Here is a 144,179-nt window from a genome sequence, read left to right on the forward strand (position 1 = left end):
GCTCCCTTTAAGTCGGAGAAGTCTCCTCCGCTGAGTATCTCCTCCTAAGTAGGCTTTGGGGTAGCCTGCTTCTGGTGTTGCTCCGTCACCATCTTGCAATCTCTTGCGCGGGCTAAAACTGGAGAGAAAGGAGGAGCTGGAAGGGAGGAGCTTTCACTTCCTCTATGCATACAGTAGCATCGCTCACGGTGGGCAGGGCTAGAGTTCCCCCGCTTTAGCTGGGGGCGTTCCTGGATTTTCCCGCTCCGTTTGGTCATGAAGAAGCTGCGCCATTACATGTAAAAATGGCGGATTAACTCTTCGGCGCCGGCGCGCAACGTTTTGAGCAGGATACTCCACAGTAAACGTGTCAAAGTCATTTTTAAAGATATACTTGTAAATAAGCTGTACAGTGTAGGCACACAGATTGGCCGGTCCGAATCCTGTTTGTGACACCAAAATTGATGCAGTCGACTACTGGTGGCATGGGCTCCTTACCAGGCTCATTTACATATCTCTAAAATCATTTTTTAAACACAATAAAAGGACACCTCGCTATAGGACAGGTGATCTAGCCGTGCATGTCCGCATCTCTATAGGCTAAAACGAGGTGACAGAATCCCTTTAATGTGACTCCGAATACACAAGATGTAAATAAAAAGCTCAGTGGATACCCATGTGGAGGTAAATTGCACGCCATGCAAGTAGAACCTCATGTGTATAACCACAAGTTGCGGTATCCTCTGGGGATAATCAATGCCATATAGTCACCCCTTACATACCTTAAAGGGATTCTGTCATGAGATTTGAGGCCTATAACCTAAACATATGGCCAGGTCCCTACTAATACCCTAAATCCGAAACAGACCTTATTAAATGTGCCCGTGGCTCTATTAGCATATCCGAAATAGTCCGCTCTCCTCAGCCAGATCCCACGCGTGCGCACTAGGCATAACCTGAGGGACCGGACGTTTGCGAAGGCGGGGCTGAGGTGAGGAAGGCGGCGAGTTCAACTGGGAAGGCGGCGCTGGGCACCAGACGGAGATGGCTGCAGCCGGGCACACTGTATGAAGCGACGTCCCCTTGGACACCTTAGGTAGGTGAATGACAGGTTATAAAAAACTGTTTTATGTGCTAATAGAGCCACAGGCACAATGACAGAATCCCTTTAATAAGAATTCATTAGAAATTAGCATGTGCTTACTTCATGACACAGTATTGGGACCTGCATGAAACAAACCATGATGGCCACGGCAAGTGACGCAAGACACTTTAGACATGAATTTAAATAATAAGTGACTGAAATACAAATAAATGAATAATAAAAAAAAATCTGAAAATTGTCAAAACTAGAGAAGACCAAACTTTTTGAGATTCGCAATTGTGACTAATTTGGCAGATTTTTCAAAAAACTGTCTTTGTTTCCCATAGCAACCAATCACAATGCAGCTTTCATTTTTCAGGAACACTATGAGGAATGAAAGCTGTGCTGTGATTGGGAAACAAAGACATTTTCTTTTGAACAGTTTTCCTCTGTGTCCATAGAGACAAGCTATGACATCACAAGTATAACGTGTAATGTCACTGGTTCTGGTTCCAAATGCTCCGGTTTAGCAGAAAGCTGTTAGTTCTCTGCTTACTGCTGACATTTACTGTCCGTGTGACTGTGGAGATTGGATTTTTTTCTTAGGTAAGATCATTTCCTATAACAATATAATTATAGTAATGTATACAGTGTGTATATAGTAGTGGACTGTATAGACAGACGTTGTGTTTCTGACCCCAGGACCTGCTAAGATGCCGCTACTAAAGACCATCAGGAGCGCCGAACTCCCATGGAGGGTCTGGGATAGAAAAGCCCAGAAATCAGGCCTGAGAAGCACCGTGTACAGGGTCAATGGAGACGAGTACACCGGAGAATGGATGAATAACCTGAGGCATGGTAAGACTGGAAATACACATCACTGTATAGCGGACAGACGGATACAGGCCAATGTCATCTCTTAAAGGAGAACTCCTCATTGGGTTGTACTAGGAAATGTACCTGGTGCTGACCAAGTATGAAGTGTTGGTCTATCTGTCTATTTTATTTTTAACTTCCTAAATACCTAACGGCTAAACTGGTGGGAGATGGAGACATAAGACGGAGCCTGGTGATAAACAACATGGGCGGTTTTATTGCCAGGTGCATAGACATGAAGATTTCTACCGGATCCAACTCTGAAGCAGACAACATACAACTGTCCATGCGGGACACATGCAGAATCCAGATTTATGCCGCCACCTGCAATGATTGGCCTTGGGCCCTAATTATCGTCATTGCAAATGACAGCTTCACTGGAAACTGTAATGTCAAAAGATCCCACTCAAGTCAGGAAGATCAACTGGCCGATGCCTCCTCTCTTCAAGAATTAGGACTGAAAACTTTAATATGACCCCAAAAAAGTATAAGATGTAATGGGGATGATTTATCTAAACTGGTGTAAAAGAGAAATGAGGCAGTTGCCCATAGCAACCAATCAGATTAGGACTTTTATTTTTGAAAAGGAAAGTAGTAATCTGATTGGTTGCTATGGGCCACCTCTGCCCTGTACCTTCCCATCTAGCATTATCTAGTAATGTGCAAAAAAATATAAAAAAATAAAAACTGTCAAATTAGAAGCATTAGATAATGGAGATTAGGGCGGTCTCCATTATCTAAAGCTTCGATTATTACTAAAGTTTAGGTCATTCAACCCGCGGTCAGTCCATATTAAACACATGTGAAACAGGTATAATAGAGCAATAGAAATGGTCCGCGCTACAGTCAGGAAGATCTGCGGGCAGGTGCCTTCCCTCTTCAAGATTTATGGCTGGAAACTTTACAGGGATTCTGTGCCCAGGATTATCCCTATAGATCCAATTACATGTTATTGGAGGTCTCCTAAAGCATGTCAGAAATATGGAATTATGTAAATTATGACTGCTGTAGCTTTGCAGAACAAATAGGTCCACATCCATTCCCAAAAAATGCAGATCATATGTGGACAGAAACTACAGCCGTGTGCATGAGCCCTAACCAGGATATCAGTTACTCGCCCTGTGTCTGGCTGTTCATGGAACTCATGGGTCCCAAGACTGATGATGGCTACTGTGTCAGGGGCTGCTTCCAGACTGCAGCTGTTTTGGACACCAGGATCCCTCAGGTCCCAGCTGCTGCGGTGTATTCCTCACTCCCACATTCCTCATGGGTTGTCCCCCTGCCTCCAGGCCACGCCCCTTACTCTCTACATCACTGACTGCTCTCCCCCATCATGTCTCCCCAATGCTGTAGCATCATGCACTGAGAGGGACTGACTCAGGATCACTGGGGCGGCTTTGATTTGTTCTGATGTTCATTTATCTGTTGCTACACTGGAACGGTGAAATAAAAAAACCTAGCCTTAACATCATATCATACAAGGGTGTAACTGGTGTCTCTGGGTCTGCTGGACATAAGAATTTTTTCTGCACTATGATTTCTTGGTATATATCCTCTGCTTTATTTTATTCTTAGAACTGTGTGGTTAGGTTCACACTGAGGTTTTGGAGCAGGTTTTGAGGTACATTTTCCTGCTGGTTTTTCAGCCAAAGGCAGAAGTGGATTTGCAAGGAGTTGTGAATATAAAGGAAGGATTTAGACTTCTCCTCCCTAATGGATCCACTTCTGGCTTTGGCTGAAAAACCTGCAGGAAAATCTGCCTCAAAACCTTCATCCAAGAACTCAGTGTGAACATATCCTAACACACTGTATTTCAGGCAAAGGCTCTTATCTGTACAAGAAGGCCAACGCCATCTACCAGGGAGACTGGATAAATGGAAAGAGAAACGGATACGGGACGTATGCCGTGAGATCGCCCAGCACTGGAACGTACATTCGAGTTTATGCCGGCAACTGGGTGAATGACAAAAAACATGTAAGTTGTTTCCTTTTGTCCAGAAGAAATGAGAAGACAATAGAGTCTTGTAATTCATTGTCTCTGTAGCTGTAGTATGATGTCCTCCTGACCAGGCCCGTCCAGAGCCCAGTCCAGTAGGACCTTAGGCTATAGTTCACATTAAGCTATAAAGTATTAAAGAGACCAGGGTACAAGACGTGAATAGGACAAGGATGCTTCTAAATCTATAAAATGTAAACCTCAGCTAAATGTGAATTGTGGTTTGTGTCTCTTTGCAGGGATATGGGACTTACTACTATTCAGATGTTGAATACTATGAAGGCGGCTGGGAGTGCGGAAAAAGGAGCGCATGGGGCAAGATGATATACGCCAATGGTGACATCTATGATGGAGACTGGCACAATGACAAGTACTGTGGACAAGGGATACTTTTCTTAGGTACTTCATGGTATCATTGCAAGTTCCTTCCTTCTTGTCCAGAGAAAAATCCAGTAATGACCTGAGAACATATGATCAGGAGTTCAGAATATTGAATCATAGATCTATCACACAAGGGGAACATGGAAATAGACAGAACTATATGGTACTTACCTGTTATAGTCAGTGAAAGTCTTCAAGGCTGAATTTAGTGATGATCAGTAGAGTCCTGTTTCGCATCATCCATCTGATCCTAGGTGTATATGTAGATGTGATATGGTCCCGCATTGTCCCCGTAATATCTTTATGCTGTGGTCTCTATGTCTATGTGGATCCCTTTGTGCCTATTAACAGCAAACAAGAATCGTTATGAAGGATCCTGGAAAGATGGAAGAAAGCATGGAGCTGGGAAATTCTACTACCTGGACAAGGGCAGAATCTATGATGGATATTGGGTGAAAGATATCCCCAAGTGTGGGACTCTGGAGGACATTGGCTGCACAGAAGCTCCTAACACCAAGAAGCTTCTTATTCCTGAGGTAACACATCTACCATACAGTAGATAGTGCCTTGAGAATGTATTCATACCCCATGAACCTTTCCACATGTTTTCATGTTACACCCACAATGCATTTTATTGGGATTTTATGTGATAGACCAACACAAAGTAGCAAGTATGTGTGAAGTGAAAAGAAAATGACACATGGTTTTGTGGTCTGGGGTGCATTTGTATTCAGCCCCCTAATACTTTTGTAGAACCACTTTTTGCTGCAATTACCACTGCAAGTCTTTGGGGTACATCTAGAGGCTGAAATGTGTTGCCCATTCCTCTTTGCAAAATAATAAAATATGTCAAGCTCAATCAGATTGGATGGAGAGCATCTGTAAACAGCAAATTTCAAGTCTTGCCACAGATTCTCAATGTAACCTAAGTTGGAAACCGAGTACAACTACCACAACTATTACTTGGGGGTCCCAGAGCAATATAGACTGCTTTAAAGGGGTTTTCCGACACTGATGACCTATCCTACACCGGAGACCCCCGCCGATCAGCTGTTTGAGAAGGCACTGGTGCTCCTGTGAGTGACATGACCTTCTCACAACTTACCTTAGGTCAGTGAAGTCACGTTATCGGTCACATGACCTAGGTGGAGCTTAGTCCCATTCAAGTGATTGGGACTGAACTGCGATACCCAGGGGCGTAGCTATAGGCTCATGGGCCCCGTGTGCAAGAGTTCAGTTTGGGCCCCCCCTACCCTCAATACCGTTTTATAACACCACCAGACCCATGTACGCCTAATGGCAGAACTAAAATCTCACAGAGAAAATACATTTTGATCCAATAAATGCATAATAATAAGGATGCTGGACTGACCCATCAACCGGCTATATACGGACGGACTGGTAATATCGTTTATAGCCGATGTATGGGTCAGTCCAGCATTATTGCACACAAGGCTCACAGTCACTGCCTACCCCAGGGCCAGTGCCAGGCGCACACACTGCCTGCGGCCTGCACCCTGGCACAGACACACACACTGTCATTAATTTAAGTGCCCAGCGCCAGTCAGCAACAGACCACGCTGGGGGCCTGGGCCGCTGCCTGCAGCCTACCCCTGGCAGGCTGGCACAGTGGCATGCACCCACACTTGCTTGCAGTGCACTGCTTCTCCTGGCTCACAGTAACAGCAGTCACTGCCTGGCCTGCCTAGGCCAGGGGCCAGTGCCCCTGCCTGGTGCAGGCCCACACACACTGCCTGCGGCCTGCCCCTTAGGCCTGGCACACACACACAGTAAGTAGTGTGCCCAGTAACCACTTCAGCCACAGTCAGAGACAGATTCCCACAGAATTCAGAGTGAGAGTCCCAGACTCCCACTGTCCCACTGCCTGGCCACTCCATGATCCCATCCCATTCCATATTACCATTGCCGCCCAAATCCCATTCCCATCCCCTCATCAAGCTGATTCCCATCCCATCATCAAGCTGATCTGATCCCTGGGCTGGGCTGGGCTCTGCACTGCCGCCGCCTGCCACTCAGAGATCCCAATTCCCAGGCCATCCCAGGGCCATCATCAAGCTGGGCTCTGCTCACTGCGCTGCCGCCGCCTGTCACTAGTCTCAGAGAGAATAGAGCCGAGGGCCGAGGCTAGTCAAAACTCACCTCGCGCCGCACGTCCGCACAGTCACTCACTGCCGCTGCCGTCTGCTGCTTCTTCTGACAGTATCTGACTGGGACTCTGGGAGCCGGAGATGCGCGGAAACCACGCCTCCGGCTCCCAGTCACTCAGACCTCACATGTCGGCTTCCGCGGCCGCCCCCTCTGACACACGTGAGCTGCCTAGTGCCTGCCTACTACAGCCTGCGCTGCGCCGTGCGCACTGCCCCCGGCCCTATTAGATAACATTTTGAATAGGAGGCGGTGGGGGGGCCGTGGGCCCCCCTGGCTCAGGGGCCCGGTCGCAATTGCGACCCCTGTAGCTACGCCACTACCAATCACAGGCGCTATACAATGTACAGCACTGTGCTTGGTAAGCACCGGTGCCTTCTCAAACAGCTGTTGGACCTGAGCATTCTGAGGATAGGTCATCAGTTAGAAAGACCTACTATGTTTGTATTATTTTCTTTCTTTTTTTTTTTTTAAGGTGAAAGTGGCTGATCCCAAAAGAGTCTGTGAAGAAGCTAGAAGAGCGCTTCTTCAAAAGAGAAAATGAACAATACTTTGGCTCAAAACCATGGCATGCTGTTGGCTCACTGTTAACACTTAAGCGAAGCCACAGACATGCTACTAACATCGTCTTACCTGAACCCATGATCAATCTGTAGAGTCAATATCTATGGCTCATCTGTATATAGTTCATTTAAAAGAAAACAAAAGAAAAAAAAAGAAAAATTTAAAATATTTCTTAAAAAAAAAAAAAAAAAAGGACACGCTTTGGCTTAAATCACTGGCATGCTATTGGACCGCTTTTACAACCTAAAGTGAGGCCATAGACAAGCTATTAAGTTAACATCATCTTACCTGAAGCCATGATTGTCCTGTAGAGTCCATATCAACAGCTCATCTGTATATAGTTTGTTTTATAAAATGGAAAAAAAAGAAAAATGAAAAAAAAAATCTTTGGAAAAAAATTTAAAAAGACACCGCTTTGGCTTAAATCACTGGCATGCTATTGGACCACTTTTAACACCTATAGTGAGGCCATAGAATTGCTATTAATTTAACATCATCTTACGTGAAGCCATGATTATTTTGTAGAGTCCATAGCAATGGCTCATCTGTATATAGTTTTTTGGAAAACATGAAAAAAAAAAAAAAAGAAAAAAAAGAAAGAAAAATGGAAAAATGAAAAATGGCTTAAAACACTGGCATACTATTAGACCGCTGTGAACACCTTTGGTGAAGCCATTGATATGCTATTAGTTTAACATCATCTTACCAGAAGCCATGATTGTAGAGTCAATATCAACGGCTCATTTGAATATAGTTTATTTAAAAGAAAGAGGAAAAAAGTGAAAGATATTTATTTGAAAAAAAACTAAAACAAAACACTTTGGCTTAAAAAAAAACTGACATGCTATTGAACCACTGTTACCACCTGAAGTGAAACTATAGACACCATCTCACCTGAGGCCATTAGTGTTCTTTAGAGTCAATATAAACAGCTCATCTTTATAAAGTTTATTGGAAAATTGAAACATTTCTTTAATAAAAGAAAACATTGTGGCTCAAATCCCAGACTTGCTATTGGACCACTGAAACCATCCTAAGTGAAGTCAGAGACAAGCTTATTATTAACCACATTTAAACAGAAGTCATGATTTCCCAGTGGATATTATCTCCGGCTCTTCTACATAAAGTTTATAAACTCACTATAAGAAGAAATACCAACACAACATCAATGACCCTAAGCCATGGACATGCTACAAGCTCCTGTGATCACCGTGCTGGGGCTAGGAACATCTGATGCCATGGATCTGCTACTGCACTAACATCTACAAGTTTCAGAAGTCATTTGCTTGAAATACTTTTAACAACAGAAATAAAGAAGTAAAAACTTCCATGTCCTTGTGTACGGAGTTTTCTGTACTGACTGTTACTTTATGGGCCATGACATACCAACTTGGTTTTTAACACTTGGATTGCAGGCTGTGGGTCTGCTGAATGACTTGTACTTTCTGGATGACAAGATCCTACACCGCATGGTGACTTCCCTCCTCCACACCTGCAGAGAGCGCTATTTTGGGGTCAGAAGGGACAGGTTGCCAGATATCAGATTTCTCCTATCATCTCTTCATACCCAGGGCTGTATCTATAACAAGGGGACATCCTCTATATCTAGAGGAAAGGAGGTTTCTACAACATAGAAGAGGATTCTTTACTGTAACAGCAGTGAGACTATGGAGCTCTCTGCCAGAGGAGGTTGTGATGGCGAACTCACAAAAAGAGCTTCCAAGATGCAGCACCGTGTGCTGTTCGCATCCATGGTTCCGTTCTGCGGCTCAGCGGAAAGGTAGAGCATGTCCTATTCTTGTCCGCAATCACGGACAAGAATAGGCGTTTTCTATTATACAAACGGCCGGTATCCATTTTTTGCGGATCCGCAATTTGCAGATCCGCAAAACACTACGGTTGTGTGAATGCGTCCTAATATTTATTTAACCCATTAAGGCTATTTAACCCTTAGAGGACCTTGCAATTTAGCGTTTTTTTGCTTTTTCGTCTTTCACTTCCCGCACCATAGCTTTTTTATTTTTCTGTTCACATAGCCTTATGAGGGTGTGTTTTTTTGTGGGATAAGTTGTACTTTCTAATGGCACCATTTAATATTTCATGTGATGTAGTGGGGAGCTGGAAAAAAAATATTCCAACAATTCTGCCACAGTTTTATTTTTAAGTTTTTTTTTTAAATGGTGTTCCTTCATTCTCCAGATCAGTACCATGCGGATGTGTTGATGCCTATGTTTTTTTTATTGTTTATTTATTTTGAGGAAAGGGGGGGTGATTTGAACTTTTATATTTTTAAAATCTTTTTATTACTTTTATTTAAGTAACCCTAGCTGACTATCACTGGCAATCATTAGATTGCCAATTGTGTTCTGTAATGGGTATATATCCATCACTGAACACACCATTCACTATATTCCAATACAGTACTGCCACCTGCTGGCCTGTATTAGAATATTCCAGTGATGGGTATCAGACTGCTGGAGGCTCCAAGCCATCACTGGTATACTACAGCTTCTCTAATCTCAGCTGCACCTGCATCGCTCAGATGTCATGGTCACAATAGACTGCGGCATCTAAGGGGTTAAAACAGCAGAAACCCGTTGGGTAAGGTGCCCACTACACGGGCGAGCATCTTTAACGTGAAGACTTCCGACGTACATGTACAGCAGAGGTTGCGAAGGAGTTAAATGTTTCTAAACACACACACACATGTAGCCTGGAAGAAATACATTCAATTACAACGAATAGGAGTTTACAGGGTTAACTACATCTACAACTAGTTTAGGCTCCATGCACACAACCATATTTCTGGATGTGCGGAAGGTGAAAATGCAAGTATCCATGTTTTACGGGCAGCAAAAAGGAGACGGTCGTGTGCATGATGCCTTACGGGCAGAGAGATCAAGTACAAACTACACGGCCGTGTGCACTTTTTTTTTTATGTCACTATTTGAAGGATTCTTTTCACAAATCCTTAGAATTATTCCTCCCTTAGATTGTCCAGGATTTTAATAATGATGAGCTGTCCCCAGTATAGGCCGATGATATCAGATCAGCAGGGGGCCAGCATCCCACACTGCCCCAATGAGCTGTTCAGGATTAGCACAGCCATGGGAAATAGGCGCCCAAACCACACAGCTCTGTCCATGGTGTAGTGACTGGAACTGGTTAATGCAGTGCTCTTCTTATCTACTTCAATGGCAGCAGCGCTGCAGTGACCAGTCTACTACACGATGGATATAGAGCTGTGTATTTCTGGTGCTGGAGGCGCTGCAGAACAGCTGATCAGAGAGATTGCTGAGGATAGTCATCAATAGAAAAATCCAGGAAAACCCCTTGCTACATCCCCATATCTTTGTGCCACTGTGTAGGACGTCCAGCAAACACTTAGATTACCAGTAATCTGTTTTCCATTAGTCCATGACGGCACCTGTGAGAGATCATCCTCCATCTGGACAAGAAACAGGGACTTCCAAGATGTATACACAATGAAACCCCAACAGATAAACTTTTGAGAAATCTGGGATAGGCTAGAGCTGGTGAACCTATGGCATGGGTGTCAGAGGCGGCACTCGGAGCCCTCTCTGTGGGCACCCGCACCGTGGAAAAAGTCTATGGTGTACCAATATGCTTTAGACCAGGGATGCTCAACCTGCGGCCCTCCAGCTGTTGCAAACCTACAACTCCCATCATGCTCTGCTTTAGGCTGATAGCTGTAGGCTTTCCGGGCATGCTGGGAGTTGTAGTTTTGCAACAGCTGGAGGGCCGCAGGTTGAGCATCCCCGATTTAGACTTTTCCTGCCATTCATCAGCGCAGGGCGCACTATGAACAGCACAGGCAGCGCACTGAATGTAGGCAGGATATTACAGCTCAATGATAAAGTACATGGAAGATATACTGTACTGGACTGTAGTATTCAGGTTAGATTGCCGTGTTGGCACTTTGTGATAAATAAATGGGTTGCAGTTTGGGCACTCGGTCTGTAAAAGGTTCGCCATCATTGGGCTGGAGTGTACAGTGTTTAAATCACATGGAGAAGCTGTAACTCTGACAGAGGGGTTTAACATTGAAGAACCCAACATTGTAACCCTCAAGTGTTCACAAAGAATACAATCAAAGAGGGCGCTTAAGGCAGAAACTTGAACTTTTAGAGTACTGGGCCTAAGATTATTGTTAATTAAGCCCTTCGTGCAAAAAAAAAAAATCATGGATGAGAGGAATGTTTGGAGGGAGAGAAATATCTACTTCTGTGTTTGCAAATCTGAGAAAAGCCTGCTAGCCTAAAGGGTGCCAACAACCTGGGCAGAATGACCTCTAGGATCTTAAGAATCTCCTCTCAATATCCAAGCCATCAGATGCAGCTTTTCTACCTTTGGACGGATAAGAGGACCCCTATATAATAAATCTTTAATCTCTAGCAGAACCCAGGGGACAGCATCCTCAACCAGAACCTTCTTGGCCAATATGGGGCAATGAGAATCCGCCCGCCTTTTCCTTTCTCAGTTTCTGGATAACTCTAGGCAGGAGGCATATTGGAGGGAAGGCATAACACAGACCCTCTCCCAAGATTGAGATCTATTCCCATCTGGGTTTCATGGAGAAGAACTTTTTGCACTTTCTGTTCTCTGAGGTAGCAAAGAGATCTAGTGGGGGAGTCTCCCACAGACCCTTTATCTAATTGATCATGATTTAAGCACAAGTCCCCCTGCTGATTGTGCGACGGCTTAGGAAGTCTGCACAAATATTCTCTGACCCACTTTAGATGGACCTCTGACAGGCAGAGGCAGACCCCCTCTACCACATTTAGGATTCCTAGGGTAATTGTCATGAGAGCCACAGATCTTGTTCCCCCCCCCCCCCCCCCCGCCCGGCCCCGTCTATTAACAAAAGCTACTGCTGTTGCATTGTATAAAATCTTTACACGTCTTTCTGAAATCTGAGATATAGACTGACTCAGTGCACACAATATTGCTCTTAGTTCCCTTGCATTACCAGGCTGCAGCAGAAGGGTAGAATGAGGAGACTTCCCAGACATCATCCGTGGGCAAGAGAGGAACTCCGGACTAAACAGCAGCTCCTAGTGAGGACAGGTAACCTCCACATCAGCCAACCCAAGACAGGAGTTCCTACAGTCCCATTAAACTCCTGGCGAGTTCCAAACTCTGTCCTATGGACAGGAAACTTGGGAGGGAGATCCTTTTCAACGATCTTGGAAGTTCCTGCTTCCTCTCCGGTTGGGGGATGGTTTCTCACAGGTGCTGTCATGGGGTATAATGGAAAAGTAGAATTTACTTACACAATTCCTCTTTCCGGTTGTCCACACAGCAGCACATAATTAGCCTCTCAATAATGGTTTTTGTTTCTATTTAGCTGGTGTGGTCTACGGAAGAGTGGAGCTAAGGTCCTTTTATAGGACTGGTTTGTCTATGTAGCCCATCAAGTCACCCACCGAAAGCATGTGGCAACTTGTCCCACAAAAATATGGAAAACTAAAGAAAGTTATGGCTCTTGGAATATGGGGAGGAAAAAAACGGAAATGCAAAAACAAAAATGAGCTGTCTTGAGGGGGATATTGTAGAGAAGGTAATCTTCCCTTACCCATTCCCTTCCGGGCCTCAGTTGTATCATGTGACGGACACAGCGTCTTACGTGTGGAAGGAAGTCAGCTTCCCTATTTATTCCTATAAGAGCCTCAACGTCAGCCTCATAGGAATGAATAGAAAAACGAACTTCCGGTCCACACATTAGGCGTGATTTAGCCTATGTCCAATTCCTCAACAAGGCACACATGTCCTCTAGAACAGAGGTTTGGTCCCCCATTCTAGTGACTGGCAGGGGTCCTAGCCGTCAGACCCCTAATCATCTTGTGAATAGATGAGCAATGCTTTTTGTGGGTCAACCCCTTTAAGAGCAATATAAGGCTTCTTCATACACCATAGGCAGATCAAGTACATAGAATGAGTAATTACTGTTATTCCATCTCTATTTGCCTCATTGCTAATAATCACCACAATATGGAGGGTGGCTTGTGTACGTCACCTCTGGAATAGCCCTGTGTGCAGTGCAAATCTCCATTCACCCTTTTATCAAGGGATCTACCGATTATCGGTTTTACCGATATTATCGGCCGATATTCAGGATTTTGAACGTTATCGGTATTGGCATTATTTTGCCGATATACCGATAACGTATTGGGAACACAGAGCGCGCTGCTCTCAGCGCTCTCCGTGTTCCCTCAGCAGCACAGGGGAGAAGGAAGCAGTGTCTCCTCCCCCTGTGCTACCGCCAATGAGAGGAGAGAAGACAAGAGGAGGGGAGGGGCTGTGGCCACTGCGCCACCAATGAAGATAAGTCTTTCATTAATTCATATACAGGAGGCGGGAGCTGGCTGCAGAATCACATAGCCGGCTCCCGACCTCTATGAGCGGTAGCTGCGGTCCGCGGTAGTTAACCCCTCAGGTGCCGCGGATCGCAGCTACCGCTCATAGAGGTCGGGAGCCGGCTATGTGATTCTGCAGCCAGCTCCCGCCTCCTGTATATGAATGAATGAGAGACTTATCTTCATTGGTGGCCCCCCCCCCCCCAAGCCCCCCAGTATTAATCATTGGTGGCGCAGTGTGCCCCCCACCCCATCCCAATAGTAAAAACATTGGTGGCACAATGCGCCCCCCCCCACCCAGTATTAATCATTGGTGGCAGTGGCCACAGGATCCCCTCCTCCTCCGATCGGAGCCCCAGCAGTGTAATCCTGGGGCTCCGATCGGTTACCATGGCAGCCAGGACGCTATTGAAGCCCTGGCTGCCATGTTCAGCTCCATGTGAGCTCCTATAAATGAAAAAGATTTACAAAAAATAAATAAATACACTTTAACAATAAACATATTAATTTTCAGCGGATTTGTGTAGGAAATTTATTTTTTCTCAAAAATGAAAATTCCCAGAATATCGGTATAAATTATCGGCTATCGGCCTGAAAGTTCACAAATTATCGGTATCGGCCCTAAAAAATCAATATCGGTCGATCCCTAGTTTTATCATCCACAATAAGAGGCTGACACATATATATATAGAAGAAAAAAAATAATTTATTCTTTAGGGACGACCAAGATTATCAATTGCGTCCTTCGTAAACACATCACTGTTAAAACTGGTGGACTGAGGAGTTTGACGTCTTCGTCTTGTAGAATGAACGCCATCTTTTATATCGGTGTGTTCATTATGCCAGTCTGACAACTGCATGTTTTTCAATCCATAATTCCTGTGGTCAGGAGCCAACCACCCAAATCCTGCACCAATGAAATCTATGTTACATGATTAATATTCTTTTTCTGCTTAACACTCAGGAGGTGCCGTGGCCGCCTTCTCATACCACACAACTGGTGCCTCTTCTGTATATAGGAGATATACAGTATGGTAGGTTCTTCAACATGGGAAAAATGTTTCATTATGGTGGTTGAGGAGACTAGTCTGCAGGAGCTACCATTAGGGGCTCTACGGAGTTATAATGCTCTCCCAGTCCATAAGCATGGCGCATATATCTGGAGGGGGAAAAAAATCACAATAAATGTGTCTATTATTTTGCCCATACTCACATTACAACCATTAACCAAAAAGTCCGCCTTAAAGGCTATGTACGCCTTCGGAAACGATTTTCTTTTATAATTGCATGTTATTCATTTGTGGCTAAAAATCTTTTTTTCAATAGGCCTTTAATTAAAAATATTCAGCTGTTCTGTCACAAAGGATTAACTGTTTTTCTAACTGTGTGACTGGTACTGTCACTTTGTGTCGTCTAATAACCCTTATCTCTAAACTACTTATTTAAGCCACATTCTTAGCAGCAGCTATACTGAGCTATAACCAGTGTTTATAAGGTCAGAGATAAGGAGTCCGTCAGCTCCCCTACTGATGGTAAAGAAAGAAAATCCAAAAGGGTGCTACTAGAGCATCTCAGCTCTGTACAGAAAAAAGGAAGCCATATTTTTAATAAAAATAATTTTTAGCTCAAAATCAGTACAGTGCAATAATAATAATAAATAAAAAAATTGCCCCCAAAAGTGTACATGGCCTTTAAAAGGGAAACGCTAGGATAGCTAAATGCGTGTGGGTTTAATAAAATAACGTGGCCAACAAGCAACTAGCAGTGTAGTCGAGTTGCTGGACAAGGGAGCACGTAACCAACTGAAGTGGTAATAATGGGGGCCAGCTATATTACGTGCTCCCTGCTTATGCGGACATACAGAAGTGCCAATGACATAACAGCTTCTGTTTCCATACCCCCTCCTTCAACAACATGTGTGGCACACTGAGCTGGAGAAGCAGAACTTGATTACACATGGTATTAAAGGGACTGTGCCATCTGGACATTTACCTCAAGAACGAGGTCCTGCTGGGAATGGAGAGGACGACTATTTCTAGAAATTCAGAAAAAGAGCATAAAAGCAGAATATGTGCAGCGTCCTCCCCATTCATGGCGCGGCCCTATCCTTGAGACAGGAGCGATCTGTATCTATCGGACAGTTATGGCATACCCTATTGTCCAGACGGAACAACCCCCGAAAAAGGTTTCAGAACTTATGGAGTTGGACAGAAGCCAGCCCCTATAAAAACAATACTAGCTGGAATATAGTCATGTAAGAAAAGCTAAAAGATGAACACAATGACTTAAAATACTCACACAATAGTTACCGGCTTGTTTGTATATTCTTCACCGATGATAATCGGCGAGGCGTCTGCCTGGATGACCTCTATAGGAGTCTGCAGTATGTGCGACAGGGCCCGAAGCTTTAAAATGAGATGACAAAAGCTGAAATAAATCTCTATCAGTCATTTATAGTATTCTTTAGCAGACAAAAGATATAGGAACGGCTAACTGTATTTCCTGTTGTTAAGTGTCCATTCAGACATCCGCATGATGGGTCCGGATCCGTTCCGCAATTATGCAGAACGGGTGCGGACCCATTCGTTTTCAATGGGGACGGAAAAGATGCGGGCATTTCCGGTCCGCGGCACCGAACTTCCAGTCCGTGGCTGCGGACAAGAATAGGAATCCTCTATATAGTGCCGGCGATGTGCAAAACCCTACGGACTTCTGAATGGACCCTTAGGCATACTTACAGTAAACTAATAACTGTCTGCTAGTCGTACACAAGCTAATGTACTTGAATGTGTATATACTAATAAAATTCTAAATTACCTTCCCACAGGATTCAAGGAGAGAAAAAAAGAAAATAAATACTAAAAACTGAACAAAATAAATACTAAAAAAGTATGTAAAAAAATTAATGTATAACATTAATTTTTACCATAAACTTTATTAAGTATGCCCCAAAACATTAAAGTGCAACTGTACTATAAGAAAACTTTTGATATGTCATAGCGACATATAAAATTTTTAATCGGTGGGGGTCTCAGTGCCGAGACCCCTCACCGATCACAAAAGAAAAAAAGCACTCCTCGCCAAGGCCGGGCTCAATAGAAAGTCTATGCGCCTGTCAGTCCATCTTCTGCAGTGAGGAGAGACAGCGTTCTGGGTACGTGCTTGTTTATCTTCATTCTAGCAATCGGTGGCGGTCTCAGCACTCTGACCCCATTAATGAAAACCTTCAACTATGACATATCAGAAGTACTGCTAAAGTAAAGGTACACTTTAAATAATATACACATAGTGGGACATTTACTAAGACCGGCGACTCAGACGTCGGTCTTGGTCCATGTCTGCTGCCACTTAATGCGCCCAAGTTATAACTTAGGCGCTTTACTTGAGGCCGCGTGACTTGCTCCCTTGCTGGCGTACAAAAAGGCATAGAAAATGATGACTCAGACGGGCCTCCTGGCTCGCACCCGCCATGCCCCCTATTCTTGGAAATGGCAGAAAAAAAAAAAAGGAGTAAGTGGAGTACACAGGGGAAAAAGGTTCAGATTTTAACATCTTTGAGACAAAATCTGCGCCTTAAATACGCCAAAAAGTGGCGTATATTTTTTAATAAAGATCATATAGTTGCAACCATAACCTATACAATAGATTTATAGAATCAGTTGTGATTACTGGTGTACACCAGAAAAAAAATTACGGGTTAATCTATAGGGCTCCTCACATGGGTATGTAAAATACAGACATATAAAAAACGTAGCATGCACTTCTTTTGTCTGCCTGGCTGACAGACAATGTAGACAGAAAGTTCAAAATACAGAGGTTTCAATATGTCATCAGCGCATCCGCACTACAGAGGGATGGCGCCAGGTCTGTTCCGTTCCTCCACTGATGAAAGCCCATCAGTAATATGGATGCCATACTGATTACTCCTGATGCGGAACTACAAAGACGTTTATGTTAGGGTCCATTCATACATCTGCAAGTGTTTTTTGCATTTTGCGGAACGCAGATGGCCGGCACTAGGATAGAAATGCCACGGACAAGAATAGTACCAAAAATATGTAGAAATCCGCAGAACTCTTCCGTTTGTGAAAAAAGTCCAGCCTTTTATTTAAATCAGCAGCATAGTGAGAGCGACGCTTCGACCATCTCCATCAAGCTTGATAACGACCAGAGATGGTCGAAATGTCGCTGTCACTATGCTGCTGATTTAAATAAAAGACTGGACTTTTTTCACAAACGGAAGAGTGCTGCGGATTTCTACATATTTTTGGTACATGTCGGGACCCCCAGCCAGGATCTCTACCCGCGAGCACCACCTTTCCTATTAATGGTAGATATTGTTGGAATCTGTAGTGCTGCTTATCCTGTATTATTCACGGACAAGAATAGGACACGCTCCATCTTTTTTATAAGGGCGCGGAATGGAACTATGAATGGGTCCGCACCTGTTCCGCAATTCATTCACGGACGTGTGAATGGACCCGTAAAAGGTATCAGTTCAATCATGATAAAGGCGGTCTAGAGTCCACATTACTTACCTCTAACTGACCTCCCCAAGCTGGTGTGTTTGCCACTTCAGTGCAATACTTCTGAAATTCATCTGTGTAGCACATGAAACTATTGTAGTAATATACAGTCATTGCATCCCATCAAATAGAGGCCAGTGTCACACAAGCGTATTATTGGGTCCAAGTGCTCCAGCCCAACCACAGTCCTACTGACCCAAACTCGCAGCCTTATAGGATCTATGAAGTTTTCCATAAACAGGCCGGGGCACCCACCAAAAAACATCTGTGTGAAACTAGCCCATTACACACTTTTTACCATATGCCATTCACACCTTATCATCAGCTCAGCTCACAAGCAGCTGGCACATTGCTTCTAGTAGAGGAAAAAGTACTAATTCTGATGGGGAACTGGTACAGTTGGGGGGGAAATCGCCAAAGTGTCAATTTCTGCTAGTTATGGTGGTTTCACACTAAAGATTTATCATTTCCGTGTTGGTTTGTGTAAAATAAAAAAGTCGCAATTCTCATGCGTGCGACTTTTTAAACACTGCTTGAGACAAATGTATTGTTACATTGCCCTTGCCACTTTCAGAAAAGTGGTGTGTGGTAAGAGCGGTAAGCGGGGTCAGTGGGTTCGCCATATTTGTGCCGGTTTTGAGGTGCCGAGGAAGGTAGAAATCTACGCCTGCTCTGGCGAAAAGATAGCCTGAGTTTATGAAGCCTGTGCCTTGTCACATATTAGTCCCATCCTCCAGCAGTGCAGGAGACTTCAAAATGCCAGTCTTTGATAAATCTCGACTCCCCCATGTCTTTTTTTTAAAAACCCGCTCTCAGCGCGCAAAGGGTGGGGCTGCTCCGTTCGGTGCACCTGACTCCCCCTTCGTCATTACTACCGGCTCTGAAATATCAGGTACCGTCCATAAGACAAGAGGGGGAACTTCCGGACGGCATTACCGGGGGGGGAAGATGTTGGTGCATGAAACAGAGCGGCACTGCCCACAGTGCAGTGAAAGTAAAAGGACTGGATTTTCACAAGAATGGTACGGTCATATTTTAGGGGACCTACCCCACATAGTGGTATGCTTACTCTGACACTGACTTTGGAGGCGACACTGCAATGAAAGCCAATAATCAGCACAATGAAGAGGCCAATGAAGCTGCTGCGGTAACAGGCACAGACATATAACCATACATACAGCCTGCACTCTGGCCCCTTTGTTCTGCTCATCACAGGGGTCCTGGAAATTGAGCCCCCACTGATCACAAACGGACACTGTATCCCAGAGCTGGACCATCAATATGCATCCCTGGAATAATAGTAAGAAAATCCATACAGACAGGTTTCAGCGCTCCCCTTATTAATACAGCAGATTCAGAACTATGAACCCGCTGTATTCTTTCATCTCTCCAATTAGCTAAATGGTACAATATATTTTGTGCAATATGGGTTAAATTGACAAGCAATTATGCTGTCCTTACATAGGAGCGTGGACCTGTCCATATAATAAGCAGCTTTTTCACATGACAGTGGTTCTCTCTCTGTAATATGCTCATGTAGAGGTGACAGATACACTTTAAATATACCAGTCATCTCTCCAGGCTCGTCTTTTTTAGTAAATCCTTGTATTCCCCACGAAAAAAATACTGGTACCTGTTTTCTCTTAAAGGGGTTCTGCACTTTCATTTAACTGATGATCTATCCTCTGGATAGATCATCAGCTTCTGATTGGTGGGACCCCTGCCGATCAGCTGTTTGAGAAGGCAGTGGCGCTCCAGTGGTGCCGCGGCCTTCTTACTGTTTACCACCGGCCCAGTGACGTCACGACTAGTATCAACTAGCGTGGGCGGGGCTAAGCTCTGTTCACTTGAATGGAGCTTAGCCCCGCCCACGCTAGTTGATACTAGTCGTGACGTCAGTGGGCCGGCGGCCCAGCGGTAAACAGTGAGAAGGCCGCGGCGCTACTGGAGCGCAGCTGCCTTCTCAAACAGCTGATCGGCGGGGGTCCTGGGTGTCGGACCCCCGCCGATCAGAAGCTGATGATCTATCCAGAGGATAGATCATCAGTTAAATGAAAGTGCAGAACCCCTTTAACTCTGTGTTGCTCCTCTATTAATCCTTCTAGAAATGTATGAATACATTGACAAATGAGCGCTACCTACACGGTCTTCCACTACTCAATCAGTGCAGACAGCGGAAATATACAAAACATACGGTAATACACAGTTGTCAATATATTCATAAATAGTCAAAAGGAACAGCTCAGTCTAATACAAGACACTCCAGAATTGTTATTTCATAGGACATACAAGTATTTACTGAAAACAGACCTGTCAAGAGAGGCTCTCTTAAAGGGGTTGTCTGCTTTATTATATTGATGACCTTTCCTCAGGATAGCTGAGCATCAGAAGGGAGGGGATAACTCACAAATACAGTCTCTGCTAAGAAACTTACTTTCACCACAGTTTATATCATCTACCTTTCTAACAGGTCAGAGAATTTTTTTTTTTTTTGTGGGAGTGCTTCTTTGAATTTCCAATGACCTAGTACTGCCGAAATGAAAAAGAATCAATGGAAATAATCATTAAAATAAATGAGAATTTGCTTAAGTTTGTGTTCAATTTTAAATAACAGAATACTCTGAGCAGTATCCAAATGAGCTGGAGGGGTGCATTGAGCCCTTCACTAATGGAAATCAGTGTCAAGATCACGGCGTTCACCAAAGTGATCTTCTTACATGTATCTATTAACATCAGAAGGCTATTTAGCCTATTTCCTCATTAATGGGGTTCTACAGCAGGTACAAATGGATGACCTACCTTTATGATAGGTCATCAATAACTGATTGCCGCCTCCTCCTCAAATAGCTGATCGGTGGGGGTCCTGGAAGTCTGATTAGTTACGGATGACCTATCTTGAGGCTAGGTCATCATGAGGCTACCCGCTGCCCAACCGCTTTAAATGTTGCGTTATAATGGCAGCTTCTCCCCAAACCTCTACATTTACCTAAATCTCACCTGGAGTGTACATTTCCCCTGTGGCTGAATTTGTTAAAAATGGGAGGAAGTCGTCGGTGTGACTCTGCATGTAGTCTGCAGTTTGGCGTCTGAGACTTGTCAGGGTGACGTTATCGTTGTGTTCCTTCAGCTGGTGTTCAATGGCTCTGTACATGCAGTGGCCGTCTGATGGGATCTGTTTGATCTGCAGCTGTCTCTGAGACAAAATCTGGGCGAGTTTCTGACTTTCCAGGTGCCGGGCTCCACTCAGGTTCTCTATTTCAGCCTCCGCAATGCGCTCATCCCTCTCCTTTTCTAGGGTGGCCTTTTTCTCCTGTAATCATTGAGAATAAATGTACAGGGTGAGTCAAAAGTCTCAGGGCACCCTTTTATTTCAGAAACGAAAGGGAAAATGAAAAAATATGAATACCCCAGCAAGTAATGGGTGACGGGCCTATATTTTAGGAACATGACCATCATCTTGGTTAAAGGGCAAAGTTTTCCAATGGGAAGGGGGTCATGTAGCATATCAAAGAAAAAAAAAATCAGAAATCGATTGCAATCAGATTTGCAATATCTCTTGTGGTTCAAAAGTTATCAACACAGAAAGTTCAAAACTTCAAAGTTCTGTGTTCAGCACCAGGGACAACATATTGAACACGTCAAATAGCTATGCATCACAGGGAACGTTCCCGGTTGTTGTTGCAACTTTCTGTGTTGATAACCTTTGAACGACAAGAGATATTGCATTTTTAAGAAAATTCTGGTCTTCTTTCATATGCTACATGAACCCCCTTCCCATTGGAAAAGTCCTGGAACATCTGTTCTGAAGACTCTATATTGTGCCATTCCCTTTATTATTCCTGCTGTTACAAATTAATTGCCAGAAGTCTGCAATAAAGGTCCAACTGGGTGGTAATCAGTGGCAGACTGTGCAGAGACACACCTCCAACGGAGAACACACATCTGGACCTTCACTGCAAACTACTGGAAATTCAAAACTTCTAGTAGGAATAATAAAAGGAATGGTGTCCTAAGAACAGATGTTCCAGAATTGTTATTACATGGAGAATGCAAGCAGTTATTTAAACACACGTCAAGAACGGTGACAGGTCCTCTTTAACGGGAGTCTGTCACCTAATCTGAGCGTTTTAGACAGCTCAGATCAGGTTATAGACTCTTTGACCCTCATTACAATGGTAGCTTTCTTTTCTGTGTCCCTCGTCGAGATCATGAAAAAGACATTTTTTAAACGTATGCAAATAAGCTTCTGCAAGTGCCCAGGGGCGTCGTTACTGCCGCAAGTGCCCAGGCCCCTTGGCGATATGCCCAGAAAAAACACACCTCTTTCAGCCCTCTGGCCCACCCTTCTTTCCTATTATTACCTCCTCCTCATGCCTCCAGCCAGCGGAAGTCACGAGCGGCACCAGAGGAAAGCGGGTCGGCAAATTTCAGCGCAGCTGTCTTTAGTTGGCCGGCGCATGCGCAATATGAAAAGCTGTTCCTCTGCCCATAATGGGCAGAGCAGTGCGCAGGTGCAGGCCAACTCGGTGGGCACAACGCCGAGGGGTCGGGGCACTTGCGGCAGTAATTCCGCCCCTGGGCACTTGCAGAAGTCTTGACGAGGGACACAGAAGAGAAAGGTACCATTGTAATGAGGGTCAAAGGGTCTATAACCTGATCTGAGCGGTCTAAAATCGCTCAGATTAGGTGACAGACTCGGTTCAGAGCTGAACCCGGACATACCCTTATTTTCACCCAGGCAGCCCCCCTGATGTTGGCATCGGAGCATCTTGTGCTACGATGAGCTCCCTTGCCCTACAATAGATCGCGCAGGGCAAGGGCTCTTTTGTTTACAATAACACACTGCCGGGCGGAAGCTTCCGCCCGGCAGTGTGTTCGGTGACGTCACTGGCTCTGATGGGCGAGCTTTAGCGCTGCCCTAGACGTTTTACTGGCTAGGGCAGCGCTAAAGCCCGCCCATCCGTGCCGGTGACGTCCCCGGGTTTCCTGGCAGCCCCATGGAGAGCCCGGTACGTCAGCAGAACTCTTGAAAATGCCTTTGCCCTGCACGATTTAGTGCAGGGCAAAGGAGAGCATCGGAGCATGAACTGCTCCAATGCTCAAGTCAGGGGGGCTGCCTGGGTGAAAATGGAGGTATGTCCGGGTTCAGCTCTGAACCCGGACAACCCCTTTAAATCTAGGACCAAATCTGATAACTGAACCAAACACATCACCCCTCACATACAGTGGACAAGCTGATATTTACCTCCAGCATCACACACAAGCCATAGGAAAGAAACTACAGACAAGACTATATACAGACATCATCTCACCCTCCTCTTCTGTGCTTTAGTCATGCGTGTCTGCTGAATGGGGACTTCGTTTCCAATATCTAAACTGGTGACTCCATTATCAATGCTGCTCACCTGAGATGACAAGAACAAAGATCATATGTCTGCTTGTTCACCTGATACACATATATTCACACCACATCTCTATCCAAAACAATGAACGCTCTTACTCCCAGAGATGTAACAATATTCATATATAATTCTTCATCTCTAATGGCATATTATTAAAGGGGTTATCCAAGATCTGTAACGCCTCCCAATATGCCCGGGCCCCTCACAGAGGTTGTACTTACCTCGCTCCCTGTGTCGCTTCTCATGCCGGCATGGCCGCTGCTACATCTCACCGCCCCCCAGGTAAAAACAACCAGCGTCGGGGGGGGATTGAGGATTGCACTTACCGGTAATCATTTTTCCATGAGCCCATGACAGCACCCTTGAGAAAATTCTAGAATAGTAACCAACTTGGGGGGGGGGGGGGGGGGGGGGGGAAGGGAGAGACGTACTACTGCCTGCAGGATCTTTCTGCCGAAAGATAAACAGTACTTGGAGTCTAAATCTAGCCTGCAGTGACGAAAATAAGTACACAGAGGCTTCCAGGTAGCAGCCCTAAAAATTTGTTCTAGAGATGCATCAGCCCTCTCTGCCCAAGAAGTAGAAATGGATCTGGTTGATGGAGCACCAAATCCCAAGGGGGAGTTACCCCCGCTGAGGAATAGACTAAAGCGATAGCCCCCATTATCCATCTGGATAGAGTTCTAGAAGAAACTTTATTACCTTTGTTTCTTCCACCAAACTGTACAAAAAAGTCTAGAGGATTTCCTCCATTGACCAGTGACTTTCAGATATTCAGCCAGGCATCTTTTAACGTCTAGACAATGGAGACTCCTCTCTTTCTCGTTCTTTGGGGATTGAGACCAGAAAAAACTTTGTCTTTCAAAACTGCTTAATAGATAAATCCTGCAGAGGTTCGAAAGGAGACTCCATCAGTCTAGACAAAACTAGATTAAGATCCCACGGGGGGGATACGGAACATCTGATCACAGGCTTAATCCTACTAACCACTTTAAAGAACCTCCTAATCCACGGATGGTTGGCAATAGGGAAATCAAAGAAAGCACTAAGGGCAGAAACTTGAACTTTAAGGGTGCTAAGTCTTAGGTTCTTATTAATACCCTTTAGTAAAAAAAAAAAAAAAAAAAAAATTTTGGACATAGGAGAAGAACTCAAGGGATCTACCGGGACTTTAGAAAAATAAAGTCTTCCATACTCTGAGGTAAATAGTAGAGATTACTTCTTTCCTACGTGATAAAAGGGTAGATATAACTTCCTTAGAAAGACCCCTACGCTCTAGGATTTTCCCTTCACATACCAGGCTGTTAGATGAAGATTTCTCACTTCCGGATGGAAGACAGGACCCTGAAACAACAGATCCTGCCTGTCCGGAAGAATCCAGGGATCTGCAAGAGATAGCTTCCTCAACCAAGTGAACCACATTCTCCTTGGTCAGAAAGGGGTGATTAAAATGAGTCTCGTCTGTTCCTGCCTCAGCTTTTGTAATACCCTCATAAGAAGTCTTAGAGGAGGAAAAGAGTATTACACTCACCGGTAATCCGGTTTCCTGGAAGTCTCCATGACACCAAGTCCTGAGATTGACTTCCTTCTGATTGGACAGGAAAAACACAGAGAGGTTAAAACCCCCACCCCCTCCTCACATCACCAGTGTATTTTAACGAAGAACCCCAGGATGAAAGGATAATAGCTAATAGCAGAAAAAAAGGGTGGGATATATGTGGTGTCATGGAGACTTCCAGGAAACCGGATTACCGGTGAGTGTAATACTCTTTTCCCCAGTCGTCTCCATGACACCAAGTCCTGAGACAATATCAAAGATACAATTAGGGGGGGACAACTGCCGACAGGACCTTACGTCCAAATCTTAGGTCGTCATTAGCAGCTACATCTAGTCTGTAGTGCTTAGTGAAAGTATGAACTCTTTTCCATGTTGCTGCCCTGCAAATCTGTTGTAAGGAGGCTGAGGCTTTTTCCGCCCAGGAGGCAGCCATGCCTCTCGTAGAATGTGCTTTTAGGGAAGCAGGGACGTCTTTTCCCTGAGCTTTATATGCTTCGGAGATTGCCATCTTAATCCATCTGGAGATGGAACTTTTTGCCGCTTTCTTCCCTTTGTTAGGACCTGAAAATTGGACAAACAGATTTTTGTCTTTTCTCCAAAGGCTGGTAGCTTCCAGGTACTTTAAGACCGCTCTCCGGACATCTAATGTGTGGTAAGTGATTTCTTGATCGTTTTTCGGATCGTCACAGAACGAGGGGAGAACAATGTCCTGAGACCTATGGAAGGTCGAGACTACCTTGGGGAGGAAAGTCGGATCTAATTTGAAAATTAATTTGTCCTCAAATATTGCAAGGAATGGTTCTTGGATGGACAAGGCCTGCAGCTCACAGACCCTTCTGGCTGAGGTTATTGCCACCAGAAAAATCGTTTTAATGGTAAGCCATCTGATGTGGATAGAGTCCAGAGGTTCGAATGGATCGGAGGTTAGACCCCCTAGTACTGTATTAAGGTTCCATGGTGGCACCATGTTTCTAATTGTAGGTCTGATCCTATCTGCCGCCTTAAGGAATCTGGATATCCAGGGATGTTCCGTTAGCTTGGTATTATATAGTGCTCCTAAAGCCGATACCTGGACCCTAAGGGTATTGGGGGATAGACCTAAATCTAGCCCTTCTTGAAGAAAATCCAGGATTAGTGAGATGTTGGCTCTAAACTGGTTGAAGGAGGTCCCAGACCAATCAGCAAATTTCTTCCATATTTTTTGGTACTTGTCGTTGGTACTCTGTTTCCTGCTAAGGAGTAAGGTGTTCACTACTTTTTTTGATAGACCAAAGTTTAATAAGTTGGATTCTTCAGAATCCAGGCTGTTAACTTTAGTATTTTCAGGTCTGGGTGAGAAATAGGTCCCTGACTTAGAAGGTCCGGCCTTTGAGGTAGAAGGAGAGGAGCTTCCACGCTGAGGGCTTTCAAGAGGGAGAACCAACTTCTCTTGGGCCAGAAGGGGGTTATCAGGATTAGTGTACACTTTTCTTTTAGGAACTTCTGTAACACTCTGGGGATAAGCGGAAATGGGGGGAAGGCGTAGACTAAGTTTGTTGTCCAACTCTGGTTGAGGGCGTCTACTGCCCGAGGATGATCCCTGGGGTTGAGGGAGAAGAACTGGTTTAGCTGATGATTTCTCCTGGATGCAAACAGGTCTATCGTCGGCCTGCCCCATTTCTTTGTGATTAAATGGAAGGCTTCTGGAGCTAACATCCATTCCCCTGGGTCTAGTCTGTGCCGGCTTAGGTAATCGGCCTGAATGTTTAAAACTCCCTTCAAATGAACCGCTGAAAGAGATTGAATGTTGCCTTCTGCCCAGGAAAAGATTTTGTTTGCCAGGTTCTGTAGCGGGCGATGCCTTGTGCCTCCCTGGTGTTGGATAAAGGCCACGGCTGTAGCGTTGTCCGAGTAGACTAGGACGTGACGACCCTTTGCCAGCTGACTTGTGTGTTTCAGTGCTTCCCACACTGCCCTCAGCTCCTTGAAATTTGAGGATTGCTGGCTCACGTAATTCCCCCATGTTCCCTGGTAGGAGTTCCCCTGGACGACCGCTCCCCACCCGTGGAGGCTGGCATCTGTTGTGATGACTAGAGGGAGATCTTGTGCCCAGAAAATCCCGTTTTCTAGGTTCGAATTGCTGAGCCACCAAGTTAGTGATTTTTTGGTCTCTGCATCTAAGAATATTTTCCTCTCTAGGGTTAATTGCGATCTGTTCCATTTGTCTAAGATGAATTTCTGGAGTGGTCTTAGATGGAACTGTGCCCAGGCAACTGCTGGAATGCAAGCGGACAGACTCCCTAGTACCTTCATGGCCTGTCTTATTGAACAGAATTTCTCCTTCTTGAACTTCCTCAAAGCTGTCTGAAGTTTTACTATCTTTTGAGGTGGTAGAAAGGATCTTTGGGAGACTGTGTCTAGAGTAATGCCCAGAAAAACTTTCCGTTTGGATGGGATTAAATCCGATTTTTTCCAATTGATGAGCCAACCTAGGCTCTGTAGATGATCCAGGACTAACCCGAGATGGATTCCCATGGTCTCTATGTTGTCCGCCACTACCAGTAGGTCGTCCAGATAGGGGATCACACAAATTGCCTTTTCTCTCAAGGTTGTCAAGGCTTCCGCCATTATTTTGGTAAAAACCCTTGGGGCAGAAGAGATCCCGAAGGGGAGACACCTGAACTGGAAATGCTGAATGTTTCCCTCCAATTCTATTGCGAACCTTAGGAATTCCCTTGATGACCTGTGAATTGGGACGTGATAATAGGCGTCGCTTAAATCTATTGTGGCCATCACTGCATCCTTTTTTAAGAGTTTCACTGCTGACTTCAGGGTCTCCATTTTGAATTTTTGATATCTTACGTATTTGTTTAGATGTTTCAGATTTATAATTACCCTGGATTTCCCGTTTGGTTTCTTTATAATGAAGAGGCGGGAATAGAATCCCAGTCCTGTCTGATTTTTCGGGACGGGCTCTATGGCGTCCAAGGTTAATAGGTTTTTTATGTCGTTTTTTAAGGTCGCAGTTTGAGATGGGGGAAGGGTAGTGATCACATATTTCTGTGGAGGGGAAGAGAGAAGATCTATCAGATAACCCTCTTGTATAATACTTAAGATCCACCGGCTGTTTGTTACATGCTCCCAAGATCTTAGAAAGGAGCCGAGTCTTCCCCCCACTGGTATGGCGTCATTGTTTGTTGTTGGATGAGGAGGCTTCGGCCCGATTTGGGTTGAAGAGGAAGCTTCTCCCCCTGCCTCCCTTCGCATAGCTCCACCTCCCAGTCTTCCCTTTATCTTTTTTATTTTCGGGTTGAAAAAATCGGTCACGAAAGGGCTGCCTTTTTTGTTTATATCTTTCCTCTGGAAACCCTCTTTTTTTATTTGTCGCGTTGTCTAGGATTTTATCTAGATCTTCTCCGAAAACGTACTGACCGTGGAAGGGGAGTGCGATTAATTTATTTTTAGATGTGATATCTCCTGACCACGCTTTAAGCCATAGTGCCCTTCTCGCTGTATTTGAGAGAACAGCTGTACGGGCGGACAGTTTAACTGATTCAGCAGCTGCGTCTGCTAGAAAGGAGGTTGCCATCTTTAATAGAGGCAAGCTCTCTAGAATTTGATCCCGTGGTGTCTTATTGACCAGATGTATCTCTAGCTGGTCTAGCCAAAGGTTCAGTGTTCTGGCCACACATGTGGAGGCAACGCCCGGTTTGAGAAGGGCCGCCGTAGTCTCCCAGGTCTTTCGCAAGAGACTCTCCGCTTTCCTGTCTAGAGGATCTTTCAATTGTGCTGAGTCTTCAAACGGTAGGGCCGTATGTTTTGCTACCTTGGCCACTGGCGCGTCTACTTTGGGAATGGTCTCCCAATCCGTACAGTCCTCTTGGCTAAAGGGGTAGCGCCTCTTAATTCCTCTTGGGATAAAGGATCCTTTATCCGGTTTTTCCCATTCAGACCTAATTAATTTTTGGACACTATCAGGGACTGGAAAAACGGCCTTCTTCCTTTCACCTAGACCCCCAAAAATTTCTTGCTGGGTAGACCTAGGGGTTTTAGGCATCTCCATCTGAATGGTGGCCCTGATGGCCCTGATAAGTTCATCAATATCTTCAGGATTGAACAGGAAGCGCTTATATTCGCCCTCTTCATCTGAAGATGCCGGGTGTTTTTGGACAGATTCGGAGTCTGAGACCGCCAGCCCCTCAGAGTCGGAATCCAGGATAAGTGATTTAACACTACGGGCGTCCTGAGTGGGGGGAACTTTGGGAGGAGTAGGTTCTCTGGTAGTTAAGGCTAGCTGAACCTCTTCTTTTACCACTTTTCTAATGTCTTCAATTAGACTAGAAGACTCAGACTTGATGACACTGGCAGTACATTCTTTACACAGGGGCTTGGATCCAGTGTTAGACAATCTTTTGCAGCAAATACCACATTTTCTAGTTTTTTTGGCTGCAGAAGCCGAATCCTTTTCTCCCTGAAATGGTAAGGGAGGAAAGGATGAGCAGACTGAACCCACCATACAAGGCATGTACCTGAGAACAGGTTACTCACTGTCCCAGGGTTTGATGCAGGCTCGGTTCCAGAGCCCGGCGTGAGGGGGGTGCTCATCTTGACTCCCGACCGCTTCAGAGATGCTTCACCAAAATATGTGAGCCGCGCTATGCAGGGCGCCGTTACACAGGTCCTGAGCGTTTTTATAGTGTCTCCATGTGCTTCTCATGCTGCAGGACCTGTGGCGCATGTTGATGACGTCAGCGCGCTTAGCTCCGCCCCCGGCGTCTGACGTCATCCGCCTGCCGGCCGGAAGGGACACATCACAGTGCCGATCCGCCGTGTTCCTCCTTCCCTCTGCATCAAGCCCTCCGGGACCGCCGCAGAGGGAATCTTCGCAGGGGCACTACCTATGTGCCCGAGCCCAGGCCTAACCAAACGGAGGAGGGAGAGCTGCACTGCAGATCCGACCTCGGCCCAGATGAAAAAAAAAAACTCCAGGTGAGCCCAAACGAGCTCCGTGCACCTCTCCTGCTTCCTATCCTGATGGGACAGGAAAAACACTGGTGATGTGAGGAGGGGGTGGGGGTTTTAACCTCTCTGTGTTTTTCCTGTCCAATCAGAAGGAAGTCAATCTCAGGACTTGGTGTCATGGAGACGACTGGGGAAAGGCATACGGAAGATGATCCGGCCATGGAAGGGAGAAGGCGTCTATCCCTGACGGAAAATCTTTTGGATTTAGAGAAAAGAATAGGATGCATTTTTTGTTCTGTCTGGTTGCAAAAAGGTCTACTTGAGGTTTGTCCCACAGCTGAAGTATCTGACTGAAGACTTCTTGGTTTAAACACCATTCTCCCTGATCCAAATGGTTTCTGTTTAGATAATCCGCCACCTTGTTTCCTGTTCCCTTTACGTGTACTGCCTTGATGAAAGGAACATAAGGAATGATTAGAGAAAAAATGTCTGTAGCTAAGGACATAAGATTTTCTGACCTTGTCCCTGCTTGCCTGTTTAGGTAGGATACCCCCGTGGCGCTGTCGGAGAAGATTTATACTCCCTTTCCTCGTATTTTGGGTAGGAATTCTCTTAAGGCCAACAGAACCGCTCTCAACTCCTTCATATTCTGGGAATCCTGACTCTCTGTTGAACTCTACACCCCCTGCCGAAGCCCCCACTGACAATAGGCCACCCACCCGGTCAGACTGGCATCCGTTGTGATTATGGTTATTTGCTCCTGTATGTCCCAAGGGAGGCCCTGAGTCAGATTTTGTATCACCTGAGAGGTGAGAGGAAGTGGGGCTTCCAACGGGGACAATGATCCCTGCCACTCTTTTAGAATCTTCCATTGAAGGGTCCTGGAGAGAAACAGGGCCCAACTGACAGCAGGAATTGTGGAGGTCATTCTGCCTAATACTGCCATCCCTTGCCTGATAGTTTGATTTTTTGGGGCTACCAGGGACGGCAAGTTTTCTCTTATTTGGGATATCTTGCGCTGAGGGAGGATGCAACGTACTGTAGCTTCACAGAATCCAGAATCAGTCCTAGAAACACATTTTTGGGAAGGGGTCAGGTTTGACTTTTCCCAGTTTATCTGCCACCCTAGCTTTGCTAGAATTTCTATTACTTCTAGAAGACGAGAGGCTAGAAGGTTTTCAGATTCTGCCACCACTAGAAGATCGTCCAAATAAGGAATAACCAGAATGTCTCTTTCCCTTATGTGGGCCATAACCTCTGCCATCAGTTCCGTAAAGAGCCTGGGGGCCTGAGATATTCCAAACGGAAGTGCTCTGTTTTGTAGATGATGGACTTGGCCTTCCATAGACACAGCACTCAGATATTTTTGAAAATCTGCATGAATTGGGATGTGATAATAGGTATCTTTTATGTCTATGGTAGCCATGACACAGTATTTTTTGTATTTGAGGTACTGATTTAAGTCGCTCAGGTTTATAATCATTCTGAATGATCTGTCTGGCTTGGGTACAGGAAAAAGGGACAAATAAAAACCCCTCCCCTTCTCCAAGTCTTAAAAGGGAAAACAAATTATTGTCTTAGTGCTAAATCTCCTACAGAATTTGGAACCAGATTTGTCATTTTTAATCTTTCCGGTGGGGGAGAGATAAACTCTAAACTTTTATAATACCAATAATCCAAGGGCTTGTCGTGATTTTTTTCCCAAGTCCAAGAAAAAAAAAAAGAGAGAGTCTTCCCCCCACGGGACAGTAACCATCATTGGTGACCAGCCTTGGGCCCTGAAGTGGACTGGGTATTAAAGAGGAATCCCTTATCCTTTCTACCTCTGTTTTCTTTCCAATTATTCTGTTTCTGCGAAAAAACTGTTGTCTTTTAAAGGATCTGGAAACAGGAAAGCCTTTTTTGTTGTCAGAGGCCTTTTCTAAAAGGTCGTCCAAAACCGACCCAAACAGGAAATCTCCCTGGCACGGATTGGAGCAAAGTTTATTTTTTTAATCTGTGTCACCAGACCACCCCTTAAGCCAGATGGCCCTCCTAGCAGAATTAGATAGAGCTGCTGACCTGGCATTTAATCTTAATGCATCCACAGAAGCATCCGAAATTAAGTCCCCCGCTTTAAAGATGGTAGGAAACACCACTAGCAACTGGTCTCTGGAGGTTTTATTCTGGATATGGGATTCTAAGGCTGCGTTCACACGGGCGAGATTTCCGCGCGGGTGCAATGCGGTAGGTGAACGTATTGCACCCGCACTGAATCCCGACCCTTTCATTTCTATGGGGCTGTGCACATGAGCGGTGATTTTCACGCATCACTTGTGCGTTGCGTGAAAATCGCAGCATGCTCTATATTCTGCGTTTTTCACGCAACCCATAGAAGTGAATGGGGTTTGCGTGAAAATCGCAAGCATCCGCAAGCAAGTGCGGATGCGGTGCGATTTTCACGCACGGTTGCTAGGAGACGATCGGGATGGGGACCCGATCATTATTATTTTCCCTTATAACATGGTTATAAGGGAAAATAATAACATTCTGAATACAGAATGCATAGTAAAATAGCGCTGGAGGGGTTAAAAAAAAAAAATCTAAAAAATTTTAACTCACCTTAATCCACTTGCATCTCGTCTGTCTCCTTCTTTGCTGAACAGGACCTGTGGTGAGCATTCATTCCAGGACCTGTGGTGACGTCACTCCGGTCATCACATGATCTTTTACCATGATGGGTCATGTGATGGGTCATGTGATGGGTCATGTGATGGGTCATGTGATGGGTCATGTGATGGGTCATGTGATGGGTCATGTGATGGGTCATGTGATGGGTCATGTGATGGGTCATGTGATGGGTCATGTGATGGGTCATGTGATGGGTCATGTGATGGGTCATGTGATGGGTCATGTGATGGGTCATGTGATGGGTCATGTGATGACCGGAGTGACGTCACCACAGGTCCTGGAATGAATGCTCACCACAGGTCCTGTTCAGCAAAGAAGGAGACAGACGAGATGCCGGCAGCGCCAGCAAGTGGATTAAGGTGAGTTAAATTATTTATTTATTTTAACCCCTCCAGCGCTATTGTACTATGCAGTCTGTATTCAGAATGCTATTATTTTCTCTTATAACCATGTTATAAGGGAAAATAATACAATCTACAGAACACCGATCCCAAGCCCGAACTTCTGTGAAGAAGTTTGGGTACCAAACATGCGCGATTTTTCTCACGCAAGTGCAAAACGCATTACAATGTTTTGCACTCGCGCGGAAAAATCGCGGGTGTTCCCGTAACGCACCCGCACATTTTCCCGCAACGCCCGTGTGAAAGAGGCCTAACTCTTGTAGCCATAACTTTAAAGACCTGGCAGTAGAGGTAGTGGCAATATTTGGTTTAAATGTCTGCGTAGAGGCCTCCAATACTTTTTTAAGGTATACTTCTGCCCGTCTATCCATCGGATCTTTCAAGACACCGAGGTCCTCAAAAGGGAAAGCAGACCTTTTAGAAACCTTGGCAATTGGGGTGTCCAATTTAGGAGGCCTATCCCACCAGGAGGACTCGCCCATATCAAAAGGATATTTTCTTTTAACATTTCTAGGGATAAAAAAAACTTCTTGTCAGGTTTTTTACACTCTTTCTGAATTTATATATTCGTTCATCGGAAAGACTCTTAATCTTTTGTGCCCCAGGTCACCCAACATTATATCTTGAATAGATTTTTGCTCCGTAGATTTATTCACCTTCATAGTGGCTCTAATAGCCTTGAGCAGAGAATCCGTATCCTCAGGGGAAAATAAAGGTCTACCCGTGGTTTCTTCATCTGAGGAAGCGTTTGAATCTTCTAGGATTTCTCCTTGCTTATTCTCGTCTAAAGACTCGGAATAAGATACTATATTAGAGTGACCCTGCTTGCCCGAGGCTGAGGAAGGGAGGCACTTTTTAAACATTTTCATTGAATCAGAAACTTCAGAGTTGACAATATCTTTGATACTCTGAAGCAGTGATGGGGATTCCTACTCTACCACCCTGTTCACACAATGCCGACATAGCAACTTAGACCAGAAAGAAGCGAGTTTTTTCTTGCAACAGCACACTCTCTTCCTTGAGATTTAGTGGTAGCTTTCCTAGGGCCCTCTTTGATATTCTAAAATAAAATAAGAGAATAAGCCCATATTAGACTCTGAAGGAAGAAAAAAGGTGGGGATTGACCCCCTTACCCCACCAGGAATAACAGTCTGGTGTCATGACCCTCCTGGACATCAGCGCGCTGACTACCCTCTTCCTCCATGGTACCAGACAGGGATAGAGAGTTTTCCAAAGGGGATCCACAGATGCTTGCAGGCTGGCTGGGTTTCTTCTGAACACGCGCTGAAGGGTTTAAATACCCTAGGTCGGGCCCCTGCCGGCGTTCCCATGCGGCCCTTGCAGCAGGGGATGTCCCTCCCCTTACTTCTGAAACGCTCCTTCACTGTAGTCACATGCATTCCAAATACCAGAATTTGCGCCCCGCAACTTCCGGTTCGCGCGCAGAGCACACTGAGAATACTCTAAGCCCGCTCCCTGCCTCTGTAAATTTTCTCCAGGCCGGGAGGAAGGCAGAGAGAAGGCCCGGACCTCCTGAATACCGCCAGGAGGATCCAGCATGCCAGCATCACCTCCTGGTTATGCTGGGACTGCCCAGGAACACCGGCCTGACAGAACACATCCAGGACTCAGAAGGATTGGATGGAGTCTCGTAGTGGAGTCTTATGCCGCACCAGGTAACCCCTATAAATGTTGCACCTCAAGTGCTCCTGCAGCCTGATCCTAGCTCTCCACATAGACATCCTATCCATAGTACAGGAAACAGGAACTGGTGGTACAGGGGCAGAGCCCCTCCTTAAGAGGTCTCCACGAAAGTTCCTGTTTCTTGTCCTGGATGAAGGAAGTCTCTCAAGGGTGCTGTCATGGGCGTAAGGGAAATAGCCGAGGGCATTAGGAAATCCCATAGAAGGGAACGGAGAGCACGCTCTCTTTACAGCAAGTTCAAATGTGGGTGGGGGGGAATTTGCAGTGCTGCAGATCCACAGCAATTTATAGCATGATGCATGTGGACGGGGTTAAAGGAATCTTTCACCAGTTTTACCCTATCTGAGGGCAGCATAAACTGGTGTCAAACATCCTTAACAAAACACTGGTCCATTTACTTGAACTGACCCCGCAGTTTGGCTAAGACCTGTACAGAACAGCGCCAGCGCTTGGGGAGCACCGGAGTCCTCATATTCATAAGGTCCCAGGTCTCTTCTCGCTAGGAGTCCATAAATATGAGGACTCCCTGGGGAGTGCTCGGCTTGAGCTGGAACTGCTCGGTACTAGCAAAACAACTGGGTCATTTCAAAAACCTGACCCGGCATGGTTAACAAGGCGTCTGATGGACAGGGCAGCAGAACACTGGCGAGCCTCGCAGCAATGCAGGGTGCAAACCTCTGCTTCTGGCAGTGGTGTTTTCTACGGAAATGTCACAAAGTGATATTCAGTAACGCGCTTGACACAGTGTTTCGGGTTTGCTCATTGCTAAGCCTCAGCCCCCGGATGTCTCACCTCGGCGCACTGCTTCTGCGACACCTCTGCGAGCTCCTGCTTGTGCCGCTCCTCCAGTTCCGATTCCATCTTGGCGACGTCTTCCGTCAGCTGCTTTCTTTTCTTTTTGTCATTCTTGGGCACAGAGTTCTTCATGCTCTGAATCTTGGCTACAAGGTATAAACAGAGAGCGAGATAAGCGACTGTACAGACACCTAGGATTCTGGTGGGGGGGATACGTGAATGATACCCTGAGCACCTGGGTTTAACCCTTACTAGTCCTTACTTCATGTTCCTACTCTTATTAGCTTTCTATGACATCAGCATTCATGGCTGTGAGGTCACTAAATTAGATTGGGAGTAGTGTTGAGCGAACTTGTGTTTTAAGTTCGGCATCTAAAGTTCGGGTTATTGAAGAATCTCGTTATGGATTCCGCTACCACGGACCATAACGGAATTTAGAATCCATAACGCGATTCTACGATAACCCGAACTTTAGACGCCGAACTTAAAACACAAGTTCGCTCAACACTAATTGGGAGCAAAAATGAGGGCAGCAAGGTGAGGGAACGCCTTCGATATCATCGACCGCCCCAGGACTGCTGCACAACTGCTGCTGGGGCGGCCAACCCCGGAAGGGATGTAATGGCTGCCGAACCGTCGGCCACCCAGAAACGGTCATAGCTATGACCAGAAGTGACTAAAGCGGCCCATACACATTCCTCCCCATCCTTCTAAAGAACACACATCGGCTCTCATGATGCCCCTGGAAATAACTCTGGAGCAGCTTTTTTTATGATCTCTTCGCTGGGCTGTTCCTTCCAGCCAATGTACGAACAAAGGGACAGCTTGGTGGCAACATGCACCTTGTCAATAGAACGTATTCCTACAGATTCTGACACTGTCAAATACGGAAAGAGTAGCCTATTGGCTAGGGCTGCAACGAATATTCGATAACGGGATTCAATGTCGACGAATCCAGTTATCGAATAATCGCCGATTCGTTGCTATGCGGGCGGGCGGTTTACTTTAAATCAGCGCATCTTTATTTTACCTTACAATGAAGCTCCAGTAACAGGCAGAGCGGACGGCGGCGTAACGTCACTTACTCACGTGACGCGCCTGCTCCGCCTCCTTCATTCATAAAGTGGGCGGAGCAGGTGCGTCACGTGAGTGAGTGACGTTACGCCGCCGCCCGCTCTGCCTGTTACCTGAGCTTCATTGTAAGGTAATAAAGATGCGCTGAATAAAAATTACTGCCAGAATAGTCTGCTGTGAGCAGCGGGGCCGGGGCTATTATGGGGAGGGGGATCTGTGCATGACACATATAGCATAAGATGCTATATAGTGCCATCCACAGATCCCCCCTCCCCATAACAGTGCCATCCACAGATCCCCCTCCCCATAACAGTGCCATCCACAGATCCCCCTCCCCATAACAGTGCCATCCACAGATCCCCCTCCCCATAACAGTGCCATCCACAGATCCCCCTCCCCATAACAGCGCCATCCACAGATCCCCTCCATAACAGTGCCATCCACAGATCCCCTCCATAACAGTGCCATCCACAGATCCCCTCCATAACAGTGCCATCCACAATTTGTTTTAATATGGTCTTTGAACATAATTTTTCAAGTAAAATCATATAAACCTCTTTGTTTTGTATTTTGGTGTTTTTCCCGATTAATCGATTAAATTATCGACAACTAATCGATTATTCAAATAATCGTTAGCTGCAGCCCTACTATTGGCAAGGGGAATGGAAACACCCAGTAGTCAATTCCAGGAGGAATAACAGAGGGACAGAACAATGAGTCCTAAGTAAAGATGCTCTAGAATGGTTATATTATGGGGAATAGTAACGTAAGGAAGAATGCACGTCTGAGGATTACAGAGGGTCTCAACAGTCTATGGAAGGGAAACCCCGATATTTTACTGTATATCATTTTTTCATTCTGTAAATTCCATTTTTATTATTATTGTTCTTGGTTTCCTACACACGTCTGGATTGTCTTCCGCATTGAACTTTGGGAGTAAAGAGCCGTCAGACATATCTGTGGGTCTGTATGAAGCCCCCACAGACACCATGGCGCACGGCTCCATTACATTCTGGAATAACCCCTCACCCTGCAGCTCCTTCTTCTCCTTGCGGTGCTGTTTCATCAGCACTGACTCCTCCGAGCCGCCGTCCTCCTCCTCCATGCTGCCCGGCACTCCGTCACCTTGCGCGCATCACCACACTGACGCTTCTCACAGGCATGACGTCACCGCACTCTCAGTAAGGCAGCAGCCAATCAGCGTCCGGCGCAAGATTGTTTCTATTGGTTGAAGGTCAGGGCAGCGTTCTCGTCATTGGCTAATGGTTGACATATGACCTGTGATCGCTATTGGTGAGAGCGCTGGGGACGCAATAAGCTGTCGCCCAGTGTAAGGAAGCACGGGCGGCCATTTTGGGTGAGGGCAACAGGGTTACTGATCATACTGGGAGGAAAATAATTGTATGGGACAGGACTCATCACAAACTGATGTAAGATGTTTCTTCTTTAGGTTCAGACCTCGGTATTGCTATAGCCCATCCCCCACTCTATTGAAGACACATGTAAATGTAACATGGAACAGATTAATGTGATGTATGTAGAATGCCTTTTTCAGTTGCCTTGATGTCCCAGTAAGGATATGTATGTACACGTGATGGAAATTTCACATGGATTTAGGCACGTATTCCATACTTAAATTCATGCAAAGTTTCCATGAATTCCACACCCCGTTGTTTCCAATGGGAAAACACATTGCCATTCATATGGCTTTTTCTGCAGGATTTGAAATCCTAATATTAACAAAGACAGGTGCACTCTGCGGTCTTCCTAAACCCTCAAACTGATGTTAAAATTGAGAGATTAGACAACATATCCTACTGTGGAGGACATGTCTGAGCCCGAGCACCGCGCCAAGGTTTCTCAAGTAGCTCGGGTCCTAACACTCACCTGAAATCCACGTTAATTTGCAACATGTCATTGAATGGGGCTAATCTGCGTGCAGACCCCCGGCAATAAGGCTATGGTCACGTGGGTAGAAAGCACCACGTATTCCGCCATGTAAAATAGGTGTGTAATACACATTCAAAACTCAATCAACAACTTCCCAATGATTTCAATTGGAAAAATTCGACTTGGGCATGTTTTTTACGCAACTGGTTTCAGAAATCTCCAGAAGTGGCACGTTACATCTTTCCAGCATTCGTCAGGCTGCTTTCAACACTGAAGTCAATGGGAACGGGGTAAAATAAGTTGACAAGTAGGAGCTGTATTCGGAGTGTACTTACTGGAGTTTATGCATACAAAAACTGTGTGAACATACACCTTCCGAGGCATTTCTTTTAATGATTGCACAAAGGGTTAACTGTTTTTCTAACTGAGTGACTGGTACTTTGACTTTGTGGCGATCATCTAATAACCCTTATCTCTAAACTACTGAGAGGTGATAAACACTTATTTAAGCCACGTTCTTATCAATAAGATAAGAACTGAGCTATAATGAGTGTTTATAAGGTCAGAGAGCAGAGATAAGGAGTCCTTCAGCTCCCCAACTGAGCGAAAAGAGAGAAAATCCACAGGCAGCTACTACAGCATCTCAGTTTTGTCAGAAAAAAGGGCTCTATATTTTTAATAAAGACTAATTGAAAAATATATATTTAAAGGGACTCTGTCACCACTTTCTAACCCCCCCTTTTAAAAGTATTGTTATCTCCATGGCGCCCCTGTGATTACAAAGGTGTTGTTAGAAGATAAATTCGCCGTCTCCTTTTGATAAAAAGAGCTTTTATCTAACCTGTCAATCTTCTTGATAAGGTGCCCAGGGCGTTTCTGTTGGTCTCAAGCTGCCGCCCGCCGCCGCCGCTGTTGGTGCCCAGCTCCTCCCCTTATGCTTTCAGCGCCGCCTGAATATAATGAAATACGCCTCCGGCTCTCGCTCAGTGCCCCCTCCTTTTAAAAGATCCCGCGCGTGCGCACAGGCCTGTGCCTGATGCGCCCGTGCGGACATTTACAATCAGCCTCATTGAGCGAAGTGCGCATGCGCGCACTTCGCTCAACCTCCTCATCAGACGAGCACTGCAGCCGGCCGGCTGCAGTGCTCGTCTGATGAGGAGGTTGAGCGAAGTGCGCGCATGCGCACTTCGCTCAATGAGGCTGATTGTAAATGTCCGCACGGGCGCATCAGGCACAGGCCTGTGCGCACGCGCGGGATCTTTTAAAAGGAGGGGGCACTGAGCGAGAGCCGGAGGCGTATTTCATTATATTCAGGCGGCGCTGAAAGCATAAGGGGAGGAGCTGGGCACCAACAGCGGCGGCGGCGGGCGGCAGCTTGAGACCAACAGAAACGCCCTGGGCACCTTATCAAGAAGATTGACAGGTTAGATAAAAGCTCTTTTTATCAAAAGGAGACGGCGAATTTATCTTCTAACAACACCTTTGTAATCACAGGGGCGCCATGGAGATAACAATACTTTTAAAAGGGGGGGTTAGAAAGTGGTGACAGAGTCCCTTTAAGCTCAAAATGAGTACAATGCAATAATTAAAAAAAAAATGCCCCTAAAGGTGTTTTCAGGACTTAGTTAATGGTGGCCTTTCTTCAGCAGAGGTCATCAGTAACAGATTGGTGGAGGTCCGACACCCTGCTGTTTTGGGGAGCTGCCGGTAACAGAAACTATACAGTGGGAAGGATCTCTTGTATGGGAGGTGAGCTGCAGTACCCCGACACAGACACTACGCAGTGGATGGACCCTTGGACTTCCAGCTCTATCCACTGTATAGTATCCCACTCATCTAATATGTATGATCTATCCCAAGGATAAGCTACCAATTTCTAAATCAGAAATCTGAGGGAGAATAATAGCAGATTGCCAGGATAACACCCCTAGGAGTAGCCCAAACCAAATCTGTTCAGTAGTGATGAGCAGTAGGGGTCATATTCGAACTCGTGATATTTCGCAAATATTTTGTAGAATATTAGTCAAATATTCGCGAATTCAAATATTCGTTATAGTCTACATTCAACATTTGGCAAGGTAATGATTGCGTAATATGCGAATATTATGCAATCAATACAGGGGTAGGTCAAAAACGAATATATAGCACTATATTGAATATAGTGCTTGTAACAGATCTCCTAGCACCCCGACCGGGTACCTCAGTTGATAGACGCTCCTAGTGCTTTCCGAGGACTCCAAGGACTCCACTTGACACCGTACGCACTGCAGACCCCACGAACCGCCGAAGCTTGGTTGAGGTCTCGCCGTCTCCTACCCACCCTGGACCTACGACAAGGCTCCAGGCTCCAGTGGGTGAACCTCTCCTAAAACCAGAGAGCAGGAACAGCTCTTACAAGAGCTAGTAGTTATAGCCAGGGGAGTATAGCAAATCTCCCAGCGTATAGCAATCCCCCAGTGTTGATCAGTTACCCAAACACCAGCCTCAAAATGATGAACGATAAAACAGACACACTTTATTGAGGGCTACCCGCTCGTTTTTATGCAGGTCCCCATCTGGTGCACACGCCCCTAGGGGACCAGAAGGAAGACTGTGACACAGGACAGATACGTAGCAACTTGAGATACACAGACACAACACATCCCCACAATGCATCATGGTTTCCTCCTCTCTGCCCTGGAGACACCCGAGGAGCAATTCAATTATCTCTCAGGACAAAGGGAAATCGCCAATACACATGTGGAGACAACAGGACAGAAATCACCACCCAAACACACGATGTCACACCCCCACAGCAAACACAGACATTTAACATATTCCCAGATAGCTCAAGTCTGAGTGCATATTATTAGGTGAATGGCACTCAGACTACACGAATACAATAAAATTAGCTATCTGAGTACCCTCACATAACAAAATACAATTCCAAAGACAGATTTAAGCTGTGCGGCCGGTCTGTCTTCTTCTTTAAAGTTAGTATGGGCCATAATCCTGAGGCAAGAGGCTGGTAGCCAGGCCCCTCCGAAACCCAGTGGCGAGGTTGGTTTCGCCACAGTGCTATACGGTATATTAGTTTTTAGAATATTCGTCATTTTTTCCATCTGAACACATGATTCCTCCCTGCTTTTTGCTTGTGGGCCAATGAGTCATTGGCCCACAAGCAACTTAAGCAGGGAGGAATCATGACTTCAGATGGAAAAAAATGACGAATATTCTAAAAACGAATATACCGTATAGCACTATATTCAATATAGTGCTATATATTCGTTTTTGACCTACGCCTGTATTGATTGCATAATATTCGCATATTACGCGATCATTACTTTGCTGATTTTCAGAGCCGGTGACGTCACCAAACACACTGCCGGACGGAAGTTTCCGCCCGGCTGTGTGTTATTGAAATCAAAAGAGCCTGTGCCCTGCACAATTTAGCGCAGGGGAGCACATGGGAGCATGAGATGGTCCGATGCTAGCCTCGGGTGGGCTGCCTGGGTGAAAATAACAGTATGTCCGGGTTCAGCTCTGAACCTGGACAACCCCTATAAGTTGCTTGTGGGCCAATGATTCATTGGCCCACAAGCAAGAAGCAGGGAGGAATCATGTGTTCAGATGGAAAAAATGACGAATATTCGATATAACGAATATATAGCACTATATTCTAAATATTCGCAAATTTTCGAAGTGGCGATATTCGAGATAAAAATTAGCTTTTCGAATATTCGTGCTCAACACTACTGTTCAGTTGGTTATTCCACACCCATTGTGTAACAAACACTATGCCTATGACAGATGCCACATAACAATGTGTCAGCCACATATGACTTTATAATAGAGCGCCACAGATGACCCCATCAGTGCAAAAAAAACAGGCCCCGGTCATTGCTTTCCACAGATGCTTGCCAGAACGTAGCCACAAATGTCCCTAACAATGCCTTCCTCAAATGTCCCCACCATTGCCTGCAACTGATGCCTCCAATTGACGTTTCAAGTGTTCTCATCAGTGGCTGCCACATATGTCCTCCAGAAGTCCTGCCTCACATGTCTCCAGTAATGCCTGCTACATATGTCCTCCAGAAGTCCTGCCTCACATGTCTCCAGTAATGCCTGCCACATATGTCCTCCAGAAGTCCTGCTTCACATGTCTCCAGTAATGCCTGCCACATATGTCCTCAAGAAGTCCTGCTTCACATGTCTCCAGTAATGCCTGCCACATATGTCCTCAAGAAGTCCTGCTTCACATGTCTCCAGTAATGCTTGCTACATATGTCCTCAAGAAGTCCTGCCTCACATGTCTCCAGTAATGCCTGCCTCACATGTCTCCAGTAATGCCTGCCACAGATTATTCAGTCAGTGACTGCTATGTCCACATTTTCCCATTAACAGCTGTTTACCACTGCATTCAAATGGAGAACATGGGCCCTCGTTCCCACATTCGGGGCCCCTGTGGTCCGACTCTCACCAGTCAGACACATAGGGGTCATTTACTAAGCGATCCATTCCACTTTTTAGCAATAAAAAGTCTCAAGACCCTGTTATGCTACTTTTTTACCACCTGTGCAACATTATTTTGTCGCATGGGAGTTTTACGCCATGCTTGCCACTTGGGAGTGGCCGGGGCTGGGCCTGAGTAAAACGCAGCTCTTTATAAATGAGCCCCTTGTTCTCTATCCTGTGGACGTGGATAAATTGACTTAGGCCTCATGCACACGACCATATGTATTTTGCAGTCAGCAAAAAATATAGATGACGTCCATGTCCATTCCGTATTTTGCGGAACGAAACAGCTGGCCCCTAATAGACCAGTCCTATCCTTGTCCCTTCGGTGGACAATAATAGGACATGTTCTATTTTTTGGCGGAACGGACATGCGGACATACGGAAACGGAATGCACATGGAGTAACTTCCGTTTGTTTTCCGGACCCATTGAAATGAATGGTTTTTCATACAGTCCGCAAAAAAAAACCAGAACAGACGCGGGAAAGAAAATACGTTCGTGTGCATGCTGTTCTTCCGAACTGTCAGAAGAACAGAAGAAAAAGAAACTGAATCCGTTATTTTGAGCATCAGTTATAATCAGTTTGCAACAGTTTCCCCTAAAATTAACTGATCAGTCTTTTTTGAGCATCAGTTATGATCAGTACCGTATTTTTGAAGAGAGAAAAAGTGCTAGGGTGCCTTCATTTGAGGCAGATTTTGCGGCAGAAGATTCCACGACTGAAAATCAATTCCCTTCACCTTGAAGGGGTTGTCCGGGTTCAGAGCTGAACTCGGACATACCTCCATTTTCACCCCGGCAGCCCACCTGACAAGAGCATCAGAGCAGTTCATGCTCCGATGCTCTCCATTGCCCTGCGCTAAATCGCGCAGAGCAAAGGCATTTTCAGGACTTCCGGTGACGTATCGGGCTCTCCATGGGGCTGCCAGGCAGAGACTTCCGCCCAGCAGTGAGACCGGTGACGTCACCGGCACTGATGGGCGGGCTTTAGCACTGCCCTAGCCTGTAAAACGGCTAGAGCAGCGCTATAGCACGCCCATCAGAGCCGGTGACTTCACCGAACACACTGCCGGGCGGAAGCCTCCGCCCGGCAGTGTGTTACTGTAAACAAAAGAGCCCTTGCCCTGCGCGATCTAGCGCAAGGCAAGGGAGCGCATCGGAGCATGAGATGCTCCGATGCTAACATCAGGGGGGCTGCCTGGGTGAAAATAAGGATATGTCCGGGTTCAGCTCTGAACCCGGACAACCCCTTTAATGGGGCTTGCAGAAATCCATGTGTTGGCTGCAGGATTTCTTCTCCCTGATCTCTGACACAAAATGATGTAAACTGATAATAATTACTGATGCTCTAAATCACTGGAGCATCATTCGTTTTTTTCTGTTCTTCTGACGCCTCAGAAGAAAGGAAAACGGTCATGTGAACTCGCCTTTAGGGCTCATGCACACGACCGTAGCCTGGTTTGCGGTCCGCAAATTGTGGATTCGCAAAACACAGATACTGGCTGCTTAAACTGCGCAAAAATTTGCGACTTTTATTGGCTCTGCGCTATGCTCGCCAGCTTTCTGAAAGTGGGCGTGTTTTCTTATGTAAATGAACCTCTAGAGAGATTTACTATTGCGACAATTTAAAAAGTCACAAAAAAATGCGCAAAATCACTCCAGTGAGGACCATGTTTATCTTATGCGACTTTTTAAAGGAACATGTGACTTTTTCGTAAAGACGTGTGACTTTTGTAAAGCTGCTTACTGACGGATAAACTGCCACCGTCAAACCACATTTATTACAGTCTTAAAGGGGAGATCATAAATCTGACTTTAGCCATATGTAAAAGTGGAGTGAGCTGTCAGAGTAATGATAAATCTGGCCCAATGTACTTACCTGGCACCCGCATCGCTTCTGAAGCCCGCACGGCCGCCACTGCATGGGTGACGCTAGGAAAGCTCGTCCCCGTCAATGCCCCCCCCCCCCCTTTCCCCGACACCAGATGTTTTAATCGGCGCGATGGGGAGATGCAGCGGCAGCTGTGCAGGCTTCAGAAGCGACGGGGGTGCCAGGAAGCCAGGTAAGTATATTGTGTGTGAGGGGCCCGGGCATATGAGGGGGCATTCTAGGGGTCTGATAACCCCTTTAATGACAAAAATGTCACTGTAAGGCGTCATACACACGACTGTTTTCGTGGTCTCCGTTGCACCATTCCGTGGCCCCGCAAAAATAATATAGCATATCCTATTCTTGGCCGTTTTGCGGACAAGAATAGGAATTTCTACAATGGGCCACCCGTTCCGTTCCGCAAATTGCAGAAGGCACACGGGCAGCTTCCGTTTTTTTTGCGGATCCGCGGTTTGCGGACCGCAAAAAAGTCACGGTCGTGTGCATGAGGCCAGATCCACACACAACATTTTGCTGGGGGTTTTTATAGTGGTTTTTCGACTGCATTTATTTAGGTCAAAATGTTGCCGACAGACGTTACTTTAACCACCTCAGCCCCTATAGCTTAAACACTCTTAATGACCAGGCCACTTTTTACACTTCTGACCTACACTACTTTCACCGTTTATTGCTCGGTCATGCAACTTACCACCCAAATGAATTTTACCTCCTTTTCTTCTCACTAATAGAGCTTTCATTTGGTGGTATTTCATTGCTGCTGACAGTTTTACTTTTTTTGTTATTAATCAAAATTTAACGATTTTTTTGCAAAAAAATGACATTTTTCACTTTCAGTTGTAAAATTTTTCAAAAAAAACGACATCCATATATAAATTTTTCTCTAAATTTATTGTTCTACATGTCTTTGATAAAAAGAAAATGTTTGGGTAAAAAAAAAATGGTTTGGGTAAAAGTTATAGCGTTTACAAACTATGGTACAAAAATGTGAATTTCCGCTTTTTGAAGCAGCTCTGACTTTCTGAGCACCTGTCATGTTTCCTGAGGTTCTACAATGGCCAGACAGTAGAAACACCCCACAAATGACCCCATTTCGGAAAGTAGACACCCTAAGGTATTCGCTGATGGGCATAGTGAGTTCATAGAACTTTTTATTTTTTGTCACAAGTCAGCGGAAAATGATGATTTTTTTTGGGATTTTTTTTTTCTTACAAAGTCTCATATTCCACTAACTTGTGACAAAAAATAAAAACTTCTCTGAACTCACTATGCCCATCAGCGAATACCTTGGGGTCTCTTCTTTCCAAAATGGGGTCACTTGTGGGGTAGTTATACTGCCCTGGCATTCTAGGGGCCCAAATGTGTGGTAAGTAGTTTGAAATCAAAATCTGTAAAAAATGGCCGGTGAAATCCGAAAGGTGCTCTTTGGAATGTGGGCCCCTTTGCCCACCTAGGCTGCAAAAAAGTGTCACACATCTGGTATCCCCGTACTCAGGAGAAGTTGGGCAATGTGTTTTGGGGTGTCATTTTACATATACCCATGCTGGGTGAGATAAATATCTTGGTCAAATGCCAACTTTGTATAAAATAATGGGAAAAGTTGTCTTTTGCCAAGATATTTCTCTCACCCAGCATGGGTATATGTAAAATGACACCCCAAAAACACATTGCCCAACTTCTCCTGAGTACAGCGATACCACATGTGTGACACTTTTTTGTAGCCTAGGTGGGCAAAGGGGCCCACATTCCAAAGAGCACCTTTCGGATTTCACCGGCCATTTTTTACAGATTTTGATTTCAAACCACTTCTCACGCATTCGGCCCCTAAAATGCCAGGGCAGTATAACTACCCCACAAGTGACCCCATTTTGGAAAGAAGACACCCCAAGGTATTTCGTGATGGGCATAGTGAGTTCATGGAAGTTTTTATTTTTTGTCACAAGTTAGTGGAATATGAGACTTTGTAAGGAAAAAAAAATAATAATAAAAATCATCATTTTCCGCTAGCTTATGATAAAAAATATAAAATTCTAGGAACTCGCCATGCGTCTCACGGAATACCTTGGGGTGTCTTCTTTCCAAAATGGGGTCACTTGTGGGGTAGTTATACTGCCCTGGCATTTTCCAGGGGCCCTAATGTGTGGTAAGTAGGTAAATGACCTGTGAAATCCTAAATGTGCTCTTTGGAATGTGGGCCCCTTTGCCCACCTAGGCTGCAAAAAAGTGTCACACATGTGGTATCGCCGTATTCAGGAGAAGTTGGGCAATGTGTTTTGGGGTGTCTTTTTACATATACTCATGCTGGGTGAGAGAAATATCTCGGCAAAAGACAACTTTTCCCATTTTTTATACAAAGTTGGCATTTGACCAAGATATTTATCTCACCCAGCATGGGTATATGTAAAATGACACCCCAAAACACATTGCCCAACTTCTCCTGAGTACGGCGATACCACATGTGTGACACTTTTTTGCAGCCTAGATGCGCAAAGGGGCCCACATTCCTTTTATGAGGGCATTTTTAGACATTTGGATCCCAGACTTCTTCTCACGCTTTAGGGCCCCTAGAATGCCAGGGCAGTATAAATACCCCACATGTGACCCCATTTTGGAAAGAAGACACCCCAAGGTTTTCAATGAGGGGCATGGCGAGTTCATAGAAATGTTATTTTTTTGGCACAAGTTAGCGGAAATTGATATATTTTTTTTTCCTCACAAAGTCTCCCTTTCCGCTAACTTGGGACAAAAATTTAAATCTTTCATGGACTCAATATGCCCCTCACGGAATACCTTGGGGTGTCTTCTTTCCGAAATGGGGTCACATGTGGGGTATTTATACTGCCCTGGCATTCTAGGGGCCCTAAAGCGTGAGAAGAAGTCTGGAATATAAATGTCTAAAAAATTTTACGCATTTGGATTCCGTGAGGGGTATGGTGAGTTCATGTGAGATTTTATTTTTTGACACAAGTTAGTGGAATATGAGACTTTGTAAGAAAAAAAATAATTATTTCCGCTAACTTGGGCCAAAAAAATGTCTGAATGGAGCCTTACAGGGGGGTGATCACTGACAGGGGGTGATCAATGACAGGGGGGTGATCAGGGAGTCTATATGGGGTGATCACCCCCCTGTCATTGATCACCCCCCTATAAGGCTCCATTCAGATGTCCGTATGTGTTTTGCGGATCCGATTCATGTATCAGTGGATCCGTAAAAATCATACGGACATCTGAATGCAGCCTTACAGGGGGGTGATCAATGACAGGGGGGTGATCAATGACAGGGGGGTGATCAGGGAGTCTATAAGGGGTGATCACCCCCGTCATTGATCACCCCCCTGTAAGGCTCCATTTAGACGTCCGTATGCATTTTGCGGATCCGATCCATCTATCAGTGGATCCGTAAAAATCATACGGACATCTGAATAGAGCCTTACAGGGGGGTGATCAATGACAGGGGGGTGATCAATGACAGGGGGGTGATCAGGGAGTCTATATGGGGTGATCAGGGGTTCATAAGGGGTTAATAAGTGACAGGGGGGGTGTAGTGTAGTGTAGTGGTGTTTGGTGCTACTTTACTGAGCTACCTGTGTCCTCTGGTGGTCGATCCAAACAAAGGGGACCACCAGAGGACCAGGTAACAGGTATATTAGACGCTGTTATCAAAACAGCGTCTAATATATCTGTTAGGGGTTAAAAAAATCACATCTCCAGCCTGCCAGGGAACGATCGCCGCTGGCAGGCTGGAGATCCACTCCCTTACCTTCCGATCCTGTGAACGCGCGCGCCTGTGTGCGCGCGTTCACAGGAAATCTCGCGTCTCGCGAGATGACGCATATATGCGTGACTCTGCGCAGCGCTGCCACCTCCGGAACGCGAATCTGCGTTAGGCGGTCCGGAGGTGGTTAAAGAAGGGGTCAGCAACTAAATTACAATTTCCGGCATTCTCTATTCACTTCTGCGGAGAACAGCCATGCTGGGAGTTGTAGTTTCACAACAGCTGTGGTGCTAAAAATAGAGAACACCACATAGCGTTTGTGTATTTCGGTCGCATTTTGGGGCTCATTTGTTTTTTCCCATAGGCTTCTCTATAGAACGTAAAAAACATGAAAAAAATGCATGTAAAAAAAATAAAACACCAAAAAGTTGAAAAAATTTTTTTTTAATTTTCTTTTTTCTGCAAAAGATAGTCTGTGAGTAGGAGCCCTTTGGCTTTATTCACATGCGGCAGAACGTGTTTTTTTTTTTTTTAACTTTCCCGCTCCTCTAAATGGGGTTTGCAGAAATCCGTGCACATGCTGCAGAAACAGATGGATGGAAGTGATTGTCCTTTGCAGACATTGTTGCCGTCCCCTGTGGACAGGGATGTGTTCTGGTGTGAGTGAATTTGGGAGGACGTCTTGGCCTCTGTCTCCTCCCCTTCTCCTCCTTGTGATTGCCAGCCCTGTGACATGCACATCATCATGAGAAGCAGCCTCCTTCCCTCCCCTCTGCTGGAGCTGCTGCAGTCATGGCTGCTGATGGTATTGATGAACGCTCTCCCCTGATCTCTCCACATTCTGGCAATGTCACCCCTACAGCACCTCCCTACAGCCAGGAGAGCAACCTGCGGGGTAAGCCTAGGCTTCATCCGTGCTATGCAGTCTTTATGTGTCTCCCAGGAGGGGAGGTGGCGGTATACTGCGCTCAGCCCTATAGCTCTGGATTCACACTGCAGAGGTTATTGCAGCTCTGGTGCTTTGTTTGCCAGGGATATAAGTATACACAATGACACGCCGGATCCCACGCACCGCCGTCCTGTCCTGCTGGGGGACGCAAGCTGTGCGTTTCATGGAGATGCCCTTTAAGCCCTGGATACGGTGTATTTGCTTCTCGCTACACGTGTGTTACCAGTTGCCTACTCTTATGGCTCAGTGGTAACTAAATCCACCCCGGGGTTAATCCCTCTAACGAGATTTACCCAGCCGTGCACAACCGGGGGGAATAAGCCAACAATTAGTGCTATTAGGTCTGCTAGTCTTGGCTGTTTTCCGCTGTCGTTTTGCAGGTTTTTTTTTAGAAGTTGATAGAAATATAAAATCTTAACACCAAACTTGTAAGATAAGGCTTAGTTCACACGTTCGGGCTTTTTGGATGCAGTTCTTGAAGCCAAAGCCAAGAGTTTAATAAAAAAAGGCGAAAACTTGCTCATTCCTTTCTATGTGTCTTGATTTTTGGCTTCAAAAACTGCACCAGAAAAGCTGACGGTGTGAACCCAGCCTGAGATGGATGGACCGCGTTGGGTTGTTTGTGGACTGTTCCACAGTGGTATCTAGATATGGACGAAACAAAGGAGCAGAAGGGTTGTGGTAACTTTTGTCATGTAGCCCTTGGCGTTGTGAGGTTTACGTACGAGGTCCTCATTTCTTTTGTCTCATCGTTTGTTTAGGGCAGCGGGGGGTAGAGCTTGTTGGCACACACGGATCCATCCACTTAGGATGCCGCAACATAAAGACATCGCCTATGTTAGCATATGGCGGTGGAAAGAGTCAAGTAACAGAACAGATTTATCAAAACTGGTGTAAAGGAAAACTGGCTCAGATGCCCCTAACAACCAATCAGATTCCACCTTTTATTTTTCAGCGCTCCTTTAGAAAATGAAAGGTGGAATCTGATTGGTTGCTATGGGCAACTAAGCCAATTTTCCTTTACACCAGTTTGATAAATCTCCCCCAGCGTTTGTCATGGCGCAACATATACCCAAAACATTTTGCAACTCTCTGAAGGACGCGACAGTATGCGAAAATGTGAGATTTAGGCCAGGGCTACACGTGTCGAGTGACTTCTTGTCCCCGAAAAGTAATGCAACATTTTTTTTTATAATGATAGTCTATGCGACATGCTGTGGATGCGACGCAACAGTCGCAAAAAATCCATCCAAATATAATTTTTGTGTGACACCATTGACTCTCGTTACAAAAAATGTCGCGCAACACGTGTGGCAGTGTAGTTGTTCCCTTTTTGTCGCTGTGTAGCATTGGCCTAACTGTTCTCATGGTCTCATATGACACTCCTCATGCTGTTCATATGTCTCATGACTGGGGTTAAAGGGGTTGACCAGGGTTAGAAAAAGGAAAAATGGCTGCTCTTTTCCAAAAAATTAAACAGCGCCACCCCCATCCCTTGGTTGTGTCTGGTGTTACAGCTGGGCTCCACTGGAGTCAAAGGGGTGATTTATGCAAACTGGCTTAGTTGCCCATAGTAACCAATCAGATTCAAGCTTTCATTTTTCAAAGGAGCTCTGAAAGGTGGAATCTGACTGGTTGCTATGGGCAACTGAACCAATTTTCCTTTACACCAGTTTTGATAAATCTCCCCCAATAATACAGAGGTACAATACATTACACAACCTGTGGCCCCAGGGGTAGTGCTTTTTTGGAAGAAAGCAGCCGTGTTTGTCTAATTCTGGACAAGCCCTTCTCGCCATCACTACCAACATATCAGGCAAATGTATGCCAAAGCGGTGTCTTTTTGGCATATGGCAGGATCCGGCAAACACAACTGTACCGAATAGCGCAGTGGTCTGCTTTCTGTCAATCAGATAGATGACATTCACAGCTTTTTTTTTGTACCTTGTGTAGAGACTGACGCTGCATTAACCCCTTAAAGACAGGCCCATTTACATTTTTGCATTTTTTACTCCCCACATTCCAATAGCCGTAACTTTTTACCTTTTCCGTTCGAGGGCTTATTTTCTGTGGGACAAGATGCATTTTCTAATGGCACAATTAAATTTACCATGTCTTGTATTGGAAAACAGGAAAATAATTTTGTGAGGTATTCGGCGCAGGCGCAGTGAGTGAATGATGCGCTCCTGTTGCCGGATTCCTCTCTGCGCCTGCGCCGACTACTTGACAGTGAGGAAGCCGGCACCAGGAGAGCGGCCTTCACTCACTGCGCCTGCGCCGAATACAGAAGTGAACGGCGCAGGCGCGGGATTTTGTCAGCGATGCTGCGAACCGTGACATCAATCAAGAGGAGCGGGGCAGGCAGAACGGAGGACCTGGGCGGGATAAAGGGTGAGTAGACGGAGCCTCTAGGTGCTGATTCTACGCCCACATAGCACCTAGAGGCTCATTAGCATATTATAAAAGTGCTTATTTTATCAAAACGGCTGCAGGGAGAAATGTAAAAAACATACTGTTATGTAGTGCTGACATTAGCGCATCGCTCATGCCAGTCCGCTGCATAACAGTATTTCTGGTGGTAGAAACCCTTTTAAGTTCAGCGTCCAAAGTTCGGGTTATCGAAGAATCCCGTTATGGATTCCCAATTCCGTTATGGTCCATGGTAGCGGAATCCTTCGATAACCCGAACTTTGGATGCTGAACATAAAACACAAGTTCGCGCAACACTATTAGTGACCAGTCGGAGCCCTTCTATTTCCCTGTGGGGGTCCCTCTGCCTTGGGCCTCCTGCACACGAACGTGTGCTGCCCGTTGCCGTATTGTGGACCGCAATACACGGGCACCGTTCCGTGTGCATTCCGCATCACGGATGGGTCCGCAAATACAGGGATGCGGAATGGAAGCATGTGGAGTTTCGTCCCGTACTTCCGTTCCGCAAAAAGATAGGACATGTTCTATCTTTTTGCAGAACGGCCGGATCGCGGACCCAATAAAGTGAATGGGTCTGCGATCCTCTGCGGCTGTCCCACGGTCAGTGTTCGTGCATTGCGGCATTTTGCGGGCCGCAGCACGGCCACGGGGCGCACACGTTCGTGTGCTGGAGGCCTTACCTCATAGATGCCTCAATCACTATTAAACACAGCATCTAGAGGGTTAAATGGTTTCTGTGTCATCGCCGAACCCTGTCAATGCGGCTGGGTGCCTGCTGTATTATACAGCTGGCACCCGTTGCATATAGAGTGGGCTCAGCGCAGCAGGCCCGCTCCTATACATGCCTTTGCGCATAATGCTGTATATGTACAGCATTATGCGTTAAGGGGTTAAAATCCAGTCCCTCAGTTCTAGGCTCTGATGCATGTCTGTGAAGGTACGTTCACAGTTGCGGTTCAAATCTGGCAGGCTCTTCTGGTAGCCCGTTTTGGTATAAATACCGGCTGTTAGGCCTATTGCACACGGACGTTTTTTTTTTTCCCGTTTACTGGCCGTTTTTTGCGTTCCGTATACGGTCCGTATACGGAACCATTCATTTCAATGGTTCCGCAAAAAAAACGGAATGTACTCCGTATGCATTCCGTTTCTGTATTTCCGTTTTTTCCGTTCCGTTTTAACATAGAACATGTCCTATTATTGCCCGCAAATCACAGTCCGTGGCTCCATTCAAGTCAATGGGTCCGCAAAAAAAACGGAACACATACGGAAATGCATCCGTATGTCTTCCGTTTCCGTTCCGTTTTTTGCTGAACCATCTATTGAAAATGTTATGCCCAGCCCAATTTTATCTATGTAATTACTGTATTACTGTATATGCCATACGGAAAAAACGGAACGGAAAAACGGAACGGAAACGGAAACACAACGGAAACAAAAAACGGAACAACGGATCCGTGAAAACGGATCGCAAAACACTGAAAAAGCCATACGGTCGTGTGCAATAGGCCTTAGCCAGACAAAAACTGTTGCATTCAGCGGTATTTGTCTGTCAAAAACCCCAGATAGTGTCAGAATCGCCGCCAGACCCCATTATAGTCATTCTGGTTCTGGCGGTGAACTACCAGTGTTGCAGACATAGCAGCTCCTGTGGAGCACACATTCTTAGGGGCCCATCTCCAGTCAGACATATGTGCAGTTAGTGATCTATATGGACAATGGGAGAGTGCATTAATTCTGTGCTTCACCATGCCTATGATCCTACTATTGTGATATCGCTGTGAACCTTATTGCTGTACTGTGACATCACTGTGCACATTATCCCACTGCTGTGACATCACTGTGTGCATAAGGCTACTTTCACATTTGCGCAGAGTGCTCCGGCAAGCAGTTCCATCGCCAGAACTGCCTGCCGGATCCGGCAAAAAGTATGCCAACTGATGGCATTTGTAAGACTGATCAGGATCCTGATCAGTCTTAAAAATGCCTGATCAGTCAGAAAAATGCATTGAAATGCCGGGTTCGTCTTTCCAGTGTCATCCGGCAAAACAGATCCGGCATTTAATTATTTTTTTTCACCTTTTTTCCGGTCTGCGCGTGCGCAGATCAGAAGGATGGATCCGGCATTCCGGTATTTTGAATGTCGGATCTGGCACTAATACATTCCTATAGAAAAAAATTCCGGATCCGGCATTCGGGCAAGTCTTCAGTTTTTTGGGGCCGGAGATAAAACCGTAGCATGCTGCGGTTTTATCTTTTGCCTGATCAGTCAAAATGACTGAACTGAAGACATCCTGATGCATCCTGAACAAATTGCTCTCCATTCAGAATGCATGGGGATATAACTGATCAGTTATTTTACGACATTGAGCCCTTTTGACGGAACTCAGTGCCGGAAAAGAAAAACGCTAGTGTGTACAGTATGCTGATATAAGGTATACATAGATGTCTATGTACATACAGTAATATGGGATGTATGGACATATCAATAACACGTGTGACATATACTTTTTATCTTTATTACATTACATGCGCCATACATTTTAGGTAATGACTAAACACTTTCAGGTCTGGAGTTTGTACCTTTTCTCTGAAGACAGACGTCTGTAATTAGGATGTGATGTGTCGGGATAATCTCCACTGTCTTCCTGAAACGAAAGGTTACGTGAAAGTGCTGGAAATGGCTGAACTCAACGTTCTGTGGTTTTATATCTAAAATGATAATTGCACAGTGACTGTTCAGACTGCCCGAGCTTGTCAGTCCTCTCTGAATTCACATTGATTTGTTCCGCCTCTCTAGAAACTCCTATTAAGGCTCCATTCACACATCCGCAACGTGTTTTGCGTATACACGGAGCCGCGGATCAAGAATAGGACATGTTCTATTTTTTTGCGGAACGGAAGTGCGGATCCGCAATTCCGTGTCCGGGCAGCACATCGTGCTGCCTCATAGGAATGAATGGGTCCGCAATTCCGTTCCGCAAAATGCAGAACGAAATTGCGGACGTGTGAATGGAGCCTAAGAAGCTAAGGCAGATTTTGTTGCAGAAATTTCTGCAACTCAGAATCAGTTTCATGTGAATGTGGCTTGCAGAAATCCATGTGTTTGGCGCTAAAACATCCCCATTCAGATGAGTAAAACTGATATTTAGTTACTAGGAGCGGCTGTGTAAATTGGAACTGCATACATTTCTATGCACTGAGCTCCCTCTAGTGGTGGCCGCAGGCACTCGGCTTTGTAATAGAAGAGAAGCAGATTTATCCTTGTACTTCTGCCAGTTATCTGGTGTGAATACATTGAGCAATATGGTGTTCAGAAATGTGCACATGACAAACCTCAACAGCTAATGTCGCACTAGAGAAGAGTGTAAAAAAAAACTACCAGCGCTCGCCAACATTATTAATGTAATACACCATTACCACAATGTAATAAAAATAAAACAAAGCTAAATTAAATTAATATCAAGTAACAGCATGAGTTAAAAACAATTAAAATAACATACATCGTGCATCAAACCACCGATGGAGACATAAGCCCCCGAACCCCTGGATCGCTCCCTTATGTCCCTCCAGAATCATTTCCATACATATGTACAAATGATATTCGCGGCTGTTGCGCAGCCTGCACTACTATAAGCTTTACAAACAGCACTGCTCAGTACATATCATGTCGGCTTTCGCGGTCTAACACCTTGATGCACATCACATGTGCGTAGGGAGTTTAAATTAAAAAAAACTCAAATAAAAATCTGAAAAAAATAACATCACTTGTTTATTCCACACATTGAATGGTGTTAAAGGGTCACTCACTATTCACAAAGCTTTTGATATGTCAGAAGTTTAGAGAGGTGGGGGTCGGAGTGCTCCGAACCCCAGAACGAGGGGAGAGAAGTACCGCTATAGGGGTCTCACCTTGCTGCACGAGACGGGCTTCATAGTCTATGGGCCCATCTCCATTGTGTCCTCAGCAGCGAGGAGAGAGAGCGCGATACACTCGCTTCTCTTCCCTCGTTCTTGAGATCGTGCGGGTCTCACCGCTCAGACCCCACCGATCTTAACTTTTAATATATCTCTTTGACCTATCTAATTTTTGTGAAAAGCTAGTGGCTCTAAAAAAAATCTGCAAAAAGTCGTATGCACCTCAAAGTAGTGCCGGTGAAAACCTAAGCTCGCCCTGGAGCCATTACAAAAAACAACTCGTTGACGGAACAATTGAAAAAACTGTATGGCTTTTTGAAGGTGGAGAGGGAAAAAACGAAATCATCGCCGCCAAAAACTGGCTTGGCCTTAAAGGGGCTAAGTGTGGAAGAAAATCAGTAACTAGAAATGGCGATTGTGGCTATGTGAGATAATTGAGGCGAGCATGGAAACGGACATATCAGAAGTAGCATTGGTCTTATTCATGGATGGGGAGTATAAGGCTTCCTCCTCCATATCCCAGCGTGCAGACGCCCCCCGCAGTCACTACATAAAGAGTAACACTCACAGCTGGCGCTCTTTGTCTACTGCACTATAGGAGATGCCAGGGAGGGCTCTGTGGAGGCTGATACAGAGGGTGCAGCTGACGGCGATCCGGCCAGTGGTATTATATTTTATCTTTCAGAATTTGTTGAGCGGGGTACCAGGAGTACCATGAGGAATGAAGGGGGGGGGGGGGCTGCAGCAAGAAAAAAAAAGATCCAGAACTGGAACTATTATGCAGACATGAATGTAATTGACATCTGTTTGTCATTTATAGTCGTCATGTCAGTTACAGAGGAGCTCTCACCTCTCCTGACATGTTTGTTTTAGTTAGGCTACTTTCACACTAGCGGCAAGGACCTCCGGCAGGCTGTTCCATTGGGTGAACAGCCTGTCGGATCCGTCCTGCCGCTAGTGACCGTGTGCCTCCGCACTGCCGCTCCGTCTCCATTGACTATAATGGGGGCGGGGCGGAGTTCCGGCGATGCACGGTTAAAGGCTGCCGGAATAAATGTTGGACATGTCGTAGTTTTATTCCGGCAGCCTCTCGCCGTGCGCTGCCGTGCCTCCGCCGGAACTCCGCCCCGCCCTTATTATAGTCAATAGGGACGGAGCGGCAATGCGGAGGCACACGGTCACTAGCGTCAGGACTGATCCGACAGGCTGTTCACCCGACGGAACAGCCTGCCGTAGGTTCGTGCCGCTAGTGTGAAAGTAGCCTAACTGCTTGCATCCCCCATGTAATAATAATTCTAGTATCTATTCTTATGACTCTATAAAGTACCATTCCTTTATTATTCCTGCTGGAAGTTATGAGTGAATTGCTAGCAGGTCCAGCCGGGCGTTACCAGCCATGGATGTCACCCTGCACAGTCTGACACTGGCAGCACTGATTGGATAGTGTCAGACTGTGCAGGGACACACCCCCAACTGGTAACACCCATGTGGATCTTCACTGCAAACTGCTAGTAAGGGTCCATTCACACGTCCGTTGTGTATGGCGGATCCGCTATACACTGGGCCGGCACCCCTATAGAAATGCCTATTCTTGTCCACCATTGCGGACGAGAATAGGACATGTTCTATTTTTTTCGGGAGCCGCGGACCGGAAGATCGGGCCGTGCACCAGAAATGCGGATACGGACAGCACACTGTGTGCTGTCCGCATCTCGTCCGGATCCGCTCCGCAACGTTGTTAAACGGACCGGACCCATTATACGGGACGTGTGAATGGACCCTAATTCATTCATAACTTCTATCAGTAATATTAAAGGAATGGTACATTATAGTCATAAGAATAGACGCTCCAGAATTATTATTACATGGGGGATGCAAGTAGTTAGAAAAACAGAGAAGTCCAGAGAGGCCACGGGTCCTCTTCAGAGTTCATGCACATGGCCATAGCCATTTTTGCGGTCCGCAAATTGCGGATCCACAAAACATGGATACCGACCATATGCGTTCGGGGGAACAGAACGTCTGGGCTATAACAGAACAGTCCTATCCTTGTCCATAATGTGGACAAGAATATTTTTGCTGATGCCACAGAACGGACTTAAGGATAGGGACAGCACACGGTATACTGTCCGCATCTTTTGTGGCCCCATTGAAGTGAATGGGTCCGCATCAAACCCGCAAAAAAATGTAGATCGGATGCGGACTAAAAATACGCTTCTGTGCCTGAACCCTTACGGCCCTTGCACACAACTGTATGCCTTCCGAGACATGCGGTCCGTGAGCGGGTCATACAGTCAGATCCATAAATATTGGGACATCGACACAATTCTAAAATTTTTGGCTCTATACACCACCACAATGGATTTGAAATGAAACAAACAAGATGTGCTTTACCTGCAGACTGTCAGCTGTAATTTGAGGGTATTTACATCCAAATCAGGTGAACGGTGCAGGAATTACAACAGGTTGCATATGTGCCTCCCACTTGTTAAGGGACCAAAAGTAATGGAACAGAATAATAATCATAAATCTAACTTTTACATTTTAATACTTGGTTGCAAATCCTTTGCAGTCAATTACAGCCTGAAGTCTGGAACGCATAGACATCACCAGACGCTGGGTTTCATCCCTGGTGATGCTATGCCAGGCCTCTACTGCAACTGTCTTCAGTTCCTGCTTGGGGCATTTTCCCTTCAGTTTTGTCTTCAGCAAGTGAAATGCATGCTCAATCGGATTCAGGTCAGGTGATTGACTTGGCCATTGCATAACATTCCACTTCTTTCCCTTAAAAAACTCATCTGCACTGTGAAGCGCCGTCCAATGAGTTCTGAAGCATTTGGCTGAATATGAGCAGATAATATTGCCCGAAACCCTTCAGAATTCATCCTTCTGCTTTTGTCAGCAGTCACATCATCAATAAATACAAGAGAACCAGTTCCATTGGCAGCCATACATGCCCACGCCATGACACTACCACCACCATGCTTCGCTGATGAGGTGGTATCCTTAGGATCATGAGCAGTTCCTTTCCTTCTCCATACTCTTCTCTTCCCATCACTCTGGTACAAGTTGATCTTGGTCTCATCTGTCCATAGGATGTTGTTCCAGAACTGTGAAGGCTTTTTTAGATGTCGTTTGGCAAACTCTAATCTGGCCTTCCTGTTTTTGAGGCTCACCAATGGTTTACATCTTGTGGTGAACCCTCTGTATTCACTCTGGTGAAGTCTTCTCTTGATTGTTGACTTTGACACACATACACCTACCTCCTGGAGAGTGTTCTTGATCTGGCCAACTGTTGTGAAGGGTGTTTTCTTCACCAGGGAAAGATTCTTCGGTCATCCACCACAGTTGTTTTCCGTGGTCTTCTGGGTCTTTTGGTGTTGCTGAGCTCACCGGTGCGTTCCTTCTTTTGAAGAATGTTCCAAACAGTTGTTTTGGCCACGCCTGATGTTTTTGCCATCTCTCTGATGGGTTTGTTTTGTTTTTTCAGCCTAATGATGGCTTGCTTCACTGATAGTGACAGCTCTTTGGATCTCATCTTGAGAGTTGACAGCAACAGATTCCAAATGCAAATAGCACACTTGAAATGAACTCTGGACCTTTTATCTGCTCATTGTAATTGGGATAATGAGGGAATAACACACACCTGGCCATGGAACAGCTGAGAAGCCAATTGTCCCATTACTTTTGGTCCCTTAACAAGTGGGAGGCTCATATGCAAACTGTTGTAATTCCTGCACCGTTAACCTGATTTGGATGTAAATACCCTCAAATTAAAGCTGACAGTCTGCAGGTAAAGCACATCTTGTTCCTTTCATTTTAAATCCATTGTGGTGGTGTATAGAGACAAAAATGTTAGAATTGTGTCCATGTCCCAATATTTATGGACCTGACTGTATGTCCCAGAGCGGCATTGATCGTGCGCACGGGAGCACACAGCATTATAGATTACAATGATGCTGTGCACGTCAGGCCGCCCGCTGGGCTAAGATCATAGGAGTACGGGACAATAGCCCCGCGGGCGGTCCAACGTGCACAGCATCATTTTAATCTATGATGCTATGTGCTCCCGTGCGCACGATCAATGCCGCTCTGGGACATATGGCCCGCTCACGGACCGTATGTCTCGGAGGGCATACAGTCGTGTGCAAGGGCCCTTAAAAGAAGTGGGGGGGGGGGGAAAGCAACCCTTAAAAAGCAGTTTCACAGGGTCATCCTATGAACGAATGAATGAATTGATTGACTTTGTAAGCTGTCACAAAACATAATGGGGCGATTTATCAAGCTTTTGGGTTTTCCATGTGCTTACGGAACCTTAAAAAGGGGGCGGGGCCTACTCTGCCCAATACTGGCTTAAATTGGACCTGAGATCTACGCTTAACCACTCTGGCGCATCTTACTCCAACAGACTTTTGACTCTTGAGTTATGAAACTCCATTTTTGGTAAATCTTCCTAATAAGTTTTTAAAGGGGGTTTTCTGACTTTTTTTTTTTTTTTACTAATGACCTATCCTCTGGATAAGTCATCAGTATCTGATCGTGGGGGTCCGAAACCAGGGATCTCCGTGATCAGCTGTTTAAGAAGGCAGCGACTCTCACAGTAGCGCCATGGTCTTCTCCAGCTTTGACTAGGCCTAGGCCATGTGCCGCAATACAGGAAAGCCTCTGTACTGCAAGCCTCTATCCTGTACTGCGCCTGTGCCAGATATTAAAGTGTACGGCACAGCGCAAGACTTTAGAAGAAGTCAGGGCCAGGCTTGATCATGTATTCACTGCCTGGCCCTGTCAATCAAAGTACAGAGCGTGCAGCAGTTGCAGAGAGAGCAGAGCCTCTAGGTGTAGTGGCAACGCCCACATTGCTCCTAGAAGCTCATTTGCATATAGTAAAACATGTAACAGCTCAGCCAGTGTCCTAGGTGCAAATCTGCTGACAGATGCCCTTTGAATGGGTAATCCCCATGTAAAGTATTACTCTGTGATGAATAGAGCATTTTATATGAAGTATTATTGCAGTATGCTTGCAATGAAAATATTGTGAGGTTTTATATCTACATTTTTCTTTCTGCTGTTTCGCCCTTCGGCTGAATTCTGATTGACCTTGTCCTACAGTGGTGGACTGACATGCCCAATAGGGGAGACGACATTGCATAGTGCTCTTATTAGGGGAGCGGTCTGCAGTTGCCTGATGGTCACATGGGACGAGCTGCTGCCCACCCGCAGAGAGAGATCAAATAATAGATGCAAATGTGTAAAATGCCAAAAAGGAGCAAATGACACTGGAGAGATGCTTTTTTTTTTCTTTTGCATTGATATAGGTAAAATAATGGTATGTATTACTCCAGATTTTTTTATTGACTGATTATATGACTTCTTTGTATAAACTATGTATACTTTGAGGTGTTATTTTTGTCCAAACAAGTTGCTCAGTTAAAGGGATTGTCCCAAGATAAAATATTACATTGACTTTTTTTTAGAAAACAAACATTTTTCAATTGGAATAATAAAAAATTAAAAATACATTTCTGTATCTAGATATTGCTGTTATGCTTGTTATGGCAACAGTTTTATTTATTTATTTTTTTATTAATTTTCTTTGAAATGTCCACCTATTGTGTCCAGTGCTGGTGGTCACACATGCCCAGTCAGCCAGTTCACGTTTGGTTTCTCCTGTATACGACTGGTTATTCCTGGAGTAAGCAGGTCCGCCATTATTTTTATTCCTTTTAGTATGGGAAGTTAAAGGGTCATTCTGGACAGAGGATAGCTATTAGAACAGTGGAGGTTCTACTGATGGGACCCCCACCAGTTACAAGAACAGGGGCCCTGTGCCTTAAAGGGCACCCTGAACTGAGTGGCAGGTCGGGCCTGCGCACTGGCTCTTCTTTCATCTCTGTGGGACCAGCCATAAATAGCTGAGCCCTCATACACTGATAAGTGGAGTGGCAGTGTACATGCTCAACTTACCACCACTATGGGGTACTTGTGATGGGTCTGGGTTCCAGCGATCTACTAGTTAACCCCTATCTTGTGCATAGGGGGTAACTTGAAATTACCAAAATACTCTTTAAACTGACAATTGGGAGCCTTTGCTTGTCACCTACTTTATGTAAAGGGGACCCTCCTGATGAAACGCTGTAATCTCATAACATCAGTAAGACTGCAGGATAAGAAGGGGGCTGTACTCCAGTTACTGCGGTCACTAAATTTGCAAAGTGGATCTGTATCTGGCCAATTTAACCGCTATAACAATAGTCTCTTTCTGGCTGCATGCCTCCTTGATCGCTGTGAAAATTGCAAAGCTACGACTGTTAGTAATTGTATTTCAATTTCTGGCTTTTTTTCTGTCACCGATTTCTCATCACCGCTGACTTGATATTATGGCAGACGTGGCTGACTATGCAAGATTTTCTAGTTCAGCTATTGCTGCTCAATTTTACTGTAAGGGAACAGATTAGATCCCGGCACAGTGATCACACAAAATTATTTAATGAGCCCTGTGGCTAAAAAACATGTTTATTTTCTACCTTTTGGAGGCATCACTTGGGGGACAAGCTTTCTCCTGTGGCGATCCGGTGGCGAGTAAGAACATAACAGATGTATTCAGCCTGAGTATCCTATTTTATGTCCGACTGGAGACACGAGCAGAAAGCCTTGTGCACTTTCATTCGAATGGCAGGAGCACGGGGTGATAATTCTTACTAAGGGCACTTGTCAACCTTGTTGCATTGGCACCAGCGGTTTAAAGCACTCGCACTGCTCCAGCTAGACGAGGTCCTTTTTAACAGGCCAAGCACCCTTTATGCAGTGACCCGGACCACAAGGAGAGACGTGATGGAAGTGGTGGTCTCAGCAATGAAAATGATGGTAAATACAGTGCCTTGTCCTTCTCAAGCTCTCTCTGGGCCGAGTGTACAGTGATTGGAGGGTTGCACCCTTTCTTCCCCTTGTATTGAGGCCCCTGCCTGGTGGTGATTGGGGTGCTCTTGGTGTTGTGGGATTCAGAGGTGAAAGGCAGGACTCTGTGGTGGTGCAGGCAATTCAATGGTGGCAGCAGTGCGCACACACAATCTTTCCAAGGCTGTATATGAGAAAACAAGTTATATAGTAGCTACAGTAACTCAGTCTATCTATTAAATCTAGACTACTCTCCAAATTGTCCAAAGGCGTCCATGGCTCTCACAATATCACACTACAGTTCCCAGGCTGTAGGATGCAAAACTTAAACAGCTAGCCAGTCCGACTCTGAAGTGTGGTGAGCACCGAAGCAACATACCCAGTCTACATGCAGTAAGGTCTTTTGCCATAAATGAGCGATTACCTTACTGACTGTCCATGCATGCTTCTTCTGGTCCTAAACAGTCTATAGAAGCTCAATGCTTTCTCTCAGAGCTTTGGGTCCCTGTGGTAGGCCTCACACTGCACAGACCCATGCAGCTCCTCACACTTCCACTGCCGACTCTCTACTATACAGCTCCTAACCCAAAGGGGCAGGGCCCGCCTTCCTCCTGCCAGAAAATTAAGTTGTTACCGATATTCAGCTCTTGAAAAAACAGACAAGCCGTAGAAAAATATTTTTACCCTTAATGGTAAATATTAACCCTTTTAGCAATAAATTAGCTTTTTAGCAGTGATCCACTGGGTGACTGTATTTCCACTGCTCCATCACTGTGTGATTGGAGATCAGACGCAGCCTGTGAGCCACACTCAGCTAGAGGATTATTTTTTCTGAAGGTCATTGAGGATTCCCCGGCATCTGGGAGATTTCCCAACTCTTCAAGGAGATTTTCTCTTTGTTCAGTAGCCTCCTGGACTTTCTGGGAGAGTTGGTAAGTATGACTAAGGCCTCATGCACACGACCGTTGCTGTGTTTTGCGGTCCGCAAATTTGCAGATCCTCAAAACATGGATGGCGTCGCGTGCGTTCCTCCATTTGCGGAACGGCACGGACAGCCATTGATATAACTGCCTATTTTTGTCCGCAAAACGGACAAGAATAGGACAGGTTATATTTTTTTTGCGGACCACAGAAAAGAGCAATGGATGCGGACAGCTAGATGTGCTCAGCAAAAAACGCTTCCGTTACTGATAATGCAACGGTCTGCATCCGTTATGAACAGATCCGTTTGTGTTATCTTTAACATTGCCAAGACGGATCCGTCATGAACTCCATTGAAAGTCAATGGGGAACGGATCCGTTTTCTATTAGGTCAGAGAAAACGGATCTGTCCCCATTGACTTGCCTTGTGGGTCATGCCGGATCCGTTTTGCTCGGCATCCCATGACGGAAAGAAAACCGCAGCATGCTGCTGTTTGCTCTCCGGTATGGGAATGCAACCAAACAGAACAGAATGCATTTTGGAACACCTGTTCAGTTCCCTTTTTTCCCAATTGACAACAAATGGGGTCAAAACTGAAACGTTTTTTTTCCGGTATTGAGACCCTATGACGCTAGTGTGAAAGTAGCCTAAGGGTCTATTCACACGTCCGTTTAGAATGGGTCCGGATCCGTTCCGCAACGCTGCGGAATGAATCCGGACCCGTTCATTCTCTATGGGCCCGGTAGAGATGCGGATAGCACACAGTGTGCTGTCCACATCGGCATTTCCGGAGCGCAGCCCCGATCTTCCGGTCTGCATTTACCGAAAAAAATAGAACATGTTCTATTCTTGTCCGCAATTGCGGACAAAAATAGGCAGTTCTATGGCGGTGCCGGGCCGGGTGTATTGTGATCCGTAATACACTACGGACGTGTGAATCGACCTAAGGGAAAGAGCGTTTCAAAAATCTCATGTACTGAAATTTTACATGCAGAAATTGTCCTGCAGCGTGGCTTTAGAAATCATGCAGCATGTCCATTGTTTGTGTTGATCATTTCTGATTTTTATCAAATTTTTTTCCTAAAAGTATTTAGGAAAGCGACGTCTGTGTTGGCCTGTGCTCCCCAAAGGATGTTACAGGATGTGCAGTCGCCTCACATGTGGAGTTAATATAGTTAAAGCATCTGTGACAGCGACTCGCGCCCAGCACGGACTACTTTTCTGCCTCGCTGCCTGCATCAGACTGGGAATGATATAGGGATGGGCAGACAGATTAATGTGTTCTAGATTCTAGAAACCTCTCAGGCTTATCACGTTACAGTAATTTTATTATGGCTTGTACAGATTTTTAAAAATACAATAAATGGATCCATTTCTGGTAATGATTGAAACGTCATTGTGTGAACAAGGCAGCAAAGGCTCTCTCTTCATTCACTTCTGTTACAGTTTTAGAAATGGCTGAGCACCCTTCCATAACCCCCATAGAAGTAGATGGAAAAAAGTCATGCACATGCAGCCACTAAAGGAAAGCTGGTTGGGGGACCCCCCTTCTCCACATAGGACATTTATGACATATTCTGTACATGTGTAGTACCCCCAGACTTGGGGGTATTACAAAATGGTAAACGGTTATGTATTTTGTTGTATTTTATACGTTTCTGGCCGTTAGTTATAGAAAGATAAGGATGGACAAAAGGTTGTCTAGGAACAAGGCTACCACCCTGTTCCTCCCCTCTGGTCCTGCTTTCTGCCAGGAGGGGGAGTTCCTGTCCAGAGACACACGTCTGAGCTCCTGCTCCTGATACAGATTCTCTATTGAGATCAGATTATTTTTCCTCATGCGAATCCATGAGAAGACAAACAGCAGTTAACAGCTGCAACTAACATTAAAGACAATGCTGTAAGGTGAGGGACTATGGCTTAGACACCCATCACCCAGAATACTACTAGGCCAGTACAATTCCAGTGCTAAACTGCAGCCAACCAACCTGCCTTCATAATCCTTAATGGTGCCAGAAGATTGCAGTTCTCACGGACAGCACACGTACCCATTCATTTTAATGTGTGTATTCACAAATCAGTTTTTTACCACGGTCCGTGGGTCCATGTTTTTAGCACGAAGGCATGCTCTTTTTTTTGTCTTTGTTCACAGATCCATCACGCCCATTATAGTCTGAGTTTGTGAAAACACGGATGCAACACAAATGCCATCTGTGTTTCATCCGTGTTTCACGGTTCATTCGGAAGAGATGCTTTGAAAATAATTTTTTCAGCTGCACAGTGTCGTGAAACAGGGATGACACACGGACAGCAAAAAACGAACACCCGGACCCCACACGGATCCTTCATGGGCATCTTTACGGAGGCATCACCTGACCACCTTTTCACAGATTTAAACACGGACATTTGATTGAGGCTTTACAGTGACCTATTTAAATTAGCCTCTTTAAAGGGATTTTCCGGTTTGCAGTAATATCATTTAATCCTTTATGAAGGTAGTTGTGATTTTGTAATGTAATTCTTACCTTTTGGGATATGGTCACATGACCATGTCCATGCAGTCCTTTACTTCCTGTAATGTTATGTCCATGGACGGGACAGTGACTATGTAACTAGCTGGGGGGAGGAGCTATAAACTAGGTGGGTGTTAGGGGCGGTGCTACATAGAGGATGTAACAAGCCAGGACTGTCCCGGATTTTATTGCGGAAACAATTGGCATGCGGTGGATTTCTAACTCTGTCCAGCAATTTTAATTTCCGAACAGCTGTCGGTTAGATTTGTATAATCTCATTTACTTTGCTGGCACTGTATTAGGCCGAATGCACACGGCCGTGTTCCGCGGCCGAGAGCGGTCCGTGGTATGCCGGGCTGGATTCCTGTTCAGAGCAGGAGCCCACGGCGTCATTGGTTGCTATGACGCCGTGCGCTTCATGCCGCCGCTGCACTACAGTAATACACTCGTATGATCTATACGAGTGTATTACTGTAGTGCAGCGGCGGCATGAAGCGCACGGCGTCTTAGAAACCAATGACGCCGTGCGCTCCTGCCTCTGAACAGGGAATCCAGCCCGGCATACCACGGACCGCTCTCGGCCCGCGGAAAACGGCCGCGTGCATTCGGCCTTAATCTGTGGTTATTCAGTATAAAAATCTGCGCTAGGGATGAGCGAATTTCATATTTTGAAGTTTGTGTGCGGGTTCGTGTTGTGGTATTTACTCAATTGCGTTATGGATTCCGTTACCACGGACCATACCGCAATTCCATGACGGAATGCATAACGGAATGCCTTTAGAGGCATACCGTCATAATAGAAGTCTATGGGCTACATAACATCCGTTACGCAAGAGAGGACTCCCCCCCCCCCCCCCCCCCCCCCCCCCCCCCCCCCCCCCCCCCCCCCCCCCCCCCCCCCCCCCCCCCCCCCCCCCCCCCCCCCCCCCCCCCCCCCCCCCCCCCCCCCCAAAATAACAAAAACCGGATGGATCCGTTATGCAGGCAATAGACTTCTATTATGATGGATTAAATAACAGAATCCATAACGCAATTGAGTAAATACCACAACACGAACCCGCACGCTAACTTCAAAATATGAAATTCGCTCATCCCTAATCTGCACAGAATATCCGTGCGTAATCTGCAATGCATGCAGGTGGGCTTAAGGGCTGCACAGCTAATTATGGCCCTCAGGATGCAGCATATATTTTCATTTTTGTCTCTCCATGTAACTTTTTCATTTTTTGTTGACCTAACTGTGTGAAGAACGTTTATGGATTAACGGGAATCTGTTGGGTCCCGGCTCCTTCAGTCCTCCACCACCGGGTCATGTGACAGCTGCAGTAGTGATGTGTCCTCAGTGTGTCAAGTGATCCAATGACATTACACATAGCGGACATGTCACCCCTGCGGCCACAGAGCCCGCATAAAACCGGAGACTGACATGCAGAGACGAGAGTAAGACAGCGGCAGCCGGGGACTGAAGGGGCTGGAACCCAGCGGTGGGGAGCAGGGAAGTACACTTCCTTCTGCGGAAGGGGGGGGGGGTGTCTGTCAGAAAGGCCCCTGAAGGCGAACAACCCCTTTAAATGAATGTTTCCTGCATTTTACTAATAGCATAGGAAACTGCTTGAAAAACTGGAGTCTTGACAGTTTACGTTTTTTCACATAATGTGACAAACCCCTCTAAACTGTGTAAAAGGCATGTGACAAAGAAATAGCAAGAGCCTGCCTCAGATGACCTGAACCAATAGACATGATGTGAGGCTGGAAGCACACGTGTTTCTATGTCAGCTGAAGACAGAAGGAAAACTGTATAGGAAAGACTTTTAGATCCATTCAAGTTATTGCCTTGAAAATCTGCATGTATGATTCCAGCCTTAAAGGGGTTAATTCCATAATGTAAACCATGAAAATCAGACATCATAAACTACCGTGCATGACAATCTCTTTCTAACAAAGCTAGAAGCAGCCCTGTACCTCACATAATTCCAGAGATCTCCCCATTCATTGTTCTGCTAGATTTATATCAAGCTGGCAGCTCAAGGGGAGTGTCCTTTCTCAGGGGGCGTGTCTTTCTTCTGGAACTCTCTTCCTATCACAGCTTAGGAGGCAGTTGAAGGATCAAACTGAGCATGTGCGGCCATCTCAGTGAAGCTGGACAAAGAAATAAAATAAAAAAACAGCAGGTGGCGCTATGCACCCCAAAATAGTACCAATCAAACTGTCATCTCATACCGAAAAAAATTAGCCCCTACATAACAGTCGCTCAAAAAACAAAAAATAATATGGCTTTCAGAATATGGAGACACAAAAAAAAAATATCTTTTTTTTTCTAAAATGCTGTTATGTAAAACTGAAATAAACAATATTTGGTATTGTCGTGTCCGTAACAACCTGCTCTATAAGAATGCCACATGATCTAACCTGTTAGATGAACACTGTAAATAACAAAAAATAAAAACGGTGCCAAAACAGCTATTTTTGGTTCCCTTACCTCACAAAAAGTGTAACATAGAGCAACCAAAAATCATATGTACCCTAAAATAGTACCAGCAAAACTGCCACCTTATCCTGTAGTTTCCAAAATGGGGTAATTTTTTTTTTGAGTTTCTACTCTAGGGTTGCATCAGGGGGTCTTCAAATGACAGGGCAGCTTAAAATTATTCCAGTGAAATCTGCCTTCCAAAAACCATATGGCATTCCTTCCCTTCTGCGCCCTGCCGTGTGCCCGTACAGAAGTTTATGACCACATATGGGGTGTTTCTGTAAACTACAGAATAAGGGTAATAAATATTGAGTTTTGTTTGGCTGTTAACCCTTGCTTTGTTACTGGAAAAAATGGATTAAAATGGAAAATCTGCCAAAAAAGTGAAATTCTGAAATTTCATCTCCATTTTCCATTAATTCTTGTGAAACGCCTAAAGGGTTAACAAAGTTAGTAAAATCACTTTTGAATACCTTGAGGGGTGTAGTTTCTAAAATGGGGTCATTTTTGGGTGGTTTCTATTATGTAAGCCTCACAAAGCGATTTCAGACTTGAACTGGTCCTTAAAAAGTGGTCTTTGGAAATTTTCAGAAAAATTTCAAGATTTGCTTCTAAAAAATAAAATGGCATTCACAAAATAAAGTAGACATATGGGGAATGTAAAGTAATAACTATTTTTGGAGTTATTATTATCTATTATAAAAGTAGAGAAATTTAAAATTTGTAAATTTGCAACTTTTTCCAAATTTTTTGTAAATTTGGGTATTTTTTTGTAAATAAAAATGACTTTTTTGACTCAGTTTTACCACTAACATGAAGTACAATATGTGATGAGAAAACATTCTCAGAATGGCCTGGATAAGTAAACGCGTTTTAAAGTTATTACCACTTAAAGTGACACATGTCAGATTTGCAAAAAATAAAGATAAAAAATGGCAAGGTCCTTAAGGGGTTAAAGGGTTATTCCATCTTGTAAAGTGATGGCATATTGTAAGTATATTGCATACTTTTTATGGTTCGTGGGGTCCATCCTCTGGGACCCTCATCAATGATGAGACTGCCCCGTTAAGTTGTTCACTGGCAGTTTTGCTTGTAGCTTTACACAACTAAGACTCCCTCTAGCCAAGGGGTGGGACTAGCCCATCACCCTGGAAATTAGGCTAAAGCTGCCAGTATCTACCATTCACTGCCCATACATAACTGTTATGGATGCACAGTTCATAGAGAAAGAAGTACATTAAAATAAATCATAATATTGAATTCTTCGAAAACAAAGTTATTTTCTCATCTTGGACATTGGGGGCATATTGCTATGATATGTCCCCAATGTCTGATAGGTAATAGGTCCCACCTATACTTACAACGCAGCCCGCAAAGTGCCGGAGGGAAACGAGTGGCACATTGGGCACACTTGCGCAGGGCTGCCCTCAGTTCATTTCTATGGGAGGGCCGAAAATAGCCAAGCGGCACGCTCAGCTATTTTCGGGAGACCCATTGAAATGAATGGGAAGCGCACTGCGCAAGCGTGGCCACCGCTCCATTCACTTTCATGGGGCTTTACGGAAATAGCTGAGCCAGTACTCTGTTGTGGCGGCCATGCATGCTCGGTGTGCGTCCTCTGGTACTTTGTGGGCTCTATTCTAAGTATCTGGGACCCGCACTTATCAGACATTGGGGGCATATCCCTGCGATATATTCCCAATGTCCATGGGATGGGAATACTTCTTTAAGGCCTCCTGCACACGAACGTATTTTTTTAAAACGGGTCCCGTTTTCCCGTGATCCGTGACCGTTTTTTCGTCCGTGGGTCTTCCTTGATTTTTGGAGGATCCACGGACATGAAAAAAAAGTCTTTTTGGTGTCCGCCTGGCCGTGCGGAGCCAAACGGATCCGTCCTGAATTACAATGCAAGTCAATGTGGACGGATCCGTTTGACGTTGACACAATATGGTGCCATTTCAAACGGATCCGTCCCCATTGACTTTCAATGTAAAGTCTGGAGTCCCTTTTATACCATCAGATCGGAGTTTTCTCCAATCCGATGGTATATTTTAACTTGAAGCGTCCCCATCACCAATGATATTCAAACTGGGGAGGGGGGGAGGGTCTGCCCCCTGCTGCCTGGCAGCCCTGATCTCTTACAGTGCCGCACCTGAAGGGGTTAATTGTGCTGATCACGGCCCCCTGTAAGAGATCGGGTGCTGCCAGGCAGCAGGGGGCAGTCTTGTACACAGTTTGTAGTGTATTCTAACTAGAAGCGTCCCCATCACCATGGGAACGCTTCTGTGTTAGAATATACTGTCGGTTCTGAGTTTTCACGAAAAAGCTTTTATGCAGACGGATCTTCGGATCCGTCTGTATAAAAACTAACCTACGGCCACGGATCACGGACACGGATGCCAATCTTGTGTGCATCCGTGTTCTTTCACGGACCCATTGACTTGAATGGGTCCGTGAACCGTTGGCCGTGAAAAAAATAGGACAGGTCATATTTTTTTCACGGCCAGGAAACACGGATCTCGGATGCGGCTGCAAAACGGTGCATTTTCCGTTTTTTACACGGACCCATTGAAAGTCAATGGGTCCGTGAAAAAAAATGGAAAACGGCACAACGGCCACGGGTGCACACAACGGTCGTGTGCAGGAGGCCTAAGGCCTAGTTCACACGAACGTTTTTTTTTGCGAGTGTACGGGCCGTTTTTTTGTGTTCCGTATACGGTCCGTATACGGATCCATTCATTTCAATGGTTCCGCAAAAAAAACGGAATGTGTTCCGTATGCATTCCGTTTCCGTATTTCCGTTTTTCCGTTCCGTTGAAAGATAGAGCTTGTCCTATATTTGGCCGTAAATCACGGGTCGTGGCTCCATTCAAGTCAATGGGTCCGCAAAAAAAAACGGAAATGCATCCGTATGTCTTCCGTTTCCGTTCTGTTTCCGTTCCGTTTTTTCTGAACCATCTATTGAAAATGTTATGGCCAGCCCAATTTTTTCTATGTAATTACTGTATACTGTACATGGCATACGGAAAAACGGAACGGAAAAACGGAAAGGAAACGGAAACACAACGGAACTCAAAAACGGAACAACGGATCCGTGAAAAACAATAAAAGCCATACGGTCGTGTGAACTAGGCCTAACTCTTAGCTGTTCACCTCCCAGCCCTCTACATTATTCCTCGGAACCCGTTCACTTTTCAAACACTATCCCCAGACTGCTAGCACTAAAATACATTTTATATCTGTACATTGACCGATACCGCAGCTTTATGTGTATTACCCTATTTGTACAAAACAAGCACTTTTACCCTCTGTGTCACGTCTGTTTCCTGACAGATTGTAAGCTCTTGTGAGCAGGTCCCTTATTCCTAGTCTTTGAATTGTGGATTAGTTTGCTGTATAGCACAGAAGGCAAAACCTTCCTTCCTGCTGTCCAATTAAGGCCTCCTGCACACGACCGTTTTTTTTCCCCCCGTTTACTGGACGTTTTTTGCGTTCCGTATACGGAACCATTCATTTCAATGGTTCCGCAAAAAAAACTAAAACGGAATGTACTCCGTATGCATTCCGTTTCCGTTTTTCCGTTCCGTTTAAACATAGAACATGTCCTATCATTGCCCGCAAATCACGTTCCGTGGCTCCATTCAAGTCATATGGAAATGCATCCGTATGTCTTCCGTTTCCGTTCCGTTTTTTGCGGAACCATCTATTGAAAATGTTATGCCCAGCCCAATTTTATCTATGTAATTACTGTATACTGTATATGCCATATGGAAAAACGGAACAGAAAAATGGAAACTCAACGGAAACAAAAAACGGAACAACGGATCCGTGAAAAACGGACCGCAAAACACTGAAAAAGCCATACGGTCGTGTACAGGAGGCCTAAAGGGGTTGATGACCTCGGGACACTTCAGGATAGGTCATCAATATCAGAACGATGCGGACCCGATTCCCAGCACCATCACAAAGAGGCCGTGATGCTCCGGTGAGTGCTGCAGCCTCCTCACAGCATCCAAAGCACAGCGCCATACATTGCACAGTGGCTGTGCTTGGAATTGATGCCTAGGCCCTTTCATTAGAATTGGATTGATCTGCATGTGTCTGACTGGATGTCACCGTCCTAGAAGCACCGGATCGTGGGGGTGCCAAGGGAAAAATAAGGTGGCGCTATACAGATTCAGGTCCAGGTGCTGATTTGAAAAATATAGAATAGGTTTCATGACATAACCCCTTTTAGCAGTTTCTGGCAGGACTTAGCAACTTTTATATACAATTTTAGTATATAGTATTTTCTCCCAAATATACATTTATGTCTATGACCTACCATAAATAAATGATAAAGGGGGTGCAATTGCTGAATTCCCCAGGTTGCAGCGCTCAGCTTGTCTCTGTATAGCCCAAGAAAATTCAAGTGTCTGAAAGGACCAAAAAGGGGGTTCACTGCCATACAAGAGCCATATTTTCAGAGAATAAAATCCTTCAAAATGTATAAAAACGGTTTTTATCCAGTCCTCATTGTCATGCTGTTTAGGGCACATTCACACAATCGTAAGAATAGGTCGGTATCTGTTCCGCAATTTTGCAGAAGGGGTGCAGACCCATTCATTTCAATGGGGACACAAAAGATGTGGACAGCACACCGTGGGCTGTGTCTGCATCTGTTGCTCCGGGGCCCTGCAAAAAATATAGAGCATGTCCCAGACAAGAATAGGCATTTCTATAATGGGCCACCCGTTCCATTTCGCAAACTGCGGGACACACACTTGCAGCATCCGTGTTTTGTGGATCCGCAATTTGCAGACCGCAAAACACGGCGCGGTCGTGTGAATGTACCTTTAGAGTCATTACACAGGTCTTTTCTAGAACCTTCTCCATCATCTGAAGAGCAGGGAAACTTCTTGAGGGGCAGCTCGGGGCTGTTTCAGCGCAGGTACATATTGGCCGACTCTTAGGCTGCATTCACACGTCCGTAGTGTGTTGCAGACCCGCAAATTGCGGGTCCGCAACACACCAGCCCGTCACCCCCATAGAAATGCCTATTCTTGTCCGCAAGCTGCGGACAAGAATAGGACATGCTCTATCTTTTTACGGAGCTGCGGACCCAAAGATCAGGGCCGCGCACCGCAAATGCGGATGCGGACAGCACACTGTGTGCTGTCCGCATCCATTTCGTCCCCATAGAGAATGAATGGGTCCGCACCCGTTCCGCAAAATTGCGGAACGGATGCGGACCCATTTTGCAGACGTGTGAATGGAGCCTTAGGCCTAGTTCACACGAACGTATGGCTTTTATAGTTTTTTGCGGTCCGTTTTTCACGGATCCGTTGTTCCTTTTTGAGTTCCGTTGTGTTTCCGTTTCTGTTCCGTTTTTCTGTTCCGTTTTTCCGTATGGCATATACAGTATACAGTAATTACATAGAAAAAATTGGGCTGGGCATAACATTTTAGATAGATGGTTCAGCAAAAACTGAACAGATACGGAAGACCTACGGATGCATTTCCGTACGTGTTCAGTTTGTTTTGCAGACCCATTGACTTTAATGGAGCCACGGAACGTGATTTGCGGCCAAATATAGGACATGTTCTATCTTTCAACGGAATGGAAAAACGGAAATGCGGAAACGGAATGCATACGGAACACATTCGTTTTTTTTTTTTTAAATGAATGGTTCCGTATACGGACCGTATACGGAACACAAAAAAACGGCCCGTACACTCGCAAAAAAACGTTCGTGTGAACTAGGCCTTATCGTGCTTCAGTTAATTAGCGCTTAGTGGTTATTAGAAATTAAGAGGCTTCACCAAGGATTTAAGCAAATGAAGACTCATTAGCTACCGAAATTAGATTAAAATGTATTTTCTGCTGAAGAGGCCATGCCGCCCCGGTGAGCGGAGAGAAACTGATTTATTTTTTAAGTTTGCTTTAATATAGAGCAATGTGGGTCATTCTCATCTGCTCCCCCTCATATATTATATGAAGGACCTTCCCCTTTAGTTCCCAGGTTGTTGAGCAGCTCTTGCTCTGCAGACCTGTATGTGACCTCTTATTTCACTTCAGTGGGCACTGTGCAATGCAGCAGGGGAAATGGTTTAATACTGGTACCGAATTTAAAAGGGGGTGGCATTTATCATGTAGAGAAACTTACTACAAGGCACTAATGTATTGCGATTGTCCAGATTGCTTCCTTTGCTGGCTAGAGTCCTTTTTCCATCACATTATACACTGTTCGTATCCAGGAGTTACAACCACCCTGCAATCCAGCAGCAGTGGTCGTGCTTCACATTATAGGCAAAAGTGCTGGCCTCTCTGGGAGCGCGAATAGGCGAATCATGCGCAGCAGCTCCCGTCCCAGCCACCTTGTATCTGTGCTGCAGTGGTGGTCGTAATCCCTGGGAACGAGCAGAGTAGAATGTGATGGTAAAATGACTCCAAATGAAGAGCCGGTACATAAGAACAGGTCGTCAATTTGTTCACACATTTGAAGGAGGAGTAACAGAGAAATGGTTCTTGGGCTACTTTCACACTTGCGGCAGAGGATTTCGGACACAAACTGATAGCACTTGTCAGACGGATCCGGATGCGGATCCGTCTGACAAATGCATTGAAATAACGGATCCGTCTCTCAGGTGTCGTACAGAAAAACGGATCCGGTATTAATATTTTTTTTGCATTTTTAAAGGTCTGCGCATGCGCAGACTGGAAAGCTGGATCCGTTTTGCCGGAACACTTACTGCCGGATCCGGCACTAATACACTTCAATGTAAATTAATGCCGGATCCGGCATTCCGGCAAGTGACCAGTAATTTTGGCCGGAGATAAAACTGCAGCATGCGGCAGTATTTTCTCCATCCAAAAAACGTAAGCGGGACTGAAATGATGCATCCTGAACGGAATGCTCTCCATTCAGAATGTATTAGGATAAAACTGGTCAGTTTTTTTTCCGGTATTGAGCCCCGAGGACGGAACTCAATACCGGAAAAGAATAACGCTAGTGTGAAAGCACCCTTACAGAAGATGCTCCAGTCTTGCCGTTTTACAAACAAGACAAGTATTTATCGGTAGTGATAATTCAGAGCAACTGGGTTTGTTATGTTCTCTTGAAGAACCTAACTGGCTTTCTCTATAAGAATTATTTGTACAAGGAATCACTGGCATTAAATACTGGTGACTCACGCTTCAGTCAGTCTGTTTATCATTTCTCAGCATGCTGTCAAGGACCTCATGGAGGTAAGATATTAATTGCATTTGCACGACTGAAACTGTGTTGCTTATGATAAACAGATTACGCTGAGTCACCAGTATTTAATGCCAGAGATTCCTTGTACAATTCATTCCAATTGAGAAAGCCAGTCAGATGTCTAGACAAAATCCAAGAAGAAGTTGTTCTGAACTTATTATTACTGATATACCAGGACCTGGATGAATGAGAACCTTCATAGACATAACACAAGCCTTTGCTGAAAGAGTCTGAAGATTTTCTTAAAGGGCTTCTGTCACCCCCCAAAACTCATTTTTCATTTTTGGGCATATTAAAATCCTTATTGGACGACTATTCCCTATATAGGGCTCTTACCTTGTTCTGTGGCCTAGTTTCCTTAAAAATCGAGCTTTTAAAATATGCAAATGACTTCACTACCAGCAAGTAGGGCATCTACTTGCTGGTAGCCGCCGCATCCTCCTTTTAAAAAAACGCCCCCTCCTCCTGTTGATTGACAGGGCCAGCGAGCGCTCTCCTTCTCCGGCTGGCCCTGTCAGCATTTCAAATCCCGCGCCTGCGCCTTACGTGTCTTCATTCGGCGCAGGCGCTCTGAAAGAAGGACGCTCGCTTCCTCAGCACTCCCTCAGTGCGCCTGCACCGATGACATCACCTCTAAACCCAAAAGAGAAGACGTCATCGGCGCAGGCGCACTGAGGGAGTGCTGAGGAAGCGAGCGTCCTTCTTTCAGAGCGCCTGCGCCGAATGAAGACGCGTAAGGCGCAGGCGCGGGATTTAAAAGCTGACAGGGCCAGCCGGAGGAGGAGAGCGCTCGCTGGCCCTGTCAATCAACAGGAGGAGGGGGCGTTTTTTTAAAAGGAGGATGCGGCGGCTACCAGCAAGTAAAGTCATTTGCATATTTTAAAAGCTCTTTTTTTTTTTTTTTTTTTTTTAAGGAAACAAAGCCACAGAACAAGGTAAGAGCCCTATATAGGGAATAGTCGTCCAATAAGGATTTTAATATGCCCAAAAATGAAAAATGAGTTTTGGGGGGTGACAGAAGTCCTTTAAGAAACAAATCCATGTGAAGGCCTTTTAATACTGTATTTTATCACATGTATTCTTCATATTTATTATACTTATTACTGACCATATAGTTTTAAGATGGAGAATTGCGCTCCCCTCTGAGAGCTGCCGAGTTCACAGCCTTCCTCTCTTGTCACAAAATTCTGAAATGATTTTTGCAGACTATTGCCGGAGTCCCCATTGTCTGCCCTCCGCCCCCGCTGACGATAATGTCATGTGAATTGCTGTCAGTTTAATAGACAGTCAGCCATGTGATTTATCTTCACAAAGAGACAATGGACACCATGAGGCTGTGGATTATATTTTTCAAGACCATGAACATGTATTTAAAGGGGATGTCAACTTGTCACCTACCCACGGGATAGTTAAGTGTCTGATAACTCAGACCCCCTCTGAACACAAGGATGGGAGGGTCCCATGCCCCCAGTTTGAGTGGGGCAGCAGTCTGGTATGCACACTGCCCTTCCATTCAGACCGTACAGGACAGCAGAAGACAGAGTTTGATGGAGTCATTTCCTCTGTTGTGCCCAAGGACCCCAGTCCGGCACTGGCAAAAGATAATAAGTGCTGTATTTGGCAGCCCCATAGACTTGACGTAGAGCAATGATGTGCATGGGGACATGGGACCCCCGAACTTGTGATCAGTGGGGGTGGTGGTATATTCATGTCATTCTGTGAAAACTCCTTTAAAGGGCATCTGTCAGCAGATTTGTAGCAGTGCGGGCACATATGAACATGGGACCAACACAGATGTATTCAGCTGCCAAGCGCACATGTAACAGGTCAGCCAGTGTCATAGGTACAAAACTGCTGACAGATGCCCTTTAAAGGATGCCTTCACATGCGCCAGATTTTGTTGCAGAGATTTCAGTGACTGAAAATCAGTGTCATTCATGTGAATGGGGCTTGCAGGAATCCATGCACTTGCTGACAAAAATCTTCTAGTTCTGATGAGCAGAACAAATGTTCAGTTGCAGAAATGTTTGGCAGGAAAATCTGCCGTGTGTGAAGGCATTCTAATGCATTATGTAGAAAAAGTGGCGCAAATGCGTTGAAGAGGACTTGTCACCTCTCCTGACATGTCTGTTTTAGTAATTACTTGCATTCTCAATGTAATAGCAATTCTGGAACATCTATTCTTACATTCCTTTATTATTCCTACTAGAAGTTTGTGAATACATTGCCTGTAATAAAGGTCCAACTGGGTGTTACCAGTTGGAGTATGTCCCTGCACAGCCTGACACTGGCATGAACTAATTGGATAGTGGCAAGTGGTGCAGGGTCACCCCCCCAGCTGGTAACACCCAGTCAGATTGTTATTGAAGACTGCTGGCAATCCATTCATAAGCTTCTAGTATGAATAACAGAGGAACATCACAACATAACAATTCTGGTGCATCTTTTCACATATTTTTATTACATGGGGAATGCAACTAGTTGATAAAACAGGAGAGATGACGGGTCCTTTCTTAAAGGAGTTTTACAGTTTTTGAATGTGAATAAAGCCTTGTAAAGTGCCACATTTGTAATTGTAGGGCACAAGACAAATTAAAGGCTATGTACACCTTTGCAGGCAAATTTTTGACTAAAAATCATTTTTTCAATTGGTCTTAATTAAAAATATTGAGCCGTTCTGTCACAAAGGGTTAACTGTTTATCTAGCTGTGTGAATGGTACTTTTTTCTTTTACTTTGTGCTGTCATATAATAACTCTAAGGGTACTTTCACACTTGCAGCAGAGAGATCCGGCAAGCAGTTCCGTCGCCGGAACTGCCTGCCGGATCAGGCAAAACGTATGCCAACTGATGGCATTAGTAAGACTGATCAGGATCCTGATCAGTCGAAAAAATGCCGGATCAGTCGAAAAAATGCATTGAAATGCCGGATCCGTCTTTCCGGTGTCATCCGGCAAAACTGATCCGGCAATTATTTTTTTCACCTTTTTTTCAGTCTGCACATGCGCAGACCGGAAGGACGGATCCGGCATTTCGGTATTCTGAATGCCGGATCTAGCACTAATACATTCCTATGGGAAAAAATGCCGGATCCGGCATTCAGGCAAGTCTTCAGTTTTTTTCGCCGGAGATAAAACCGTAGCATGCTACGGTTTTCTCTTTTGACTGATCAGTCAAAATGACTGAACTGAAGACATCCTGATGCATCCTGGACGGATTACTCTCCATTCAGAATGCATGGGGATAAAACTGATCAGTTCTTTTCCGGTATAGAGCCCCTGTGACGGAACTCTATGCCGGAAAAGAAAAACGCAAGTGTGAAAGTACCCTTATCTATAAATTACTAAGAGGTCATAAACACTTCTGTAAGCCACACTCTTCTCAGTAAGATAAGAACTGAGCTATAATGAGTGTTTGTAACATCAGAAAGCAGAGGTAAGGAGCCCATCAGATTAGGTGGCTAACGGAAAAGAGAGAAAATTCAGATCCCTCTATTAGAGCATCTCAGCTCTGTACAGAAAAAAGGGTTCCATGTTTGTAATACAGACCAATTTGAAACATGATTTTTAGCTCAAAATTAATACAATGCAGTAATAAAATGGCTATGAACACCTTTAGGGGCATTTTATTTTATTATGGCATTATACTCATTTTTAGCTAAAAATCTTTTTTTTTCAATTGGTCTTTATTAAAAATTTTGAGCCCTTACAGAGTGTACAGCCTTGAGATTCTCTAGTAGCAGGATCTGTATTTTTACTATGTTAAAGGACATGTCCTATCTTTTGCCGTATCTTGCTGATCATGGACCCATTCAAGTCAATGGGTTGGCACTGCGATACGGAATTCACACGGCTGGTGCTCATGTTTTATGGACACACAGTTTGGGATTCGCAACACGGGCTGGGGGGGGCCTTATGGTTGTGTAAATGGGGCCTAATTACAGGCCTGCTCACTACCACAAATAGGTTTACAATCAGCAACTGAGAGATAGCTGCGTCTAGTCTAAAATAATGCACCTCCTATAGACCTGGACGCAGTCAAAGCAGACAGTAAATCTCGACCAAGTTGGGACTCATTCACACATGCAGAATTTGCTCCGTATTTTGTTTTAAGTATTTGTTAGTATTTCTTTTCATCTCCATATTCTGACCCCTATAACTTATTTGTAATTATGCATAAGGAGCTGTGTGAGGGCTATTTTTTTGTGGGGAGATACCATTTTGAAGTGTGTGTGATTTTTTTATTTTTTATTTTGATCACTTTTATTTATTTTGGCCATTTTTGAATTTTATTTCTGTTACGCCATTTGCCGTAAAGGATACTGTAAATATTGTAGTATTGTAATAGTACGGGCATTTTCAGACACTGACGCTATTTAATTTTTTAATTTTATTTTAGGCAAAGGGGGGTGATTTGAACTTTTTTTTTTTTATTATATTTTTATAAACTTTTTTTTTTTTTTTTAAGTCGCCCTAGGTGACTATAACTGTCAATCACTAGATTGCCAATTGTGTTCTGTGACATTCTGGGTATATAACCATCACAGATTATGTCATTCACTGCATTCCTATACAGTGCTGCCACCTGCAGGTCTTTATCGGAACATTCCAGTAATGGATAACTATCACTGCTCAATCTCAGCCGGGGAACGCTGTTACGTGCGCTGCCATGTCTGCACCACTCGGATGCCGAGGTCACATTCGACCACGGTATCTCAGGGGTTATATGTATGCAATCAGCATTACGGCTGATCGCATTCTTCTGCCACGGGCCTCTGCTGAAACAGCAGAAACCTGGCAGCTTTGGCGCCTATTGCATGCGCAAGCAGATGCCATCTTTAAAGTGCCGACCTCCGTTCTGTCACAAGGGGTTAACAGTTTTTCTAGCTGTGTGATTTATAGTTTTTTACTTTCACTTTGTGCTGGTCATCTAATAAACCTTATCTCTACACTTACTTAAAGGGGTTATCCGAGTTAACTTAACCTTATCTTTATGGCTTTATTTCTCCTATACCTTAGTTTTCCTAAATCACTTGCTGTACCTATCTTGTGCCGTTTCTCTGCTACACTAAACAGTCATGTGACCGCCCACGTCATCAGCTGTGACGTTCCGTTGACATGGAGCTCTTTGCTTGTCGGAGTGACTAAGCCATGTCAACGGAACGTCATCAGCCTTGGCCACGCCCCCACCTCTCTGCATTACAGTCCGTGCGGCTGTGAGTTGATCGCGCATGCGCGATCCTCACTTGTGCCGCGGCTCCCTCCAAGTTCCTCCCTGCGGCTAATAGCTGATCGCGCATGCGCGATCCTCACTTGTGCCGCGGCTCCCTCCAAGTTCCTCCCTGTGGCTAATAGCTGATCGCATATGCGCGATCCTCACCACTGCCGCAGCTCTTCATTCGGCACTTGTATGGCTGGCTGCTCCGTTCCAGTGAAGACCGCCCACTTGAAGAAAAAAGTAAATAATGTATAATAAGGTTATATCAGCTACAACAGAAATAGGTGTTTATTCAAAAGTTTATTAGCTACCGTAATTTATAAATCCTATATCTCTATCAAGATATAGGTATATGAATCTAATATAGCTTATGGCATTGTTTCCCAACCGTTGTGCCTACAGCTTTTGCAAAACTACAACTCCTAGCATGCCTGTGCATGCTGGGAGTTGTCGTTTTGCAACAGCTGGAGGAACACTGGTTGTGAAACACTGGCTTATGATACTTTTATATTATCGGCAGGCTGTTACAGCAGTTGAATAGCCTGTCACCTTGCCGGACTGGCCCTGCCGCTAGTGCTGCCACTCCATCCCCATTTATTATATTGGGGGGGGGGGGGGAGGGTTTTCTTTTGAAATCAACCCCTCCCACAAATATTCATGAGGGAGAGATGAGTTATTGTTGTTACTGCTGCATGTAAACACAGCAATAACAGAACCTAGAAAAGGTGTAAGGATCGTTCTTTTTTCAAAAAATCAAGCTTGACTAATGTATATGTATATCCTGATTAATTTAGTTAGGTTTTATTTTTTTTCCCATAACTCGGATAACCCCTTTAAGCCACATTGTTGTCAGTAGGATAAGAATGGAGCTACAGTATAATGAGTGTTTATAAGGTCAAAGATAAGGAGCCTCTGCTGAGCTGCCAGATGGTACAGAGTGAAGATTCTGATCCTGCTACTAGATGACTCCATACTGCACAAAAACTGTGGTTAAAGTTTTTTTTTATTAAAGACTAACTAAAAAAAATATTTTTAACTCAAAATGAGTATAATGCAATAATAAAACAAATTAGCCCCCAAAGGTGTACATAGTCTTTAAAAGTATATGGCAATTATCTTCTTTTTTATTTTTTTTTATATTTTAAATGTCGTAGGTAACTACTTTCATTCCCCATGTAATACGAATTCTGGAGCATATGTTCTTATGCCTCTAAGTTGTGCCATTCCTGTATTATTCCTGCTAGAAGTTTACAAATAAGTTGACAGAAGTCTGCAGTAAAGGTACTGCTGGGTGTTACCAGTAGTGGGTGTGTCTGACTCTGTCCAATCAGTGCTGCTGGTGTCAGATGGTGCAGGGACACCCGCCCCCCCCCCGCCCCCCACACACACACACACTGGTAACACCCATCTGTCCCTTTGCTGCTAGCAATTAATTCATAAACTTCTAGCAGGAATAATACACAGAATTGTTAGTACATGGGGAATGTAAGGAGTTACCAAAATAGAAATAGCAGGAGAGGGGGCAGGTCCTCTTTAAAACCAATAAAATCTTGAAATGGCTATTCACAGTAGGTGATGGTCACAGCTCACCCCTTCCCACACTGTGGTAGGTCACAGAACATGCCTAAAACACTTCCCATAGAAGTCAATGTGGAAAATGTATCAATGATTTCACACAATAGTGGCATAAAAAAAGTAGCAAATTATGCCGTATGCAATATTTTCAGCGTCATTTTTAACTTATGCTGCTTATCTTCAAAAGTCGGTATGGCTAAGGTACTTTCACACTAGCGTTTTTCTTTTCCGGCGCCGAGTTCCGTCCTAGGGGCTCAAATCCGGAAAAGAACTGATCAGTTTTATCCCCATGCATTCTGAATGGAGAGTCCGTCCAGGATGCATCAGGATGTCTTCAGTTCAGTCTTTTTGACTGACCAGGCTTTTCAGAAAACCGTAGCATGTTGTATTTTTACCTCCGGCCAAAAATCCTGAACACTTTGACTGAACGCCGGATCCGGCTTTTGCATGTTAAACCTGAAAAATGTGAAAAAAAAGTTAAAGTCTTTAAATGGCGGATCCGTTTTTTCCAATGCATTTTTTCATTGTGATCAAAATCCTGATCAGGATTCAAATCCGTTTTCACACGTTTTTCCGGATCCGGTGGGCAGTTCCGGTGCCGGAATTGAACGCCGGATTCAAACAGCGCTAGTGTGAAAGTAGCGGAGCGGACTCCAGAGGCTCCTTAGGTTTCATAAAATTTATAGGTTATACAGCATATAGATTGCGCAAATTAGAATGTGTAGCGCACGGACTGACAGAATGTGTTACTCTGCCCTCCTGGATCATCTCTAGAATACAGATTCCTAGGATACATGGTGGCTGCTGCAAACATCTCTCTGAATGCTGTTCTCAGCAGCTCGATGGCCGTCTCTTAATCATATACAGAAATACCACGAAGAAAGCAACCATCAGAAAATAAAGTGATTAGAAAAAAGAACTTAGAAACAGTTTCAATTAGTAAAAATAAAATTTGTAATACATTCCTTTTCCTTTTAAAGAATTATAAGGCTACTTTCACATCTGCGTTTTTGAGGGATCCGTCATGAATCGGCAAAAACGCTCCCGTCCCTATAATACAAACGTCTGCATCCGTCATGAACAGATCCGGTTGTATTATCTCTAAAATAGCCATGACGGATCCGTCTCTAAAACCATTGTCAGTTTTCTTTTGTGTCCGAGAAAACGGATCCGACACCATTGACTTACATTGTGTTTCATGCCGGATCCGTCTTGTTTCACATCCCATGACTCACTTGCATTTTTCTGTCCAGCAAAGGAACCCAACGGAACGGAATGCTTTCTGGTGCTCGCCGTTCCATTCAGTTCAGTTTTGTTCCCATTGACGATAAATGGGGACAAACAGAAGCGTTTTTTTCCAGTATTGAAATCCTATGACTGATCTCAATACCAGAAAGGAAAAATGCAGATGTGAAAGTAGCCTAAGGCTTCGTGCCCACTTGCATATTTTGCCTCTTTAGCGTCTAAAGCACTGAAGAGTGAATCTTTCCACCGCACTTTTTCTCTCTTTACTTTCCGCTCTCTGTTTCGGCTTACAAATACTTCAACAAAATACGGAGCAAATTCTGGCTGTGTAAATGAGTCCTAACTTGGCTGCTGTGGTTTACTGTGTCCAGCTCTATAGGAGGTGCATTATTTCAGACCAGACACAGCCATCTCTTAGTTGCTGATTGTAAGCCTATTTGTGGACCGTAAGGCCCCCCCCCCCGCCTGTGTTGTGGTCCGCAAAACACAGGCACCAGCCGTGTAAACTCTGCATCGCAGTGTGGACCTGTTGACTTGAATGGGTCCACGATCTGCAAGATACGGCAAAATATAAGACATCTTCTATCTTTTTGTGAAGGCACGGACCCGGAAGCCTGCGGAAACTCGCTGAAGTCCTTCTATGGGCTCCCGAGTCCGTGCCTCCACTCCGCAAAAGATAGAACATGTCCTATCTTTTGCTGCATCTTGCGGATCGTGGACCCTCTCAAGTCAGTGGGTTCTCACCGCAATGCGGAAGCCACATGGCCAGTGCTTGTGTTTTGCTGACCCACGCTTTGCGGTCCGCAACACGGGCACGGTGGCCCTACGGTCATGTGAATGGGGCCTTAGGGTGTAGATGCAATAATTGGGATTTCTAGCTGTTATTACATATTATGACTAGTTGTTGTAGGCCGCTTATGTTTTTACCAAATGTTGACAGTCGGTTCTCTCCAAATGTTTCTCTGCAGCTGAATTGCCACCTCCGTATACAGCAATCGTCAGCCCGGATGCCAGTGGCGTTCCTGTAATAAACTGCCGTGTGTGCCAGTCCCTCATTAATTTGGACGGGAAGCTTCATCAGCATGTGGTGAAGTGCACAGTCTGCAATGAGGCTACGGTAAGAGCAATGCTATGGGATATGCGGGGGAGGGGCTTTCTGTTGTCGTGATCATGAGGCTGTGTTCACACATGGAATGTTGCTGTGACTTTTCTGTGTTTTCGTTGCACTGTGGGGGGGAAAAATAACCCCATCAGCTATATAGTACGATGTAGTGGATGAGGTTATGTCCAATCGTACTCATTTTCAAAAACTGCTTCTTTAATAAAAACTCAGCCACAACAAAAACTTCAAAGCATTTCATAACACCCTATACTTTATAAAATCATAGCAAAATATAAGTTACCGGGAACCTGTCGCCATGAAAATACAGTAATCGGCAGGCAGCAGATTATCGCGCAGGAGGAGCTGAGCAGATTGATATGTATTTTTAATTTAGGCTACTTTCACACTAGCGGCACGGACCTCCTGCAGGCTGTTCCGTGTGCCCCCGGACTGCCACTCAGTCCCCATTCACTATAATGGGGGCGGAGTTCCGGCAGAGGCACGGCAGCGCACGTCGAGAGGCTTCCAGAATAAAACTACGACATGTCCGACATTTATTCCAGCAGCCTCTTGCCGTGCCTCCGCCGGAACTCCGCACCGCCCCCATTATAGTCGATGAAGACGAAGCGGCAGTCCGGGGGCACACGGTCACTAGCGGCAGGACGGATCCGACAGGCTGTTCACCCGACGGAACAGCCTGCCGGAGGTCTGTGCCGCTAGTGTGAAAGTAGCCTTATAAACCTTTGCTCTTAGGAGTCATGTGGGTAGTGCCAGTCTCTGATTGACAGCTAACTCAGCACAACTGAGCGTACAGGATAGGACCGCCCACATGACTCCTAAGCATAAAAAGAGCACAGGTTTACATGTATCAATTACAAGTTTTACTGAATCTTTTCCCACAAAACTACAGCCACAGCCATAGCCAAAATGTTTGAGACTGACTTTGGTTTGTTTTCACAAAGTTTGCTGTTTTTTGGTTTGTTTTTTTTGTGGAAATTTGATTAACTCTAGATTATTATGAAGAGGGATTAGATGAATTGCAATTAATTGCAGAGTTACCGTATTACTTGCCATGAAAATGAAGTTAATCACAAAAACCTCATTTCCCCAGCATTTTAGCCCTGCCACAAAATGACCTGCCAACATCATTTTAGTGGTCTTCTCATTCGCTCAAAAGAAAGTGTTAAAGGGGTTTTCCGAGATTTTTATACTTATGACCTATCCTGTGGACCCCCGCCGATCAGCTGTTTAAGAAGGCAGCAGAGCTACTGTGAGCGTCACTGCCTTCTATCTGCTTTTCCTAGGCCAAGTGACGACACGTTCATGTGTCACGTGGCCTAGGAGCAACTCTGCCACATTCAAGTGAATGAGTCTGAGCGCGATACCAAGCACAGCCGCTATACAATGTACGGCACTGTGCTTGATAAGCGCAAAAGAAGTTAGTGCTATCACACGGCGTCCATGTCGTCTCATTACAGTTGATCGGCTGTAGTTCCGTGTGCCGGAACCACTTATCCTATACAGTTTACCTATCCAGAGGATAGAGGTCATCCGTGAAAAAATCTTGGAAAACCCTTTTAACAGACAAGGCACCTGATATCACTCGGTCATGCTGAATTAGAAAAGCAGACTGGCACCTTTAAAAGGAAGGTGCTTGAAATTATTGTCTTCTTCTGTTAACCATAATTACCTGCAAGGAAACATGTGCAGTCATCACTGCTTTGCATCAAAAGGGCTTCACAGGCAAGGACATTGCTGCTTGTAAGATTGCGCCTAAGAGGTTCAGTTGCTGTGAAAAAGGCTTCAGGAAAGCAGGTCCGGCAAATGCCAGAACTGTGTCCTAAAGTGGATTGAGCTACAGGATCGGGTGGCCACTAATGCAGAACTAGCACAGGAATTGCAGCAGGTAGGCGGGAGTACATCTGGCAAAGGCTTCTGAAGGATTGCCTGGTGTCAACAAGAACAGCAAAGAAGCCAATTCTCTACTTCTCTCCAAGAAAATCATCTGCAGGAAGTACAGGGATTGGACTGCAGAGGACTGGGGTAAAGTTATTTTCTTTGGTGAAACCCCCTTCAGACTGTTTTGGGACATCTAGAAAAAAAGTGAGTACTACCATGAGCCCTGTGTCATGCCAGCAGTTAAGCATCCTGAGATTATTCATGTGTGGAGTTGCTTGCCACCCAAGGGAGAGGGCTTACTCCTAACACTGCCATGAGTAATGAATAGTATCAAAACGTCTTCCAGGAACCACCGTTCCCAAGCATCCAGCAGCAATTTGGTGATGAACAATCCATTTTCCAGCATGATGGAGCACCACGTCACACGGCAAAAATAATAATTGAATGGCTCCATGACCAAAACATTGAAATTTTTGGTCCATGGCCAGAAAACTACCCAGATCTCAATTCCATTGAGAACCTCTGGTCAGTCCCCAAAAAACAGGTGAACAAACAAAAACACATAAATTGTAATAAACTCCAAGCACTGATTAGGCAAGAATGGGTTGGGCAAGAATCAGGCAGGATTTGGCAAAGAAGCTGATATCCAGCATGCAAGGGTGAATTGCAGAACCCTATAGGGGTATCTGAGGAGTTGCTATACGTAGCTGTGCCAAACTTATGAAAATGACACACCGTAATAATAAATCTGGCACAAGTGCAATGTGCCTGGTGGATGCTTGGCATGGAGTTGTGGCTTTTTTTTTATTTTTAGACTTTTTAAAAACTCTTGCTTCATAAATGTGACACAAACGTGATCTATTCTGAAATTCTGTCCAAATTTTCACTTTAAATCTGTAAGGCCCCTTTCACACGGGCGAGATTTCCGCGCGGGTGCAATGCGTGAGGTGAACGCATTGCACCCGCACTGAATCCGGATCCATTCATTTCTATGGGGCTGTGCAGATGAGCGGTGATTTTCACGCATCACTTGTGCGTTGAGTGAAAATCGCAGCATGCTCCTCTTTGTGCGTTTTCCACGCAACGCAGGCCCTATAGAAGTGAATGGGGCTGCGTGAAAATCGCAAGCATCCGCAAGCAAGTGCTGATGCGGTGCGATTTTCACGCACGGTTGCTAGGAGACGATCTGGATGGAGACCCGATCATTATTATTTTCTCTTATAACATGGTTATAAGGGAAAATAATAGTATTCTTAATACAGAATGCATAGGGGTGAAAAAATATTTAAAAAAATTTAACTCCACTTAATCCACTTGTTCGCGCAGCCCAGGTTCTCTTCTGTCTTTTATCTTTGCTGTGCACAGGAAAAGGACCTGTGGTGACGTCACTACGCTCATCACATGGTCCGTCACATGATCCATCACCATAGTAAAAGATCATTTGATGGACCATGTGATGAGCGCAGTGACGTCATCAAAGGTCCTATTCCTCACAGATTAAGACAGAAGAGAAGCTGGGCTGCGCAAACAAGTGGATTAAGGTGAGTAAAATTTATTTTTTATTTTATTTTTTAACCCCTCCAGCCCTATTGTACTATGCATTCTGTATTAAGAATGCTATTATTTTCCCTTATAACCATGTTATAAGGGAAAATAATACAATCTACACAACACCTAACCCAAACCCGAACTTCTGTGAAGAAGTTTGGGTACCAAACATGCCGATTTTTCTCACGCGCTTGCAAAACGCATTACAATGTTTTGCACTCGCGCTGAAAAATCACGCATTTTCCCGCGGCGCACCCGCATCTTATCCGGGCCAAAAAGATGACGCCCGTGGGAAAGAGGTCTAAGTGGCGCTAGAAGGCGTAGTGCTCAAAAAGTCAAAAAATTGACCCCATAAAGTCGCAAAAAACCCTATTGAATTCTGGCGTGCAGGGCTTGATAAATTCCCCCGAGTCCTTGCATAAACCTGATGTATTTATCAATAAAAGTAAAAAAAATATATGAAATGCTTATAGTTGTTCTTCAGTATACCAGAGAAATATCTGACAAAAAGATGAAAAGAAAAACACGGAAGCAGCAAACTTTGTGAAAAACAAACTTTGTGTTAGTCTCAAAACTTTTGGCCACGACTGTATATATTAAAGGGGTTCTCGGATAGGTGATCAATATGAGATCGGCAGGAGTCCAACTCCCAGCACCTCTGCCAATCTGCTGTTTGAGGAAGACGTAAGTGCCACAACCTCCTCTCAACGCACCAAGCAGAGTACCAGGCTGCAGTTTACTAACTTGTACTATATCTGCTGTTTGTGCTCGAGTGCATAGTGGTTTCTATTTTATGTTATTATTAATAATGATTAAATTTTTACTTTTAGTGCTAGTTTTCATTTTCTATTTGTATTGCTTCTTTCATTGTCATTTTCTCATCACCGTATTGGGATGTGGTGTATATGTATCAGGAAGTTGCACTCCATCCGATTCCCTTACTTTTTCATTCTTAGAACTATCCTTCTGTATCATTTGGGGTCACTTATTGCATTAGACATAAAGACTGTGTTATGTTCTCTTGTGTTTTTATTTAAGCCAATCAAAACCCCTCCCTCAGGGAAGAAATATGTCCGGTGTCCTTGTAATTGTCTCCTCATCTGCAAGGACACCTCACGGAGAATAGGATGCCCGCGACCGAACTGGTACGTAGGACTTCAGTCATCCACAACCTGTTGTCAGTCTCCAATGAACATAAGATATGTCCGGGTGCACAGAACCAGTGATGACGAGAGATGACATGAGCAGAACGGCTTTCACCCTTCACTGGGAGTAATGCGGATTTCTCTCTATAGCAGACGTATCATCAATCTGGGCCCAGTGATGCTGATCCCTGAGGAGCAGCCTGCCCAGCCCGCTCTACCAGTTCAGCCAGAGGGGACCAGAGTGGTTTGTGGTCACTGTGGAAATACCTTTCTGGTAAGTTACTAAGTGACCTCTACAATACGCAAGCTTGATACGGAGTACTTAGTAAGTTTGGTAATTTAAAAAGGTTTTCAGAGACTTTATTACTAATGGCCTATCGTCTGGATGGGTCATCAGTATCTGATCGGTCGGGGTGAGACACCCGGGACCCCCTGCTGATCCGCTGTTCAGGAAGGCAGGAGCACTCGCAGTAGCGGCCTTTTCTCTGCTTTCACTAGGCCGGTGAAGACCCGTTCATCGGTCACATGGCCTAGGCGCAGCTAAGCCGCATTGAAGTGAAGAATGGGGCTAAGCTGCAATACCTAGCACAGCCGCTATACAATGTACGGCGCTGTGTTTGTTGAGCACAGAGAAGGCCGATGTGCTCACAGGAGTCTCGGAAAACCCATTTAAGTTTAGAGGATTTCCACAGTACAGTGCATTCAGATAGTCTTCAGATGCTTTTACTTATTTCACATTCTGTAATGTTGCTGCCTTGTGCTAAAATAAAAAAAAATTCTACTTTCCCCCCCATCATTTTTCACAAAATACCTCATAATGAGAAAGTGAAAACCTGAATTTTTGAATTTTTTTTTTTTTTCTAATTCAATCACAATTAATTACCGTATATACATATAAAAACCCACGTTTAAAATGGCAGTAGTGGAACTTTGGGAGTGGCACAGACGCCGTTGACATTCCTGGCAATGTCTGGGCTCATTGTAAACGCATCAAGCCTCTTTGATTATTCCCTCAGTTGATAGGCCTAATTGGTCACCTGATTGTTACGTTTTACGCCATGACATGATCTTTTTAGTAGTATTTCATTTGTCGTTTTATGCTTTAAATCTCGGCACTTGGCGCCTTGCCCCGTCCACCTCCTGAAAATGCGGAAACGTGCGTTCAGGTGTGGTGCTCTGGCATATATGCGAGGGATCAGTTTTGTTTTTTTTGTGGGGGGGGAGACTTAAAGTGGCCCTGGAAAAAAACGAACAGTGGCCCTCATGTTGTAGGCAGGTCCAAATTAATAGAAGGTGGGGCAGCACAAGTAAGCAGTGTCAATAAAAGTAGACGGGGCTGACACAAGTAGGCGGGGTGAGCAATACCAAAGTGCAGCACATAATACCGTCCCAGCAGAACTAAATACCACAGTGCAGCACTAGATACTGCCCCAAAAGCTGTCCCTCTGTGGTGGCCATCAATGGCTGAATGTTCTGTCCTCTAGTTTTCTCTAATTTGCTGTATTCAACTCTATCACTATCCTAAGGACAGCCATACAATTGAATTCAGGAGGGCATCTGCAGCTGCCGGGCAGGTACATGAATACCTGATGCTCCTAGAGTTAATTACAGCTGAGAGCATCAGATGATGATGTACTTGGCCAGCGGCAGTAAGAAGGGACTTGGACGGCCTCTTGGCATTGGCCCAATGGGAAATTTCCATGTGAGATCTATGGCCAGTTTGCCCCTGGCAGTTTTACATTTTTCTTCCTACTTTTTTATTGATATGTTCCTCCTCTTCTTGTCCATACTATGGGACCTCTCTATGAGTGTATTCTAGATGTAAGGACCTTAGATTAGTTTATGATATATTGATTGACATGTCAGTCCCCTCTGAAGTGCTGTTCTGCTATTGCTATTTTAAAGGGAACCTGTCACTTCAAAAAACCATCCCAAGCCGCCAGCAGTGTGTTTTTTGACGATGATTTTCTTCCTGAAGGCAGATGCAGCAAAAGCTCTGAAAATGTACTTTTATCCCCTGCCCGCACGATTTTCTAGACATGCTTGAAGTCAAGGGGGCAGCGGCCTGCTTGCTTCAAGTCAAGGTAACTGTGCCCCCTTACCTGACCCTTCACCTGTGACTGACAGCCGACAGTTCGGCAAAGGCAGCCGAACTCTCGTGCATAGGCGCTGTCAGTCACAGAGAAGGGGCAGGGAAGGGGGCACGGTTACCTTGACTTGAAGCAAGCAGGCCACTGCCCCCTTGACTTCAAGCATGTCTAGAAAATCGCGCGGGCAGGGGATAAAAAAACGTTTTCAGAGCTTTTGCTGCATCTGCCTTCAGGAAGAAAATCATCGTCAGAAACACACTGCTGGCGGCTTGGGATGGTTTTTGGATGTGGCAGGTTCCCTTTTAAATGTGTTTTTATATGAATGTAATTGAAACAGTAAAGTGATTTGTTTGAATTATATGTGCGTATATGGTTGATCTGTGGTGATTAGGAAAAAGAAAACCAAAAATTTCGCATGGACATAAGTATTCAGACCCTTTGCTATGATGCTTGCAATTTGGGGGCCTCCCATTTCTCTTGATCATCTTTGGGATGTTTATATGCCTTCATTGCAGTCCACCTGTGGTAAATTGATTGGAAAGCAAAAACCAAGACATGAGTAAGAAAGAACTGACTGTAGAGCTCAGAGACAGGATTGTGTGGAGGCACAGATCTGGAGAAGGCTACAAAAATTCCTGCTGCACTGAAAGTTACCAAGAGCACATATTTTTAAATGGAAGAAGTTTGAACAAGCAGGGCTCTTCCTAGAGCTGGCTGCCCCACAACACTAAGTAATCGGGCGAGAACAGCCTTGGTAAAATGGGTAATCAAGAACCGAATAGTCATTCTGGCTGATCTCCAAAGATCCTGTGTGCAGATGAGAGAAACTTCCGGAAGGTCAACCATAAATGCAGCTTACCACTACTCTCTCCCTTATGGCATAGTGACCAGAAAGAAGCCTTTCCTCAGTAAAAGACACACAAAAGCCCACCTGGGTTTTACAAAAAAAAGCACCTTTCAGACTGAGAAACAAGATTCTTAGGTCTGATAAAATCAGGACTGAACTTTTTGACCTCACTTCTAAATGATATGTCTGGAGGAAACCAACCACTGCTCATCACCTGCCCAATACCACCCCTACAGTGAAGTATGGTGGTAGCATCATGCTGTGGGGTAGCCAGGGTTGAGGGAAAGCTGGAGCAAAGTACAGAGATATTCTTAATGAAAACCTTATCCAGAGTGCTCTGCTCTGGACATCACACTGGGCTGAAGGTTTCACCTTCCAACAACATAATGACCCTAAGCACACAGCCAAGACAACACAGGAGCACGTTATGGACAACTCTGTGAATGTCATTGAGTGGCCCAGCCAGAGCCCTGACTTGAACCCAATCGAACATCTCTGGAGAGACCTGAAAATGACTGTCCACTGACAGTCCCCATCCAAACTGACAGAGCATGAGAGGATATTCAGAGAAGAAAGTCAGAACATCCTCAAATCCAGGTGTATAAAACCTGTGGCCTCATACCCAAGTGACTGGAGGCTGTAATCACTGCCAAAGGTGCCTCTACTAAGTCCTGGGTAAAGGATGTGAATACTTATGTCAATGTAAGTGTTACGTTTTTCCTTTTCAGATTATCAGATTTCGAACATTCTGTTTTTACTTTCTCATTATGGGGTACTGAGTGCAGAATGATGTGGAAAACCTTGAATTTGTCTTTATCTTAGCACAAGACCGCAACATAAAATGTGAAAGGGTCTGAAGAATTTCAGAATACAAATGTAAAATTGGACATAAATTAGTGGATCAGAAGGTAGAGTGATAGACAAAGTTTTTGTAGTGCTTAAAAATATGGCACTTTTTGTTGGTAGTCTTGTAGTTTAGCCATTTTAGTAAAAGTGACAACAGGAAGTGCAATCATTGGTCATCCCCTTACCATTAGTTTCCAAAAAGCTAAATCAAATGAGACAACAAGTATGGCTGCACTTCCTGATAAAAAATAAAAACATGGGTACCACAACAAAATGGAGAAAATGCCAGTTACCGTGCAAGTAAATATTAAAAACAATTCCCATTAGCTGCTGCTTTTACTTCTGATTAGTATGACACATTGTTATGTACTGTATTGATTTACACTGCATCGTAGACTGAAGCGGGTTTGGGGTTCAGGATATTGATTGTCTATTCTCAGGATAGGCCATCAACATCAGATCAATGTGGGTTAAAATTTTGATTCCCCCCCCTCCCCTCCTTCCCCGATTAGGTGTTTGCAGGGACCACAACTCTTATGCCAGTGCTCCCTAGCTGGTGTCGATTTCCATTTTGATGAATGGACCTGCACAGATAAACCACACAATTATTAATAGGCGTGTGCCTCTTAAAGGGAACCTGTCAGCGACAAAACCCATCCCAAACCGCCAGCAGTACCTTCAAGTAGCCGGCAGTGAGCTTCGAATTACTGCATTCTGATGAGGCAGAAGTATGAAAAACGTTCTTTTATCCTCCGTCCGCGCTATTTTCCAGTCAGGCTTGAGGTCAAGGGGGCAGCGGCCTCTTTGCTTCAAGTCAAGGTAACCGCGCCCCCTTCCCTGCCCCTTCTCCTGTGACTGACAGCAGGCTGTCGGGCATAAGCGCGGTCAGTTACTGGAGAAGGGGCAGGGAAGGGGGCGCGGTTACCTTGACTTGAAGCAAAGAGGCCGCTGCCCCCTTGACCTCAAGCCTGACTGGAAAATAGTGCGGACGGAGGATAAAAGAACGTTTTTCATACTTCTGCCTCATCAGAATGCAGTAAGAAAATCATCATTCGAAACTCACTGCCGGCTACTTGAAGGTACTGCTGGCTGTTTGGGATGGGTTTTGCCGCTGACAGGTTCCCTTTAATAATTGTGATGCATATGACACGAGCACGTAATACGCCAATCTTAATAAATGTCCCCTTAAAGGGGTTGTATGGCGAAACATTTTTCAAACCAGCACCTGTACCTGAATACTTTTGTAATTGCATGTAATTAAAAATTTAGTATAGCCTGTGAGCTATTCAATAAAATGCATCTATATAGCGCCACCTGCTGTTTGTTCTTTTCCTTATTTCTTGTCCACCTCACTGAGCTGGTCGGGCGTGCTCGGTTTATATGTTCTATTAGAAGCTGTGGCAGTTACAGGAAGAAAGCTAAAACAGAAAGGACACAACCCCTGAGCTGCCAGGCTGGAGATAATTTAGCAGAGCAAATGGAGCAATGAATGGGAAGATCTCGGGGTCCATGTGAGGTACAGGGCTGGTTCTAGCTTAGAAAGGTATTGTCATGTACTATATGATATCTGATTTAAATTTTTTTCATCCATAATGGCAGAACCCCTTTAAGGATGATTAGACATTTCTCTAGTGTCACAAGGTCATATTCTCTTCCCAAGGTATTTTAAGCTGAAAATTCATCCAGGCAGTGTTGTAGTGGAGGAGGGGTGTACAGTATTATACTGGACTGTCTTATATAGAGGAAGTTGGCACTTACAAATCCTGTCCCGTCTGTGTTTTGTCAACCAGTCATTGACCCATTTTCTCCAAAGCTTGAGAAAATCCCTCTCTGACGTTCCCTGTATGAAGGGCACTAGAAGACCCGTGACTGTTTTTTTTTTTTACCGTTCATTCATCCATGAGACGTAAAAAATAATTTTTCAGCAATTTTCCCTCTGACATTGAGATGAAAATAAATACATTTTTGGACTTTTCTCTATTCCAGTGGATGGAGCTGAGGTTCAATACCCTGGCAAAGTGCCCACATTGCAAGAAAATGTAAGTATATTAAGGAGCTGTTCTGTCTACTGTGAAGAATTCAAGACACATGAGTCTTCTGTAGTCCTAGCAAACGTCGGTAGTAACGTGGTCATGGTGCAGCCATGTGAGCAGTTTCAGCAATAGATTTAGCAAGTAGTCACATGTCTTTTTTTTTTTCTGTTAATCTTCTTATAAATGTGGGTCAAAATTCCAGAAATTCTTGTAATCTACACTGATGAATAAAATACTAGAATTAATTAATGAAGCTAGACTGCTAGACTTGTGTGTGATCAGCCTGGCAGCGTCAGCATTTCCATGGGTTTATACTTTCAGGTGCTCTGGCTAACCTCTTGTATAACTGAGCTAAGACTAAAGGAACAGTTGCATCAGATTTTATTTTTTTAATTTAATTTATTAAAGGGGTTTTCCGTGATTTTGATACTAATGACCTGTCCTCAGAAAACGTAATCAGTATATGATCAGTCGGGGTTAGACACCCGGGACCCCTGCTGATCAGCTGTTTGAGAAGGCACCGGTGCAGTGCTCCCAAATGAAGTGAATGGGGCAGAGCGCTGTACATTGCCTTCTCAAACGGTTAATTGGTGGGGTCCCAGGTTTCGGACGCCCACCAATCAGATACTGATGACCTATCCTATTTTGCAAATCCTTTTGACATGATATATGCGAATATTCCATCAAAATTTTTGATTTAAAAAAAAAAAAATGGGTAGATGGTTTTCTGGATATCATTTTTTTTTCAAGTCACTCCATGTAAAACTATCCAGTTTTATCTTTTTCAGGAGTTTTATCACAGCAGAGAGTCTCACTTAACACTTTCTCTGTCAGACCATCAGTCAGACCAGGGAGGAGAGAAAGAGCAAACTTCTGTTTTCAAGTTTGGCGTACAAGGTTCGGGTGATCTAAGAATTCCCTTATGGATTCCGCTACCACGGACAATAACGTAATTCTTAGATAACCCAAACCTTGTACGCCGAACTTGAAAACAGAAGTTCGCTCAACACTAGTGGTGACTGAATTAGAGCAGCACAACCCCTCTGTGCTATCCCAATAGTGTTGCTGGTCAGGGCTACTCGCATCATCAATGCACTGCTCCTCTGCCTACGAAATGTTTTTATCTAGGCTTATCAAGAGGACAGCCCAGCTGGCAGTCATTCCAGTTCTCCACCTAGTATTATTTCAAAAAAAAGTTTATTATCATTTTGAATGTATAGCAACAACATAGGCGATACAGGTTACAAATATAGAGGTACGGATGTAGCAGGGTTATTACACATGCTATCTAAACTAACATGAACATCCCTTTGTAGCCGCTCTCTTGCATTCTCACACACTTGGAGGCCCGCTTCGGAGCGAGGAAGATAGTTAATAGTTCTTCTTTTGAAAGCTATTTCTTAAGATCCGCTTCCCAAGCTTTAATGAAAGAGTGCTCTGTGTCTGTGGGAGGAGACCGGAGTAGCTTGCATAGGGTCGAGACTGCTTTCTTAGGAGTTTTGAGCTGAGTGAGAATGGATTCAAAAGGTGTGGCTGGCCTGCTTAAATCTTTGGATGAAAGTAGTCGTTTGAAGGAGAGGGTAAACTTGTTGTGTAGTAGTTGGGATAGGGAAGGACAGTTTAGTAGATCGGAAAGCGCTCTGAGGGGAGGAATTGCCGACTGAGATTAAGGAGTCAATAGTGGTCTTATTGTTTTTATATAGCCCCGTTATGGGCACGATCGGGGCTATATAATATAACTCTAATTTGTAATAGTGGGGAAGGGAAAGGAGAGCAAACTGAGTGGATTTCGCCTGTGTTCCAGGGTTCGTTTATAAGAGGATTATGCGTTTTGGTGGATATAAGGCTATTTTGATCAGAAAGTACTAAGTATCTAAGCGGGTAACCTGCTATTTCCTCTTCTATGCCAATCCAAAGCTTATGAGGTGGACTTCTGATCCAGTCGACAATTCTGTTCAGGTGGACTGCTCTGACAAATGCATGTGGAGCGGGTAGGTCTATACCGCCAAATCTCTGTGGGAGTTGAAGCGTAGAATATTTAATTCTCGGTTTCTTATAGTTCCATATGTATCTTGAGAATATCCTATTTACCATAGTGTAGAAGGTGTTGGGGATATGGATAGGGAGTGCTTGTAATAGGTACGTAATTTTTGGCCAAATGAGGCACTTAGCAATATTTTTACGCCAGGACCAGGAGATATATGGGAGGATAGGATTTTAGATATCTCATACAGTAAGGGTGGGAAATTATTTTTATATAGCTGGTTGGGCTCTGAGGAGATTTTAACCCATAAGAATGTAATTGTAGGTTGTGACCAGTTGAAAGGAGATTTTTTTGGGGAGTGATATGTTGAGGGCCTGCGACTTTGTTCCTATTCACTTTAAAGTTGGATATCTGTCTGAATTCTTTAAAAATGTGTTCTATTATGGGGAGCGAGTCAGAAAGATTGGCTAGCATTAATAATGGGTCACCCGCGTATGCTGCGGCCTTGTGTTCCCTTCCACCGCAATTAACTCCCTGTATCCGGTCATCTAACCTTATTTTCTGTAGTAGTGTTTCCAGTGTTAATACAAAAAGAAGAGGGGATAAAGGACATCCCTGTCGGGTACCGTTGGAGATGGGGAATACAGGCGACAGAGCGTCATTGATCCATACTCTGGCGGTGGGGCCCGTGTACATAGTGAAAATAGCTTCAATGAACGTGGATGTGACACCGAAAGCCGCTAGTGAGGCCCTGAGGAAGGACCAGTCCATTCTGTCGAATGCCTTTTCCACATCTGTGCTTAAAAGTATTAAAGGTTTAGTCGAGGATTTTGCATAGGCAATGAGTTGTTTGACTCTGTATATATTATCCGTCCCCTCTCTACCCGTTACAAATCCCACCTGATCAGGAGAGATCAAAGAGGGACGGGTGTTTTGTAATCTTTGGGCCAGGATCTTTGCAAAAAGCTTTAGATCTATGTTAAGTAGAGAAATGGGTTGGTAGTTGCTACAGTACATTGGGTCCTTCCCTTCTTTATGAATGACTGAGATTTGCGCTAGAAGTGTCTGCTTGTGAAAGGGAACACCGGATAGTGCTGAGTTGTATAGTTTGCCGATGTATGGGAGCAGAATTTCCAGACAGGTAGAATAGTAAAAAAGAGGTCAGGCCGTCTGGACCGGGGAATTAGTTTTTTGGCAAATTGGATACTGCAACTTTTATTTCTTGATCGGTGATGGGAGAGCAGAGTTTTTGGGATTGAGCAGTAGTAATTTGGGGAAGATAGAGAGAGATGAAAGGAAGTCAGTTATTAGGTTAGCCTTAATCTGAGGTTCAGCATCTATCTGTGCTGGTGGTAAGGCTACTTTCACACTCGCGTTTTGGGCGGATCCGTCATGGATCTGCAAAAACAGATCCGTTATAATAATACAACCGCATGCATCTGTCATAAACTGATCCGTTTGTATTATCTGTAACATAGCCAAGACGGATCCGTCATGAACTCCATTGTAAGTTAATGGGAGACGGATCCGTTTTCTATTGTGCCAGATTGTGTAATAGAAAACGAATCTGTCCCCATTGACTTAGGCTACTTTCACACCTGTGTTAGGTGCGGATCCGTCTGGTATCTGCACAGACGGATCCGCACCTATAATGCAAACGCTTAGATCCGTTCAGAACGGATCCGTTTGCATTAGCATGAACAAAAAAAAAAAAAAAAATCATTTTTTTTTTTTTTTTTGTTCATGATAATCCAAACGGATCCGTTTTGACTTTACATTGAAAGTCAATGGGGGACGGATCCGTTTGAAAATTGAGCCATATTGTGTCAACTTCAAACGGATCCGTCCCCATTGACTTACATTGTAAGTCTGGACGGATCCGTTTGCCTCCGCACGGCCAGGCGGACACCCGAACGCTGCAAGCTGCGTTCAGGGGTCCGCCTGCTGAGCGGAGCGGAGGACAAACGGTGCCAAACTGATGCATTCTGAGCGGAACCGCATCCACTCAGAATGCATTAGGGCTGGACGGATGCGTTCGGGGCCGCTTGTGAGAGCCTTCAAACGGAACTCACAAGCGGAGCCCCGAACGCTAGTGTGAAAGTAGCCTAACATTGTGTGCCAGGACGGATCCGTTTGGCTCAGTTTCATCAAGCGGACAGAAAAACTCTGCAAGCATCGTTTTGGTGTCCGGCTCCACAGCGGAATGGAGACTGATTGGAGGCAAACCAACAGGGGCCAGGACAAAAGTAGGGTGGGGCAGCTATAACAACGATACATTTACACAAGTATGCTTAGAAATGCTGCAATACTTTTCTTCCCTGTTGCGGTTTTAGGTATTGGGTAAAGTCCTGCTGTCTGTGGTAAAAAAAACAATCACTCAGATTTCAACATGTCCTAGTTGCCTGTGGATGACACTGTTATAGGGAGGGGGATCTGTGGATGACACTGCTATGGGAGGGTCTGTGGATGACACTGTTATAGGGAGGGGGATCTGTGGATGACACTGTTATGGAGGAGGATCTGTGGATGGCACATACCGTATATAGCATCTTATGCTATATGTGTCATCCACAGATCCCCCTCCCTATAACAGTGTCATCCACAGATCCCCCTCCCCGCCGCTCACAGGAATGTACATTTGACATTTCTAAACTGTAATCCATATCCTGCAGTAACTTTAACTTTAAACCAAGATTCAGCGGCCGCTCATCTCTACTAGTACCTTAACCTTACACCACTCAGCGAGTGCTGATTTCTGCAGGTCAGAGGATACGGATTACAGTTTAGAAGAAATGTACACTCCTGTGAGCGGTCTAGTGGCGTATCCAGAGCCTGATCTCGGGAGGGGCACTTCCAGATTATTTTCTATCCGCCGCCACAAAACAATGGTGCTTATAGAACAGACTACACAGTGTAGAGGTATACTGTATATTGTGTGGCACAGTGTAGAGGTATACTGTATATTGTGTGGCACAGTGTAGCGGTATACTGTATATTGTGGGGCACAGTGTATGCTATATGTGTATAACATAAACATATTTCACATAAAAACTTACAATTGCTTGGCTCTTGGGGATCTCTGACACCACTTTCACACTTTGGCTGGGGGGCTCGGTGGAGCTGATGTTGTATTTTATCCTAATGAGAAAGATTTCATATTAAGGATTTGGAGAAGGGTGCAGTGGGATAGCGGAGCAGGGAGAGGCTGGTGCTGCTACTAGGGGGCTCATACCATGGGGGAGTAATAAATCCCCCCATAATGCCACCCCCCCAGTAGAAATAATTCTCCTTTATAATGTGACAGTGCAAAAAATACCCCCTTGTAATGCCCCCAGTTGAGCTAATGTCCCCATAGTGCCCCATAATGTGCCAGTAAAAAACACCCCTATATAGTGCCCCCAGTAAATGCCCCCATAGTGCTCCTCTCCCCCCTTCCTCTTAGTGCACCCCATAATGTACCAGTATAAAATGCCCCATACATAGTGCCCCAGTAGAGGCCCTCAGTGTCCCCCATAATTTGCAAGTATAAAATACCCCTTCATAGTGCCCCCCGTAGATGACCCCATAGTACTCCTCTCCCCCCTTCCCCATAGTACCCACCATAATGTGTCCCAGTATAAAATGCTACTGTACAGAGCCCCCCATATAAAATACCCCTTCTTTGTGGCCTCAGTAGATGACCCTATAGTGCCCCCAATAATGTGCCAGTAATAAGTGCCCCCAATAATGTGCCAGTAATAAGTGCCCCCAATAATGTGCCAGTAACAAAAGCCTCCCCATCACATGCCAGTAACAAGAGCCCCCCCATCATGTGCCAGTAACAAGATCCCCCCCATCATGTGCCAGTAACAAGATCCCCCCTCATCATGTGCCAGTAACAAGATTCCCCCCCATCATGTGCCAGTAACAAGATCCCCCCCATCATGTGCCAGTAACAAGATCCCCCCCATCATGTGCCAGTAACAAGATCCCCCCCATCATGTGCCAGTAACAAGATCCCCCCCATCATGTGCCAGTAACAAGATCCCCCCCCATCATGTGCCAGTAACAAGATCCCCCCCCATCATGTGCCAGTAACAAGATCCCCCCCATCATGTGCCAGTAACAAGATCCCCCCCATCATGTGCCAGTAACAAGATCCCCCCCCATCATGTGCCAGTAACAAGATCCCCCCCCCCATCATGTGCCAGTAACAAGATCCCCCCCCCCCATCATGTGCCAGTAACAAGATTCCCCCCCATCATGTGCCAGAAACAAGATCCACCCCCCATCATGTGCCAGTTACAAGATCCCCCCCATCATGTGCCAGTTACAAGAGCCCCCCTAATGTGCCTGTAAAACTATTGTACATATCAAAAAAAATAAACACTTATACTTACCTCCATGTCAGCGATGTGATGCAGGCGTCTTCCGGCCTGTGTTCCGCGCTGTACGGTTCAAGTGGCACGATGACGTCTAGTGCCTGCAGCCTAATCAGAGTAAGGGGAAGGGACCCGCCTCTCCCTGCCCTGCCCCACCGCACTAGCACAGGCATCTGTATCGCTGTCCTGAGGACGGCGATACAGATGTATATGGAGATGAGCGCAATGGAAGTGCTCATCTCCCTGTGCCCTGCGGCCGCAGCATCCCCCCCTGAGCTGCTCAGTTGGGAGACATTTCAGTTGGGGGGGCACAGCGTGATATAGGAGGGGCTGTGGCCCCCTCTGGCCCCCCCTTGGCGACGCCACTGCTCCCCATTATCATTGACCTCAAAGAACTCCGCTAGAAGTTTCTTCATTTTCTCTGTATTATATGAAGATTTAAGCAGGGGGTCGTTTAATCTCCAGCATCTGGTGGGAGTGGGTGAGGAAGGAATTGTGTATTTGAGCTCTACTAAAGAGTGGTCAGAAAAGACTTGGGATTTTATGGAAGATGAGCAGCAATATTCTATGTGAGTAACGGGTAAGAATATAAAGTCAATCCTTTGATAGGAGTTATGGGGCGCAGAGTAATGTGTGTAATCCTTTACCGATGGATGTAAAGCGCGCCACACATCAGTTAATTGTAAAGAGCGTAGAAGGCGTTTTAATTTTGCCAGGGCTTGGCAGCTTAGAGAGGATCTGCCGCTGGATGTGTCAATTATCGGGTTCAGGGCCACGTTAAAATCACCACCTAGGATTAGTGTACCTTCTGCAAACTGAGAAAGTCTTTTAAGGACCCTAAATGAGCCATGGGATCTGATCTTTATTAGGAGCATAAATATTCCCGAATGTAAGCAAAAAATTACCTATCTTCCCCTTTATGAAGAGGTAGCGACCCCTCTGAGTCCGTACACTTCTCAGAAACTGAGTAGGAGACGTGTTTGCTAATTCCAATGCTAACGTCCTTTGATGCTCTGCTGTCCGAGCTTGAGTGGAACCAATCAGAAAAATATTGCTTATTCATGGTAGGGATGCTTGTTTTCTTAAAATGTGTTTCCTGCAGTATAAGAGACAATGTTAAGTCGGGTCATTCTTGAATCTGTATTGCCATGAGAGTGAGATTGTTATATCATGATGGTCAATAGGGTGGAGGAGGGGGGAGGGGAAGACAGGATCAAAAGTGTGAGGCATGATGGTCAAGGCTAGGCGATTGCCTCACAGATGGGATGATGCCAACTACAGTTTGTGGCATCATACTTTGGGAGACCCAACTAGTGTAATGTGATGGTGAAAGATGCAAGATGGGAGATATTAAGGTGGATAGTGAAGTATAGAAATTAAAGAACTGGTAGAGAGTGGCGAAAAGATAAAAGTAGACCGCAGGAAGTGCGGTAATGGGAGAAGGCGCTATGACTGCCTAAATTTGTGTCAGTGAAGTGCAAGCATGGCTTAGTGTCTGAAGTGGGTAGCCAGAGTGGTTTTGAAACAGTTGTGTCTCAGCAGACGTTTGTAGTGTCGTGGCAAAAGAGAGGAGCAAAAAGAGTGGGAAGTATTAGGAGGATAGTTAAGTATGAATATAAAGCACTACAAGAGAGTAGTGGAAAAGCAGACCTAGAGCGAGGAAATGAAAGGGGGATTGGAGGCATTATGTCTACTTAGATTATAGCAGCGGGAGGCTGCTTGTCAACAGCAGAACTGGGTAATGCGCTGGCCATTGAACTTGCAGAAATGTTAAACAAGACAATATATCACATAGCAGAAAAACTAGGATGACCAGTCATCCTTCCATCTCCCTACCAGCATTAATCTGCATTGATAGGGGTGAAATTAGGTAGTCAGAAGATAAATCTTCTCGTTAGTAAGACATAGTGTTGGACTCAAGCAGTCTATTACCACTGGGCTGAATTCAGGTGTTTGTAGCAATGCTTCTAGATGTCAGTCAACCCGCATTCTTCTTTGCTTTGGCGTGGCGACCACGGGGCACTTCTTCCCATGGGGTTGGTGGTGGAATGTGAGGTAAGTTCGCTAGATCCTTCACCACTGCCCAGTCGGGTATCTGCAAATCCAGCTCTTTGTAGACATCAGGAAGGTCTATAACAGAACGGATCAGAAACCGTTTGCCTCCCATTGAGAACATGAGACCGAATGGGAACTTCCAGCTATATTGAATGTCCTTGGATCTGAGGGCCTCTGTTAAAGGCTTAAGGGTTCTTCTTTTCTGAAGCGTTTGTGGAGAGAAATCCTGGTAAATGTGTAGTTGAGCATCTTCATACTCTATGTAGGTGGATGATCTGGTGGAATGGAGTATTTCTTCTTTTACTTTGTAGTTGAGGAGGCGACATATTACATTGCGTGGTGGTTCAGTGTCCTTAGGTTTCCTCCTCAATGCTCTGTGGACACATTCTAACATAATATACGGTAATCTGAGTAGGATTCACCAAGAACAGAGTGAAAAATTTGCTGTGGAGTGTAAGGACGTAGGTAGCACTGATTCAGGAAAGCCTTTTATTCTCAGGTTGTTTCTCCGGCCCCTATTTTCCTGATCTTCAATTGCTTCAAAGGCAGCGTTAAGGTATTTTTGACATGAGGACATGCTCTCTGTGACTGCTGTGCTGTATCCGCATATGGCTGCTTGTGTATTTTCTAAGTGCTCCACTCGGGAGCCTATTTGTTTCACATCTTGTTTAATGTTTTGCAAGTCCTTTGAAAGGGGGCTTAAAGCCTTGGTCAGGGCTTTGTCTAGAGATTTATCTAAAAAGGAAGGGGAGATTGGGAGCGATTCCGGATGTAGGGAAGTATCAGCATCGCTGTCCGTTTTCTCGGCTGTGTCTGTCTGTGCCATAGGAGGAGAGTCCTTGGATGGCGTTGTCAGCTTTGAGACATCAGGGATTGAGGACTTCTTTTTCGTCATATATTTATCCATTTCCCCACGTGCAATGTTGGATTTTTGTATAGTACCGAGGTCTTTGGGGTTTGAATTCCCAATTTTTGTCATGGCGGCTGAGTATAGCTAAGAAGTAGTTGGGTCTTCAGTGAGCCGTGTGGCGGATTACATCAGGAACCACAGGCATGGATTGCAAGATGAAAAACAACATGGGTTTACTTCAGGGAGATCATGTCAAACAAATCTTATAGATTTTTTTGACTGGGTGAATAAAATAATAGACGGTGGAGGTGCAGTAGACATCGCATATCTAGATTTTAGTAAGGCTTTTGACACTGTCCCACATAGAAGACTTATCAATAAACTGCAGTCATTGAGCATGGACTCCCATATTGTTGAGTGGATTAGGCAGTGGCTGAGTGACAGACAACAGAGGGTTGTAGTCAATGGAGAACATTCAAAACAAGGTCATGTTACCAGTGGGGTTCCACAGGGATCTGTACTGGGACCGATTTTGTTTAATATCTTCATAAGTGATATTGCAAAAGGCCTCGATGGTAAGGTTTGTCTTTTTGCTGATGACACAAAGATATGTAACAGGGTTGATGTTCCTGGAGGGAAACGCCAAATGGAAAAGGATTTAGGAAAACTAGAAGAATGGTCAGAACTCTGGAAACTGAAATTTAATGTGGATAAGTGCAAGATAATGCACCTGGGGCGTAAAAACCCAAGGGCAGAATATAGAATATTTGACACAGTCCTGACCTCAGTATCTGAGGAAAGGGATTTAGGAGTAATTATTTCAGAAGACTTAAAGGTGGGAAGACAATGTAATAGAGCAGCACGAAATGCCAGCAGAATGCTTGGATGTATAGGGAGAGGTATAAGCAGTAGAAAGAGTGAAGTGCTTATGCCGCTGTACAGAACACTGGTGAGACCTCACTTGGAGTATTGTGCGCAGTACTGGAGGCCATATCTCCAGAAGGATATAGATACTCTAGAGAGAGTTCAGAGAAGAGCTACTAAACTAGTACATGGATTGCAGGATAAAACTTACCAGGAAAGGTTAAAGGACCTTAATATGTATAGCTTGGAAGAAAGAAGAGACAGAGGGGATATGATAGAAACTTTTAAATACATAAAGGGAATCAACTCGGTAAAGGAGGAGAGAATATTTAAAAGAAGAAAAACTACCACAAGAGGACACAGTTTTAAATTAGAGGGGCAAAGGTTTAAAAGTAATATAAGGAAGTATTACTTTACTGAGAGAGTAGTGGATGCATGGAATAGCCTTCCTGCAGAAGTGGTAGCTGCAAATACAGTGAAGGGGTTTAAGCATGCATGGGATAGGCATAAGGCCATCCTTCATATAAGATAAGGGCCGGGGGCTATCCATAGTATTCAGTATATTGGGCAGACTAGATGGGCCAAATGGTTCTTATCTGCCGACACATTCTATGTTTCTATGTTTGGAGCGTAATGGAAAGAGTAGTTGGTTGTGGGGGTTACAACCTCTTAAAAATTAGGACCAGGTCCTCAAAATATGATGTGGTTCACATAGACTGGGTGCGATTCAGAACACCAGGTACAGTCCAAAAAAATTTGAGTTTTGCTCCTCAAGGTTTTAGTAGAGGAGGGTGCCTATTAGCGCTGGGGTATGAAGACTGGTTCTTTATTGAGCCAGGTATGTGACTAAATGCAGCCCTCAAGATCACAGATAGGAGGACCTAGAGCCCTGGACAGTCCAAGATGCCCGGTGATGGAGGCTCACTTACACCTCTGTGCTGTCTCAAGTCCGCGCCAGACAGAGCCGCGTGGCGTCCCACCCAAGTGGTGGTGAGTCTGCACTGAACAGCAGTTTTCTTTAGGGTGGACCGATTTTGCTGGGCAGGCCGGTTGGGGGTCCTATCGCCATCCCCGAAGTCTAAGGGGAGATGCTGGCTGTTGGAGGAGGCTCACCTTCTTCCAGTGCAGCGCGCGTCCCGCTACTTTAGGGCGGGGATTCAGACCTCCAGCTAGGACATTGTGGTAAATTGGGCTCGGTCGGATCCGAAGACTCCAAAGTCAGCCGAGGCTGGAGCGGGTGAAGTCCTGTGATGGACTGGAGCAAAATGAGGTCCGCTATTCGCTTTTAACAGGCAGATGGTGAGAGATTCCCACTCTCTTGCCAGGAGCTGCAGAGATGGATGTCTGCTCCACTCAGTGGCAGGCCATGCCCCCCCTCCACCTACTATTCTAATGAGGATTACCTTGTAGACAAACCCTTCCCTGTCCAGCAGAGTCATAAACTGAGATTACTTTGCCCATCCACTTTTAGCTCTCTGTGCTCACTTTTACAGGACAATATTTTATAATTTGTCTTTAAGGCCAAAGTACTGCGGAAATGAAAAAAAAAAAACACCCCCCAAAAATCTAAATAAATGTTTGCTACAAATATTGGGGTAGATTTATCAAAACTGATGTAAAGGAAAGCTGGCTTAGTTGTCCATGGCAACCAATAAGATTTAAAATTTCATTTTTCAGAGCTTTGGGCAACTAAGGGTGGGTTCACACTAGCATTAGGGATTCCGTTATGGAATTCCGTTATAACATGGTTATAACGAAATCCATAAGACGGAAGGACGGATCCGTTCTTCTGGCCATAGACTTTTATTATGACGGAATGCAAAACAGAAGCCTTTAACCTGTTGGGGACACATGACATACCGGTAGGGCATGATGTCCCGGTACTTAAGGACACCTGACGTACCAGTACGTCATGTGTAGTTCCAATCACCGCCGCGCGGCTGGCGGTGATCGGAACGAGGTGCCTGCTCAAATCATTGAGCAGGCACCCTGGGACAATGCGCGTGGGGTGTCCCGTGACCCCTCTCCCCCCACCGTGTCGGTGATCAGACCTGCGGTTTGCGGCTTTTACAGGAGTTGCGGGCGGCAGTGCCATCGGGTCCCCGTGCGGCTGTAGGGGGGACCCGATGGAATAGAAGGCAGCGCAATGCCTTCTTTAGACATCGGCGCTGCCTTCCGGTGACGAGCCTGTGAGATCCAGCCCCCTGGATCTCACAGGCAGGAAGCTGTATGAGTAATACACATTGTATTACTCATACAGCCAATGCATTCCAATACAGAAGTATTGGAATGCATTGTAAAGGGGATTAGACCCCCAAAAGTTGAAGTCCCAAAGTGGGACAAAAAAAAAGTGCAAAAAAAGTTTAAAAAATAATGTTTTCCCCCCCCAAAAAATTAAGTTTCAAGTAAAAAACAAAAACGCCATTTTCCCCAAATAAAGTAAAAAAAATTGGTAAAAAATAGGAAAAAAGTAGACATATTGGGTATCGCCGCCTCCGTATTGACAGTCTCTATAAACATATCACATGACCTAACCCCTTAGATGAACACCGTAAAAATAAAAAATAAAAACTGCTAAATAAACAATTTTTTTTGTCACCTTACATCACAAAAAGTACAACAGCAAACAATCAAAAAAGGCCTATGCCCACCAAAATAGTACCAATCTAACCGTCACCTCATCCCGCAAAAAATGAGCCCCTACCTGAGACAATCGCCCAAAAAATAAAAAAAACTATGGCTCAGAATATGGAGACACTAAAACATAATTTTTTTTGTTTTAAAAATGCTGTTATTGTGTTAAACTTAAATAAATTTAAAAAAGTATACATATTTGGTATCGCTGCGTCCGTAATAACCTGCTCCTATAAAAATATCACATGACCTAGCCCCTCAGGTGAATGGTGTAAAAAAAGCTATTTTTTGGCACCTTACATCACAAAAAGTGTAATGGCAAGCGATCAAAAAGTCATACGCACTCCAAAATAGTGCCAATCAAACGGTCATCTCATCCCGCAAAAATCATACCCTACCCAAGATAATCGCCCAAAAAAATGAAAAAACTATGGCTCTCAGACTATGGAGACACCAGAACATGATTTTTTTTGTTTCAAAAATAAAATCATTGTGTAAAACTTACATAAATAAATAAATTGTGTATATATATTAGGTATCGCCGCTTCCGTGACAACCTGGTCTATAAAAATACCACATGATCTAACCCGTCAGATGAATGTTGTAAATAACAAAAAAAAAACGGTGCCAAAACAGCTATTTCTTGTTACCTTGCCTCCCAAAAAGTGTAATATAGAGCAACCAAAAATCAGTCCAGCAAAATCTGCTTTCCAAAAACCGTATGGCATTCCTTTCCTTCTGCGCCCTGCCGTGTGCCCGTACAGCAGTTTACGACCACATATGGGGTGTTTCTGTAAACTACAGAATCAGAGCCATAAATATTGAGTTTTGTTTGGCTGTTAACCCTTGCTTTGTAACCGGGAAAAAATTATTAAAATGTAAAAAAGTGAAATTTTGAAATTGTATCTCTATTTTCCATTAATTCTTGTGGAACAATTTTTGGTAAATTTGGTATTTTTTTTATAAATAAAAATGAATTTTTTTTACTCAATTTTACCAGTGTCATGAAGTTCAAAATGTGACCAAAAAACAATCTCAGAATGGACTGGATAAGTCAAAGCGTTTTAAAGTTATCACCACATAAAGTGACACTGGTCAGATTTGCAAAAAATGGCCTGGTCCTTTAGGAGAAAATAAGCCCGGTCCCTAAGGGGTTAAAAGGCATTCTGTTTGCTCTCTGTCCTAATAGAAGTCTATGGGAAGCATAACGGATCCGTCTGGGTCCCATTATGCAAGACGGAAAACAAAGTCCTGTTAACAGGACTTTGTTTTCCGTCTTGCATAACGGTATCCAGACGGATCAGTTATGCTTTCCCATAGACTTCTATTAGGACAGAAAGCAAACGGAATGCCTTTTAAAGGCTTCCGTTTTGCATTCTGTCTGGGCATTCCGTTATTTTCCGTTATAATGGAAAGCCATAACGGAATCCTTAACGGTAGTGTGAACCCACCCTAAGAGTTTTTCCTTTGCACAAGTTTTGATTAATCTCCCCCACTTTTTACGGAAGCGTCCCTGAAATAATAAAACTGTTTTCCCTTTTATTTTCAAGTTGTGACTGGAAGATGTTGGCCAGTTTCTAAAGTATAGCTTTCATATGACTTAACATGGAAAGTTCTGAGGGTTTTTACATGTTTTCTTAGGTTCTGCTTCCCTAGCCCAATCTAAAACCTGTGCTATGGACCAGTGTGACAATGATTGAAGTGGTGGCATCCACCTGAACATACTTGTACAAGATTTCACTTAACTGGACACAGCGATCATGTGACACGTTGTGTAAAAACCACCTCGATTACCCCCACCACAGTTGTGTAGAAGCCTCCCAGTGTCCCCATTATAGGTTCAAACCAGGAGTGACATTTGGGTGATGCTTGTATTGGTTCCTCCAAGTGCTCCCTTTTCCTTCCACACTTCAAAAACATAGTGATAGGTTAATAGACCCCTCACCATTATGTTTTCAGAGTGTGGCAGGAAACTGGGGTACCTTGATGAAACCATTGATGTGTTTCTCCTGGTTCGGACCTGGAACAGATCTTTAGATGGTCAGCGACTGATATGAATGGCGTCCATCTCTGTGCAGAGCTACAGAATATGTTGGTGCTATAAAAACATTCAAAAATTATATTTTAAAGGCAATACACCTATTGTAAATATATGCACGGCAAATGCCTTCATAGATTATGGCTAATCCCATGAGGAGGGCCAGTTTTCTAGGATGGATGAGCCGAATGTGTCTTACAGGATAACCTAATACATTATTCTAACTGGTGTATTTTTTTCTTGTAGATCCTCTGTAGGAAGTGCACTACCACGCAGGCGCTGCTGTGCTTACATTACTATGGGAATGATATGCATTTTTATAGGAGTTGGCTTAACTGTAAGTGATATACATGTGAAGTACTGTCTGATGAAATATGCAGTGTGAAAGCTGCTTTAAAGAAAATATTGGGTACCTCTATGCTGTAGAGATCTCGCCATAAGTGCTCTATGGACCTGCGACAGATCTGCAGGAGAACTGGGGGATTTTATAGCCTACAGATTATTACAGGGCTGTTCCCATTGCTAAATACTGAGTATCAGAGAAATGGTATGCATGCAGGTACACAATATTTTTGAGGGTTCATTTTATTATTGAACAACTACAGTGCCGCAGTCAATCCAACCTCAAACCTCAATATTTGAGAATTAGGACTCCTGCACATGACCGGACATACGAAAAATTAAATGCACACTCCTTTTCGCTTTTTTACGGCCCCATTGAAGCAAATGGTTCCGCATACAGACGACAAAAGAAAATGAGCGGACACGGAAACCAAATATGTTTGTGTGCATGAGCCCTTGAAGTGAGGTTTTGGCTTTCTTAGGCCTCATGCACACGGCCGGTGCCCGCATTGGGTTCGCAATGTGCGGTCTCCAGCCATTTGTGTGCCGCATCACTTTCAGTTCACTTGAATGGGTCCGTAATCCGGAAGGTGCTGTGCAGAACGGAAGCACCACGGAGCACTTCGGTGGGTTTTCTATCCATGCCTCTGCACCGCAAAAAAGTAGTGCATGCACTACTTTTTTGACCGTGCGGATCACGGACCTCATTCAAGTGAATGGGTCCGCATACGGCGGCCCTACAGTCGGTGCCTGTGCATTGCGGACTTCAATTTGCAACACCGGCCGTGTGCATGAGGCCTTAGGAGAATATCTTATGTACATAATTATTGGGGGCAACTATTAATGTGCAGAATTATGTAACTAAATGAAAAAGGGACATTTTCCCGTCTCACTTGTTTATTTTCAATTCAAAATTTACTAATTAATGTTTGACATTTAAAAAAAATAATAATAATCAGTGACCAATACAGCCCCCCTTCTTTTCAATAACAGTCATAAGCCTTCTATCCATGGAGTCTGTCAGCTTCTTAATCTGTTGAAGATCAACTTTTTGCGCAGCAGCAACCACGGCCTCCCAGGCACTGGTCAGAGAGGTGGACCGTTTTCCCTCCTTCACAGTAAATCTCGTGTTTAAGAAGGGCCCACAAATTCTCCCTGGGGTTTAGGTCGTTATTCTTTCATCTTTAATGCCTTTACTGGCTAGCCATTGAAGCATGCGATGGAGTGTTGGCCTACATAAAAATCATCATTTTTTTGAAAGATGCAGTGTTTTTCCTGTTCCACTAATTGCAGAAAGTTTCTTCTAAAAACTGGCAGTAGGTTTCAGAGGTGATTTTAAGTCCATCATCAACACGAAAAGGTCCAACCAGCTCATCTTTAATAATACCAGGCCGTAGCCGTGCCCCACCTCCACCTTGCTGGCGTCTGACTCGAGCTATGTCATGGAAATATCCATGTTGTATAGACAATGGGGAGAATTTCCTATTGAAAACAATGGCAGGTGGACTGTGAACAGCATGGGAAAAACATTGTGTGAACATGTCCTAATAGCTAATACCCTAGTACTACTCAAATTTTTATTTATCTGTATAACGTTTAAAGGGGTTTTCTATTAGTAGAATATTGAAAGCCTATCCTCGGGATAGGTCATCAATATCTGATCGGTGGGGGTCCAACTCTTAGCACTCCTGCCAATCAGCTGTTTGAAGAGACTGCTCCAGTGATGTCACTTTCATCTCTCACATGGCCTAGGTTCAGCTCAGTCTCATGAAATATCAAGCATAGCCACTATACAGTTTACAGCGCTGTGCTTGATGTGCTGTGAGGAGGCAGCAGTGCTCGCGGCCTCTTGGGGGTGCCAGGAGTTGGACCCAACTGATAAGATATTGATGATCTATCTTCTGGAAAACCATTTTTAGTACATATAAGGCACAAACCAATCATAGTAATTAAATTCTTTGTTTCTTCTCAGGTTGGCACACAAGATTTCGCCAGACGCTTCCACGCAACATACGTCTCCTGGGCAGTTGCTTACCTCTTAGGCTTAGTTTGTCTTGTTCGGGCCTGCTACTGGGGAGCCATAAAAGTCAGCTATCCGGAACACACCTTTGCATAGAGTTGACATCAGTCCATCGTATCGTGTGATTTTCAGCTAAAGATTCTGGATATTATCTTGTTTTTAACCTCTAAACGGCTGGATTTACCTCAGAACTGTACACTGAAGGACTCCTTAGCCTTGAACACGTGAAAGGGAATGTCCACCCTAGTGTGCGGGGTACTTTCCACCAAGTTTGCTCCTGATGGGGTCAGTACTCAACTTGCACTCATGCCGATACTGAGCTGCAGTCCACCACAGTTTAGAGTTTCCAGGTGTGGGTGCCTGAAAAATTTGACAAAGGTGTGAAATGTGAGATGGTGGCATCAGTGCATGGTTTCACAGTCAAGCTTAGGGTGGACATTCCATTAAGACCTCAATGTTGAAAACCCTTTTGCTGTTGAATTACAGTATCTCGTCTATTGAAGGCTAGCGCGTACCTGGACCTGTATTTCAATGAGTGTCTGGGAAGCCTAGATCAATGTGAAGGTCTACCATCCATATTCATTGTGGGGAGGGATGCTTTTTGATAGGAGGCAGTTGTACATGAGCTGAATACCATTGCACTACATAATATGCAACTTAGTTTTCTTCGCGCTGCTAGATTTTGAAGCTGTGGACATCTCCGCTGTTTAAATGTTCCAGCATCTATCCATTGTACCGCTACAAGCGGGCCATACTTTATTGTCCATTTGTGCCATGGGTATTGTGCAGCTATAGGATAATACTCCCATATCTCTTATTGTTTGCACTGTGGCTTCAGATCTCTAGTTCCGGCTCTGTCCATGTGACGGATTGGTTATATTGCAGCAGTGATTGGGTAGGGGAGATCCATGCACCACCTGCCCCTACTTCTATAGACCTTTGAAGGCATAGCTTCCAGATAGATCAATGATTCCGGTCACTATTTGCAGTGAAGATACTGTAGATTTCCTGTGTAAAGTAGATGTGTTGGAATGAGGCCTTACTGTATACTAAATCCAAAAATACTAGTATTGTTTTTTTTTTGTTTTTTTTTCCTGAAAGGTGCATCGTTTTACTGGTTCCAGGACATGGCTGCTGTAACTGAGGATGCCAAATGATATGAATGTTGCTCGGAAGTTCACCACTAGGCCCTGGATGGTAAAGGCCCTCTTACATATTAGCGTGTTGTCAGCCAAACCAGTCTAATGTGTGTGGGGAGCTCCTGACTCTCCCCCGAAAGATGATGAAGGTAGAGAGAAGGATTGGGCAAAGTGAACTTTTCAACTGATCCTTTTGTCCTCCCAGAAGATAAGTCACTGCCAAATGTGTCTGGCAGCAGCTTTCTCCTCTCTACCCATTGAGTACATACACACTTTTGGCCAGACTGAATATGTTGGCGTATAGAAGAATCCGGGAGGGAGTTTGGGGAGAGAGAGGTGTCGGCTGACAGCTATTGAATGTATGGCTGCCTAATGGGTGTGTTCGGACTGCCAGATTTTCTGGCAGATGATCGCTAACGAGCATGCCTTTGAATTTCAGTTAGCGATTATCTGGCAGTCTAATACTGCCACCAAACGTCCGATGAATGAGCAAACGCACGTTCATCAGGCAGTAGTGATTTTTAAGCATGCTGCAGGTGGCAGATCGCTCTGTGTAATAACGATCCGCCACCGACACACCGCTGCCCTGCATGGGGACGAGTGATTGCTCCTCCCCATGCCAAGGATGTGATGGCAGCGGTGTCCTCCGCTAGCTATCTGACGGTTGTTGGGAGGGAACACTTCCCTCCCAACAATCGTCTGCGGCGAAGTGTCTAATACACCCTTTAAAGTGATTTTTCTGGGAAAAATAATTTTTTTGCAAGTGCCCGTAGCCTGCCCCCCGTAAACAGAGGATTCATACTTACCTGCTGCCTCCCGCATGTCCATGTTCCAACCCCTGCGCAGTGTTGACATCGGCCGCAGCATGGGCATGGTCAGCAGTCATGTGGCCACAAGCGGCACGCCACTTTAAAAGCTAGTCAGTGGCTGCAGCAGAGTATGTGACCATGCCCATGCTGCAGCGGAAGTAAATATCACTAAAGGACTGGAACATGGACATGCAGGAGGCAACGCAGAGGAACAGAGTGGCAGGCAGCAGGCAAGTATGAATCTTCTGTTTACGGAAGCAAGCTGGGGGCACTTGCAAAAAATTTATTATTCCTGGAGAACCTCTTTAAGGCTCGCGGGCCTCTTGCCACCCACAATAGGGTTTCTAACCACTTTTTTTTCAATGCTCTGTTTTATCTTTTAATGTTTTCGGAAACTTCTGGTTTTCTCCCCTTGAATTCAATGGGAACAATGTGAATTCCACGATTAGCCGGCTGGACAATCTGTCCCCCTGTGGATATACGTCCAGTGATCAGCTGACAAATAAACATCTTTTATGTGGGTATAAAAATGGCTGCTTATTGGCAGCAACCTCGTGTCTGCATGACATGTGCTGCTGACAGGGCAATTGATGAGGATGGGTTCATCTGCTTATGTAAAAGGACCATAATGGTCCATCGGGAGTTTTTTTTTAACCACTAAAAAAAAGCCAGAATAACAACGTTTTTTTGTTTGTTTTGGCCATCTACATTTTTGTCATTTTTTTGCACACAATGGGGGAGATTTATCAAAACTGATAATTAAAACTGGCTTAGTAGAAACCAATCAGATTCCACATTTTCATATTTCAGAGCATCTTTGGAAAATGATTGGATCGATCTTATTGGTTGCTATGGGCAACCAAGCCGGTTTTGATAAATCTTATCTTGCCGCTATTGTTTTCTTCATGGTGCTTTCCCACTACAGAGGTGACGTGAAAATGCCTCAAAAATTCTCAAAAAATGCGTGCTGCATTTTTTGAAAAGAACACAAAAAACGCCACCTAATGAACAAAAACGTCAGGAGCAGAAAAATAAAAATTAAACAAAAAACGCATGTGTCCTGCGCTTCGTATTTCCCCTTGACCTTCAGCTACCATCTGGAGCTGGCTTTTTTTTTTTACTGTAAAATAAAAAAAATAAAAAAAGCTGATGCCTAAAACTCCACTAAAGACATAGAAGTTCAGAAAAATGTTATAAATTTTTTTTAATACCTTTTACTCCGGCTTTGCTGCCAGAAGATGCGTCTTATTTATGACAGGTCGTGCACCTCGTCATAAGCTAGGCTCCTCTTTGGAACTGTCATTTGGCACCTGCCGAAAAATCGAAGCCTTCCCCCAGCTGGCATAGTTTTTTGGCAAGTTTTACACCTTTTTCCTGGTGTTACATTAGTAAATTTGCCGGGGCTCGCACTCCCTCGACACTCCTTTGTCAAACGTGGCGTTACAACGCTAGTGTGACGATAATAAATTGTCGCAAAAACTGGGCCCTGCAACAATTTTATGCCAAAAAGAGGTGTAAAACTATTGGTAAATGACCCCCAGTGTGTCAAAATGTTTCCAAGACTAACTTGTTTATGACCTATCTATATAGGTCATCAATATCAGATTGTTGGGCATCCAGGCCGATCAGCTGTTTTTAGGAGCTGCTGTAGAGCAGGCATCAGATGTGCACATTGTGTACCGGCTGTGCCTGGTCACATAATTGGGAGCAGCACTGCAGTAAGAAGACCCCCAGTGGTCTGATGATCTAACCTAAGGGTATGTTATCAATACCTCAGTCCTGGAAAATCCCTTTAATTTGCCCTGGGGGTGGGATGTGTATTTTTGTTAAGAACATAGGTATCGGCTGTCTCTTAGGCCACTGAGACCATCCTAATTTTCCAGTGTATGCAGTACGTCAGGTTAGGCCTTGACCACGTCACATTAGTGGCCTCTGATGTATATGTTGGGACAAATACATAAAATGGATGCCTCTGATAGATGCAAGAACTCTCTTGGGTTAATATAACCCTATGAACATGTTTGACGTGTACTGGAGCTTTCCCAGTGGACACGCTGTGATGTGAACCTAGCCTTACATGTACAGACCTTCTCCACTTGGCCGGGCAAAGACAGGATGACCCTAATGCAAGCAACGCCATATGCTGTATCTTCTGGGTGTGCACTTGTTTTTTGGCCCCTTGATCTCTTCAGCCATTAAGCAGCCTTACGTTCTGGAACAAAGTGTAAACTGAATGCATGCTTCCAAGTAATAACCCCGTCCCCATCCTCTATTATCTGCATCCAGCGCCCACTGTAGGATGTGCATCAGTAAGTGTACTTTTCTGGGTATTACTATTTCAGGTAAATTCTAGGTATGTCCGTTCCTTCCTTTTGAGGTGTGGGCGAGCTGCAAAGTATTTGCACTTTCCACACCTTGATCTCCAGCAAGACAACATGAAGTACCACTGGGTAAGCAGATTCCATATTAGCCAGAATTCCCTTACTTGAATGGCACCACTTTACTCAAGGATCTTCATTTTTTTCTACAAATGTGAAAAGCCATTGTTATCAATGTCTAGGATGTTCCAATTCCGGTTTGGATGTCTTTTATCTCATTTTTGTTATATGGCAGCCTTATAGAGTTTCCTTGCTGATTGAGTGGGATTTTAAAGGGGTTGTCTGAGATTTTTATATTGATGATGAAGACCTATCCTTAGGATAGGTCATCAGTATCAGATTGGAGGGGGTCCGACTGCCAGAACCCCCACCGATCGGCTGTTTGAAGAGGCGGCGGTGTGCTCTGGTGAGCGCCACGGCCTCTTCCTAGGCCAGTGACATCACGTTCATTGGTCACATGGCCTGGTGCAGCTCAGCCCCATTGAAGTGAATGGGGTTGAGCTGCAATACCAAGCACAGCCACTATACAATGCACGGCGCTGTGCTTGGTAAGCAATGAGGAGGCCATGGCGCTCACTGCTTCTTCAAACCGCTGATCAGCGGGGGTGCCGGTTGTCAGACTGAGGATAGGTCATCAATAAAAAAAAATCCTGGAAAACCCCTTAAAGTCTGAGCTTTGCCTGGATGCAATGAAGGCAACTACTTTGTGCTTAGTGGCACGGTATTGTTGCACATTGCCGCCTGGTTGTCTCCACTGTATGCAGGCAACGTGTAGGCTATAAATTATATTTTGGCCGAAAGAATCAAATCTTGTCCAGTCTTAATACCTCTGACTTCTTGAACACTAGAAAATCCATACGTAACACCATAAAAAGCTTAGTGTACAGTAGTGTACAATGCATATACATGGAGGCGTGTGGTTCAAGAACCATAGAGAAAGATCTTATAAGATCCTATATAGGCAAAGATCCTGTAGCTAATTTATTATCCAAACATCATGGTCTTTTTGAGTGTTTTTATTTTAAAATGTAACCTTGTTAGCAGAATAAAGATATTAGGCCAGAGCACAACGATCTGTATTCCCTCAGTCCTGTTACCTGTTTGTATGATGTCTATTACTATTAGCTTCTTTAGGAACCTCTTGTATCTTTTAAATAATACGAATAAAGATTATTATACAAATGGAGTTAATTCATTTTATTTTGAAGTGCCCCCTCTAAAATATTCCCAGTATTCCCAGCTGCCAAGGCGAAAAGGGAATACATCAGGGCAGGAAGAAGGGGTTTTGGGGCTATTCAGACACAGTTGCAGACATTTACCTGAAAAATTATAGGGGTTGTTCACCCCAGGGATGTTTTCTGCCGACCGCCCAGTGTGGCCAGACCCCTGGTAGGAATCATACGTACACGTCACTGTATTCTGGCTCCATCTCTCCCCTACGTGGGTCATGTGGCCACTGCAGCCAATGTCTGGCCACGGGGATGAGGCATCAGGTCACTGGGTACAAAAAGTGAAAAATGGTGTTTGTAGCAGCACTTATGGCAAAGGCACTTGGTTTAGTGGTGGTGCTCGTAGTGTTTGGTACCGGCCTGTAGTACCCCCAGTCATCCAAAAAGTAAAAGAGGGACTGCAGCACTCCGTAATCTTCAATTCATAAACGTGACTTACTCACCAAACTGACATGCGGCATGCTTGATAAAGACCAACACAGTCGAAACATCGCATGTCAGTTTGGTGAATAAGTCACGTTTATGAATTGATGATAACGAAGTGCTGCAGTCCCTCTTTTACTTTTTAGGTCACTGGGTCATATGATGCATGGGTGACATGTTACAGCTGCAGCCAGTCACTGGCTGCATTGGCCACGTGACCCACATCAAACCAGATGTTGACACGGGACACCTGAAACCTACGCCATGCAAGGGGGAGCAATGGAGCCATGATTCCCACTTTTTCTTTCAGGCGGTTTTTCAGGATTACTATGGTTTATAACATATATGTTTATGTAGTTTGTTACCTCATGTACGTTTTCGTACGTGTGCTTTTTTTTTTTTTAACTCATTTGACCTGTTTTCACCATGTACACCAATCACTGTGGTTTGTTTCTATCCTGTCTGTAGCACTTCCTGTTGCTGTATCCAACCAAACCCATGATGCACTTCTCCTTTCTCTGCCACAGCTCCAGCACCGCCCCTAACACCCATCTAGTGTCTAGCTCCTCCCAACCAGCTATTTACATAGACACTCCCCTATCACTGCCCTGCCCATGGACATAACATCACAGGAAATAAGAGCTGCATGGACATGGTCACAGCCCAGAACGGGAGGTAGGAGCAATAAAGGGAAAAGAAGTACATTAAGAAATTACAGCTTCATAAATTATTATTTCAAAGGATATTGATGCAAACTGGAAAACCCGCACGGTCTAAATCGCGAATGTGACTTTTTTTTAAATCAATATTCAATATTTACTGTCTTCGGTCCCTGTGCCCAGCAGGGTGTGAAGTCTTTAGTCCGAGGTAGCAGGGCAGGTTGGAAAACTGTACTGGCTGCCAGTGTAATAGGGCACATGCCCGGCAGTGTTTTGAGGGGGGCACTGTATTCAAGTATGGGCACTGTAAAAGAGTAAGGAGTCAATGTGGACGGCATTGTAAGGGATAGATGGCACTGTAACGAGGCAACATGGATGATACTGTAAGGGAAGGATGGCACTGTAACGGCGAAATAGATGGCACTGTGAAGAATAGATGTCACTGCAGCAAGGCAATATGGATGGCACTGTAAGGTATAGATGGTACTGTAAAAGGTTAACATAGATGGCACTGTAAGGGAAGGATGGCACTGTAATGAAACATGGATGGTACAGTAAGAGATGGGTGGCACTATAATGAGGCAACGTGGATGGCACTGTAAGGGAAGGATGGAACTGTAACAGGTTGTTGTTTAGGGGCATCACAGTGGTGGATTTGATGGGCCGAGCAGCAGCAACACTTGCCCCTTTGGTGTGCCAGTGCCACCTGACCAAAGTCAGCACAGCAGTTAGTGTCAGTGACTCGGTCTTCCTCCCCCATGAACTGTTGAAAAGACCCTGTTCTGTAGGCTCATTATTATATAGAGGACTCAGGACAGTGTGCTCCAGCCCCCCCCCCCCCCCCCCATGAACTCTACTTGCTGTTGAATTGCTCATATAGAGTGTGCCCATCCCAACTCAGTCACCAGGAAATGGGGGGGGGGGGGGGGAGGGGCTGGTGCACACTAAGGGTGCATTCACACAACTGTGCCGTGTTTTACGGTCTGCAAATTGCGATCCACAAAACATGGACACCGGCCATGTGCGTTCCGCATTTTGTGGAACGCACAGGGCCGGCACTATATAGAAAATGCCTATTCTTGTCCACAATTGCGGACAAGAATAGGACATGCTCTATATTTTTTTGCAGGGCCACAGAACAGAACAACGGATGCGGACAGCTCACGGCCCCATCTATTGCAGCCCGATTGAAATAAATGGGTCCGCACTTGTTCTGAAGAATTGCAGAATGGATATGGACCCATTCATATGGTCATGTGAATGAGCCCTAAGCATCAGCAGCAAGGAGTTTCAATGGGAAATAGTGCAGGGGTGGGTGGACTTAAGGGGGGGGCACAATTCAGATTCTTGCTATGGGGGCCAATGATTTCTATGTACGCCCCTGATTCTTCATCTAATTTCTTGAAAAAACTTTTCTCGTGGTCTAACAGGTAATTCAATAGTCTAAGAGAGCACTCTGTAAGCAAACATTCCCAGCCCTTGACAAAATCAACATCTTCCAAATGTGCATTAGGTCTTAAAGGGATAGGCCTCTACACTGCGTGCAGAATTATTAGGCAAATGAGTATTTTGACCACATCATCCTCTTTATGCATGTTGTCTTACTCCAAGCTGTATAGGCTCGAAAGCCTACTACCAATTAAGCATATTAGGTGATGTGCATCTCTGTAATGAGAAGGGGTGTGGTCTAATGACATCAACACCCTATATTAGGTGTGCATAATTATTAGGCAACTTCCTTTCCTTTGGCAAAATGGGTCAAAAATGGGACTTGACAGGCTCAGAAAAGTCAAAAATAGTGAGATATCTTGCAGAGGGATGCAGCACTCTTAAAATTGCAAAGCTTCTGAAGCGTGATCATCGAACAATCAAGCGTTTCATTCAAAATAGTCAACAGGGTCGCAAGAAGCGTGTGGAAAAACCAAGGCGCAAAATAACTGCCCATGAACTGAGAAAAGTCAAGCGTGCAGCTGCCAAGATGCCACTTGCCACCAGTTTGGCCATATTTCAGAGCTGCAACATCACTGGAGTGGCCAAAAGCACAAGGTGTGCAATACTCAGAGACATGGCCAAGGTAAGAAAGGCTGAAAGACGACCACCACTGAACAAGACACACAAGCTGAAACGTCAAGACTGGGCCAAGAAATATCTCAAGACTGATTTTTCTAAGGTTTTATGGACTGATGAAATGAGAGTGAGTCTGGATGGGCCCGTGGCTGGATTGGTAAAGGGCAGAGAGCTCCAGTCCGACTCAGACGCCAGCAAGGTGGAGGTGGAGTACTGGTTTGGGCTGGTATCATCAAAGATGAGCTTGTGGGGCCTTTTCGGGTTGAGGATGGAGTCAAGCTCAACTCACAGTCCTACTGCCAGTTTCTGGAAGACACCTTCTTCAAGCAGTGGTACAGGAAGAAGTCTGCATCCTTCTAGAAAAACATGATTTTCATGCAGGACAATGCTCCATCACACGCGTCCAAGTACTCCACAGCGTGGCTGGCAAGAAAGGGTATAAAAGAAGAAAATCTAATGACATGGCCTCCTTGTTCACCTGATCTGAACCCCATTGAGAACCTGTGGTCCATCATCAAATGTGAGATTTACAAGGAGGGAAAACAGTACACCTCTCTGAACAGTGTCTGGGAGGCTGTGGTTGCTGCTGCACGCAATGTTGATGGTGAACAGATCAAAACACTGACAGAATCCATGGATGGCAGGCTTTTGAGTGTCCTTGCAAAGAAAGGAGGCTATATTGGTCACTGATTTGTTTTTGTTTTGTTTTTGAATGTCAGAAATGTATATTTGTGAATGTTGAGATGTTATATTGGTTTCACTGGTAAAAATAAATAATTGAAATGGGTATATATTTGTTTTTTGTTAAGTTGCCTAATAATTATGCACAGTAATAGTCACCTGCACACACAGATATCCCCCTAAAATAGCTAAAACTAAAAACAAACTAAAAACTACTTCCAAAAATATTCAGCTTTGATATTAATGAGTTTTTTGGGTTCATTGAGAACATGGTTGTTGTTCAATAATAAAATTAATCCTCAAAAATACAACTTGCCTAATAATTCTGCACTCCCTGTATATACCAACTCTTGTTGTACATAGGTATCCAGACTCGCTATCTCCCACCATGATCTTATATGTTGACTATATGTCTTAAGACTTTTGAAAGCCGTATTAATACAATATATAGTGACAGAGATAAGAGCCTAGTGAGGGAGATAGAAATAATGATCTGATCTGACAGGTGGCTGTTTGAATAAACACAAGGAATAAGAAGCGAATAGATGATGCAACAAATGGTACAAACTAAAGCATGTACATCAATCAGCTAGCTGTTAAAGATATACTAAAGTGGCAACATAATAATACACGACTTTAAAATGCTACATTAAAAAAAAAGTTATGTCAGTTCACCTATTAGGAAATATGGAGTAAATATTCCCATAGGTCTCCTTTACTAGATAATCCCAATAAAAACAAGGACAAGAGGAGATAAATAATATGATAAAATAGGCGACTATTATTTTTTTTAAATAATTGGGTACTATATATTTTAGGATTATATTATTAAAGGTTAAAGGGATTCTGTCACCAAGTTTTGGGCTATAGAGCTGCGGACATGCACGGCTAGATCGCCGCTAGCATGTCCGCAATATACCGGTCCTATAGGGCTGTGTGCTTTTATTTTCTTTAAAAAAGAATTTTAGAGATATGTAAATTAGTCTTGTATGTGTCCAAGGGGCTGTACTAACCTTCCTGGAGCCCAGCCACGCCCCCCTGTGAAGGAGCCCAGCACCTCCTCTTTTCATCAAGGATAGATTGCCGTAATCTCGCGATGCGCAGTGCCGGTATAGTGTTCCTTCCCTGTGCTGGCATCAGCCTCAGGGAAAGAACTGCACATGCGCGAACTCGTGCATCGTGAGATTACGGCAATCTATCGTTGATGAAAGGAGGACATAGGCGGTGCTGGGCTCCTTCAAAGGCGGGCGTGGCTGGGCTCCAGGAAGGTTCGTACAGCCCCTTGGACACATACAAGACTAATTTACATATCTCTAAAATCCTTTTTTAAAGAAAATAAAAGCACTCAGCCCTATAGGACCGGTATATTGGGGACATGCTAGCGGCGATCTAGCCGTGCATGTCCGCAGCTCTATAGCCCAAAACTTGGTGACAGAATCCCTTTAAGTTTCATAATAGGCCAGAAACAGGAACTTTATAGCCTTCTTATATTAGAATTTTCCTGGGCCGCCTTGGGTCATTTTTTGCCTATTTATTTTGAATAATGGAGGTTAACCCTCCCATATTTTGAACGGACAGAGGAAAAACTCCCAGATAGTCAGTGTTTGAAATAAAAGTAGAGACACTTTTCTTCTGGTTCCTTTTGCAATCCTCTCTCTCTCCCTTATCTATGATATGTTACCACCTATAAATACACTGCTCAAAAAAATAAAGGGAACACAAAAATAACACATCCTAGATCTGAATTAATTAAATATTCTTCTGAAATACTTTGTTCTTTACATAGTTGAATGTGCTGACAACAAAATCACACAAAAATAAAAAAATGGAAATCAAATTTTTCAACCCATGGAGGTCTGGATTTGGAGTCACACTCAAAATTAAAGTGGAAAAACACACTACAGGCGGATCCAACTTTGATGTAATGTCCTTAAAACAAGTCAAAATGAGGCTCAGTAGTGTGTGTGGCCTCCATGTGCCTGTATGAATTCCCTACAACGCCTGTGCATGCTCCTGATGAGGTGGCGGACGGTCTCCTGAGGGATCTCCTCCCAGACCAGGACTAAAGCATCTGCCAACTCCTGGACAGTCTGTGGTGCAACGTGACGTTGGTGGATAGAGCGAGACATGATGTCCCAGATGTGCTCAATTGGATTCAGGTCTGGGGAACGGGCGGGCCAGTCCATAGCATCAATGCCTTCGTCTTGCAGGAACTGCTGACACACTCCAGCCACATGAGGTCTAGCATTGTCTTGCATTAGGAGGAACCCAGGACCAACCGCACCAGCATATGGTCTCACAAGGGGTCTGAGGATCTCATCTTGGTACCTAATGGCAGTCAGGCTACCTCTGGCGAGCACATGGAGGGCTGTGCGGCCCTCCGAAGAAATGCCACCCCACACCATTACTGACCCAATGCCAAACCGGTCATGCTGGAGGATGTTGCAGGCAGCAGAACGTTCTCCACGGCGTCTCCAGACTGTCACATGTGCTCAGTGTGAACCTTTCATCTGTGAAGAGTACAGGGCGCCAGTGGCGAATTTGCCAATCTTGGTGTTCTCTAGCAAATGCCAAACGTCCTGCACGGTGTTGGGCTGTAAGCACAACCCCCACCTGTGGACGTCGGGCCCTCATATCACCCTCATGGAGTCTGTTTCTGACCGTTTGAGCAGACACATGAACATTTGTGGCCTGCTGGAGGTCATTTTGCAGGGCTCTGGCAGTGCTCCTCCTGTTCCTCCTTGCACAAAGGCGGAGGTAGCGGTCCTGCTGCTGGGTTGTTGCGCTCCTACGGCCTCCTCCACATCTCCTGATGTACTGGCCTGTCTCCTGGTAGTGCCTCCATGCTCTGGACACTACGCTGACAGACACCGCAAACCTTCTTGCCACAGCTCGCATTGATGTGCCATCCTGTATAAGCTGCACTACCTGAGCCACTTGTGTGGGTTGTAGACTCCGTCTCATGCTACCACTAGAGTGAAAGCACTGCCAGCATTCAAAAGTGGCCAAAACATCAGCCAGGAAGCATAGGAACTGAGAAGTGGTCTGTGGTCACTACCTGCAGAACCACTTCTTTATTGGGGGTGTCTTGCTAATTGCATATAATTTCCACCTGTTGTCTATCCCATTTGCACAGCAGCATGTGAAATTGATTCTCACTCAGTGTTGCTTCCTAAGTGGACAGTTTGATTTCACAGAAGTGTGATTGACTTGGAGTTACATTGTGTTGTTTAAGTGTTCCCTTTATTTTTTTGAGCAGTGTATTTACTTACCTTGAGGGATATCTTTTTGTGTGCAAACTCCACTAGTCCCCTTAGGGATGGCAGGTTTTCTGAAACAAAAATTTAATTTTTAGAGCCAAACAGCAGAAGCCAATCAGGTTTTCTCAAATAAAAACATTCCTCTAAATCATACAGATATTAAAGGGGTTGTCAGAGTTATTTTTTTTGTTCTTTCTATGTTCCTAACTAGGCAAATATAACAGCTTTCCAATTAACTCCCTTTATCTCCAGTGGCTGGTTTCTCAGATTTCACTGAGAGTCACATGACCTCTGATGTCAGCTTTTCTCCCTGCTCTGATAAAGTTAGTTTACAAGCCTGTAAACAAGACGTCACTGTGCTGGCCATGCCCCCTTCACTGCCGGGCTGTCTGCGCTCTCCTAGGATTCTTAACCCCTTTAGCTGCGCAGATTGGGTAGCTGCAGGCAGTGACAATTCTGGGCACAGGAGCTGACAGACTAGAAACAGCATTGCACAAGAAGGTAGGGGGAAGATCCTGTGTGTATTAGCAGTGTCATTATACAGGTGGGACTTGTAGTTCTACACTTGCAAGTTGCAGTTGATTCTCCCAGCACTCAGGGCAGCTCTTGTATGCACTCCCTTAGCATTGTCATTATACAGCTTGGACTTGTAGTCCTACACATACAACATGCTGCAGAGTCTCCCAGCAGGCAGACATGTCACTCAGGGCAGCTCTTGTAGCCACTCCCTTAGCAGAGCAGGGGGAGGGGCAGAGATTGTTGTTATTGCATATAAACAAAGGGACAGAAAAGAACCAGGGAAATGAGGAAATATATTTATATTTTTGCATAAAACTTGCTTAGCTTAGTTATAGATTGCTGCCCATCAGATTTTCAATGCTATATTTTTTTTTTCCATAACTCGGACAACCCCTTTAAAACGGCTTTCAAAAGTCTTAATAAGACAAATAGTCAACATATAAGATCATGGTGGGAGATAGCGAGTCTGGATACCTATGTACAACAAGGGTTGGTATATAGAGGCCTACGTATCCCTTTAAGACCTAATGCACATTTGGAAGATGTTGATTTTGTCAAGGGCTGGGAATGTTTGCTGACAGAGTGCTCTCTTAGACTATTGAATTACCTGTTAGACTACGAGAAAAGTCTTTTCAAGAAATTAGATGAACAATTAGAGAAGGAGATAAAAGAGATACAGGAGTTTAATCCAGATTTTGTAAATTTGGAACAGAGAATTAAGAGAAATCTAGATGAATTACAGAATGAGATTAAGGAACGAAAACATCGTAAATATATTAGGGACCGGCTGGACTTTGAGAGTGACCGTGTTTATATTTGGAAAAGTAGAAATAATACGAGGAATACGTATCAAAAATATACGGGGAATTCAGATACAGAAACGTCAGGAATGAAAGTTCAGTACAGACTACGTCAAGAACACAAACTGAAAGGGTGGGTGTAAAAAGAAAAATGAAGAAAAAGAGCTATCAAGCCCCAAAAAGACCAGCGCAGAATAGAAGGGAAATACCACAAGTATGCTCTCAAAGTGTGGTAGAAAAACAACTGATGGTCACAAAAGGCCCTTCTTTAGATTTAAATGCAATGTAGACAAATGTAAATATGAATCCATCTACAAGTGGCTCTATATTGGGCTCACAGTCCTTTTCCTTTGCTCAGTTACTAAATCAAATGATGGAAATGCGTCAAAATTCAACCCAAGCAATGAAAATTACTACATCAACAATTGTGAGACCGGGGAAAAGAGGTGCATCTATTGCCCCACGTTTTTTTTAGGGCAACCAGGGATCCAGTTGCAGTATCGAGAGAAATGGGGCTACAGCAAGTAAAAATATACAGTAATAGAGACTGTATGGTTGAAAAGCAAATAATTAATTTATCGACATATGAAATTACAGCGTCACAACAAGCCCTTTTGAGTAGAGGCCTTTTAAAAAGGAAATGTGTGGAAACACTTGAAAGTCTGATGAGAGAAAATGAAGGAGAGGGAGTGCTCCTTGAACCCCCTTTTACAACTCTGAAACCAAAATCTAGGAATACTCTGCCCTCTACACAATTCAAGGAGATTAACACATTTGTACATTTAGTGACACAGGATATAAAATCTTTAAAGATGAGTCACAACAAGCCCTTTTGAGTAGCGGCCTTACTTTCTCTCCGGTACCGCAATGTGCTAAATTCTCCTGGATAAAAGATATCAATCTCTTCGCGAGAAAATTAGCCCTACATAAGGTACATAGACAGGCAGAATCTGATATACAGTGGGATGCTAAAGTTCGGGCAACCTTGTTAATTGTCATGATTTTCCTGTATAAATCGTTGGTTGTTACGATAAAAAAATGTCAGTTAAATATATCATATAGGAGACACACACAGTGATATTTGAGAAGGGAAATGAAGTTTATTGGATTTACAGAAAGTGTGCTATAATTGTTTAAACAAAATTAGGCAGGTGCATAAATTTGGGGACCACAAAAAAGAAATGAAATCAATATTTAGTAGATCCTCCTTTTGCAAAAATGACAGCCTCTAAACGCTTCTTGTAGGTTCCAATGAGTCTGGATTCTGGTTGAAGGTATTTTGGACCATTCCTCTTTACAAAACATCTTTAGTTCATTCAGGTTTGATGGCTTCCGAGCATGGACAGCTCTTTAAGTCACACCACAGATTTTCAATTATATTCAGGTCTGGGGACGGAGATGGCCATTCCAGAACGTTGTACTTGTTCCTCTGCATAAATGCCTTAGTGGATTTTGAGCAGTGTTTAGGGTCGTTGTCTTGTTGAAAGATCCAGCCCCGGCGCAGCTTCAGCTTTGTCACTGATTCCTGGACATTGGTCTCCAGAATCTGCTGATACTGAGAGGAATCCATGCGTCCCTCAACTTTGACAAGATTCCCAGTCCCTGCACTGGCCACACAGCCCCACAGCATGATGGAACCACCACCATATTTTACTGTAGGTAGCAGGTGTTTTTCTTGGAATGCTGTGTTCTCTTTCCTCCATGCATAACGCCCCTTGTTATGGCCAAATAACTCAATTTTAGTTTCATCAGTCCACAGCACCTTATTCCAAAATGAAGCTGGCTTGTCCAAATGTGCTTTAGCCCACCTCAAGCGGCACTTTTTGTGCTGTGGGCAGAGAAAAGGCTTCCTCTGCATCACTCTCGCATACAGCATCTCCTTGTGTAAAGTGCGCCGAATGGTTGAACGATGCACAGTGACTCCATCTGCAGCAAGATGATGTTGTAGGTCTTTGGTGCTGGTCTGTGGGTTGACTCTGACTGTTCTCACCATTCGTCGCTTCTGTCTATCCGAGATTTTTCTTGGTCTGCCACTTCGAGCCTTAACTTGAACGGAGCCTGTGGTCTTGCATTTCCTCAATATGTTCCTAACTGTGGAAACAGACAGCTGAAATCTCTGAGACAGCTTTCTGTATCCTTCTCCTAAACCATGATGGTGAACAATCTTTGTCTTCAGGTCATTTGAGAGTTGTTTTGAGACCCCCATGTTGCTACTCTTCAGAGAAAATTAAAAAGGAGGAGGGAAACATACAATTGACCCCCTTAAATACTCTCTCATAATTGGATTCACCTGTGTATGTAGGTCAGGGGTCACTGAGCTTACCAAGCCAATTTGAGTTCCAATAATTAGTTCTAAAGGTTTTGGAATCAATAAAATGACAACAGTGCCCAAATTTATGCACCTGCCTAATTTTGTTTAAACAATTATAGCACACTTTCTGTAAATCCAATAAACTTCATTTCACTTCTCAAATATCACTGTGTGTGTCTCCTATATGATGTATTTAACTGACATTTTTTATCGTAACAACCGACGATTTATACAGGAAAATCATGACGATTAACAAGGTTGCCCAAACTTTCGCATCCCACTGTACGTAAGACTTTTGAAAAGGAAAGGAAATGTGTGGAAACACTTGAAAGTCTGATGAGGGAAAATTAAGGAGAAATCTTTAAAGATGAGAAAGGATTATATTACACCAAATCTGAATCCCCTAGAATGTCAAGCTCTAGAAGAATTAAGATCTAATGAAGATATAGTTATAAAACCAAGTGATAAGGGTGGCAACATAGTCATCCAAGATAAGGTCCTACGATTACTAAATGATACAAAAAACATATGAGATACTCTCAAGTAATCCTACAGAGAAATATTTAGAGGAACTAAAACAGCTTTTATCCCAAGCAAAGCAGGACCATCTTATAGGTAAGGACGAGTGTCAGGAATAAGGACTGCAGACTCTCTGGCACCTTTTGCCAGCAGGGGGCTTCCTAACCAGAGAATGAACAATAATTTGTAATCCTTCATAACTTGTTCAGGAGGGGGCGGATGTCCCCAAAATCCAGCTCATAACCTTTGGTATGATGGAGGCATTGCATGGACACCAGACATGGCGTATTGACTCGCCTTCATCTTCTTAAAAGAAGGATCTTACCTTCCGAGCGTCCTGGACGTGTCGCGTTTTGATATGCTAGGACTCGGAATGGTGAGATATGAATTATGAAGGGCTAGGGTCTGTATCTTCACCATGGCAACTGGGAAAATATATTTTGGATATGTTCATACCTGTTCCCTAGATGGCCAGGGGAACAGGCTGCATGGGTAATGTAGCTTGGCCCAGAGGGGCTGAGTCAAAAGTGTGAGGGAGAATCCCCTTCATGCCTGCCCCTTGAGGAAAGGCATAAAAATGTAATCCATGGGATATTTGTGTGTCACAAAGTGGGAGATCCAATCAAATTGGTTTGTGCACCATTACTCTGCCTAAATCTCCTGGGAGGAAAGGACTTTTACCACGCAACTGCTAAGTATCAGAACTTTCTATGTTTTCTCCTTGTTATTTTATAATTGTTTGCCATTTATGTATGTCTCTTGTTAATCATTTTTTGTAACCAAGTGCTGTCCATTTTTCATACATTAAACCTAATAGTTTTATGGTTTGTCTTGTAACCTTAAGAACCTGTTAGCTCCATGAAGAGTGTGTGTGCAGTCTGAGGCTGTATGTTGTTTTTCCAGAGGCTTACTATCATGTGTTTGTCTGCTTGCGAGTGGAACACTCAGGGGTGTCCTGTCGACCTAATAACAGGCAGGTGGTGGCGGCAAAAGTTTTGTGTTATTGCGTGGGTGTGCTTGCAGGCTTCAGGTGGCGATTTATGCTCAAATTACAGCCTGGTGCAGGGTCTAACAGCGTGTGAGGGCGTGAGATGAATTGTCCTGAAGGGCTTGGGCAACCCTTGTCACGTGACGCTGTGGGGTGAGGTGGTCTGGTCCCCGGTAAATGACAAATTTATTCGCAGCAGTGGGATATCGCTATTTTTATGCGATTAAGGCTTTAGTGTCTGGTATACAGAATTATTCCTGACACTAAAGACTGGTAGAAACCTTGCGAGGTGAACCAGCGTACAAGACAAACACAGTACTTGATTTTTGTTCTATAGACATACAGTACAGACCAAAAGTTTGGACACACCTCATTCAAAGAGTTTTCTTTATTTTCATGACTATGAAGGCATCAAAACTATGAATTAACACGTGGAATTATATACATAACAAACAAGTGTGAAACAACTGAAAATATGTCATATTCTAGGTTCTTCAAAATAGCCACCTTTTGCTTTGATTACTGCTTTGCACACTCTTGGCATTCTCTTGATGAGCTTCAAGAGGTAGTCCCCTGAAATGGTTTTCACTTCACAGGTGTGCCCTGTCAGGTTTAATAAGTGGGATTTCTTGCCTTATAAATGGGGTTGGGACCTTCAGTGGCGTTGAGGAGAAGTCAGGTGGATACACAGCTGATAGTCCTACTGAATAGACTGTTAGAATTTGTATTATGGCAAGAAAAAAGCAGCTAAGTAAAGAAAAACGAGTGGCCATCATTACTTTAAGAAATGAAGGTCAGTCAGTCAGCCGAAAAATTGGGAAAACTTTGAAAGTAAGGGCCATTTGACCATGAAGGAGAGTGATGGGGTGCTGCGCCAGATGACCTGGCCTTCACAGTCACCGGACCTGAACCCAATCGAGATGGTGTGGGGTGAGCTGGACCGCAGAGTGAAGGCAAAAGGGCCAACAAGTGCTAAGCATCTCTGGGAACTCCTTCAAGACTGTTGGAAGACCATTTCAGGGGACTACCTCTTGAAGCTCATCAAGAGAATGCCAAGAGTGTGCAAAGCAGTAATCAAAGCAAAAGGTGGCTACTTTGAAGAACCTAGAATATGACATATTTTCAGTTGTTTCACACTTGTTTGTTATGTATATAATTCCACATGTGTTAATTCATATTTTTGATGCCTTCATAGTCATAAAAATAAAGAAAACTCTTTGAATAAGAAGGTGTGTCCAAACTTTTGGTCTGTACTGTACGTGAAAACAACCCCCCCCCCTTCTTGTTTTTTTTTTTTCCTATCTATTATTTGGCAACCACTGAAGAGCATGACGTTCTACATGGGCCTGGTCCCACAGAGTTTGAGTGGATGGGAGCCTCAAAAGCGTCTGTAGTTTCCCTCAACTTTTATAAAAAGGAAGAGCGAATTCTGCCGGAAGATGGCTCAAATGTGTGGGAGCACCAATTGTTTAGCACAGTATGAGCCCGATCTGGAAGATTTTCCCCTCATGGAGACAGATGAGGAACTACACTCCCTGGGGCCTAAGTTTGAGGAAAATTGCAGACGATCCCACTTGGCCTCGGAGCACTAGGCACACTTCTTAATCCTTAGTCTGAAAGGAGACCTCCTGGAAACACTGGCGCATTTGTCTCCAGAGACCCTTCCTGGATTATATAAAAAGCGCTCTCATCCGACAGGATGAGCTGCAATTGCGCCAAGATGTTCAAACCCAAAAACACTGTTCTTAAGCGGACTTTGCCGGTGAAAGAGGTGACTACCACTGTGGGGCTTGGAAACAATGAGGAGCAGAGAACACCCCAGCATGTAGATACCCCAGTTGTGAACAACACAGCACCTGAGGAGGAGACTTGCAGAACCAGCAAGGTACTGTGTGGAGATTATGACAAGGACTGTGATTTAAAGGCATGTGGGCCTGTGGGGACTTGTGGGATGGCTTCAAAAACATGGAAGTCTCAGAAACCCCGCTCTCTGTGCATAATTCCTTCCTGGAGACACTACTGGAGCTAAATGGACTGTCTCAGGAGGATCTTGCCTGTGAACCTGCATCTTCAGAGGAAAATTGCAGTATTTCAGAAAAGACAGGTGAGTTGCAAGAGGGAAACTTTATTAAAGATTCCATTGTCCCAGGGCCGGGAAATGGATGCATGGACACTGTCGGAGAGTGTCTCATTGACAGAGGCAGTGGGGGACAGTGACCTGACTAAAGGGTCCCGTGATGCAGGGGCCAAAGATTCTGCTGGTGTTGCAGAACTGGATATTTGTCTTATATTCGTTGAAATCAAATATTCGTCATTATTCTATTTATCGCGAATAATATGCGATTTAATTATTTGTGTATTGCGATTTTCTTTTAAATGTATAAGGCAACTTTCCTATTGGTTGGCTATGGCTAATATGTGTATTTTACAAATATTCGCTATATATTCTTGTTTTAGAATATGACGAATATTCTAAAAAACAGATAGCAATATAGCGAATATTCGTAAAATACACAGACTAATTTAGCTAATATAGTGCTATAATCTTTTTTTTTTATAGTCTAATTATTTTTGTCTCTTCTGAACTTCAGTTTAGGAAAAAATTTACACAAAAAAAAAAATACTATAGCACTATATTAGCTAAATTGCAGTCTATATGTGTATTTTACAAATATTCGCTATATTGCTAACTTTTTTAGAATATTCCGAATATTCTAAAAAACGAAGTTATAGCAATATAGCGAATATATTCGTTATTTAGAATATTCGTCTTTTTTTTTTTAGCTATATATTCATTTTATCGAATATGGGTGCAATAATCGAAATCGTGAGGTTCGGAGGATGGATAAGAGGAACCGTCAAATAATGAAAGATATAGTTGCTTTCCATGAAATTTTTTTCCCAGAAAGGACAGTTATTGTTAAAATGTTGTAAATTGTTATTGTTAAAATGTTATTAAAAATATTTATCTGCCACAGACTCGATGTGCCCGATCTTGAAAGTTATAGCAGTCGTGGGAACGCGTCGTGTCGTGTGTAGCTAATTTTGTACTTCTTTTTCTTGTTGTTTAAAAAAAAGAATTATTAATTTAAACAAAAATTTTAGAAAGTCAAATAGTGTATTTTTTTTTATGTTAGCCCATTCCTGCTGCACAATTACAACATGATGCTGTCAGAGGTGTCTTGGTTTATTTTTGGTGCTGTCCTGGTCTGGTGGGGGCCCATTCCTGGGAACAAATTCCTGCTGCACACTTCGAACATGCTGCTGGCTGTTGTGCTGAGTTAGGCCGAGCTATGTGTAGGCCTTATACTGGACCCTTAACATCTACCTGCTGCTGATGCTGAAGTCTGTCCTGACCCTGATGACTTATGTGTGGGCCTTCTACTCCACCGTTACCGATACTTGCTGTTGTAGGTCCTGACCCTGATGACTTATGTGTGGGCCTTATACTCCACCATTACCGATACTTGCTGTTGTAGGTCCTGACACTGCTGAGTTATGTGTGGGCCATATACTACAATGTTACCATGTACCTAATGCTGTCTGTTCTGCTGTCTGTCCTGATCAAGATGAGTTTGACCCTGAAATAAAGTGGCCTTACAACTAACTTAGAAAATTACACGATAACATTACATTATAAAAAACAAAAACACGCTGTATCAAACTGAAAAATGGTATTTATAACAAATATAATAACAAAACATGCCTCTAGGGCAACTTTTGGAGCTCCGATAATAGCTTGACGGATCATTTTCAATTCAAGCATGTCTTTTGCATATTCTGTTTTCAGATCTTCAAAGTGCTTTCTGCACTTGTTCACTACTGAAAAAAAACCTATTTTTTTTTAAATTTCAATTAGGGTTACTTACAAGACAATTAGTGCATTGTGTGTAGATATTTACGTTAATTATATTTGGGTTTTCTTAGTTATCGTTCGGATAGAGTATAATGTTATTTATTTGGTTAGTTAATAGTTTTTAGGTAGTTTACAGAGTATGTTGCATTTTTTTCCCCCCTAATACACTAGTTTATGTTGTCCCCTCATTGACTTGACGCAGAGGGACAGTCTATTGCGGACCAACAGACACCCTGCCCCCAGGCATAAACGTTTGTGAACCGGGGTGCAAATGCAGCTCAGCTAAACAGGCAGCCATGTTAACTAAGTGCTGCTATTTTTCATATTCATTACACATGTGCATTACAGCTCCGGAGATACAGGGTGGTGGGGGAATCGTGGGATGCTTGTGAATATGTTATGTATACCAAATTAAAGTAATGTGTGCACATACAGTATTTACCCTTCCGGTGGGGGGAGTAGACCACCTCTTCCTCCTCTTCTGGAGCTGGGGGGTTGGGGCAGAATCTGGTGGCCGGGAAGGTCCGGCCTCCTCCTTAGTTGCCTCTGTCTCGCCAACATCTTGGGGGGAAGTGGCCTCCACATTTTCTACCTCCTCCTGCTCCTCACACTCCTCCTCCATGGGCACCTCCTCTGTTTTTGTTTTTGATTTTTTTGTAAATAGAAATAAATAAGTGAATAAACCAGCACTCACCATCCAAAACGCATCTAAAACCAAGTACTTATAAGAATAAGATTTATTTGAATAAATGATAAAAATCGATAGTTAGCTAATATATAAAAAATAATCGATAAGACATATGCAAATAAAACACTTAAGATTAATACGTATACAATTGTAAACAATAGAAAAAAATAGAGACTTGGAATCATAAGTAGGTAGATAAGTCAATGGTTCTGGTCCAATAAATAATCCTTGCAATATACTAGATAAATCGGTGAATAAAACTTGATAGAAAAATCGAAGTATTGATATGTCCAAAAAATTGAAAATATTCAAAGTATTATATATTCGAGCTGTTGAGTAGTATACGAACATTCTTTTAAATATTCAAATGTGAAGACGACAGTCCTTTGTGAAGAAACGCTGATCCTTTAAGTTATCTATAACTGGATTTATTTGCAAGTATTGATAAAGTTGTACTTCAGCGTCTCCACCAGAGGCGTCCCTCGTGGTATATGAAGACCCTCCTTCGAATTTCTGTATGTTCGATATGTCTTGAATCTTTATGCAGCAGCCATATAGTTAAAATTTTCGCGGTGAAGGCTGGCGTCTCACGTGATGCTCTGTCCCGTGACTTGTTTAACGGAGCTTAAGATTCTTATCACATGGTGTTACAAGCAGGTGGAAATCAAAACTTGAGTATTAGATTTCGAATGAATAAATCTCTTTCTTGATGTTGTGGTCTTTTGTAAATTTCGCAGTTAGTATATTTGGGTAGTTGCGATTCTCTGGTTCTGCCAGACGCGTTTCGAGGACTTTTATCCTCCTCCTCAGTGGCCACTGAGGAATCTAATACTCATGTTTTGATTGCCACCCCCTTGTAACACCACGTGATAAGAATCCTTAGCTCAGCCACACAAGTCACGGGACAGAGCATCACGTGAGACGCCAGCCTTCACCGTGAAAATTTAAACTATATGGCTGCTTCATATACCACGAGGGATGCCTCTGGTGGAGACGCTGAAGCAACCATACAGTGAGTACAACTTTATCAATACTTGCAAGTAAATCCAGTTATAGATAACTTAAAGGATCGGCGATCTTCACAAAGGACTGTCGTCTTTACATTTGAATATTTAAAAGAATGTTCGTATACTACTCAACAGCTCGAATATATAATACTTAGAATATTTTCAATTTTTTGGACCTATCAATACTTCGATTTTTCTATCAAGTTTTATTCACCGATTTATCTATTATATTGCAAGGATTATTTTTTGGACCAGAACCTTTGACTTATCCACCTACTTGGTCTCCAAGTCTCTCTTTTTTCTATTTTTATATAGTTTACAATGTATATGTATTAATCTTAAAGAGGACCTTTCACCGATCCTGACATTGTGAACTAAGTATCATGACATATACAGGGATCTCACTGCACTTACTATTATCCCTGGGCGCTGCTCCGTTCTCCATTTATGTCCTCCGGTATGTTCGGGGACTTGGTTATAGTAGGCGGAGTCTGCCCTTGTTCTGCGGGAGTCTCCTTCTCCTAGGCTGTAGCGCTGGCCAATCGCAGCGCAGAGCTCACAGCCTGGGAAGTTTTTTTCTCCCAGGCTGTGAGCTCTGCACTGCGATTGGCCAGCGCTACAGCCTAGGAGAAGGAGACGCCCGCAGAACAAGGGCAGACTCCGCCTACTATAACCAAGTCCCCGAACATACCGGATAGGGATCGACCGATTATCGGTTTGGCCGATATTATCGGCCGATATTGAGGATTTTGAACGTTATCGGTATCGGCATCTATTTTGCCGATATACCGATAACGTTTTGGGAACACAGAACGCGCTGCTCTCAGCGCTCTCTGTGTTCCCTCCGCAGCACAGGGGAGAAGGAAGCAGTGTCTCCCTCCCCCTGTGATGCTGCTGCCGCTGCCGCCAATGAGGGGATAGAACATAAGAGGAGGGGAGGGGCTGTGGCCGCTGCGCCACCAATGAAGATAAGCCTTTCATTCATTCATATACAGGAGGCGGGAGCTGGCTGCAGAATCACATAGCCGGCTCCCGACCTCTATGAGCAATAGCTGCGGTCCGCGGTAGTTAACTCCTCAGGTGCCGCGGATCGCAGCTACCGCTCATAGAGGTCGGGAGCCGGCTATGTGATTCTGCAGCCAGCTCCCGCCTCCTGTATATGAATGATCGATAGACTTATCTTCATTGGTGGCGCAGTGCGCCCCCCCCAAGCCCCCCAGTATTAATCATTGGTGGCGCAGTGCGCCCCCCACCCCCATCCCGGCCAATAGTAAAAACATTGGTGGCGCAGTGCGCCCCCCCCCCCCAGTATTAATCATTGGTGGCAGTGGCCACAGGATCCCCTCTCCCCTGCTCCTCCGATCGGAGCCCCAGCAGTGTAAGCCTGGGGCTCCGATCGGTTACCATGGCAGCCAGGATGCTATTGAAGCCCTGGCTGCCATGTTCAGCTCCATGCTGCTGTGTGCACTATGCACAGAGCAGCAGGGACAGTGTGAGATCCTATTCACCCTGATAGAGATCTATCAGGGTGAATAGGACAAAGGTTCTAGTCCCTAAGGGGGTTAAAAGTTAGTAAAAAAAAAAACACAAAAATATTAAGTATAAATGAAAAAGATTTATTAAAAAAAAATACACATTAACAATAAACATATTAATTTTCAGCAGATTTGTGTAGGAATTTTTTTTTTTTCTCAAAAATGAAAATTCCCAGAATATCGGTATAAATTATCGGCTATCGGCCTGAAAGTTCACAAATTATCGGTATCGGTATCGGCCCTAAAAAATCAATATCGGTCGATCCCTAATACCGGAGGACATAACGGGAGAACGGAGCAGCGCCCAGGGATAATAGTAAGTGCAGTGAGATCCCTGGGTGCCGCTGTATATGTCATGATACTTAGTTCACAATGTCAGGATCGGTGAAAGGTCCTCTAAGTGTTTTATTTGCATATGTCTTATCGATTATCTTTTATATATTAGCTAACGATTTTTATCATTTATTCAAATAAATGTTATTCTTATAAGTACTTGGTTTTAGATGTGTTTTGGATGGTGGGTGCTGGTTTAATCACTTATTTATTTCTATTTCCAATTTACAAGTGACTGGGTGAGCCACTTTTAAACCAAGCACCCTTACCAGTATTACTTGAGTGAAGTGAGCCACTATAACAATCCATACTTTTTCTTTTGTGGTGGCAGACCGAGGGAATGGGTAGACCTGTAATAATGATAATGTTAAGAATTTACACAAACAACTCATAAATCATAACAAAGGTAAAGATCAAGAAATTCCTATATGGAGGAATCTGCATGGGATTATGAATTATACCAATAGTGGATTTGCCTCATTTTGTTGGTAAAAAAAAAAAAAAAGTGTTCTAGTTGGGTAGAACTAGTCTAAGTTACAAGGTAGGATGAGCTAACATTAGTAAGGCTTTTGATACTGTCCCACATAGAAGGCTAATCAATAAATTGCAGTCTTTGGGCTTGGACTCCCATATTGTTGAATGGATTAGGCAGTGGCTGAGGGACAGACAACAGAGGGTTGTAGTCAATGGAGTATATTCAGACCTAGGTCTTGTTACCAGTGGGGTACCTCAGGGATCTGTTCTGGGACCCATATTGTTTAATATCTTTATCAGCGAAATTGCAGAAGGCCTCGATGGTAAGGTGTGTCTTTTTGCTGATGACACAAAGATTTGTAACAGGGTTGATGTTCCTGGAGGGATACACCAAATGGAAAAGGATTTAGGAAAACTAGAGGAATGGTCAAAAATCGGGCAACTAAAATTTAATGTTGATAAGTGCAAGATAATGCACCTGGGGCGTAAAAACCCAAGAGCAGAATATTAAAACAGTGATACAGTCCTAACCTCAGTATCTGAGGAAAGGGATTTAGGGGTATATGTAAAAATACACCCCAAAACACATTGCCCTACTTCTTCTGAGTACGGCGATACCACATGTGTCACACTTTTTTGCAGCCTAGGTGCCCAAAGGGGCCCAAATTCCAATGAGTACCTTTAGGATTTCACAGGGCACTTCTCACGCTTTAGGGCCCCTAAAATGCCAGGGCAGTATAAATACCCCACAAGTGACCCCATTTTGGAAAGAAGACACCCCAAGGTATTTCGTGAGGGGCATGGCGAGTTCATGTAAAATTTAATTTTTTTGTCACAAGTTAGTGGAATATGAGACTTTGTAAGAAAAAATAAATAAATCATTTTCCGCTAACTTGTGCCAAAAAAAATAAAAAATTCTAGGAACTCTCCATGCCCCTCACGGAATACCTTGGGGTGTCTTCTTTCCAAAATGGGGTCACTTGTGGGGTATTCATACTGCCCTGGCATTTTAGGGGCCCTAAAGTGTGAGAAGTAGTTTGGAATCCAAATGCATAAAAAATGCCCTGTGAAATCCTAAAGGTACTCATTGGAATTTGGGCTCCTTTGTGCACCTAGGCTGCAAAAAAGTGTCACATGTGGTATCGCCGTACTCAGAAGAAGTAGGGCAATGTGTTTTGGGGTGTCTTTTTACATATACCCATACTGTGTGTGAGAAATATCTCTGTAAATGACAACTTAAATTTTTTTATACAAAGTTGTCAATTTACAGAGATATTTCTCTCACCCAGCATGGGTATATGTAAAAATACACCACAAAACACATTGCCCTACTTCTTCTGAGTACGGCGATACCACATGTTTGACACTTTTTTTGCAGCCTAGGTGCGTAAAGGGGCCGAAAGTCCAAAGAGTACCTTTAGGCTTCACAGGGTTGCTCACAATTTAGCCCAGCCCAAAATGGCAGAACAGTAAACACACCCCACAAATGACCCCATTTCGGAAAGTAGACACCCCAAGGTATTCACTGAGGGGCATAGTGAGTCTGTGGGAGATTTTTATTTTTTTTTGCCAGAAGTTAGCAGAAATGGAAACTTTATATTTTATTTTTTTCTCAGAAAGTGTCATTTTCCGCTAACTTGTGAAAAAAAATGAAATCATACATAAACTCACCATGCCCCTCCGCGAATACTTTGGGGTGTCTTCTTTCTAAAATTGGGTCATTTGGGGGGTATTTATACTATCCTGGCATTCTAGCACCTCAAGAAACATGACAGGTGCTCAGAAAGTCAGAGCTGCTTCAAAATGCGGAAATTCACATTTTTGTACCATAGTTTGTAAACGCTATAACTTTTGCGCAAACCAATAAATATTGACTTATTGGATTTTTTTTTATCAAAGACATGTAGCACAATAAATTCTGACACAAACATGTATAGAAATGTAATTATATTTGAACAATTTAACCAGAGAAAGTTAAAAATACACTTTTTTTGAGAAAATTGCGGTCTATTTTGATTAATATCAGAAAAACGAAAAATCTCAGCAGCAATCAAATACCACCAAAAGAAAGCTGCATTTGTGAGAAGAAAAGGAGGTAAAATTCATTTGGGTGCCAAGTTGCATGACCGAGCAATAAACCGTTAAAGTTGTGAAGTGCCGATTTGTAAAAAAGGGCCTGGTCACTAGGGGGGTATAAACCTGTGGTCCTAAAGTGGTTAATAAAGACCAATCGAAAAAATGATCTTTAGCCCAAAATAAGTAGAATGCAATAATTTAAAAAATTCCCCCTAAGGTGTCTATAGCTTTTAAGGACCAGGCCAATTTTTGTTTTTGTGTCCCCCCCCCATCCCTGCCTTCCAATTACTGTGATGCAGGGAGTTCGGGTCGGGTGAGGTGCATATTTCCTGGACTGCATATGCTTGAGCAAAACTAGCCTAAGGCTACTTTCACACTTGCGGCAGGACGGATCCGACAGGCTGTTCACCCTGTCGGCTCCGTCATTCCGCTATTTCGCCGTGCCGCCGCTCCGTCTCCATTGACTATAATGGGGACGGGGCGGAGCTCCGGCGCAGTACGGCAGTTCGCGGTGAGAGGCCGCCGGACTAAAAAGTCCGACATGCAGGACTTTTAGTCCGGCGGCCTTTCGCCGTACACTGTCGTTCTGCGCCGGACCTCCGTCCCTATTATAGTCAATGGGGACGGAGCGGCGGTACGGCGAAATAGCGGAAGGACGGATCCGACAGGGTGAACAGCCTGTCGGATCCGTCCTGCCGCAAGTGTGAAAGTAGCCTTAGGCTAGTTTCACACTAGCCCTTTTGTATCCAGCAGGCTGTTTCGGCCGGATCTCTTTGCATTCTGACACTGCCGGAAGCTACCGCGTTGCAGTCTGGCCACGTGAACTATAATGCGGACCGGCAGAGATCCCATCACCGTTTTTTGTCCGGCCAATTCCCAGCATATCTGCAGGGTTGCTCCGCCAGTCCCTATTATAGTTAGAGGGGCCAACAGGTATCAAGTAGCAAATGGCATTGCCGGATCCAGACAAGCCAATCAATAGTATAAAGTTAGATAAAAGTGTCTGGCCATGCACCAAATTTATCATCCAGCCTGAGCCACTGTGATTAATTTGGCGCAGCCCGAGACTGCATAAATCTACACTGTCTGCAGGATTAGTAAGTCTGCCCCAGTGAGGTTACTTTCATAGACAAGTCACACAATCTAACAGTAATTTATTTTATACATGGATTTGCCATTTTACCTTTTTTACTATTTACTGCTGGTTTTCCTGAAGATTTCTCAGTTACCGGATCCTCCAAAACATGTAATTTTTCAATGGGGCACCACTAAATCAGAAGAGAAATCAGTGAGTGACATTACAAATGTGATGACAGTACAGCTTCACTGGATTAGCAGGTGACATCTGGTAAGACCCCATTCACACGACCATAAGGGCTCCGTGCCCTTCCCACTGACTTGAATGGGTGTGCGATCCACAAAATACATCTATAAGATAGGACATGTTCTATATTTTGCAGGATGGAGGCATGGATCGGAAGCCTCCGACATACATAGGACAAGTCTTATCTTTTGTGGATCGCGGATCAATTAAAGTCAACTGCAGTCTGCAGCACGGGCACACAGCCCTTACATTAGTCTGAATGAGCCCTAAAATGAAGGGGAAAAGATTTTGTGCCATTAGCACCAAAATGTAACTTTATTCACTAAACATATCAGTTGGATTCGAAACGTCCCTGCATCTTTTTTAGGCACGAGATGACAATGCAAACACTTATATACACACACATCTGCATCATGAGGTCAGTACTACAACTATGCAATCAAGTCTAATATATACGGCACAGTGCATTTCAAGTGTTACTCAAATTCCGAAAAATACATCAACTTACCTTAAAACATTGTATACCGGGCATCAAGGACCTCAAACTTCAGTGAGCATGCGCCAGCTCCTGCCGCGTGTTACGTATATATATATATATACACATACATACACACACACACACATATATATATATATATATATATATATACACTGTATATTCTTTTAGCGGAGTTGAGGACCCAACCTTTTGGTTGGACATAATGAATGTTTTTATTCTATTTTTCTATACATTTATAGGTGGAAAATCATATTTGGTTCATAAATTAGGACTGTGGGACCTCTTTCTGATTGTGAGCGACTAGGATGTAACTGGTTTCTTCATGGGCGCAATGAAAAATGTAATTATTATTTTATTTTTGGTCCACATTAAAAGCACCTTGATAAAAATCTTGGGTAGATGTGGGGGCGGTGCATTGATATGTATGTGCAGTGGCATATTTGGGTGCTGTTCATACTAGCAGTTCCCCACCAGTTGCTGGAGGGAGTGGCTGGTTGGTATAAGCATAATTGAAGTATATGCAGATTTGAGGAGGACCTTTGGAGTGTGTCACCGTTATGGGACAGTATGAAGGTCTGTTATTTCTCGTTCACCTGTGCGTGAAGGGTTAATATTGTATGACTGGGTAGATGGACTGTATGCCTTTAAGTCTTGGATGGATGCAGTGCAGGCGCATTATCCAGTTGGTGCATTGTGGACATTTGGTTTCCTAGGAGTTGGGACGTCTTGTCAGCTTGGAAGACCAGGGTGGTCAGCAGGATGTCTTGCTGATGTCAGACCTGGGAACCAGGAAGTGAGTAACACGGGGCAGAAGCTGGCGCATGCGCATCATGGAGTACGGGATGCCGTAGTATCCCTCACTGAAGGTTGAGGTCCTTGTAGTCCAGGACCTTTTGTTTACGATGTTTTAAAGTATGTTGGTGTATTTTTTGGAATTTGGATAAAAGCAAATTTTGACTTAAAGTTACTTTTATTCAACCAGCAAGTAATTTTTTGACGGGAAATGACATAGGTGTCTCCCAAAAGATAAGACAATGAACAAGAGGCATTATTGTGGGAAAAAAAACATTTCTCAGCTTTTATTTACATTTGAGACTAAGAAGACAGGTTGGCATCAGCAGGAGCTGCTCAAACCCACATGCAGTTGTGCATATATATAGGGGAGCAAATCCTGCACTTGTGGCCCGTTGCTACTTGAGAAACCTTGTCGTGGTGTCCGGGCTTAAGACATGTTCTACACCGTAGGACATGTTGACTAATCTCTCAATTTTAAAATCAGTTTGAGAATTAGTGAGACTGCAGAGTGCACCTATGTTTGTTATTGTTTTGTTATATTGTTATATTAATTATCACATCCGCACTTGTTACCTTGTGTAGGATGTCTATTGTGGTACTTGTGGTTCGCCGCGGGCATCCTCCATTGTATGCATTTTGCTGGCGATTGCCATTAGCAACGGGCCACAAGTGCAGGATTTGCTCCCCTATATATATGCACAACTGCATGTGGGTTTGAGCAGCTCCTGCTGATGCCAACCTGTCTTCTTAGTCTGTATATATAGATTCCTGGAGGTGTATAAACTCCTATTTAAATGTGCCTGTTTTCCATCTACAGGTCACATTTAGGTGCACCTGTGAAGCCTGGGCTATATCAGCAAGTCTTGAGTGGGACTCACAGACTCCTCCCTCCTCCTATTGCAAGCATGGCCACATGCTGGAGGTAACTGGTGAGTTGTTTGCGAGTCGGCCTTATGCTCCTGTAATTTGCCCACTGGCTCCTGGTATCGCCCATATGGCTCAGGTAGGAGAGTGTAGGGTCCCGGGCTACTTGAGAAACCTTGTCGTGGTGTCCGGGCTTAAGACATGTTCTACACCGTAGGACATGTTGACTAATCTCTCAATTTTAAAATCAGTTTGAGAATTAGTGAGACTGCAGAGTGCACCTATGTTTGTTATTGTTTTGTTATATTGTTATATTAATTATCACATCCGCACTTGTTACCTTGTGTAGGATGTCTATTGTGGTACTTGTGGTTCGCCGCGGGCATCCTCCATTGTATGCATTTTGCTGGGGATTGCCATTAGCAACGGGCCACAAGT

General features: G+C 44.4%; 4 protein-coding genes across 5 annotated transcripts; 2 read left to right on the plus strand and 2 right to left on the minus strand.

The window, feature by feature from the left end:
* Positions 1–1,776: 1,776 nt before the first annotated feature.
* LOC121001587 (MORN repeat-containing protein 3-like) lies at positions 1,777–7,112 on the plus strand. Its single transcript, XM_040432743.1, has 5 exons — positions 1,777–1,921; positions 3,757–3,914; positions 4,175–4,334; positions 4,668–4,852; positions 6,958–7,112. The coding sequence occupies exons 1-5, from the start codon at positions 1,777–1,779 to the stop codon at positions 7,024–7,026; spliced, it is 717 nt and encodes a 238-aa protein (XP_040288677.1). The 3' UTR covers positions 7,027–7,112.
* Positions 7,113–14,111: 6,999 nt separating this feature from the next.
* Positions 14,112–37,664, minus strand: OTUD6B (OTU deubiquitinase 6B). Of its 2 annotated transcripts, none has more exons than XM_040432612.1 (7): positions 37,524–37,664; positions 35,418–35,566; positions 23,262–23,354; positions 20,947–21,259; positions 17,962–18,023; positions 15,733–15,828; positions 14,112–14,582 (listed from the first exon to the last, which is right to left on the minus strand). In XM_040432612.1, exons 1-7 carry the CDS (start codon positions 37,597–37,599, stop codon positions 14,544–14,546), a joined length of 828 nt encoding a protein of 275 aa, XP_040288546.1. In that variant the 5' UTR covers positions 37,600–37,664; the 3' UTR covers positions 14,112–14,543. The 2 variants fall into 2 exon arrangements, with proteins under 2 accessions (XP_040288546.1, XP_040288545.1); XM_040432611.1 differs by having other exon boundaries at positions 15,722–15,828.
* Positions 26,926–29,862, minus strand: LOC121001513 (lamina-associated polypeptide 2, isoforms alpha/zeta-like). Its single transcript, XM_040432610.1, has 2 exons — positions 29,437–29,862; positions 26,926–29,359 (listed from the first exon to the last, which is right to left on the minus strand). Exons 1-2 carry the CDS (start codon positions 29,491–29,493, stop codon positions 28,076–28,078), a joined length of 1,341 nt encoding a protein of 446 aa, XP_040288544.1. The 5' UTR covers positions 29,494–29,862; the 3' UTR covers positions 26,926–28,075.
* An 11,590-nt stretch (positions 37,665–49,254) lies between the features above and the next one.
* On the plus strand, positions 49,255–113,555 carry PIP4P2 (phosphatidylinositol-4,5-bisphosphate 4-phosphatase 2). Its single transcript, XM_040432853.1, has 7 exons — positions 49,255–49,378; positions 84,819–84,967; positions 89,438–89,544; positions 89,695–89,818; positions 95,314–95,366; positions 110,393–110,483; positions 112,461–113,555. The coding sequence occupies exons 1-7, from the start codon at positions 49,276–49,278 to the stop codon at positions 112,602–112,604; spliced, it is 771 nt and encodes a 256-aa protein (XP_040288787.1). The 5' UTR covers positions 49,255–49,275; the 3' UTR covers positions 112,605–113,555.
* The last annotated feature ends 30,624 nt before the right edge of the window (positions 113,556–144,179 follow it).

This window comes from Bufo bufo, chromosome 5 (assembly GCF_905171765.1).
Source record: "Bufo bufo chromosome 5, aBufBuf1.1, whole genome shotgun sequence".
NCBI lineage: Eukaryota > Metazoa > Chordata > Amphibia > Anura > Bufonidae > Bufo > Bufo bufo.

Bases quoted from the DNA above. Each gene is read 5' to 3' on its own strand.
- PIP4P2 (XM_040432853.1), top strand. From the start codon at position 49,276: ATGGCTGCTGATGGTATTGATGAACGCTCTCCCCTGATCTCTCCACAT. The intron at 84,968-89,437 runs GTAAGAGCAATG...TTTTTATTTAAG, and splicing joins CAGTCTGCAATGAGGCTACG to CCAATCAAAACCCCTCCCTC. The intron at 95,367-110,392 runs GTAAGTATATTA...TTTTTCTTGTAG, and splicing joins TGCCCACATTGCAAGAAAAT to ATCCTCTGTAGGAAGTGCAC.
- LOC121001587 (XM_040432743.1), top strand. From the start codon at position 1,777: ATGCCGCTACTAAAGACCATCAGGAGCGCCGAACTCCCATGGAGGGTC. The intron at 1,922-3,756 runs GTAAGACTGGAA...ACTGTATTTCAG, and splicing joins GATGAATAACCTGAGGCATG to GCAAAGGCTCTTATCTGTAC. The intron at 4,853-6,957 runs GTAACACATCTA...TTTTTTTTTAAG, and splicing joins AGAAGCTTCTTATTCCTGAG to GTGAAAGTGGCTGATCCCAA.
- OTUD6B (XM_040432611.1), bottom strand. From the start codon at position 37,599: ATGGAGGAGGAGGACGGCGGCTCGGAGGAGTCAGTGCTGATGAAACAG. The intron at 18,024-20,946 runs GTGAGATTTAGG...TGTGCTACACAG, and splicing joins AGGGGAAATGTACACTCCAG to ATGAATTTCAGAAGTATTGC. The intron at 14,583-15,721 runs GTGAGTATTTTA...TTCCCCCTCCAG, and splicing joins AACAAGCCGGTAACTATTGT to ATATATGCGCCATGCTTATG.
- LOC121001513 (XM_040432610.1), bottom strand. From the start codon at position 29,493: ATGAGCACCCCCCTCACGCCGGGCTCTGGAACCGAGCCTGCATCAAAC. The intron at 29,360-29,436 runs GTGAGTAACCTG...TTACCATTTCAG, and splicing joins CTGCATCAAACCCTGGGACA to GGAGAAAAGGATTCGGCTTC.